General features: G+C 38.4%; 1 long non-coding RNA gene across 1 annotated transcript; it reads right to left on the bottom strand.

Annotated features, from left to right (window-relative positions):
• Positions 1 to 132,303: 132,303 nt before the first annotated feature.
• On the bottom strand, positions 132,304 to 133,390 carry LOC119822223. The gene is made up of 3 exons (XR_005286749.1): positions 133,327 to 133,390; positions 132,946 to 133,109; positions 132,304 to 132,695 (listed from the first exon to the last, which is right to left on the bottom strand). It is a non-coding gene; the product is annotated as an uncharacterized LOC119822223 (long non-coding RNA).
• Between the last annotated feature and the right edge of the window lie 10,789 nt (positions 133,391 to 144,179).

Consider the following 144,179-nt stretch of genomic DNA (forward strand, 5'->3'; position numbering starts at 1 on the left):
CAGAACAATGTGCCTATATCATATTCCTGAAGTTGTATTAACCAAGTGTCACAAGCAATGCATGTTTGATATGGTGGCTACTGTCAGGACTTTTATATGGCTAATCTTTCATTGGCTTATAGTCACTTCCAGGAGATATCTTATTTCTTCAGGGGCTACACTGCTGTGCTAAGTATGAGATCTGAAGGATCCAATACTCCTGTATCCTTTATCTCCCTAGGGATGACATTACTTTCTGACATTTTCATTTCCTGTAATTCAATAGTACATTTGTGTTACCATCTTTGAAGTCATTTACCCTGACAATTGCATCCTGGTCTGGGGCCATAACATTTTCTAAATTTCTTCGAGAGAATGAAAGATTCTGTGTACTAGCTGAAAGGCCTCTATCTCTAACATCTTGCTTTCTGCTGTAGGTGACTTATAGCTAATGCTTCATTATCTTTGTGCATCAGTAGTGTTAATGGGTACGAATGACATTATCCTAAATGCTACTCTATTCTCTGTGTACTTCAAACGTTTGATGTATCATATGGACTAAAGATTTTCCTCAGTATTAGCTACTTCTTGGCTATTGTGATAAAACAGATAACACTTTTCTATTATGGTATAAGTTGACTAAGTCAGCCTATAGAAGAAAGACTCTGATGTAGATGGATGTGTCTATCATGGTAGGGGGGCCAGACAGGAAAAGGTAGGCACAATGGATGGAGTAGAGGCTTCGTACTCATATCTTCAAGAGAAGCAGGAAGCAGAGAGCAAACTGGTAGTAGGTAATACTTTTACTCTCACCCAGTGATGTGCATCCTCCAGCCAGGTGTGCTACCTAAACCTCCGCAAACTTTGCCACCAACTGGGCACCTGATGTTCAAATACCTGAGACTATTGGGGGCATTTCTCATTAAAAACACCACATCTCACTGGGCAGTGGTGGCGCACGCCTTTAATCCCAGCACTCGGGAGGCAGAGGCAGGTGGATCTCTGAGTTCGAGGCCAGCCTGGTCTACAAGAGCTAGTTCCAGGACAGGCTCTAGAAACTACAGGGAAACCCTGTCTCGAAAAAACCGAAAAAAAATAACACATCTCTTATCACTATGTCCTATTAATTCATCACCTGTGAATATCTGAATAACTAAAATAGCCCCTTGGTATCAGGACTGTGGGTGTCATTTGTCATTGACATAGAAGCCACTGTTGCTGAGTAGATCATCATGATCCAGAGTTCAAAGAGGTTTTTCTTCCCTGGTTTACTTTCTATACCAACAGTTTTTATTTGCCAGAGAGAGGTGGCACACATATCACAAGATGAGTAGAACCTGTTGAGGATACAGGATTAGACTTTGGAATAAAATACATGTCAGTGCTGATATAACAAATATTAGACCAACCCAACTAGCCTTTCTAGATCAGGCATAGTCTAGGTTTATTTGACATAGATTTCTTCCTTTCTACACCTTCACTATTCTCCATCCAATTCTTTGGTGACATTGACGTTTATTCCTTCTTCAGTCAAGGGGCCTTTTAGGTTGTTTCCAGGTTCTGGCTGTGACAAACAATGTTGCTATGAACATAGTTGAGCACATGTCCTTGTGGTATGATTGAGCATCTTTTGGGTATATGCCCAAAAGTGGTATTGCTGGGTCTTGTGGTAGGTTGTTTCTTAATTTCAGAGATCATTTTTATAGTTGATTATGAAAGGCCTATTTCTAAGCCTAAAAGAAGAGTTGTGCTCAGGCCAGTGTTCAGTATTGCCCAGCTCTGAGACATCTGAGTGTCAGTTGTTTCTCTGCAGATGAGAAATGTCATCCTTTTCTTCTGGTTTTGCCAAATTTCTGAGATAAATGGAAACATCATTTTAGATTCTAAAGTATGGTTCAGTTATTACCTGCTGTTAGTGCCTCTTTTACCTCTCTAACCAGAAATGAAGGAGATCTGAGAGTGAGCAAACCTGCCTTATTGCATAAAGTTTAAGGAAGTGGAAACACCAACCTTGGCCAACTACTTATATTCTCTACACCTCATTCAAAATAATAATAATAATAAAAATAATAAATAATAATAATATACATTTATAAAATTGTTATACTGATTGAATATATGTCTATTATGTTTAATGTGGATCTGGGTTAAGTATCATGTTGACCTAGGTTTCTGTCCCACCTGGTCCTGCAGTTGTTTAGTCCCAAATAAACACACAGAGGTCTACATTAATCATAAATTGATTGACCTGTTAGCTCAGGCTTCTTATTAACTTTTATAATTTATATTAGCCCATAAATCTTGTCTGTGTTAGCCATGTTGCTTGGTACCTTTTTCAGTGAGGCAGTCACATCTTGTTTACACTGTGTTGGCTTCCTCTGTGTCTGGGTGACTAATGAAGACTGAATCTTTATTCTTACTAGAATTCTCCTGTCCTCTTTGCCCAGCGTCTAATTCCTGCCTGGTCACTCCACCTATACTTCCTGCCTGGCTACTGGCTAATCAGCATTTATATAAAATACAAGTGACAGGGTACAGATCATTGTCCCACAGCAATCATAGATGGATGCATTTGGTGCATGCTACAAATCACATACATATTAGGTGGTATCATAATCACTTTGACTATATTGGAAACCTAGAAATAATATTTATTCTAAACTCTTTAATTATGCAGAAACAGATAGATGAAATGCTACTATTTACTATATTTAGCAAAATGTTCACACCGTGTTTTAAGTATTACATACATATGAATATGCATACCCCTCATTATTTTTTTTTTATTTTTTTTTCTCATGGTTTATTTTTTTTTATATTTAAAAATTTCCATCTCCTTCCCTCCTCCTCCCCCCTCCCTCCACTCCTCATCCCCCTTCCCTCCCCTCCTTCTCCCCCTTCCCTCCCCTTCCCTCCACCCATACCTCCCCTCCCTCCCTCTCAAGGCCAAGGAGCCATCAGGGTTCCCCACTCTATGCTAAGTCCAAGGTCCTCCCAAGTCCCCCCAGGTCCAGGAAGGTGATCGACCAAGCTGAGAAGGCTCCCACAGAGCCCGTCCATGCAGAAGAATCAGAGCCCAGCGCCATTGTCCTTTGCTTCTCAGTCAGCCCCGCTGTTGGCCACATTCAGAGAGACGGGTTTGGTCGCATGATCCATCAGTCCCATTCCAACTGGAGTTGGTGATCTCCCTTTAGTTCTGTCCCACCGTCTCCATGAGTGAACGCACCCCTCACGTTCCTGACTTTCAGTTAGTTCCTTGGGCAGCTGAGGAGAGGGAGCCTGAAAAGGCCAGTTCCTATAGCCATACTGATGAATTTCTTGCATATCACCATAGAACCTCCACCTGACGATAGATGAAGAAAATGACAGAGCCCCACATTGGAGCTCCCAAGGTCCTGATGAGGAGCAGAAGGAGAGAGAACATGAGAAAGAAAGTCAGGACTGTGAGGGAACCTCCAGCTGGCGACAGATGGGGAAGGTGACTGAGCCCCACATTGGAGCACTGGACTGAGCTCCCAAGGTCCTGATGAGGAGCAGAAGGAGCGAGAACATGAGGGAGAAACCCCTCATTATTTTTATAGCCACAAATGAATATAATTTCAGCACAGTATCATACTGATTTCCCACAATCAAATGGTTATGTGAATGGTATTACGTATGTCTGTGATGTTGTAACCCATTTCCTGTTCCAAGAGTTGGTTAAAATGCATCAAAGTTTATTTAATATGCACTTACTGTCTTTTACTTAATGCTTATATGTCAGTTTGTGGTTGTTACCAAGTTTGATAGTTTTTTAAAAGTCTATTTCCTTTCTGGTAAATTTTCTTAAAATTTATTGGTGATTGTACAGTATTCAATTTTGTAGACACAGTATCCAAAGTTGTTTTTCCATCAGCTTGCTCTTGCATTTGTATACTATCAAATAGCCAGTACTTAGTAGTCTTATAGTCGGAAAGGTGTTCCATTAGGAGAAAAGTTGTCGGTATCTTTGTGTCAATTTCATCCTAACTATTGGAGAGGTTCAGTATCACTTTAATTATAGCTAAAAATTCAATGTCTCTCAATTGTCCAAGAAGTTACACCTCTTGCCAAGGAAGGAGTGGCAGAACTGCCTTGGTTGACTATTTTCCAGATGTTACAGAAAAAACTCTTAGCACCCTCCATGGTCTATTATTAGCATGATTAATTATTTTCTTCATTTTAATCCTACTTCAATTCCAATGCAAGCCTTTGAAGCTCACATTTATATCTTAAGGCAATAGTTACATATCAGTTCAATTCAGAATATTGCAAAATTTCTTTCTATTTTGACTTCTTTTTCAACCTCATTTTCAGAGTGCTGTCCTTCTAACTTTCTGTTTGTTTGAATAATTGGATTTTGAGTTTTTACATGACTCTCTAATTTTATTGCTCTGTAGCACTGAGCAAGTACTTTTGTGTGTATGTATACATGGGCACATTTATGTGGGTACACATATCTACCCAGGTATAAATGCACACATATGTGTGGAGGACAGACATCAATTTCAGGCATTATTCCCACAGTACAATGGGTCTTTCTCAAGTCTGTAAGTCACCAAGTAGATGAGGTTGGAAGGCGAGTGAGCCCTATAAATCTGCTTATTTTCTCTTTATTTCCTCAGCACTGGGTTGCACATTGATTCTACTGCACCCTACATTTTTTGACTGTCTTTTAAAAAAATTTAAATATCATTTTATTATTTTATTTTGCTTTGCTTTTTATTGTTTTTATTGAGCTATATATTTTTCTCTGCTTCCCTCCCTTCCTTTCTTCTCCCTTTTTACCGTCTTGCATGGTCTCCATGCTCCCAATTTACTCAGGCGAACTTGTCTTTTTATACTTCCCATGTATGTGTCTCTTAGGGTCATCTTTGTTGTCTAGGTTCTCTGTAGGCTGTCTTTTTTTCTTTATGTCTAAAAGCCACTTGGAGATCTGATCTCAGAGCCTCAGGACTGTGCACCACACAGTCTACTGACTGACCCATCTCCCCAAACTCCTGGATGATCAGAGTCTCTGTAAATTGATAATGACATAATTTAATAGATCATGCCATTATTTTTATATAGTTTCCATATTAGCACAAAATAGTGTGTATATTTTACACTTGTCCTGTTTAGGGTTTAATAAATATTGATTAGATAAATCTTGTCATTAGTGTTCTGTTCTAGTATACTAGCCTATTAAACCTCAATTCACATGAATACCAGTATATGATTTGACTCACGTTTTATACATATGTCCTGTGAGTTAAGAATGGCAGGACTGATGCACTGATGAGCTCACAGAGATTATGACAGGGCCTGCACAGGTTCAAGACAGACTGAGTTCTAGCACTGAGACAGGGAGGACATAGCTACTACCTCCAACCAAGAAACTATCTGCAAAATGATGTACATTGGCAAAAGGAAAATTAGTTTTTTCCACTGGCATCTTACTGTGTTTATCAATCACTCTCCAGGGCAAGCTGTATGGTATTTTGTAGACTTTTTCCTCTCAATTTTCCTTGCTTGGGTATTTTGTCTTATTGGTTGTTTGGTTGTATATTTTAATTTGTTGTTTTTGGTGTGGGGGTTGTATGTGGGGTTTTGTGTGTATATGCATCTATGAGAAAGAGGGTGGGGGAAGGGGCATATAATTTTGTGGGCAGAGAGAATCTGAGAGATACTGGGGGAGGGGAAAATCATGTTCAAAATATATTGCATGAAAATGTAGCTTTTCAGCTCAAAACAAGAGTGGCTTTGAGAGTCAGTGCTTACCAGATGTCATGTAGTTCACTGATACAGCCTGTGGCTTGCCTTCCAAGTTTCAGGAAATAATACGACCCCCAATCTCCGTAACAAACCTGGTTAAACTCAATGAGTCATCAAACTACCACAGCAACAACAGAACAATAGGCAAGCAAACTAAAAACACAGACATAAAAGTAGGAGGAGTATATGTTCCTGAGGAGAAGATGAATTTCAGAAGTGATATGGCCGGGTAATGTGATGTGATCAAAACATAGGCAGAAATTAAACTATCAAAGAATATATAAAATAATGGATTTTACATACATAAGGGACTTCATATATTAGTTTTAATTAAATTTTATTTACAAATAATATATAACAACCACTATGCATATAATTATATGAAGATGGTACAATATATTATGTACAATGGGTAGAGAAAGTGAATATTATAGACTGGATACCATCTGCAAATCCTAAAATATCTACTGTCTGACATTTTGTAGAAAAATGTACCCATCTATATTTTATATCCTTGATTTATTTTTGCTTAATTTATAATCTCTTATATATGTGTATTTACATCTCTCCTTGAGTATCCATTAGGTAATAATTGTTGCTTTTGCTTTGACTTGTTACATTTTTAAGTATACATCAGTCCAGGATTATATTATCATTTTGGTGAATTATTCATTTCATAATGTGTAAGGGTCAACCATATCCATATTAATGCTCTCTTCATTCTCCTAATTAACATCTGTCTTGCCTATATTAGAAGGGTGCTGGAGTTCAAGCATTAATACCTGAGTAAATATTATCACAAAGGATAATTTCATTGTAGGTATTGGTTGGTATATCTGCTTTTGAAATGTTATCTCAGAAAACATTTCAGTTTACTTCCCATGTGCTCTAGAGATGCTTAGCACTAAGAGAAGTTAATTTATTAACATCACCACAGAGATTATAAAATAATCACGCAAAATAATTTGAATTTTAGGCCAACATGCCATGTTTCTTTGAGTGTTTGATAATTCTGAAAAATTACTCCTCTTCCCCTAGGATATTTGCTTAGAGTAATATTTCACCCACTCTTTGTTTGGCTGGCAAACACTTGCTATCTTTTATTCTTCACTTGGGCATTGTTCTTCTTAGGTCACAGTTTCATAGAGGGAACACATTGGTACTCTGGCCAATCAGAAAGCCTTCTTCCCTATGAGGTTAGTTGGCATTCCAATATTCAGGGATCTTTATCTGAGTTTTTAAGATAAAATCCTTGATATGAGTAGGTTTAATAAACCAACCTTGGCCACCTTCTCCTAATACGTCAATTAAAATTAAGTAACAACACAAAATAGGGAAAATATTATTTATTCTGGTAATTTTGCTTGGGAGAGGTACATATAACAAGACCAGAGGTCCCTGGTCCATGTGTAAGGTACTGACATGAGGTTTAGGTGTAAATAGGGGTAGAGGGGTACACATAACTAAGCATTCTTGCTCATGGGATGGTCTGGCTCATCTCCCACCCATCATTTGTCTTGGATACAGTGTCAGCTGTAAAGTAATCAGACAAGTTGTTTTTTTTTTTTTTTTTTTTTTTTTTTTTTTTTTTTTTTTTTTTTTTTTTTTTTTTGGTTTTTCGAGACAGGGTTTCTCTGTAGCTTTGGAGCCTGTCCTGGAACTAGCTCTTGTAGACCAGGCTGGTCTCGAACTCACAGAGATCCGCCTGCCTCTGCCTCCCGAGTGCTGGGATTAAAGGCGCAGACAAGTTGTTAAAACTGTGAAATCTCTGGGGGGAAAAAGTACCTTGCTTGGATGACATGAGGCCTTCAGCTTTTCTCTTTCCTTAAAATGAAATTTCTTTCTACAATATGACATCAAATAAATTGGGGCGACATTTTTTAAAAGTTTCATAGCCATAGGGTGGGTCTCAAGTGTCTTTCTTTTTCTCTCATTAATTTTTTTTGAGTTTTTATTTTTTATTCAGTGTATGTTGATCATATTATTTCCCCGTCTTTCTTTAGACTGTCTCTGGTGGGTGCAGGATAGATACAGTAGTAGTTCCAAGCTGTGGACTTTCCAGCCTAGTACTTCCAAGGCCTTTTGCTATGATGCTAGTTCCCAGAACTGGGATATTTCTTCTCTTGTGCTTGTCTACATGTTTAAAGTTTATTTTATGCATTACTTTCTACAGGGATATCTGTGTTATTAAACTAACACACTCTACCCTATTTCAAAACTTGAATCCAGAAATATCATTTCTTTATCCCAGCAATGGTGTATAAAATTATATTTTTATCATTACACTTCATCATGGCATGGTTGGCCTCATCCGTATTAGGTAAGTTGTCCATGAACACATGACTATTAAATGATAAAGCAAAAAAATAGAAGTACCTGTTCTTTTATTTACCATGTCATAACTCTGACATGTTTCAAGGAAATAAATTGTATTTTAAGGATAAGTGAATAAACATAATGCCTAAGATTACATTCCTGAGGATTCTCTGTATTGTATATGAACAGAAATAGCACAAACTTCTCTAAAGAAAAAATGTTTTTCAAGCCTGAAAATTCCACTTACCAAGGGATTGAAAATTCCATCTCTGATCATGCGACCAAACCCGTCTCTCTGAATGTGGCCAACAGTGGGGGCTGACTGAGAAGCAAAGGACAATGGCGCTGGGCTCTGATTCTTCTGCATGGACGGGCTCTGCGGGAGCCTTCTCAGCTTGGTCGATCACCTTCCTGGACCTGGGGGGAGTTGAGAGGACCTTGGTCTTAGCATAGAGTAGGGAACCCTGATGGCTCCTTGGCCTTGAGAGGGAGGGAGGGGAGGTATGGGTGAAGGGGAGGGGAGGGAAGGGGGAGAAGGACGGGAGGGATGGGGGAGGAGGAGGGGAGGGTAGGGGGAGGAGGAAGGGAGGAGATGGAAATTTTTAAATATAAAAAAATAAACCATGAAGAAAAAAAAAAGAGTTAGGGACAATGGGAAATCTAATTCTTGAAGAGGAATGATTGTTATGGTTCTTCTCCCCATGTATCTAACATGTATGGATAATGAAACATAGGTACCAGTAGATAGAGGGAACTATTTTAATTAATTACTAAATGAAACAAAACAAAACAAAAGAATCTAACTTTAATTTTCAAAATTCTTACCAAATAAGGCCTTAGATACAATGTTTTTCATTGTATCTAATTGTCAGGGTGTGAATGGCTTTAAAATTTGTAGACCTTATGGAGGCATTTAAAACGAGGAAGTTTGTGCCCTAACCTGAGGACATAACTACGTATTTCAATAAATGATAGCTAGGTGGATAAATTAGCAACCCCAAGAGTTCTGGGAAGCAATGAACCAGAACTATCTTTTTGAGTGTGTGGTCCAAACAGCACATGCCATTTCTATGTAGCCCTGGCTGTCCTGGACTTCACTGTATAGACCAGACTGGCCTCCTACTTGCAGAGATCCAAAACCTCTGCCACCTGAGTTCTGGTATTAAATGAGTGTGTCACCTCACCTGGTTTAGTTTTGAGACAGGATTTCACTATGCTGATTTGAACTTGGTTATATAGATCAGGCTGGCCTTGAACTCTTGGGTGCTGGGATTGGCATGCACTACTATGCCTGGACAACATGCCATTTTTTTATGTGTAAAAATGATATATGGAAATCTGAAAAATATTAATGATAGCATTAGCCTTGTCAAATTCAATTCTGGTGTTACTGTTTGTTGTTTTAAATTTTCTTGTTTTACTCTAAGAAATACTATTATTAAACAATCACATACATATTTGGTAACATAAAAAAAAAGAAAATTCCATCTCTTCATCTCAGGTCTGTTTACTATCCACCCATTTTCTTCCCGTACAAGCTGGCCAGATATATTTGAAATAAACTAATCCCTATCTATATACTATAGTTGAGTAACATTAAAACAAAGAAACCTTTCTTTCCTGACATCTTCAGCAAAGTCCAAGGGATATGTCACTAAGTACTGATTTCAGTAATGGGCTGGTGACCAAATCCTACTGCAAAGCTATGTATGGTCTTATGAAGACATGATTAAGTAAGGAATAATTAAGTAGAACATGTTGTAAATGGCCAAAGACTATGCCTATGGTCAGATGCTGTCGAGGTCAATGTTACATAGATTATAGAAACTGCTGGACCCAGGCTTTCTCACAATCTTGTTTCCTCATCTAGGCTAGATTTGCTCCCCATTCAGTGTATGCCAAATTCACTGCACCCAGTGGCTCTAATATTTGTGATTCTCCTCCCATTGTATCCACTAGAACTTTTATGCTGTCGTATAAGTTACTTACAGTCACTGTCTGGAAATCTAAGGACAAATTATCAGCTGTCAGTTGACTAGTTACACACACTAGCTCCATATGAGACTAACACACAGAAGCTGATATTCTAAGAAAAATAATTTTATGTCTTTCTCACATGAATTTTAATTGCAATGATGCCCAAGGTGCCTTGCTCTATGCACTTACTTAGAAACTGAGACTTTTGTGGGGTTCATCCTCTTAGAAGTTTGATTCTTAAGATGGCTTGGTTAGTAACATCCACCTGGCAGGCAGATGGGAACATGGAAGCATAAAACACTATTGAGGAAGGTGTTGAGTGGGGTCATGCAGATGTGACTCACAGTTCCCTTCTATTGCCTAGAATTCAAATACAATTATATCTCCACATGCAATAGGGGCCAAGGTCCTTGCATTTCAGAAGTAATCTTCATCACCAAATGAAAATCCTCCTTTGGAGACAATCATTGACCTTTGTCCCAGAAAGATTTGTTGAGTGAATATGTAATCTCACCAAAATTTGTTGCAATTAAGATTGAAGTGCTAGGATTTCTTGTTTCACATTTTATTTCATTTTAATTTTATTTTAAATATTTTTTATCTTTTCTTCTAATTTTAATAGGAAAGAGTCAGATCATCTTGACTATAGATTCAATAGGATTCCTAAGAAAATAAGTACCAAGCCTTATCTGGGTACTTATATTATTGAAGACTGTCTTTAGAAAGTAGAGTGACCAGTAATGTCATGGAATGAATGATGATATGATATGAAAGGGTCCTATAATGGCTGTGTGGACTAGCACATCTTTTTGTAGTAAGGGAATACCTTATAGCTTGTTGACATTTTCTGAAGAAAAGGAAAGAGACGGTAAATAAATTGACATAATTTGTATTGAGTAACTGCAGTGTGGCTGTCCTCTTGTAGGAACAAATACATAGGCTACTTTATTTGTCTATTTAACTCAGTAACTCAGGTAGGATCATATATTTCAATTTACCTGCAAAAATAAAGCGCAGTAATCTTGCTTAAGAAATATTAAGAAGTAACATTTAAACAGTTCTTACCACGTCCACTATTTTATACAGATTATCTCCTTTAATCATTTGCAGAACTTCATGAACGTGGAGTCTCTTTGAAGTTCAGGAGTAAGCATTAGAGGCCAAGTAAGAAACCTAGGCAAGTCTTCCAGTTAGTTAAAAAGCAGGCTTGGGATTTAGCCAAGTTCTTGCCCTTTCAAGCAAGCTGGCGCCTTTGTTCTTTAATAGTCACTGTTGTTACTTGCATGCCCCCAAGTGGAGGAAAACCAAAGGTCACATGGTGTCTGAGTAGAATTCATTAGCAGTATCAATGGGGAAGAAAATCCTAGAAGAGATATGGTCAAGGTAGGGCAGTGCACTGTCATGAAGAGTCCCTGAGAGCTGAGGGGGAGGCAGGGGCTGCCAAGCGTGAAATACAAGGACAAAGCTCTTTTACCGTGGGTGCATTGTGCAATGTGTGTACTTGTTATTGGGTGACATATGTCTTTGTTTGCCTATAATTCCACAACGTCTGTTAGAACCTGTTGGTGCCCTGCTTCCAGGGTGATAAATGCATGGAGACAGCTCATGGGCAGGCGGCTTCTGTGCGCTTAAAGGGAAAAGAACCCTTTTTCCTCTGGATAAGAAGGAAGGGAGGTGTGTGTTTTTGTGTACATGTAGATATGAAAACAGGCTTATCATGTGCATGTTTGTACATATACACAAATGTACGTGTAAAATATGTCTTTTTTTTCCTGTGCATCTCTCCAGCTGAAAAGGAAGTCCTCTCTCACTGTCATAACACTCTCTCTGAGAAGGTGTGATGCTCTGGATGACCATTCTGACTTATTAAAACAACCTTTTTTTCAATTGCACTATTCTTGATCTAAAAGGGAGAAAGCAAAGGAAAAGTAAGATCATGTCTCTCCAGGCTACTTGTTCTGGTAACATAATAGCACAGTTTGGACATCGGGAGAGGGTCAGACAGGGGAAGGAGAGATTCGAGAGTCTGTGTACCTGCTTCTTTGCTTCTGTTTTCTCAACCAGACTTCCAGGAACTGTGGGAGTGTGGTAGACCCCTCCCTCTCCCAGAGGTTCAGTTTCTCATTGGGGAACCAGGCTCGCACAACTTCAGAATAAGATTTCCTCAGACATCCAATGAAGCGTCCACTGAGCCTGGCTTCTCGCTGTCTTGGATACAGCATTTCTGTTGAAACCAACAGATTTCAAGCTTTCCACAAAACCACCCAACAAGAAAAAAAAATAATGGCCTTAAAACCTGCAGCATTTACTATATTCCTGAAGACTTTTTCAGTATTTAAAATTGATGTTAGTTTTATCTACCACTGTGTAACAAGTTGTTCTAAAACAGTTCTGCTTCAAACAAGGAACATTTATTTTCTCCCATTAAGAGTGAGTAAAAGCTGTGGTCATGGGTTAATTGCTTGTGGTTCAAAGTCTCTCTTGAGGTTTATCCATCCTGTCAAGCAGGAGGGCAGTTTCATTGAAGTCCTGTGCTGAAAGGGGACATGTGCTTCCAAGTTCATTCACCTCTGAGGCTACTTGTAGAATTTGACTCCTGACCACATAGACTGTTTCCTGGGATGCATCTGAATTTTCTCCAACTTTTCCCACAGAATGTGATCAGACACAGCAATACCTGTATAGCTTGGGAGATGAAGTGTTTTTGGAGCATGATCAAATAAACCACTAATCTTAATGTATAGTCAAGTGGGAATGTTAAGCAGGTCATAGATACTAGGTTACTGTGGTGCCTCGGCAAGCCTGCTAGAGCATTTCCTAACACCCACAGCTGCCAGGCAAGGGAAGAGAGTGTGAGAGCAGAGAGTTCTGTTAGTCTTCTCTGGAGATTGTTATGTGAAGCAAAAAGTATTTTTTTAAAAAAAAAAAAAATGCTGAATCCACATTATTTCCTCAGAAACAAAACTACAATAGGTTTCATGCTTTTGTCTTGGTTCTAAACAGTAAGTTATAATGAGAAAGTCACTATTAAGCACTTATACCTTGATTTCTAAACTCTTTAAATACATGTCACCAGTGTCAAATGATATGGTTCTTTTCTCTTGTGACCTTCTCTTCAATATTGTTGGACATGGCTACTTTGTAAGAGTAGAATGTATCAAGTTTTGGTAAACTTTCAGTTTTGGTCATGCCATTTTTGACTCATTTACCTGAACTTCAAATTCTTTTTTATCAAGGGAATTAAAATCCTTTTATATGTGTCTTGCATTGAATTTAAAGAGGTTAACATAAGATAAATTCACTGAAAGTATTTTGTGGTTTATCAGCCAGAGATGCTTATGCTGTTGTAGTGAATGAGTCAAGTATGACATTCAGAGGAAGTATATCTCAGTGGCAGAAGATTTGCCTGGCTCTTGGCCTTTAGTTCCACCCTCAGCACCCTTTCTCAAATACATGACCCTGAAATATCTAAACATGTCCACTCAGTAGTTTGGCCATGGCTCCTTTTCACAGAGGTATATCTATTTTGCTTCCTGTGTAATGGTGAACTTCACAGAGCAGTCAGTCTATGACTGAAGTGATCCACTCAACTACTCACTACACTCTTGAGTTAGAATTGAGTGTCTTCCAGTCTTGACTTTGTACCGACTTCTCATGCTACTTCTTCCTAATGGATTTTATCTTCTATGTTATTGTGTACATCCACAATTGAGGTACAGTTTCCACTCTTGTCAGTATAGTCAAAATTGCTTATCATTCAGTTATCCCCTAAAGTATTTCAGCTATCTTGGAAGTTTTGAATGCTAATCTCCATTGCCAGCTTGACTAGATTTAGAATCACCATAGAGATAAATCTCTTGGCATGTTTGTGAAGGTTTCCAGAAAGGTTTACCTACAGAAGGACTACTAACCCTGAGTGTAAGTGGTACTTTCCAATGGGCTGGAATTCTGGACTGAGTCTGAGGAAGTAATTGAGCAGAAGACCTCATTCTCTACTCCCTGCTTTCTGACTGTGAGCACAACATGTCCGGCTGCTTCATTCTCTTCCCACCATGCCTTGCCTGCCATGCTTATTAACCTCAAATTGTACTACGTCATACTATGAGCCAGAATAAACCTGTCTTCTGTTCAGTCACTTCTCGTCGAGTATTTAGCTACAGAAATGAGAAAGTAATACAGTGGTAGAGAATAGAACCTCATGCGATGGTATGGATTGAACCAACACTTCTGACTCATTTAGTAACAAATGCTAACTCATGATCTAACAAAATAGTACATGCTATTAGCACTGAACACATTTTTGTTGCTGTTGAATGTTGCAAACATGGTAGTAGCCAAGATGGTTTCTACGCTGGGGAATCCCTATAGACTCTCTTCATTAACGCTCAGTTCTCTTTGCCTAGTGCTCTGATTCTCTTTGATTAACCTTAGAATTCACCTCTTACCATGGTACCCAGGAATGAATGGAATGTTCTGCCTGTTGTCGTTCAGGAAAGGAGAACATTTGTATCAACATTTCAATTCTAATAACTGTGAATGCTTTAATCTTGTCTTTGGGAATGCGACTATTTGTTTATTTGTTGGTTGTTATAGTTTCATATGTTTTGAAAATCCCACACATAAGTACTCCAGCTACATCACTCTCTTGCTTCTCTTCCTTCCCTCAACTTTTTCTAAATTTATATCTTCTTTAATTATTGTTACATGTATATTCACAAATGCACATACAACATACTTAATCCAATTATCTTCTATGAACAAACATATGCTCACATACATGTGTCCAAAGGTGGATAACCTATGTGGAATTTACTGACTGTATATGTTTCAATTTTTAGATGCATTTCCACCTCTCATATATCTTTATCACTGTTGCCTATCTAGGAATGAAGAGCGGCCCATGTGGCACAGATGCAATAACAGAGGGACATATTGCTGACATCTTCTCTGTCTTCTCAATTCAGCCCCTAGAGTGGACGGAATCATTACACCGTGAATGTTTTGAATTAACTCAGTTGATTATGAAGAATCCCTTAAAATTTCCCTTTAAATTGAATTCAAGATTCTCTTTCCAGACTGATTCAATTAAGATTCATTTTAACTGCAGAACCCTGTCTTCATAATTGTTCTTTTAAAGTCCTTTAAAAGACATGTATCAAATTCCCAAGTGCTGTCTGGCTTCTGGTTTTACCTCCAATTCTCTATTTAATGAAGCTGAAAAAAGTGGGTGATTATATTGTTCCTTTGTTTTTATTGGACAAGCCCAAGAGAATTGGTCCAATTCTGCTGAAATACTACTAATTTGACATTTTCACAAGGCTTTAGAACATGCCCCGTGTACGTGCAGAATGTGAGATAGCTTCTGATTTCCATTCCCTCCCCCATTTTCTTATCTTGTTCCCCCTTCCTTTCTTCCTTCCTTCTTTCCTTCCTTCCTTCCTTCCTTCCTTTCTTCCTTCCTTCTTTCCTTCCCTATCTTTTCCTTCCTTTCTTTATTCTTTCCTTCCTTTGATCCTTCTCTCCTTTCTTTGTGGTGTACATGTATGTGTATGTGCATGTATGTGTGCATGTGTTTGCATGCTTACTGATAGATGACAGAGATTGATGGAAGAGTGTTGTTCTTTATTTTCTCCCCTCCTACATTTTTTGAAGCAGGGACTCTTACTGCTGCAGAAGCTCACTTTTGCAACTAGAGTGGATTATCATTGAGTCCTAAGGATTCCACTGTTCAATGCAAGTGATATACAGCTTTTACCTGGGTGCTAGGGATCCATACTCATGTCCCTGTGCTTTCATAGTGAGCCCTTTACACGTGCCACCATCCTTTCCCACCTGGAGGAGCAATTTTTGATATTTTTTGACAGAATGCTATCAGTTGATGCTAGAGAAATAGCATTCTACTATTTCAGACTTGTTTCTTCCTGTGATCTTGGCCTATTGTGTAATGGGATAAACAATGGAGAAGCTATGTGACAGTGTAGTGTGGCCTGAGTGTATTAAGTACCCTTCCAAGGAACTCAAATCATGTTGTCTAGACTCTGAGACAGTTATCTTTGGATGATTTATGCCATAAAAGTTTGTTCAGAGAAAGTGACTTGGACTTACATCCAAGCACAAGAGTGAATATAAATACAAACTACCCAGGAAAATTTGGTGGGTGTTACTTAGTTGCTAGAAAAAATACAAGAAAAGATAAGCTTAAGGTGTTTTTTGTTTATTTATTTTTGTGAGTGTATTTCTTTCTCCCTCTTTCTCCCTCATTCTCTCTCTTCCTTCTTTTCTTTCTTTCTTTTTCCTTCCTTCCTTCCTTCCTTCCTTCCTTCCTCTCTTTCTATTATAAATTTTTTGTTTTTAATGTAGGGAATTTAAAGGGCAACTAAGTTATGGATTTAAAAATCATCCTCATTGTTCGTTCTTGCTCTCACACCTCTTTTTCATATTCACATTTCTTTTCGTTAAGATTATGAAAGATCCTAAGTAGGTCTAGGTTTGCATAGTTTACATTCTAATAACTACTCTACCAAGACCCATGACCCAGAAGGAGTAATTATCATTGCTTATTGCCCATGTATCTCTATCCTCCAGGGCATTTCTGCACCCTGAAATTGGTGCATCCATGATAGCCAGAAGCACCCAACTCCCATAAAGCAAAGGACACAGACCATGAAATTAGCACTTCCACATTAGCTAAATAGATGCATTGTCAAGTTGGCTTCTAAATATCTAGCTCATAGGCACAGAGAAATATAACTCTTAGCCTTAATCAAAGAAGGCTCTCCTTTCAGTCAACAGTGGAGAAGGCAGAGACTCGTGGTTGTGCAAAGTGCTGAGATTAAGTGATTGGTGTGTGCCCAGGCCTGAATAAGACAGTTATAGCATACCCTGTGAGGATTAAGGAACAATACAGAAGAGAAGGGCTGTGAAATATCTCCTGGGTAAATAGGTGAAGACAGAGATGCCTGCCACGGGTCTGCAAAAAGAACAGGCTCCTCAACAGTTAAGCATGGATAGAGGAGGGACATGGAGGCCTCTGTCCTTCACTGTTGAACTACTAGCTTTTGATAGATTCAGGGAGTAGGGAAATCATTTCCTTTATCTGTGAGTCCAGAAGTGAGCCTACTAGGCTCAAATAGACACTGGTTAAACTAAATGCACCAGAAATCAAAACCAACAGTCATGAACATGATGAAGGAACAGGAAGAGATGAGGTTCGATGATAAGGTGGTAAGAGATCGGGTAGGAGCAAACTAATCAAAATACATTATAGACATGGATAAAATTGTCAAATAAAATGAATAAATAAAAAATAAAAAATTCTAAAGAAATTAAGAGCACTTTTATGCATGCTTAGCTATTCAAAGTTAAGGACTGTATGTCACACATAAAGCCTCAATGTTAAAGAGAGCAAGTCTGTAGTTAGGGCAGTATTCTGAAACATTTATTTGCATACAACACATCTTTAAGAAATCTGAACACATATCAAATGATACGCAGTGGAGATCTATAGAGATTTATGGGATGTCAGTTGATATTTTGACATAAGTATATTTTGTGCTATATAACTTCTCAAATACTTCACTCATTAAATTTGAAACATTCTAATTTCTTCTTTCAGTTTTCTGAAACATTGTCCCATTATCTATTGTCACACCACCGTGCAGTAGTGAAGCACATCTATCTGTAAATTAGTAACAATTGCTCCACTTTTCTATGCCCTGCACAATTTTCTTTCCTTCCCAGCCATTGAGAACCACTGTTCTACCCTGCTTCTATGAGAACTTTGGATTACACACAGTAATGAACTCATATACATCATATCTTTCTGTTCCTGGATCATTTCATACCAACCTCTAGGTCTGTCCATTTTGTTGTGTATAACAGGGATTCCATTCTTTCTGTGGCTGTACAGTATTCCACTATGGGAGGACTAATTTTGATTCTGTTGTGGAACCAGAGGCTGTATTTCTAAAAGGACTAGTGAATTTGTTGCATCTTGTTTGTTGACTACACATTGATTAGGTCATTAATGGTCATTTGCAATAGATGGAGAATAATGGAGGGTAAATGAGGGTGCATGCTAAGAGAAAGCATGGGGCCTAAGAAAGCCCGAACCTCAGTTCAGTCCTGTGATCTTTGATTCTTATCATCAGCATTCTTCCTCTTAGATTCTGCTCTTGCCAAGTGAGTGATTAGCGTTAATGGTCTCCAGCCAGGGAGAAGCACACCTCGGGGATCTTCTGTTGTGGAAGGCTGGGGTGCGCTTCTGACTAGTTTTATAATCTTTATCAAATTACTTGAATGATTTTTGTTTCTTTATCATTTGCCTCCTAAATCAAATTCTTAACATACTTGGCACCCATGCAGAGGCTTGTCTCTGTCCACTCTGTCACTTGCCTTCCTGGTTTCTGGTTGCTGGTAAGAGGTGACAGTTAAAGTTTGAAGTAAAACATAGATATCATCACATGTATTCTGATTTTCCCATCTCTATTAGAAGGGTCTAGAATTTGAGTCGCATCTACATGTTTCTCTCTAAGGTCCCATAGGAAATGGTTCTCCTGAAGTTCTGAACAGGATTTTTGAAATCTTCTTTCTGTCTCTGCTCCTTAGGTCAAGAGTGACAATGGAGTCCCCCTGCAGCTCTTCCTTGGACCATTGGCATATTCTGGTTCTCTAAACCGTGCTGCAGCCAGCCATGACTAATGATTCTCTCATTGCTCACTGTTAGCAGGGGTTAGAATGTCTAAGTTGCTTACTTCCTGTGAGAACTACATGTTTTGGAATGTTTCTTATACTGTGTAAAGATGTATCACTGTGATTGGTTTACTGAAAAGCTAAATGGCCAATAGCTCGGTAGGAGGTATAGGCGGAACTTCTGGACATGAAGAGCTCTGGGGAATAGAAATGGAGTGTTACTAGTCAGGTGCGGAATAACCAGGATAGGCAAAATGGAGAAGAGGTAACAAGTGAGAAAAGAATGTAGATTTAAAAATATGGTTCAATTAAGGTATAAGAGCTAGTTACAAACCAGCCCAAGCTAAAGCAAAGATTTTATAATTATTAGTAAATTTCCATGTCATTTTTTTGTGAGCTGAGCTGGTGACCTAAAAAGAAAAGTCCATCTACAATTTTGTATGTTGAATTTTGAATGTGCCTTTCATGAACATTAAGATCACTCTTTAAGGTATCTCTATACTTGATATAAAGTTACACTACAAAGCCAAAGTAATATAAATGGTATGGCACTGGCACAAAAAACTGACAAATAGATCAACAGAGCAAAAGAGAGAGCCTGCATATGAACCTATACTATAATAACCACCTGATTTTGAACAAAGATGACATAAAACACATTGAAGAAAAAGATAGCCACTCAATAAATGGTGCTGAGAAAATTGGATATCCACATGTATAAGCTTAAAACTAGGTCTTTATCTGTCACCCTGCATAAAACTAAACTTATTCTAAATGGATGAATGACCTCAACAAAAGCTGAGAAAATCTGAAACTGCAGAGAGCACCTTCAAGAGATAGGCATAAGTAAGAAATTTTAGAGTAAGGAAATGAGACCAGTAATCAGGAAACAGGATCTTGTGACATTTAATAGAATTATCTCCAATGGGACAAACAACTACTTTTTATTTTTTTAGAGGCCTGTTTAAGAAAACTCATGCATAGTCCTGGTCAAAAGCCCATGACTTGGGAGGTCATATAGGCTCCAGAGCGTTCTTATAGAGTCCTACATCTGTTATTTTGATAAGTGGAAATGTTATCAAAATATCTTCTAAATATTTACACTTCTAACCATGTATCATTGGTGCTCTTCAGCCTTGCTCAGAGAAGTGTCTCCTTGCAGTGGACAGCAGTCAATGCAGACGTTCATAACTGCTCAAGATGCCAAGAGGAGGTAACAATGAGCGTTCAGTGATAAAGGGGACATCCATTCACAGCTGTGGGATAATGCTCTTGTACACTGTAAGGATTTGTCACTCACATTGGTTTAATATACTGGTTGGCCAGTAGTAGCCAGGAAGTATAGGTGGGGCAACCAAACCAAGAGAATTCTGGGAAGAGGAAGGGCACAGACATAGTTGCCAGCCAGGCACAGAGGAAGCAAGATGAGAATGCCTTACTAAGAAAAGGTACCAAGCCATGTGGCTAAACATAGATAAGAACTATGAGCTAATTTAAGTTTTAAGAGCTAGTTAGTAATAAGCCTGAACAATAGGCCAAACAGTTTATAATTAATATAAACCTCTGTGTGTTTATTTGGGACTGAATGACTATGAGACTGGGAGGGACAGAAACTTCCATCTATAACTCACCACAAGGTGTGGAGAACATTGTGGTTGAGGATAAGGAATGTAAGAACCAGAAGATAGGGAGAAATAGTATGAAATGCTGTTATCTGGATGTAACATGTGGCCACTGGACCTATGAATGTAAAGCGGCTGTGGTTACATGTGCAAGAATGGCAAAGAAATCCAGATATTCCACATTTTCAACTCAATATACCAGCATGAATTTGGAAGGAGTTCATAAAACTTCACCTCTAGTTGAAGATCTATTGACACTATGTAGCTTTTGAGAGAGGGGTTGTCATTTTCCTTTGGGGGTGTAGTTCCTAGTAAAGGCAGATAACATTAATCAGATTCAGTGGTTTCAAAAAAAGAAAATTTGGTAGAGAATGAAGGTTGTAGGATAGAAAGTATAGGAAAGTTTGGGGAAAATATGGAGGGGATATTTGGATTGATATGACTAGGATACCTTACATACATAAATTAAATTGTCAAAAATTAAAAGAAAGCATATTCTAAAACAAAGAAAATATGACAAACATTTAAAAAAATAAAAAGAATGCAGAAGGTGCCAGAGGAATGACAACTGATGAATCCTCTGAGTTCCACTCAGGTGCAACTGCACATACAAGCACACACACACATGCACACCCCACACACAGATAGGAGAAATGTGAGATTAGCCTGTAACATGTTATTGCCTGCCTACTGTGACTACTGAAGTGATCTTGAGTAGACCCCACTGTCTCTCAGATACAATTTATTAACTTGAAAAAAAAATGTAGGTGGACTAAACCAGCACATATTTTTCTCATCTCTCTGTACTCAAAGACTCCATTTTGTTTTGGAGCATCTAGATGGAATGAGGTTACAATATTTTTTTTCTCCTTGCTATTCTTCCACATAGTGAAGAAAGATTAAGATTTTTTTCAATAAAACACACAGCAGCAATATGGAGAGACAACTGGGTAAAGAACTCTGACTAGGTGTGTTTTCTAGAATTAGATGTCACTGTCAAATGTCCAAATAAACAACCAACAAAACTGAAAATCTGAGATTTCTTTTTCTCTTAGTATTGTTTTAAATATTGCCTTTATTTTCTGACGTTATAATACAGTTATATTGTTTCCCTCTAGACCCTCTCATGTATCCCCAATCCTGCTCCATTCAAATACACAGTCTCTTTAGCTTGTTACATATATGTGTGTACCTAAATACATAACTACAGCATGTTCAGTTTATATAATGGTACCTATATATGTCTGTTTTCAGGGCTGACAATTCAATATCAGATAACCAATTGGTGTGCTCTTTCCTGGGGAAGACATTGCTCCCAGTCTCAGCAAACCTGAGTTTTTGGTCGTTCTTTGTCCTGAGTTGAAGCCTTGTGAACTTTCCCTTATTCACACATCCATGCCAATTGGTGTAATCACTCTTCAGCTGGATTTAGGTAGACATGTTGGTGCGATTTCATGGGTTTCAGTTCTTGCAAACACAGTGTAGTAAACACACTCTCGCAGTAAACTTCCTGTTTCTCTGGCTCTTAAAAACTTTCTCCCCAGTACTGTGTAATGATCACTGAGCACTGGGTGCAGGAGTTGTAATAAATGTTTGTCAGTTGGAGCTAGGTTCCACAACTCTTTGTTTTGATTGCTGGAGAAATAGAAAGCATCTTCAACAAATGATTCTGAGAAAACTGCAAGCCCACAGAAGCAGAAGAATGAAATTAGACCCATATGTATCTATCACCTTGCATTAACAACTAACTTCAAATAGAGCTAATACCCAAATACTGAGACCGAACCACTGAAACAGCTAGAAAGAAACATAGTCAGTACCCGCCATAATATAGACATAGAAAAGGACTTTCTGATTCAGACTTAAGGTCAATAGTTGACAAATAAAGTTCGTAAAACTACAAAATTTTTGCAAAGCTAAAGAAATAAGGGGGCAGCACACACAATAGTGGTAAATATTTGTCAGCTATTAACCTGGCAGAGAATTGATATTCAGACTATATAAAAAATTCTAAAACAAAGAGACAAAACAGACAATCAAAAAACTGTTGTGAGAGTCACCTTTGTATGCTATGAATATGCTTTATTACCATTGGTTATTAAAGAAGCTGTTTTGGTCAATGGCTTAGTAAAGTCAGGGAGGAAATCTGAACAGAGATATAGAGAGAAAGTGGGCAGAGTTAGGGAGACACCATGTAGCTGCCAAACGATAAAGACACCAGCTGCCAACCAGAACCTTACCAGTAGGCCACAGCCTCATGGCGATACACAGATTGATAGAAATGAGTAAATTTAAGATGTAAGAGTTAGCTAGAAATATCCCTAAGCTATTGACCAAACAGTGTTGTGATTAATATAGTTTCTGTGTGATTATTTGGGACTGAGCTAATAGGAAACAAATGAGCACCCTCTGCCTACCAACAAAACAAAACAAAACAAAACAAAAATATAAGAACATTTCACTTAAATTATGAGTCTGAGAAATGACAGAGAGTTATTTAAAGAGAAGAAAAGTGACTGGGAACTATCTCAAAATATGTTCATCATTATTGCAGCTAGTAAAACGCCAATAAAAACAGCTTTAAGATGTCATCTTACCACATTCAGAATCAATAAAACAAAGGACAGCAAATGTTGAAGGAGAAAGGGACCCTCATTCACTGTTGATGGGATTGCAAACTGGTCCAGCTATTCATAATGTGAGTTTTTATTGTACGACATATTAATTTACAAAGAACTCAAAATACAGAGGCCAAAAGGTTAGTGCCTTCTTTCTATATGACCCATTGAGCTTATAATTTCTTTTTTGAGCCTAGGAAGGATGTAATTACTGATGGAAAGGCAATCAATCAGTGGCTATATCATTGAAGACCTTCACATTATTTAACATAAGAAGAATGACATGGGGAGAATCTATTTTCAAATGTTCCTGTGGAAACTGCAGTGGGTTCCACAGTAAAACTATAAATTACAGGACCTAGGAGAGATGCTGATTTTACCATTATTAATTGCTAACTGAGCTATGCAAGTCCTCATTTCCCACATTTCAAAATGTAGGCAATGTCAATTACACTTAAAAATATTTGATAGATAAAATTAGGGAATGTACATCCATTAATTAAGTCACCCCGCTGCCTGGGAATGGAAATAGACACTTCCCCTATCAGTAGGAAAACTGTCTTGGTGATCATAGTGTAAGAAATAATGGCATCTTTGTCTGTATGGGACAGGCAGGTGTGCTTGCCTGTCTCTGATGGCTTTGCTGCCACTGGTAACACATCTTAGCATATCAGATTCTACTGACATCAAACAGCCCCAGGAAAGATTAACTGCCCTGAATGCCACACTCTGTCATTTTCAGCATGACTTCATCCGCAGATATCACAGGGGATTTCGCATAAAACCCAGCTTAGTGAGTTAATCAACCTTCGGTAGGTATTAGAGGACAGACTGGTTGTGCATTTCAAAGGTGCTCTATTCCTAAATCATTCCAGATCGGGGGTCTGAACAATTTTCCTCCCTCCTGCCGCTAACTCGTTGGTCAGAATTTATTGAATACTTTTTACTTACTCTGGTTTGAGTATAATCTTTGCTAGTCTTCATACGTTTAATGAATACATCCTTGTCTTTGTAGGCTGTGAAGGGGAGAGGCTCCTTTTTATTAGAGTGGAAAAGGTTTAAATCTTGAAAAGTGGTAACCCATGCTTAAGTTTGAAAAAGTCTCATCCTTTTGCAGAGTAGTTCAGGGGACATTTAAGCTTTAATGGATAAATTTTAACTTTAACATAAGTTGATATTAATGTTTATTAGTTATTGATCTCTACTTATTGTATGACAAGCATCTTATACCACACAACATATCATAGGAGCTGCAGGAGCAAAATCCTATGACTCCTTATTCTAAACTGTGAGAATAATACACTGATTTGTGTGACAAATAAAGTTCTAAATCTTTATTTTCTTCCGCTCTAATTTGTTCATAATTCCCATATGTATTTTTTGCTCCACAATAAGAGATGTTTGTTTACAGAAGCAGAGAAACTAAATAAGTCAGTGTGGCTGGGCTACCTAATCAGAACTTAACCCCAGATGAGTGATGTATGCTATTATCCTAAATGCTTTTCACATTCAGAATGGAATAAAGATGTTGAAAAATTGGTGTATCTGAAGATTTTCAGTCCAAGGAGAATGGGTGTTTTGGAAGAGGAATATAGTTTACAGATCATTCATTAGCTCTAAGCTCATATGTGAGTGAGATTCTTACCTTCCAGGATGTTTCAGAAGATAGCAATAAAAATTGCAATAAGCAGAGAATTTTGTCTGTTGAGTGTACCGATATACTTCACGTATTAAGTAGCATTTGATGGAGAAGTTGGATATATAGTTGATATATAATTGTTAATTTGTTTACTGTGCTGTCTCTAGTGTTTGTATGCATACAGTCCTGTCTGGAGCCCAAGCTAAAAGTCCTTCTGGGTACTTGTAAATTTTGTGGTGGTGAGCCCAACTTCAAGGATGGGAAGCCTCTTGAAGAATGGTCTGAGTCTCCCTGTGTGGCAACTGCTTAGGGTGATCAGTGCTTGTCTCTACTTTGGTGGGATCTGAAAAGTGTGGATTTCACTAATCCTAGAGTAGAGTGTCTAAATATTAACTTCTTGGCTCACAGCTTCTTTAACATATGGCAGTGTGAATTTATTTCTCACATGATATCGTATGACAGGTCCAGGTTTCTGTCACATCAGGAATGAATGTCAACTTCCTTGTTATTCTCTCAGGTTAGTGGGTAGAGCTATGGTCCCTCCATTCTCATAAAGCTTAGACATTTATGAGTTTGGACTTTAGTAGACAGCTCTGCTCTCCAAAGGTGCCATGACCTGCGTTCCCTAACCTTTCTTAATATTGAAGATCCATCCCTCCGGCACAGAATTTCATATTTGTTTCCAATTCCTCCATAATTCTCTAGTCTTTATCAGTTTGTTTCCATTATGCTTGCTCTTTATCTTTTATGAGATTACTTTACATATGGAAAAGTAACACACTTTGGTGGAGTTTCCCTTCTATGTGTTTGATCAGCATTCTTTTTCTTTCTTTAGCTTGGAGAGAGAATACCCACACATCAGCTGAACGAAATGCCCAAGCACTATCACACAGAATAAGCTTTGATGTGGATGCAGATATGAAAACTGTAAGTTTCTGTTTAATCAGTGCCTTTTCTTCCACTCGTTCTCATGATTGCTACGGTCCTGCTGTGTCACCGGAGCTAGCTCTCTCCTCCACCTAGCTAGCATACGTCACCAGAAACACTTGCCGCTCAGCTAATGGACATTCACCCACTTAGTTTCACTCATGTTTCCCGTACTTCCTGACATCGTTAGCCACCCACTGCCACTTCTCTAACCCAAACTGTCTTGGGAAGCTTTTCCAAGGCATAGTGCCTTTCAAATCAACCTTTGTCATTTTTCCTCAAAGTTAACTTTAAAAAAATTGCCATCATCTGTTGTACTGCTGTCTTTTTCATCTTTGAAACTGTTTTGGATTAGTTTTTTTTTTTTTTTTTTTTTTTTTTTTTTTTTTTTTTTTATGTTCCACAACTTTTGTTGTTTTCAAGAATGACTTAAGGTTTGATAGATATGCAATGCTGCATTTCGTGGTTTTGGAATCCCATACCTGGTACTTGTATGAATCAAGGCAAAACCAAATTCTAAAGTTGCCAGGTATGGGAATTCTATGCCAAATAGGATAGTAAAGGTAAATGGCAAACGACAAGTCTAGATAGTGGTTACTGGTAATGATATCTATGAAATACATTCCAAACACGAGGCATTGTTTATATTTGGAGGCAGGGAGGCATGACAAGGAGGCTACAGTCTCGTTACTACAATTAAGACTCGCAGTTAAGCCGGGCGGTGGTGGCGCACGCCTTTAATCCCAGCACTCGGGAGGCAGAGGCAGGCGGATCTCTGTGAGTTCGAGGCCAGCCTGGTCTACAAGAGCTAGTTCCAGGACAGGCTCTAAAAAAGCTGCAGAGAAACCCTGTCTCGAAAAACCAAAAAAAAAAAAAAAAAAAAAAAAAAAAAAAAAAAAAAAAAAAGACTCGCAGTTAAGATTCCTGAAACAGAAAATTATTTGAGAACCGAGGGACAAGATGCATTTTATTTTTAAGAGATTTTGTTTCCAATTATTGTCAGTGTTTCTGTGCATAGGTTTGTCTATGTGAGTGCAGAACCCCAGAACCCCTATAGTCTAGAAGCAGACTTCAGATCTTTGGAAGCTAAAGTTCCAGGAGGCTATGAACTTATACGAGAGTCGGGAACTGCGCTCCAGTCCTCTGCAAGCAGAGTCCACATTCTCGTTTGCCAAGCTACCTCCTCAGCTCCCAACCAAAGTTTTAAAATTTAAATTTTTTTAAAAAATGTGTTTGACTTTTTTCTGTTATTTTTGTTTTGTTATGTTTTCCAGAGACAGGATTTGCCTGTGTAGCCTTGGATGTTCTTGAACTTGCGCTGTAGACCTGCTGGCTTTGAACTCAGATCTACCTGCTTTTGCCTTCCAAGTACTGGGTTAAAGACATTTATCCTTCCTTTCTAATGCAGTGTGTACATGTGTGTGTTCACATTCACAATTTTGTTTTACTTTTGATATTTCAGGGATTGAGTATCTAGATGTTGGTGTCCAAATGCCTTATTGGCTTCAATAGAGGGAAGATAGGTTGTAGAGCCTGGGGAATCAGTAGACCTGGTGACACCGTGGGATGCAAAACTGAGCAATACAACAACATAGCTTTTCCCTCCATCCTCTCGTCAAACAATAGAACCAGTGAGGTGTGGCTGGAGAAGGCTTAGCTAGAAACAAAGAGAAATTGCCTTTCTTTGTGAATGGAGGGGAAGTAATAGAGAGTATTTTTATCCCTGCCATGCTTTTGCTGGGGAAACCTTATTAGGTTGTTACAGTCTCGGCAGATAAGTCTGAGAATTCATTTTTATTTATATGTGTTTGCTCGGCATTTCTGGTGAGAGACTTCAGTTGTAAAGAGAGTTATAAACACCTTTTCTGCAGGCTGTTTTTACTGTACTGTGTCTGTGTTATTTTCAAAAGGCCCACTGAGACCTGATTCTAAAAGGTCTTGTTGTTGGATAGAGGTCTACGTCTTGTTAGCTGCAGTCCAGAGAATTCTTGATTGGCATTCTGGAGCTGTTCCAATTACCTGAACTGGTCAGGGAAGGCAGCCGTGGGATACAGCACTACTATGTACCTATGCATGCTCTTTGTGAAGTTATTACTCAGTCATTTATTAACTTAATGTGAATATTGATCCTTAATTTAAAACAATATCTATATATCATCTATCAATCATCTATTATCTATCTATCTAATTTTTACTCTTAAATTATTATAAGAAACAAAGGTGTAATAATAAGGAATAAAAACAAACAAAGCAAAAAGCACTGCATTCTTGGAACATATATTATTGTATAGGTTGGTGATAAAATACAAATTGTTATAAAGTTTTATGCTAGTTGATCAATAAAAAATAATATCCACATTTGATGTCTCATGCCTTTAATCCCAGCAACTCAGGAAGTTAAGATCAGCAAAAATCTTATGTTAAAGGCCTGCCTTGGTGGTGTCAGATGTGGAATTCCAGCCTGGAGAACTTAAACTTTAGTGAGAAATAGCAGTTATCTAGCATGTGTGAGATCTTAGATCAATCCTCAATATCAACTAACCAATCAATCCACCAGTCATTCAATCCATAGGATAAACAAGTCAGTAATTTCAGATAGCAAAATTAAGATGAACCTACAAAAAGGCAAATGTTGGATTGAAGGAACCTCATTCATATGAAGAACCAAGAAAATCCGAGTTGGAAGTACATGTAGTGTTTAGTGTGAGCATTGGTGAGAACAAGAGTTGCCTGGAAATCTTTGAATGGAAATGACTTGCCATACAAAAGAACGTGGGGCGAAAGATGAAGAGCAAGTAGAAAGCTCTCCTGAAAATGCACTTGTCATTGTTTTAGCAGATGAATATGGCTATTTTGGCTCAACTGTCGTCACTGCAAGGTGGGGCAGGAGGAGTGAACAGGAAGAGGAAGATTGAGCATGAAATGTCAAGTAACAAAAGCCGTGCAACACCTGCCAAAGATTTTCATTTTTGATAAGCATTTTGAGTAGAAAATGACAGGGATAGATTAGCCATATCAAAGAACATTCCAGAACTTGACAGAGGGAAGATGGGAATGCCAGAAAGGATTGAGTTCAGTAATCGGCGTTGATGCGGGTGATGGTGGCAACAGGATGTGCCAGAGAAACTGATGAGGAGGCTTTTCTGTTTCTCGTTTGCTTGTGGTATTTTCAAGGTATAACATGAAACATTGTTCAGAGGACATTAGAAAGTAGAACAAAGGATAATTCTTCAGTCTTTTTTTTTCTTTACCCTTGGATGCCTGGATGAAAGATCACCCCATACAGAGATGGGAATATGGAAGAGTAGTAAATTAGAGAAGAGCTGACCTTCAGAAGGTATATATTTCAGGGCAAATGATTCAGATGGTCATGTAGAGAGCGAATGCCAAGAGAGATAATAGGTCTAAAGATATGCTCTGGAGCTCTGCAATATTTGGAGGTTAGGAACAGGAAAATGGTGCTTAAAAAATGAGTGCACACAAAAGTCAGCAGACAACCAGAGATTTTGCTGTGCCAAAAATCAGGGCTGGAAATATTCCAAAGAACAGAGAATCAGTTATGTCTAGATCTGCTGGTCAGCTGTAGCAGAAGAAATAAGACACGGCTACTGGATCCTGTAAGCAGAAGTTATTATTGCAGTTGAAAGGAATTTACTAATAAGAGAATGGCACTCAGGACAAAAGGTAGTGGACAGGTGTGGTCAGCAGTTAAGGAGCTGGGATGTGAGGGCAGGAGGTCTTCCAAACCGTTTGCAAAAAAGTCAAAGAAATAAAGAGGAGGGAAGCTGAGTATCTGAGGACCACTGTGTCAGGCAGCTTCACTTAAACCTATTCTCCTGTTTGATTCCCCTCTGCTTCCTCCTCCACCACTCCCACCTCCTCCTCTTTCTCTATCTTCTCCTCCTTCTCCATCTCCTCCCCCTTCTCCACATCTTCTCCTTTCTCCTCCATGTAGACAGAAATTTCTGGCCCATATGGTGTCACAGCCATTAAGTCCCAAAGTAGCACACAGAGGCTTGTATTAATTATAAACTCTTTGGCCCATTTGCTCAGGATTATTATTAATTAGCTCTTACAACTTAAACTAACCCATTATTCATATCTATGCTTAGCCACTTTACTTGGTACCTTTTCCCGGTAAGGCATTCTTATCTTGCTTCCTCTGCATCTGACTGGTGACTGCATCTCTGCTTTTCCTCTTCACAGCATTGTCCTAGTCTGGTTGCCCCATCCATACTTCCTGCCTGGCTACTGGTTTTATTAAACCAGTAGAATTTATTAAACCAATAAGAATGACGAATCTTTACACTGTACAAGAACATTATCCTAAAGTACTTCTACCTCCATTGTGAGTAAAATTTAAGTTTAAATTTTCATATCAATGTCTAAGGTGAGAAATTGGTTAGACAACATTTCGTATTTCTAATGCAGTGTCCAGAAGAACTTAAGTTTTAGCTTAGAGAAATATACGTTCAGGTACCAAGATCTTGGGTGATATATTCTCTATGTGTCAATTTGTATCTTATCCATTTTCACATCTCTTCTGACATCTCATTAACCTCAGAGGCTCAGTGACCGTCTATGGAGTGATTGAACTGACATGATACTGAATAAAATCAGTCAATTTGGCTGCTTTGGGTCATTTAAATTCATGTAATTAAGGCTCTTACTTTTCTTTCTTCTATATATATTCTCTCTGTGTGTGTGTGTGTGTGTGTGTGTGTGTGTCTTTCTGTCCTTTTTATATTTTTTCTTGAAAGATATGTAGTGATTTGTTTGAAAAAATCTTTTCCATTTAATCTTCACCCTGAGCCTCAGGAATGAAGCCTTCAGAGCCAGGAGACAAAACTGATCTTTTAGGTACCTATGACTCTCCAATATTGTGAACATAGGCAAGCTGCTCCTTAATGGTTGCTCACAGTGCACCATGCTAACAGCTCATGGATCAGGGACTCCCTAAGCAGTAGTATTCCCTGACATGATGGATCATTACAGTTTTGTTATAGCCTGTAGAGTCAATGAAGTGGGAAGAATGGACTATCATTTTTAGACCCTTGGGAATAGAGCTATTTTGCCTTCCCCGTGGCACCACCTACCATTGTGTCCATGTCCCTTATTTTGCACTTTCCTCCCCAGGCTTGAGCATCTATATTGTGCTATAACATCCAAGAAGACACATTTGAAAAATTTTATCATTGACATCATGGTGGCCTCGGTATTTTCCAGTGTACGGAAAAAGGGCACTAAGCAAGAAAATCTGAAAATCTATGAAATGATATCATGTCAAATTTATAGAGATTTTTTGGGTGGTATCCCTTTAGTATTGGGTTTTTTTGATATGTGGCTATAAGCTAGCACACACAAAATAAACACATGTTCAATTCATAGACAGAAATATTCGTATATGTGCAAATGCATATCTAGGTGTTGACTGTCTGTAATTCAGATTCTCACAGCCTTAGATTTGACTACTTGCAGGCCTCATTCAGTATTTCTCTACCTATGTGGATGTGTTTTTTTCATGTGTCAGTCCCTGTTCTCTCCACGGTGTTGAGGTGAGACCCACCAGATTTACCAGTGTGAGAGCAATGCTAAGAAGAGCAGCCATACCACAAACAAAAGGGTAGTCATTTACCGAAACTAAAAGCAGTAAAAATTTATTTGGTAAAGATTTTTTTTTAGCATCTATTATTTGTCTATAAATATTTAGGATACATTGGAAGGAGATACCTGAGCTAAAGATTCTGAAAATCTTGGTGAGAGGCAGAAGGCTCCTTCCTTACTCTGGATACAGAATGAAAGTTGACTGCCAGACCAGGCACCAAAGAACCCTGAAATTATGATGACTGAGATGATTCTTTATTTGTCACATTCAGTTACTTGTGCGCAGTTTTGTAGCCTACCTGATGCTCCACTTGCATTTCATTGTCCAATATTCCTTTGAATTTCTTCTTTGATATTAAAAGCAGTTTGTCTGGAATACAGTGCAATGGCTGTTTACCTAAACATTTGGAAGGCTGAAGCAATGGAATTTGACATTGCATCCAGCTTGAACCACAAAAAAAGGTGTCTCAACAATTAAACACAAAGATAGTTAGCAACCAAATCCAACTCTTTGGGACCATGAGTTATATAATTTTTTTCTCCTTTTATTAATTTTATTGAGCTGTACATTTTTCTCTGCTCCCCTCCTTTCTTCTCTCCTCCCCTTCCACCCTCTCTCATGGTCCCCATGCTCCCAATTTACTCAGGAGATCTTGTCTTTTTCTTCTTCCCATGTAGATTAGATCCACATATGTCTCTCTTAGGGTCATCTTTGTTGTCTAGGTTCTCTGGGATTGTGATTTGTAGGCCGGTTTTCTTTGTTTAAAAACCACTTATAAGTGAGTACATGTGACAGTTGTCTTTCGGAATCTGGGTTACCTTACTCAAAATAATGTCTTTTAGATCCATCCATTTGCCTGCAAGATTCAAGATGTCATTATCTTTTCCTGCTGTGTAGTACTTCATCGAGTAAATGTACCACATTTTCCTTATCCATTCTTTATTCAAGGGATATTTAGGCTGTTTCCAGGTTCTGGCTATGACAAACAATGCTTCTATGAACATAGTTGAGCACATGTTTTTGTGGTAAAATTGAGCCTCCTTTGGGTATATACCCAAAAGTGGTGTTACTGGGTCTTGAGAAAGGTTATTTTTTAATGCAATTGGCTATTCAGTGCTCATAATGGCTCTGAAATCCTGTCACTATCATTTGTACAGACATAAAAGTTATCCTATGATCAGGAAGAGGCTTATAAATGTTGGTTGCCATAATAGTAGAGATAAAACTGGGCCTGGAGGTGCCATGCTACTTCCGGTGTTGACCTGCTTGTTACCTTTTAGGCTCAGACAAAAGTCAGGAAATTTAGTGTTTTCAGTGGCTGAACAGGAGACTTAGGACTCTTGCTATTTACTGCACGATATGGAGTACTTCGCTCTATGGCTTCTTTACACATGTTATAGCAGGGGGATATGACTTGACCTTACTTTTTCCTAGGTAACATTTTAAACAAATCCATTTTAGTATATTTCTCTGACGGGTTTGCAAAGGTAGGTTTTGACTCACACTGAATAATGCAAGCATTTCTACATTTATTTTATCATAATTTTAGCAGTTTTCAGAGATCAAGCATGTTTTAGAGATAGCAGCCTTATGTCCTGCAAATCCAAGATTTAACCTGAAGAAAATTGCTTAACCTATTTAAGTATCATTTTCCTTATCTGTGAATTTGGAATAATTAAAGTGAGCGTCTTACAGGGTTGTTCAAAAGATCAAGGTTAACCAATCTGTGTAAAGAGCTAAGGACAATTGCTGCAGGAATCCTTTGAGCAGCCAATAAATGTTGGCTGTGACACTTAATATCGCCTCTATCAGTGCCAGCTGAGCAGCTTTAATCCACACTTAGGTAGTGTCTCTGTCTCTCCCCGGAAGATGACTCTCTGTGCTGGAATAGATTATTTAAATTGTTTACAGAGGTGAAACTGAATTTGAAGCCGTGATTGTTTAAGCACGTTGGGGAATCTGCAAAGGATTTTTTATCTGTACTGCTGTTAATCTTCTCTCAGGAAAAGTGCATCCACACCAGCAGCTTGAATATTTGTACAGTTTGGGGTAGCCTTGAACCTTTGATGTAGCAGGTGTGTGAAGGATGTCTTAGAATTCAGATAATCACCAAAGAACATTGAAGGTGAAAAATCTGAAGCTCTACCTCTGGGAGATGTAACTGGTTTGGGCCATTAGCCAGCAGAATACTGTGTCAGATGGTGTTCCCATTTATGAACTTGGGGATGTTTGTTTTACTTCTCATGACAAAAGGGAGGCTGGGCGGTGGTGGCACACACCTTTAATCCCAGCACTCGGGAGGCAGAGGCAGGCGGATCTCTGAGTTCGAGGCCAGTCTGGTCTACAAGAGCTAGTTCCAGGACAGGCTCTAGAAACTACAGCGAAACCCTGTCTAGAAAAGCCAAAAAAAAAAAAAAAAAGCAACAGACAAGACAAAAGGGGTTTTGCAGACATGAGTGGGTTAGGGACATTTGAAGGGGATATTATTGTGAGTACTCATAGCAAGGTCACGATTTTATCTTCAAATCAAAAATCTTTGATTTTGAGGTTAGAACGAGAGGTCAGGATGAATGCCTACTAACAGATAGCAGAGAGAGGCAAGGCTATTACTGTAGTGTGGTGAAACTGAGCCAGGGAATATGTATTTCCCTTAAAAGAAAAGGGCATGATTTTGCAATGGGAACCTCCTGAAGGAAAGGTTTCACGTCACACTCTTTTCTTTCTTCGTCTTCTCAGTTTGACTTGATTCTTAACAGTTTCTTGCTATCAACCTGTAATCAGGCCCTATTTTGTATCCAGTCCTCCAACATCTGCCTTTTCCCTGAAATTCTTGAGTTTGCTTTCTAAAATATAAATACTGATGTACTTTGCCTCAATTCTGCCATAATTTCTATCTGTTTCCTGTCTATGCAATGCATGCTTTATTCCTTTGTTTCTCCTGTGTTTTATTCCTTTGTTTCTCCTTTCCTGTGTTTTTAAATTATGTGTTAATATTTCATTTTCTCTCACTTACTGGTATAAGTACAGTCACACATTTTACTTCTATAAGTGTTATCATTTCATAATAAATTATTTTGATGCCAGTCTTAGCAGTTTTACAGGGATTTTGTGAGTGTATATATGTATGTACACATGTTTGCATGTGTGAAAACATTTAAGGATATGCATGGATGCTATGTGTCTGTTTTTAAATTGATTTTTAGTATTTCCTTATCTAGCCTTCTTTTCATTATTTTTCTTAGTTTTATTTAACAAAATACATAATTTTACAAATTTGTAACCTACAGTAACAATTAAAATAAATATCAAGTGTAATCACCTTAAACATGAATCATTTCTTTTTGAAATTTGATTTTCTAGTTTTGAGAAATACATGTATGTGTACTGTATTTACATCAAATCTTCCCACTCCTTCTCTCCTCATCTTCCACTTCCCACCCATTCCCTCTCAAACTCTTTCATTCTTTAATTATTTAATAATTGTGGAAGAATACAAATATATGTAACTATACATTTGTGCATTCATATATACACACTAAATGGACTTCACAGGTCATGTGTGTGTGAGTGTGTGTGTTTAGGGATATTACTTAGAACTGGATAAATCTATTTGAGATTCAATCCTGGAGAAAACTATTTATTTGTCTGTAGCTGTTTATCTAGGGGCAGTGGGTCTTGTAGGTTGTTCTTTATTTATGTTTGACATTTCAGTTGGTGTTGTCATTATGCTGGTTTTCTGTATGTTGACCCAGATTTCTTATGGCATCTTTTCCTTTACACTGAATAAGTTCTTGTTATCATTCTTATTGATAAATTACCTCTTTTATTCAACTGCCAATGTCTTAAGTTTGTATGCATTTGTGGGAAATAATTTTGTTTATCAATATTCTAGGCTGATTTTTATTTTATTTCAGATATTTCAACATGTTGCATTTTGTGTGTATTTGTGTGTGTGTGGTATCTTTAAAGTAATCTTGATATGCTTAGCAGCAGACTGTTGTAAAGAAAAGATGGAAAAATATTTCAGGGGCAGCAGAGACAAAACACCTACGGATTTTAATATCCTGTCAGTGAAGCTGCTTTCTGTTGGATCTCCGTGACTTGCTTTGCCTAATTCTGAGAGAACAAAAGCAGAGCTGACCCTGATGAATACTCTGCTGTAGTTCTACAACATTTCAATATTTCAAACCTTTGTGCATACTGTAAGATTGCCCAGTAAGCAGCAAATAGGCCTCGGAACATTGTTTGCTCAAACTGCATTATAGTTTTCTGAACTTTCAAAGCATAGCTCTGTGGTAGCTTGTTTCTTATGCTTGGCATGTGGGGAGATTAGCTTTTAAAAAAATGAACCAAATATAGTAAGCTCCCAGAAGGACAAACTCATTCCTAACCAGATAGAGGATACTTGGGCTGTGATTTCCAGTATGGGGAGATCAGGAAAGGAGGTGGACACTGGATTGCCTAGCCAGAGGACATAACTTCTTTTTTAAGTTAAGGCCTCAATATTCCCCCCAATATTGACTCCCTCTGAGGCTGGTTCTGTGTGAATTCCTTTGGTCTCATATTTCTCTATGGCCTCTATTTTCAGGTTTTACCAGAGTGACATAAGAATGGAAAGGCAGAGTTTAAAGGACACAAATATTCGATAGCAACAGAGAAACACTAAAAGAATAGCCACTTACCTTACAATTAAAACCAGAATTCTTAAGGTTTCTGTTAAGATACTCCTCACCTGGAACTCTGTTGTACTTCATCTAATTTTTCACTGCCCCGGAGATAAGGTTGCTCCTATGATTGTCTGTTTCTAGGATACTCTTTCAGTTTGTATTCATGCAGTTGATCTAGCCTGAATAATTAAATGAGTAACCACTAAAGGTTCAGGATTAAAATCCCCACCCCTAAAAATACAGAGTTACAGATAGAAATCTACCTAGTTTTTAAGATTTGCATAAAGCCAGCCACAATCAACCTCATAGAAGAGAAAGTGGGAAGTACACTTGAACACATTGGCATAGGAGATCACTTCCTAAATATAACCCTAGCAGCACAGACCCTGAGAGAAACAATTAATAAATGGGACCTCCTGAGACTGAAAAGCTTCTGTTAAAGCAAAGGACATGGTCAACAAGCCAAAACAACAGCCTACAGAACGGGAAAAGATCTTCACCAACTCCACATCAGACAGAGGTCTGATCTCCAAATTCAGAAAGAGCTCAAGAAATTGGTCATGAAAAAACCCAAATAATCCAATAAAAATGGAATATAGACTTAAACAGAGAACTCTCAACAGAGGAATCTAAAATGGCTGAAAAACACTTAAGGGAATGCTCGATATCCTTAGCCATCAGATAAATGCAAATGAAAGCAACTCTGAGATTCCATTTTACACCTGTAAGAATGGCCAAGATCAAAAACACTGATGACAAGTTATGCTGGAGAGGTTGTGGGGAAAAGGGAACACTTCTGCATTGCTAGTGGGAGTGCAAGATGGTACAACCCCTTTGGATGTCAGTGTGGTGATTTCTCAGAAAATTAGGAAACAACCTTCCTCAAGACCCAGCAATACCACTTTTAAGTATATACCCAAAGGATGCTCAATCATTCCACAAAGACATTCGTTCAACCAGGTTAATAACAGCATTATTTGTAAATGCCAGAACTTGGAAACAACCTAGATGTCCCTCAACTAAAGAGTGGATAAGGAAAATGTGGTAGCTTTACACAATGGAGTACTACAAAGCAGAAAAAAATGACATCTTGAAATTTGCAGGCAAATAGATGGATCTAAAAAACATCATTTTGAGGTAACCCAGATTCAGAAAGACAATTATCATTTGTACTCATTCATAAGTGGTTTTTAGACATAAAGCAAAGAAAACCAGCCTAAAATCCACAATCCCAGAGAACCTAAACAAAGAGGACCCTAAGAGAGACATATGTGGATCTAATCTACATGGTAAGTAGAAAAAGACAAGATCTCCTAAGTAAATTGGGAGCATGGGGACCATGGGAAAGGGTTGAAGGGGAGGGGAGAGAAAGGAAGACAGCAGAGAAAAATGTATAGGTCAACAAAATCAATAAAAAATAAATAAATAAGACGTGTCTAATTTTCTAGGACTTATCAAATAGATTTCTCACCCATAACTTCTATCTTAAATACTAGGTGAATGCTTTACCCTCCTTCCAGAGCCAAAGTATCTAAGTCCTGATGGTCACGAGTTCAGTATTAGACCTGGTGGTGGCAGCTCACACCTTTAATCCCAGCACTTGGGAGGTCTGAGTTCCATGACCTCCAGGGCTACTCAGAGAAAGCCTGTGCCCCAAAACCAAAACCAAACAAACAAAAAAGAGTTCAGTATCAGTAAATCTTGAATAACTATGACCATGGACTCGACAGAAACAGTTTGATGCAAGAAGGGTTTGTTGGCTGATGATTTCAGCAGCTCAGTGTTCACTTTGCACCACTGATTCTGAGGATACAGTGAGGTACACATCGTTCCAGTGGGCGTAGAGCTCACTTCAAGGCAGAGAAAAGGCAGTGGGGAAAGGGAGGGAGGGCTGGGAACAAGAAGGCCCTAGGGAAAACATATTGCTTCTGTGGCCTACTATACCTAGTGAGGTTCTACCTTCTAAATTTTCCAGAACTCACTAACATAGCACTATCCACTAGACTTTGCTCAGTGAGTTTGTGGAGGACATTTCATCATCAAATCCTCAAGACATCCCTGATAAAATGAATCCCTCTGACTTCTGCTTAAAAATACCCACCCAAGTCTAGAGTTCTGTGCCACAATTTTGTTCTCACTGGGAAGACTAAATATACATCTATGAAAAATTAGGATCTGTCCACATGCATGTTTTGCAGAATAATCTGGTATATACCCTTGTTATTAATTATGGAACAGATGGACATTGATAAATATGCATATCCCTGACAAGAAAATCCATAATTCTAAGTTGTTCCCATTATATAATTCACCACATATGCATAATTACTCATGGTGAATTCTTTAGAAGTGTATATAACCCACTAGCTGAAAAATAAAAATAACATGTTATTATCCTAATAGTGTTTATAAGACGGGAGCAACATATTTAATGGCAAGTCACCATTTCTGTCCATGAAAGGAGGTTATGAGGGTATTTCTGCAGGATTTGAGCTTGTGTTCAGTGATTTAGGTGAAAGTTCATAGAGGATGGAGTTTGTTCTGTTTTGGTTGTTGTCAGGGATTGGAGGTAATACTGTGATTAAAAAGCAATCATTTTTTACCGAGAGAGTAGGCTGTGGTTAGTTCCTTTTGTTCCTTAGTTTCAGGGTACAATGTTGAAAATTTTAGCATAAAAATGGCTCTGCTTGGAGAGTTAAGTCTCTGAACATAGCTGAGCAAATAACGAGCAACTGTAATCCATGTGATTGCCAAAAACAATATGATGATATATTTATAACAGATAATTATGGTAACATTTAGTTTTTGTGGTAGATGCTAATCTAGGGGATTGGGTAGTCAAATCCAGGTGACGAATGGATGTCTCAACATCTAGGTGAGTGTGTTCCCCACAGTCATATGGCATTTTCCTTTATTCTAGACACAAATTAATCTACTTGGCTGGCCATATTTATATAGCAAGATTTGTTCCTAGTACACACTTGTCCCCACATTAACTGGCAGAAGAAACGCTTGTGATTGAGGCCTTGAAGATACTGCTGTATCATTGATGACTTTGTACCCTGTGAGAAGTAAGGCCCTTTTCGTGGAATAGTATCATTGTGACCACGGAAATTGGGGCTCAGGCTCAGTCTTTTTTCTTGGATAATGACACAGCTCTTAAGAGGACACTGTGATGGCCATCCCTGGTGTCCACGTGACTACACCGACAACTTGACTTAACACATGCTCCAGTCATTGGCTCTCTTCTGAGAGACAGCCAGTTGGTGTGAATGAAGTTGGTAAAGTTGTGAGGTACCAGAAATTTCAATTATGAATACTTAAATACTTTCCTTCTTAAAATGTATACTTGTTACCCAGTTTTTCCTTAGAAAGATAAATTGAGTTCTCCTTATATGGGATTAGGAAGGGGACACTTAGCAAGGTGAAATTCTTTGTCTAATCAAAGTTAGACAAAGGGAAACTAGAGTTTGACCGAGTAAATTTCATTCAGAGGCTTGTCCTTTGCTTATGCCATAGGAGATTATAAACGGAAGTCGATCAAGAACTCAGCAAGCTCAGAGGAGAGGAACTTCATGATGGAACATGAAGGATTCTAATTGTCCTGATGACGGCAAATAGAATATTCTTTGGCATTTCTTATGCTCGCCTGTCCTTCATGCTTCCAAACAAATGTTCCATCCTTGTTACTAGGGTGCCCTTCTAAGAAAACTACTTGAGTTATGATGGAGTTTGTTATACCAGCTGTGACTCTTGTGAGATTTGCAACTACTGGAGTTTTGAATGGTCAAGCAACTTGCTTTAATTGGTGATTCACTCCAAAACAGAAGGGAAGACCTCTGTCCCAAACTCACTAATTCTCTCTGTGTCTGATTTTACTTTTTACTTTCAGTATTTGGCATAGAACCTTATATGAGGATTGTTTTCACTATATGTTTATTAAATGACTGGATAGATTATTCCTACCAGAGGTGTAGCATGAAAACACCCAGTTCTCATTTGCTTGCTATAAAGGTACACTAAGTTCACCCTATACCTGATAAATTGTCTAATTTTTTCCTTTTACTACCAATCATAAGACACCTGTGGTCTTGTGTGGGATGTCCACTTCCCTAACTGCCTGGATTTCCATTGCACTCACAAGGATAAGAGTAGATTGCCCCTAAAAGGCTGTGTGTAATAGTACGCAGTCCTTTTATCATGCCCACAGGGCAGCAGACTTAAAATATAAATAATGACCTGAAAGCAAGGTAATTTGGAGCCATTTCATAGCCGATGAACCATTATCCTCCCTCTCATCAATGCATCTAAAACAGGCTCTCCTATCACCTTGCTCAACCTCCATCATAAAATTAATTACCTCTGGATAGACCCCATTTAATTGCTCATAAAATTGATCTTACTTTTCAGATTTTATGGCAACTAGTAAGTCATCAACAAAAGTGCTGAGAATAAATGGGGTGCTCATTAGCTACCTTGAAATAAAATAAAATAAACTCATGATGAATGTAGGGACTTTGGCATCTGAGATGATGGTATGTCGTAGACACCCGTAAACAGTGCAGAACCAATGGAGAGCTTACAGAGGAGAGTTCAAAAACTGCTCAGGTAATTCAAGGCACAGTAGAAATCGTGTTTTGACTTGGTTTGAAAATCTAATGCATTTCATTTCAAATGAGCACAAAAGAACAGTTACTACTATTCATGCACTAATATGGAAGCACTTAGGTTATAGAATGAGCCATGGATTAGTCTTAGCCAAACCACAGCTCCAGCCTTGTTTTCTCTATTTGATCACCCTTTACCTTAGGAAAAAAATCTGTCTGCTTTGCATTAAATTGTAGGCTTCTCAACAGTACATTAATTACAGTAATAATTATTTTGTAGGTTGTTGTTGGAGTTTGAATGGGACAGTAAATACAGAACATCCAATGAAGAATATGGTCCAAAGAAGACATTTGATGAGTCTTAGGTGTTACTGTAGTCTTAGTATTGCCCCTGATGGTGAACTAACAAATAAACAAAGCACATGGAAGTGAGGCAGACTTCTAGAAATGTCATCTATCTGTGTTTGGAATCCAAGCCCAGCCTGCAATCTGGAGGGAACTTCTTGATCATTCTCCCCTTCTACATACTCATTCTATAAAGGATATCTTAATCGATTGGATCTGAGGACATAGTGGATGACACTTATCTCAGAAGAATATATGCTGAAGACTGCCCACATTTGTGGCAACCCTGGCTTTGGCCCACATATACCTCATTTTGTTCCTCTTCTGAATGAAGGGACTAAGATTATTCATATTCATCTTGTATTTACTTAGCTTGGCTGAAAAACAGGACACAGGGCCAGGGAATCACTCCTTGATGCCTGCAGCTGAATGGCGCTCTGAAATTGAATGGTTCTACTCTACTTTCAGATGCCTGAGTATTTCCAGGGTATACCTTAGCTATGGTTTTCTCTAAGATTTTATATCTCTTTCTTTGCTTTCTTAATCTGCTTGTCTCTGAAACTTACTTATATTCCTCTGAAGAGAGGAATAGCATCAAACTGGTGGCACCCAATTTTGACCTATATGGTTCCGTTTGTTATAATTACTTATGTCTGCTTTCACATCAATATAAGGTTAAGTATACAATCCTATCAAGTCTCATTGTTTAGAGGAGGTGTTTTTTTTTTTCTTAAGCGTGTCAAGTGATGAGTCTGTGTTAGTTGCTCTTCACTGTCCACTCCAGTAATGCTCTTTGTGTAGCTGTGACATATAAATACCATCATGTGAATGCACTCATCTGTCTTACTTCTATGTTCAGGGCAGGGTTTACTAAACGTGTGTCAAACTATTGGAAGGAATATTATTCAGCTCATGGGTGAACAGCCTGTGAGAGGTCTTTGGGGGATAGCAATCTTGAAACTTAGAACCCAAACCCCAAGACACATAATCCAAATATCTAGATCAAGTAAAACAGGGAGGCAAGATGCTGGTGTAGACATACCAGGAAAAACTATCAAGCTGAGCATCTGCTACTAAATTTGATGAATGACGAGGCAGTTCTTAGAGGACTTACATAATGAATTCTTAGTTAGCTTTTGGCAAAACAGAAAGACTTGGGTTCTTATCAGCATCATCTATGAATCAGCATTGAACATATATAGCAAAGTGTATTTTATCAGGAGCATGCATTATACAGACAATGTGACCTGGGAAGAAATGAGTCTAAATGATGTTGGTTAAGTAAAGCACACCATTGAATTACAAGACTTCTCTGAATCCTTGTTATGCTACTATCAACTTCTCATGTCTGACCATTAACCAAACAGCATGAGCAGATAATCTCTTCTTTCTCTAAATTGATAATTACATTGAGCTAGTAGCCCATGAGGTACTGCTCTAGAGAGTGCAGTTCAATGATATTTTTAGATTTTTAAAGTCATTTTCATGGCTGCAATCATTCTATATCTTTATTTATAGTGTGCCTTGTTTCAGAACAAAATAAAGCACTCAGTACACGAGCAATCTATATAGACTGGCTTAACCTGGGTCTTTAAAGCTAAATGCGTTGCTTGACCTGGAATTGCAAGTCCTTCATAATTTCTCTTGAAAGTGTGAGAAACTTTCACTTCTCAGTGACAAATAAAAATATCTCATAGGTACTAGCAAACTATTTCATGGAGATAGGGGGTGACTGGTGGTTGAATCTTGGAGTTATATACTCAGGATGTGAAATTTCCATGTGTAGGAGTCAGACTTTCAAACTGATCAATCATGCTGGAGCTAAAGGAGTTTACAGTTAGTTCTATTTACAAAGAGCTATCTAGCATTTGGGAAACTCCTAATCTTTTGTGATCTTAATTTTGCTACATACAGAGTTGAAAACAAGTATTTTTATGTCCACAGTGAACAGGTTGCTGTTATTAGGGGGGCAATGTATATAAATTTCCTACTGAATAATACAAGATCTAAGTTTCCTTCCTGGGAAGATGACATTGATTACAGTGCACCTGAACAGTTCAGGAAGTATCACAAAGAGGCAGTAAAATACATACTAAAGTCCTGCCAGTGGAAAAGGGCTGAGCCCTTGAATGCTGGAATTGGCCATTTGTGGATTCTTAGCATGTATTAGTGTGTATGAGGAAATTAGTAAGTGGAAACTTCAGTCAGGGGACATCCATGATTCAGTGGGGATTTCGGTTGCGTGGCTGCCAATAGGTGGCAGAAGCTTGAATTTGTGTGTGTTTGACTGTTCTAGTAATGAAGAACGGAATATAAATAGGTGACTTTCTCTGTCATTTTGGTTGCATGCAACACTTTTATCCAAGTCACCTGCAGTTCCCAGAGGCCTGCTCTAAATAGATTTTAGATCTGTATCCTATGCAATTGCTAAACTTTTCTTGACTTAGGAGTCTAGAGATTCCTACTCGTGGAACTCCAGAATCTCTTAAACATTAAAGTAACAACAATCTGGTTGTAGCCCTCCTTGTAGTTATAACCTAGTGTGTTCTTTAGTGTCCTACTACCTACCAGTTTGCTTTCCCCTCTGTGAGACAAAGATGAAGTTCTCCTTAAACAACCACATAGTTTTCTGACAATTCTCCTATAGCAGGGCAATAAATTAAGAATATATGGACACTTTGTCTTCTTACATTCAAATAAAGTCATATTTTATATGAAGCTTTGATAAATGTTGTTCCATCTTCAACATTATTAGCCAAGAAAATTAGGACTTGCAAATGTCTCTGCCAAAAACATCAACACCACTGACAATTTCCAGCATGGTGTGTGGTGAGGAATTCAGACATCACAAATAAGTATATGAAAATCTGAATACTTAGTGGGGATCACTCCGATCCCTCAGTCTACACTCTGGCTGGAAGCAGGAAGATGGCTTTTCTTAGCTTCTGTTCCAGTTGTCTTTTTTTAAAACTAACTTTTGGTTCTGATCATGAAAAAAGTGAACACTGAAAATAGTGCTTTTTAATCAGCACCATCCCTGTTGCCTGCATATGCTCGCTGGTACACATTAGATGTGCTGAATGAGAGGATGTATAGCTCCAGTGTATAGCACTAGCTGTGAGCCATGCTTCTTCGTACTTGGGTTTTCTTGATCCAATCTCATAAAATACCATGAACCTCAACAAGCAGAGGCCATGGAACAGGAGTTAGGCAAACAAACAAGCGCTCCTCTGGTTTGGCCTGAGGTTTTCATATCTGGCAGAGAAACTGCTTTGTCATTTCTGTGAAGGTGTTTAGCTAAATCTCCCAGAAGCTCTAGGCTGGAATGTGCTATTGCTATCCACATGGGGAACTTTTTTATGTCTTCCTGAATATCATAGGGCTTCTGCCCTACAAAACACCCCACAGTCCATGGCTGCTGGTCTTTATTTTCATAGAAGGCAGCCTTTAAGGTGAAACTTCCTTAGGAATGACACAAGTTCTCTCCACTTTATTTTTTCTGGGAACCCTCTGCATTTGATAGACTCCTAGCAGAGCATTGTGACTCTGTGGTCCCACAGTTTTGTTGGTTACACTAATCTTTCCAGGGAAAGCTTGATGTTACATCCACATATGTTCTCTCTCTCTCTCTCTCTCTCTCTCTCTCTCTCTCTCTCTCTCTCTCTCTCTCTCTCTCTCTCTCTCTCTCTCTCTCTCGTCACACACCTTTCTTGCCAGGATAATACCCTCTAAATTCAGAGCACTTCCAAGAATCTTTTCAAAAACTCCAATGCAGAGTCAGCCTGGGTGACATTCCCTGTCTTCTTTATCCTTATCCTCATGTGTGACACCAAGGTTCCCAGTTATTTGCCTATGGTATTCTGTTTCCAGCTCAGTTTGGAATGCAACATCTGTTGGATTCGTGCTTCATGAAGCATGAAGAGTATCATTTTAACACCCCATTATAGTCCCTTTAAGCACCATGGATGCCTGTGAGCTGTACTAGCTCTTGTTTCAGAGGGGGAAATGTCTAATTTTCAGGGAGGTTAACAGGGTCACACATGTTATGGGCACTGTGGGAGCTGACTCTACCTACCAATTTGGAATCGCTGACCATGCAATAGGATGCACCATGGCTATTTATTCTGTGTGAACTCATGATCCCATGGACCAATCATCTGCCCCACATTGGAGATGCTCAGTTTTCTCACTGCTAGTAGATAATCCATGGACTCTTCCCTTGCACTGTAGAGGAATTAAAGCATCCTTGTCTTGTATCCATGAGATCTTAGCCACAGTGTCCCAATTAAAGACAACCAAAAAAAAAAAAATGTCTCCAGTCATTGTTAACTGCCATCCAGACCGGGGACCATAGCTCTACAGTGGTGTTTTTACCATATATATGTAGGCCATATGTGGTAGGACAGCAATTTAGGGAGTATAACTGGCACAGTTTACTATTGGAGATGCAATTTACCACTTACAGCATATTATATCGCTTTTCAACACATTCCACGCATAGAGTCTATGGGAAAAATGTCCAGGCACCTAACATCTAAAATAGCAAAAATAAAAGATAGCTGTTTGTTTTTGTGTGTTGTGGGAGGGGAACACACTTGTGATGGTGTGCATGTGGAGGGCAGAGGAAAACTCGCAAGATTCAGTTCTTTCTTCTACCACATGGGTCCCAGGTATTGAATTAAGATTGTCAAGCTTAGCACTAAGTAACATTACCTACTGAGCCATTTCTCCTGCCCTGTAAAATTATGTGTGTGTATATATGTATCATTCATACCATCAAGGTGACAAGGTGACACTGGGCCTCAAGACATCAAATGACAACACATTTATTTTATTTCTTTTAACTTTAATGTCCCTGTGTAGAAAGAACAGTTTTCTATTTGAGTCAGGAACCTGCCATTTCGAGTCAGAGAATATTATTTGATCAGTATATTCACTCTCACCATCCCTCTTGCTTAAATTTAATTATATTTCTCAGGTTCTTTGCAGGTAAGCATATTTCCAGTACTGAAAAGGGTGAATTTATACCTAAAGTCCCATATGGCTAAGAGACAAGAAAACAATCGCTAATTTCCCCTCCCTTTCTAAAGTATCATTTCAAAGTATTATGTACACTGAATAATATAGAATAAAGGCTTTTGGAATCGCCACTTTACACACAGAATAACTCCTTAGAGAGTCTTCCAGTTGTTGTTTGTGCCTTTTTATTGCTGAGTAGTACTCCGGGGTGTGTAAGGACCAGATTGTTAATGACTTATCTGTTGAAGGTCATCCAAGATGACTCCAGTCTGAGGCTATTACACATATAGATCCTGTGAATGTTTGGGCACAGATTTTCTGAGTGAAAATGAGCTTTTCCCCTCTTCTGTTGGATAAGTAGCCAAAGAAGCATTTGCCTGAATGTAGAGTCATTTTGATTCATTTTACAATAAGTTGTAAAATTCACTGTATATTTCCAACAACTTCGTATGAATTTTTTTCTTTTTTCTTCACTGTCAGTATTGGAGCTTTAATAATTTCTCTTTATTAATTTTTTTCTTCCCTGACATTATGTGGTGACGTAATATATATGTACACACCACACACACACACACACACACACACACAAACACACACACACTCATAATTTTTCCTTATTTTAGATCATGCTTCTTATGCCTAATTTTCAGATAGAACATTTTCTTTTAATCTATACATGTATATTTATGCATAGACTTACATGTTTTGCAGATATTTTTGGGTACATAGTTAATAGTATGCTTCCTTATATCTAAATTTCCTCTTCTTTAACTTATTCACTGTGTCAAGAATAATGAATTTTAAAGAATTATCTTATTTTTAACTATGTATGTGTTTGTGTGTTTCTGTGTGGGTGTGCACACAGGAATGCCGGTGCTCACAGAGGCCTGAAGCATGAAATACCCCTTGAGTTGGAGTTAAAGCAGTTGTAAGCTACCTGATACCAGATTTGGGTATAGAACTTGAATCTGTAAAAGCAGTGTGTGCTCTTAACCACTGGATGTCCTCTTCAGCCCTGAGGATGTATGACTGACCTCTAAAGCGTGTTTATTACTACTCCTTTAATGCCATTCTTACATAATTTTGACATCTGATTCATATGGTTGTGCATTAGGGGTCTGTCTTTTTTTTAGTTCAAGTTACACATCCAGTCTTTATTGTCTTTGTGTTAGATCCCTAAAATGTTTCTGCCAGGAAAGGTAGCTTTAAGCACAATACAGAGGTAATACTTTACTGGCCTTTATTACTTTAGAGGTTATCCATCCACTGTTTTGCAAGTGATATTAGAATAATCCAGTGTCAGGATGATTGTGTGAGACCAGCCACTTTGAGCTGTCTTTAGTTGGTGAGTCAGTGGCTGGTTAGCTCTGTATCTGGAGGCTTCATATATTGGGTTGTGAGGTACAGGGTGCCCCACCCCTCTTTTGCTTCTCCAACCTACATTGCAAGCTGGCCCATCTTATGTCTTGGAGTTTTTAGGTGGTTGGCTTGTCCATACTACATGAGACTTCATGATGGTGCTTAGTGTGGAGGAACAAGAAAAGTCGTTTTGTCTTGTTTTGTTTGGACAAGGAGTCTAAGTAATAGTTTAACAACTGTTTTCTCTGAAATAAGGTGAACCCATTTTTACTTTATGAAACTATGACTTGAGGTACTGTTTTCTGTTCCAAATAGGACTTGATCTTTATTAAGGATGTTCCTGTTGACCTCTATGACCTGTAGACATCACCTTATTCTGCACTCACATGTGAGGCCTTCCTGGATTTAACAGATTTTCCACTCTATTACTAGTTCCTTTCAAATGCATGATGAGTATTCCATATTGATTAACCATAAACAGATCTCCACCATTATTAGTACTCACCCTTCTGCTCGTCCTCTCCTCTGTGTCACTTAGAAAGCAATCCTAGTCGGTAGGATTTCTTGCAGTGTTTTCAGATTGGAAAAGTCAGGGTCAGGTTTTAAAAAGACTATAGATGCCAAGCTGGAGTTTAAAGCAGTCCTCTGGTTAGTGTCAAAACTGTGAGAATGCAGTTGACCTCTTTGTGGTGACTTCATTTGTAAGGAAAAAGAGACACGGCTCACTGCTTTGTTTGGAAGCCAGGTGACATTCTGTTATTAAACCAATCCAAACTTCAGTTTCCAATGAATGTCTCAAGGGAAGACTTCCAATTCACTTTGGCTACTTAAAAGAGGGTGTCAGACTAGATTAAGGACTCCTCTCTTGCCCAGGCAGTTGTCTCCACATAATTCCTGGTGGCTTTTCTTGATGAACAGTATACCTGTGTTTGTAGTCTGACTGGCCAAAGATAAAATAATAACCTAGAAAGCAATAACCACCTTTCGTAAGGAATAACTGCCATGTCACGTACATGCATGCCTGCTCTTCTTATCATAGTCGATACCGACAACCATGGAAGAAGAAAATCCTTGTTGTGATGAGTTACATTCTCTCTTTAATCACCTCCCCATGTCTCAGACAGTTATTGTTATTCAATGGTAGTTATTTTTCAAGTACTGGTGCTGTAGTGAATAAGACCACCTGTCCCTTGGGAAGTTCATCACTAAATCAGAAGGCAGGCTTTAACAAAGCAATGTGCTCAATCAAGATTGCATCCTGCTGCCTCACAGTCACGACAGACACACAGCTTTTCATAACACAGAAAGAAGGTATGTATCTCGCAACTCGGGTGAATGGGGCACTCTGGAAGAGTACTCGAAAAAAGATATGAGGGTAAGAATGGTTGACGTGGAGGAAATCGAGAGCAGGTGTTGGCAGCAGTGGAGGGGACTGGGGTTATGAGGTGAGCCACAAGAAGTATGATTTGAGGGGGTGTGGAAGGTGTCCTTGGAGAACTGGGCAAGGAAAGACGATTAGCATGCCTGAATTATTGTCATCTTCAGAGAATCTATTGGGTGTGAGTTGCTTATCACAAGTAAATCTTTGTGGCTTTGATTAAATTCATGTGGCTCCATATGCAAAAGAAAGGTGAATATTACTAACTTCATTGCTATTTTCCCTACATTTTCCCTTCTTCCTTCCATTTATCACTTCATTTGTGCTCAATCACTTCCATCCATGACATCTTTCACTTCTTTAACTAAGTCACTCCCAAGTGCTATGAACTATGTTAGCCAGTGATGGGTAAAACTAAACAGCAACAATGACAAAACCCATAATATGGTTCTTATAAATTCTTGTATTTTTACCTATAAAAATATAGGTAAAATATATTGAGACAAATATCCAAATATTTGGAATTGTGAGTTAAAAGACATGTTAAGTAAAATCTTGTCTAAAGTAAAGAATAGGAAGATGAGTTCTGCTTAATGAGGAAACCTGAGAGCAAAGTGGTTCTTGAATTGAAACTTGAAGAGCTGAACACACATAGTCCCCTCACAGACATGGCTGCAAAGGTGTTGGCAGAGGCTGATCACTCATTTTCTGGACATCCAGACCCCAAATAATTACACAAAAACTGTGTTGTTTAAGTGAATTCTTGGCCAATTACTTAAGTGTATTGCTAGCTAGCTCTTATTTTTTTCAATTAACACATTTCTGTTAATCTGTGTATCATCTCAAGGTTGTGACTTACCACACAAAGTTCTGGCATCTGTCTCCTCCAGCGGCTACATGGCATCTCACTGACTCCACCTACTTTTTCCTGGTATTCAGTTTAGTTTTCCCACCTAGCTCTATTCTACCCTATCACAGGCCAAAGCAGATTATTTATTTATTAACCAATAAAACAGCACATATATAGAAGGACCTCCCACATCACAAAGGAAGCAGCAAAATTTGCAGTGATGAAGTATAGAGTGAGGAGGGAAATCTATAAAATGGTGCCTATGAAGGGAGGTGGGATGTAATACCTGCCCATGACAACCACAAGGAACTCACTAGCCCTGCCTTACGGTCCCGCCACTAGCACAAATGCCTTCGCAGGGCTGAGCAGGAGGCTTGGCTTTTATGGACTTGTATATAAAAATCACTACCAGTTTTAGCTCAAGACCACCACTGTTAGGTCTGTATTCTAAAAAGCACACCTGACTACCGTGCACAAAACAGAAAGCCTCACACAGTGAGATGGAAGATGGAAGACTAGTCAGGAGGCTTCTGAGACAATCCAGGTGAGGGACGTTAGCAGTTATCCTACTGTTGAGTGGAGGAGGATAGGGGAGAATGAAAGTGGAAAGGGAAACCCAAAATGGAATCAGGAGATCTTGCAAATGAATGTAAGCGGCAGAGGATGGTTTGAGCTAGAAGATCCAGGCAATAATCCTGATGAGATAGGACAGAGAGGACGCTCTTCACTGACATGTGGCAGGAGGGAGTGAAGAGCAGTGTTCTGGCTACTTCCTTGAAGGAATGCTCATCCAGAAATTGACTTTATTCTCTTGATGCCAAGTGACAGTTATGGGTTCTGAAACACTCTGGGTCATATCACTCAAATGCCTAAGCTGAGGAAATGACTTCGAAATCAGGAAATGAAATTCAAACCCATTCCTTTCAAGCAGGTGTCTTCCATCGGGTGACCATGTGGGAGAATTTGATTTAGACATGATGTCTTTAGCAGAAGAAATACACAAAAGTCAATTATCATACACATGTATGGGTAAAGTCTAAAAAGCCTATCCTAGTGAGGATCAGTTTTCTTTAGTGTATTTATTTGAACTATACTTTTTTTTTTTGGTTTTTCGAGACAGGGTTTCTCTGCAGCTTTTTTTAGAGCCTGTCCTGGACCTAGCTCTTGTAGACCAGGCTGGCCTCAAACTCACAGAGATCCACCTGCCTCTGCCTCCCGAGTGCTGGGATTAAAGGCATGCGCCACCACCGCCCGGCTTATACTTTTTTTTTTTTTTTTTTTTTTGCTGAAACTTTTGGAAGATCCAAGCATCTGTTTAGGACACACTCATGTTTTGAAATATTAAAGGAAATGGTGAAAGGAGCAGCTAGTTCTTTAAGTCTGGGGCTGAAATCTGGGCCAGAGATGCCTGTTTGTAAGTGACTCCCACAGATGTGGATGAAGATATGGGAGTAGTGTGGTGATATTTTGTTTGTGCTGTAACAAATGAAGATCAGAATGAGGAGTTCAGCCACTAGTTAGCCACAGAGGCCAGGCAGTGCTGGCACACAATTTTAATCCCCGCACTCGGACGGCTGAGGCAGATGAATCTTTGTGAGTACAAGGCCACCCTGAGCTATACTAGATTGATCCAGTCTCAAACAGAAACAGAGGCAGGTGGTAGTGGCTCGCACTTTAATCCCAGCACTTGGTTGTCACATGCCTTTAATCCCAACACTGGAGAGGTAGAGACAGGAAGGAATCTGACTGGGTGGAGAGAGGAATATAAAGCAGGAGGAAGAGACAGGAGCTCAACCCATTTAGTCTGAGGATTTGTGGAGACAGGATCTTACTCCCTTTGGTCTGAGGATTCAATAGAGGTTAAAAGGTTTCTCTAGGGGCGGTCTCCTTTACTTCATTGCTCTTTCAGCATTTACCCCCTATTTATGACTCTGACTTGTATAAAATACCCCATTGGGTCTAAGGATTTCATAGAGGTAAGAAGTAGTGGCTGGCTGCTCTGCTTCTCTGATCTTTCATCTTTCTCTCCCTAATATCTGACTCTGGGTTTTTATTATTAAGACCATTAGAATTTGCACTACATCTGGAGCCAAAATGTCCACATAAGGCCTGAAAAAAGCTATAAAAAGGATTTCAAACACACAAAAAATGGAGTCAAACTCAGTTTCTTGGTAATCATTTTTTCTTGGGTGAGCTCTGTTTGCTAGCAGCAAGCAGAGGCAGTGCCTCTTTATTTTATTTTATTTTATTATTTTATTTTATTTTGTTTTTTTCAAGACAGGGTTTCTCTGTGGCTTTTTGAGCCTGTCCTGGAACTAGCTCTTGTAGACCAGGCTGGTCTCAAACTCACAGAGATCTGCCTGCCTCTGCCTCCCGAATTCTGGGATTAAAGGCGTGCGCCACCACCGCCCGGCTGGCAGTGCCTCTTTAATAGATGGTTTTCTGATTCAGTATTAGTGGCAAAACCAGGTGCCTCTTTTAAGAGGCCGTACTACCAAACACTTAATGTGATTTACAAGCAGTGGATGGCATGCTACTCGGTGGTGGCATGGACCTAGAAGCTTCCCATAGTTGGGGTGGTAATCATGGCTCCCAGAACTGGTGGTAAATATACCTCCATCCTTAGGCCAACCTCTCAGGGAACCTGGGAGAGGAACCAACTGCCAAAGCCGCTGCATTAGTCCTAGTCATGCTGCTTAGCAGTTTAAAGACTCATGTGGTCAGAAAAAGATAGAGATATACAGTAAAGACAGAGTGAGAAAAAAGATACAAACCTCAACAGTTTGTTTGAAAATATACATAGGATTGGGAGAGTAAAGAGAAGGTATAGACAGTCATAAAAATTATATAGTTTTAAAATAATAGTAAAGTCCTAATTTAATAAAGTCCTATTTTAGTAAAGTAATATTTTAAAAGCCATGTACAGATGGAAAATACACAGAGAGTCTGGGAACTGTATATTATTGTGTTGTCTTTGAATTCTTTGAGTGCTGAGGAAGGAGTAACAGTTGCTAAGAGACATTAGACTATAAATATTGTTAGATTAATGCAACATAAATATTTTGAAAATTCCTTGATTTCAAAATACAAGTCAAAAGATATGTTACTTTGGAGAAGAGGTTATGCTTTTGTTTCCACAGGAAATGAAAGGCTGTGAATTTATTCTGGGTTAAGAAAAGTCAGGTTTGGTCAAGGAAGACACCCTAAAAAAAATCTCTGATGGGAACAAATAGTCCAGATTATCCGATGTATCAGAGTGTCTTTGTCAGAGTTTCCTCCGAGTTCTTCACCCAGAATGGCTTCAAAGCTGCTGTCTTAGATGATCCAAGCTCACAGAATTCTCCAGTGAGGACTTGACTATAATTCGGAATTTTCTTAGGGTCTCCCAAAGATTACCAGTGCTCCCAATCAGCAGGAAGTAATCCAGAGAACTACACCCATATTCCCAAATGATAGGTCATGAATATTTATTATTATTTAAGGGGGGTTGGGTGCAAGTTGTTATTGGTAATGTTCAAGAAAAAAGCTGAACAAAGGAGATTAAAGTTAAGGATCTTGTTGCAGAAAGAGAAGGGGAATATAGAAATTTGGTAAAATGAGTTAGGTATTACCTTTTATACTCACCAAAATAGGGTAGATGATGGAGTATTTTCTCTGAATTTGTCAAGTGAAAATCACTAGATATTATTGACGGACTGATGTATTTATTGCCTGCATATGTTGTATATCAATAGTGTACTTATATTTGGTTTTTCTTATATTAATTATAACCTTTTTTATCTTAGACAAAAAGGGAAAATGTGGTGATATTTTATTTGTGATCTGACAAATAAAGCTTGCCTGAAGATCAGAGTGCAGAGCTAACCACTAGTTAGCCATAGAAGCAGACAGTGGTGGCATACACCTTTAAACCCGGCACTCGGGAGACAGAGGTAGACAGATTTCTGTGAGTTCAAGGCTACCCTGGCCTACACTAGATTGATACAGCCTCAGAGAGAAACAGAACCAGGTAGTGGTGACTCACTTCTTTAATCCCAGTACCTGGGAGTCTCATGCCTTTAATTCCAACACTAGGGAGTCAGAGACAGGAAGATATATGGCTGGACAAGAAAAGGAATATAAGGTGAGAGGAGAGAGGAGCTTAATGCATTCAGTTTGAGTAGAGATTTTTTTTTTTTTTTTTTTTTTTTTTTTTTGGTTTTTCGAGACAGGGTTTCGCTGTGGCTTTAAAGCCTGTCCTGGAACTAGCTCTTGTAGACCAGGCTGGTCTCGAACTCACAGAGATCCGCCTGCCTCTGCCTCCCGAGTGCTGGGATTAAAGGCGTGCGCCACCACCGCCCGGCTTGAGTAGAGATTGAAGAGAGACAATGGTCTAGAGACCAGCTTCCAAGTTTTCAGTTTGAAAAATGCAAACTGAGATATACTGATGACATAATACTAGCTACTGATTTTATTCCAGAATAATCATCTATTTCTAGACCCAGACAAGGGGCATCTACACAAAATCCCTTGCCTCCAGAAGTACACAACATGAACCATCAAATTTGGCCCACGTCTCCTTCCTGGAAGAGGTTGACATCAGGTGACAGGCTTGAAGCAGGGTTGGGTTTGTAGCACCTTTGTATGCTCCTGTCATTTTCATCTTCCATTTTCTTATTGAAGTGAAGCTGAACCTGCTCCCTTCTTATCTCAACAGAGTGTCCTGACGTCAGAGAATGTTATCCGGGAGAAAGAAAAACCCTGAATGAAGACACCTAAGGCTTGGTTGGGGAACAGACAGTAGGATGCAGAGAGTGGGTGAGTCTCCAGGGATGCAGAGCATGCATGCACACTCTAGAGGTCCATGTGTGGGTGCAGGGCATAGGAAAAGCCCTAGAGATGTGGAAAAGGTCAGAACATAAACTCGGCTTCTAATTTTTCTCTGATTTATAGCCTGCTTATGAACATATTAATCTATTTGAGAATGAGAGAGAGAGAGAGAGAGAGAGAGAGAGAGAGAGAGAGAGAGAGAGAGAGAGAGAGAGAATGTGTATGTGTGTGTTACCTCAGATACGGTGATCTGGAATTGACCTATGCCCTCAGAGTATATTGAACTGGATTGAGGATGTGTGTATGTGTTAATGAGTTTGAGGGAAATACCTCATCAACCTTTATAATTTACAACTTGACACAAATTTTTTTTGTCAAGTAAAATAAAAATTTTAATCAGTTTTACCTGCCCTAATTTTGCTTTTTTTGTGTGGGGGGGAGGCAGAGGGAGAGCATGAAAAGCCCCATGTTTCTTGTTTTTATTTTTCCCTCATGCTTCTTAAACTCACATGTTTGGAAATGCTGAGAAGCCTCACACATGATAGCAAGTATTCAGATGAGCAAACCTTTAACCTATACTTTAAAAATTGAGGCTAACCAAACCTGCAAACTACAGGTATGGGTCAGGTTCTTCTGTCACGTGATGTTGTATTGAAACCCTCATACCAAACCAACTCTGTACTTACTAAGCCCTACACTACCTCCTGCAGAAACTGCATTGTAAGTCTCAGAGCAGATGAACAATTACTAGAGTCACAAGTTTGATTCCCTGTCCAGCTATTCTGTTTGCTAATTTAAAAAATTCAAGTTATACTGAGAATTAAATTTTGCAGAATCGCTTAGCTCTTGAAGTGAGCTAGTTTCAGAGCCTAAAATAAATCGAATGCACTATGATAATGAATGGGGCATCATTAGGCTTGTAGTCTTCCAGTCTACCTCCATTGCTGGAGTGCAGTGTGGCTGGGTGTATTCTGAGCCAAAGAGCCTAGCTTGTTTAGAACTGGGAAAGTTTCCTTGGTTTTCTTCTCCTTGTCTCATTATGAGGACCACAGAGCATCATAAGCCTGAAAATATGCCCTGCATGCAAAGAGTATATCCTCATTTTCAGCTCATAATTACTACTGAGCTCATGTTTAAGAAGATGGTGATGAATATATCCCAAATAATTTCAAGAGTGTCAGTTTCATTTGTTCCCATTACTTCTCGATGACAGAAGTGATACGATGCTGTCTCACAGGTACAACTGTGAAGCCCAAGCTCCTCATCAGGTTCCAGGAAAAGCAGACGGCTTCCTGCCAAGAACAGAGATGATGCAGTAGCTGTCAGTGAACTCAGGGAGGGGCATTTGCAAATGGGGTCAACATCTGCTCACAAGACAAAGCATCGCCTCAGCCCACAAGGCTGCCACCTTGTGGCAGTGTGTGTATGAGTCCATTATCTAGGGCTTTAAGCGGATGAACTGAGACATCAGGAAGCAGGTACAAAGTGCAAAGGGCAGTAAAGAGACACTTCTGCGTTGGGACGCCCATTCAGCATGGTCACTGGGGACACCTGAACTGCTCAGGTGACTTTCTGCTTAAGTCCATGATCTTCAACTCACCACACCTGTTCATATGCTGTCCTGGACTTGGGCCCTTTTGTCTCTTTCTAAGCCAGTCCTTCTCAACAACTTCCCATCATTCAGGGACAGTAATGAAACTGGAAACTTCAATGTAATGATACTGGAACAAAATTATGCACCATGTTGCCCAAAGTACTTTGAATCCCTATAGGACCTAGTTCCCTCTACTCACTATTTCTAGTTTTCTAGATGCATTTACCTTCTTCTTTCTTGATACATAATCTAGTCACACTCACTTCCTTATTATTTCCTCAACAAAACTAAGCACATTCTTGTCTTAGGCATTTATATTTGTTCTTTTTAGGTAATAAATATATAATTACATCATTTCCCTCTCTCTTTACCTTCCTACCCCCCCCCCCCAATGTCTGGATTACCTCCCTGACCCCTATTAAATTCGCAGCCTTCTCTTCTTAAAACATTGTTGTTATGCATGCATATAATTACAACCCAATGAGTCCAGTCATTGCTGCCTGTGTTTTTATGTTTCCAGGGATGACAATTTGGTATAGGATAACCAATCAGGGTGCTTATCCCTGAGGAAGACTAAATCTTTCTCTTTCAGCAATTGTAATTGCCTATTGCTTTTCATCTAAGTGTGCAGTCCTGTGAAACTTTCCTCATCTGTTCTGGTACTGGAGTTGTTCATGACCTCTTTTGGCAGCCACATTGTTAAGATTTTATAGGTGTAGCTTCCCTGTCATAGCTAAATGGTACAATCTCATAGTAGAGTTACTGGCCCTCTGGCTCTTATGATCTTTTTTACCCACTCTTTTCAGGTGTTTCCTGAGCCTTGGGTGGAGTAATTGTGTGGTAGATGTATTTACTGGGGCTAAGCACCCCACTGTGGGTTGTTCTTTGCATTTTGAGGTGTTGTGGCTTTCCGTAATGATCTCCTTCAGCTGCAGAAAGAGCTACACTGATTTGCAGGTGTAAGGTTGCACCTAGGAATTATAATATACTGGTTTAGGAAAATGGCAGGAGTAAGCTCTCCTCTAAGATCCATGATTTCACTAGGTGTGTGTGCCAGGAAAGATTTCCATCCTGTCTAGCAGGTCTCAAATCTAGTTTGCTAGCTGTTGGTTACTGCCAAGATGTAAGCACCACTATCACACCTTTAGGGATGTCTTTCCCAGCTGGTTGCTGTTGTGATTTATAAGCACTGTGGCTCAATAGGGCTATGTATTGCTTTTACTCCTTTAGTGGCTTGCATAAACATTCTGATACTGAAAGTTAGTTCGTGGGGAGAAGACTTTCAGGTCAGTTCCTGCTCAAATCCTCCATAGCTTATGTTCAAAGTGCATGGTGCCTTCAGCAATGGGGACCTATCTTCAACTTCTGGGAGGCAATCAAATGTGGTAAAATAGTCCATATTGATTTTAGAGTTTCCTGATGTTCCCTGACCAACAACTCTAATAGAAGTTTCTTTTACCTGGTGCTAACAGTTTTGTTTGATAATCTATGGCTCTTGGGGAAAATATCATCACTCCAAGTTCCCAAGTGGTATAAGCACATTTAATCTTTAATCTATCTCTCTCCATATATCCATATATACATGTAAATGTATATAAATGTAAATCGGAATATAGACATACACACATGCATTTATTACATGTAAGTTTAGGTAAACATAAAAAAGTTTTCAATGTGTCTTTTCTTACCACCTGTGTTATTTATCTTCCCTTTCACCCCCTCCTTTTGCATTGTTCTCAATTCCTAGTGCCTAAAATCTTCCTTCAGGTTCCTTGTGGGTCTTTCCTGGTTTGACATTATTTTTGCTGGATATTATTTATCAATGAGGACTTACATTTACTTATTTACAATGGAGCTCTAACTGGGCTGTCTACTCTTCTTGATGTGATGTACACACGTGGTCACATTTATTCCTTGTCTTTATCTTCTAAAGCAGTAGGTATGAATGATAAGTTCGGTCTTCCTCCCTCCCACTTACTGTTTCCCAATTATCGCTTAAATCTGTCCTCGCCAATACCCATCCTCTGCTACCACCTTTCTCTGTTTCTTCCTTTCTTTGAGAGTCAGTCTCACTTTGTTGCTCACATTGACTTGGAACTCAGTCAATAACCCAGGTTCATACTTGGGCCAACCCTCCTGCTTCAGTCTCCCAAGTACTAGAATTACAGGAATGAGTTATCATAATGGTTTTAACCTGATTTTTTTCAATCAGCATACTTTCAGAGATGAAACCAATAATGTAAAATAGTACGTTATCAATATTTATAAAATAAATAGAAGTATTTAATGGAATTTATAAAATAAATAAAAGGAAGACTGGCGTAACCTCAGTGGGTTTCATGTCTCCAGTGACGATAACCAGGTCTGCCCACTTTATGCTAGTTTAAATGCAAATCTTGCTACATCAGACCTTGCTTAAATACTTTCAGTGGCTTTCTGTTTCTCAGAGATGACGGCAAGGTTGGGAAGGTCAAAGAAACAGAACTAAAATAGCACGCTGATGATATTTTGACAGAGTGATCTGGCAGTAATCACATCTTTTCTTAAGCTACCATTTCCCCTTGAGATTCTGAGGTAGGGATATCCACACACAGGGTAAACAAATTACTCAAAACTATGGCCTCAAATTTCAGTGTGAGACATTTATCACAGACCAATAAATGGAATACAACTCATGGAAAAATTCCACTGCATAAAAAATAAGCATTTTATTGAGACTAATTTTACTCAACTCACCACTTTTCTGTTACCACTTCAAATCTGCTATAGCTAGCACCCCAGATGTTGTCTTTGATTTTCTATGATATGGAAAAATAGCATCACATTGGGTCCCCATCAATATATCAAAGGAATGCAGGGCCTGGAACCATGACATGATGACTCCAGGAAACTGATTCTAGGCTTGTCACTGTCTTAGCTCTCACACCCACCTAGTATACTCGAAATATGTCATCCTACTATGATTTAGAATATCAAGTCTTTTCAAAAAACACAGTAAAGCTGATCTTGTGAAAATGTTCACAATCCAGAATTCTGTCTTCATCATGGAGGCTGGGATCAGATGTAAGTGGAGGCATGGAAGAAGCATTCATTCTTCTTTTCCTTTGTCTTCCTTTGGACAGTGAGTCAGGCCTGGCTGTCGTCTCTGTACAATTATTGATAAATAAGGCTGGTGTTAGTATTTTCAGCCTGCAACTGAATCATTATGGAGGCTGAAGCAAGAGGGTTGCAAGTTGGAGGCTAGCCTGAGCTAAGTTGGAGGCTAGCCTGAGCTATACCATAAAGCTCTGCCTCAAAAATAAAAGACCAAGAAGCTGTGCAATTTTTCACGACTTTCTTCAAACCTTCTCCTTCTGCATTCCTCTGGCTGTGACCAGTGAGGTGGGCCATTTTCATAATGAAACACAAAATGCCTTAATCCAAATGGTCCCAAGAAAACTATTTAAAAATTTACTACCCATTCAATTTAGCTACTTAAAATATCCAAACTAAGCTTTCTAACCATGTGGTATCAAGCATATTTGCTTTTTTGGTGGTAGTGGTGGTGGTGGGGTTGAAGTATAAACAGACTAATGGTTAAATAACAGAAATTCATTCTATTACCAAGATAGAAGCCAAAAGGAAGAGAACAAAATATCAATAATTTCATGAATTCTCTGCTGGATACACATATGGCTTTCTTCTTTTAAGAAAACACACATAGTCTTTTCTTTACTCCCTATCTGTTTTCTAAGTCATCTTGTAAAGACATCAACCATAGCAGATTAGGGTCTACCCCCAAGGATCTTGTACAACATGAATTAAAATTTCAAGATACATTTTCAAATTCAGTAACACATTGAGTTACAAGTATTACATATTGGCCTTTAGCATGGTGGGGGTGTGAATTTTCTCTGTAACACCAAAGACCTTCATGCCTCAGAATAACAATGCAATTGATGACTATTAGGAAGGCATATGAATATGACAAAATTACTTCTTATTGATTTTCCTAGCATCTTGAAAGTCCTGAAACAAATACATCATACATTAGAAAAGGTCTTTTCCCTCTTCACATCTTTTCAACTTCAGGTGTGAGATTTTACCAGATACTCACATGAACCTTGAGTTCCGTGTGTCCAGCCGCTAAACTCAGGGCTCATCACAGAAGAATGCTGTCTCCCTTCCCTAAAGTCTAGGATATGTCAACCTTCTCCACTTCTTTAAGCAGAAGTGACTTAAGCTATCATATATATTAATTACTTTCCTCATTGCTGAAGTAGCATACCTGATTAAACAACTCAAGGAGAAAGGGTTTATATTGGTTTACAGGTGCAGGACGCCATATATTCTGATGGAAAAGGCATGATGGCAGGAGCTAGAGGCAGCTGGTCACAGGGCATTCATAGTTAAGAAGGGAAGGGGCGTGTTGAGTTAGTACTTAGCTTTCTTTTCTTCTTTTCTTTTTTGTGCAATCCAGGACTCTAGCCTATGGCAGAATAATGCCGTCCACATTTAGAGCATGTCTTCTCCCTTCTATTAACACCGTCTAAACAATCCCTTAAAAACATGCCTTTAGGCTTATGTAGATGATTCTATATCCTGTCATGTTGGCAGTGTTATCCATCACAGAAGATAAGCCCCTTTATTACCCATTTAATCCTATTTTCCCAGTTTCCTTCATTTTCTATTACATTCTATTTTCAGAAGCTCATTGACCTTAAATGAGCCTTTGCATAAATCTCTTAACGGGTTGCTATAGTCACTTTCTCCTAAGCTAAAATGACAGGCTTTTAGGTAAAGTAAACAAGTAAAATGTTCCTGTTTTAAAGATGTTCTGTGATTGCAAGATGTTGTCTTGAAACTAAGGCAAAACATCTTAAAATGGGCTAGACACTCCATTCTCAGATTCTCGCCCACACTTCCGCATCTTCGTCTCTTGCCTACTTATGACGTGTTCGGGCATTTTGAGCTCCCTATGCACTCCTGTTTGCAATGTATCACCTCTCCCACTCTGTGTTACTTAATGCATTGACAGCATCCCATGATGCTGCAGAAGCAAACACTGATACTTTATTTCTTAATTCTCTATACAAAGATGAACTTCCTAAGAACTTATGGATTTTTTGAAATCTCTTTTTATGAAAACAGTTGTGAAATATTTTATGAAAAGATTGTCTTTAAAATTCTTTCTTCTTGAAGTTTCTTTCTTTTTAGTAGACAGGTCATTGATTTTCCCCTAATTATTGAAACAGAAACACATTCAGACTTTTTATTTTTGGCAACTCCTGCAGAGGGACCAGTTTACATTCTCTCTCTCTCTCTCTCTCTCTCTCTCTCTCTCTCTCTCTCTCTCTCTCTCTCTCTTTCTCTGTTTTTCTCTCACTCTTTCTCCATGTGTGTGTGTGTTTGTGTTCATTAGTTTTGGTTAAGCATATATTGTTCTTAAAGTTGGATTTTTGATAAGTTTAGATGGTTTTTTGATAAGTTTAGATGGTGTGCATGTCTGGATACATAACTAAATTCATGGGATTGGCTCAATCATGGTCCTTACACACGACTCTAGAAAGAACTCCTGCTAAAGAAAAGCACAAGATGAAATTTACCTAACTGAAGTCCTCAGTTACCTGAAAGCCTGGTTCTCAAGTCAGGCAGGAGTGCACCTTTAAACAGAGCGCTCTTTCCCGCCACCTGCTTTCCATCACTCACCTTCTTCCACACACCATCCTGTATCCACTGCACATGAGACATCTTTCTTTCTGCCAATGCGCTTCTCCTTCAAATGCAGGCTAACCTCTGTGTTAACTGCTTATATCATCACTGTGAGTAAATAACTAGCTGAATCACACAATCTAGGACAGGTTTCTTCTTGCTCACAGTTTTAGTGTCTTTGGTTCTCAACATTGACTTAAGGGACTACGAACTGGTGATGAGGCAGAACATCCCAGTGGTGGGAAAGGATAGAAAGCTTATCTCATAGTGGACAGGAAGTAAAGGGTGACAAACAGATCTGGGCAATCTATGCCTTCAAAGACATGCCTCAAGGACCTGCATAGTTCCAGCACCTCCCATTAGCCTATTTGTGTCTTTATTTCAAGAGCAAATGAAAGCATCCATTCTATTGATGTCCATGTGATCTAATTGTTTCTGAAAATGCCTCAAATATGCCTGTAGAGGTGTACTTTACTAATCTTGATGACTTTTAATACTATCATTTTTCTGATGAAGATTAACTGACCTTCCCTATTATACACTTCTCCATTTCAAAGCCATTTTGGCATTGATTCCTTCATAGACTCATTATGAGTCTATATAGGAATTGACTTTTCCCATTTCCAAGGACAGAATGGATGAAGGTTTAGAGAAGGAGGAAGGAACAGGCATAGATTATATGTTAGATCTCAAAGTCATTTTCTACACTGAAGTCACGATCTGCATTATGATATCTAATTCTCAGGAAGCATATAATTATGTTTCCCCATTTTAGAAATGAAGGAACTGACAGGGAGGTTTTAGGGTGTTGCATAGCTTGCCATAGCCAGTAGGAGGGAACACAGAAATAGGGTTTAGTTCTAAGACCTGTACTGTTGTTCTGTACCTAACTCACCATTTATCCCACACATACTGCCCATTCCAACCCACCAGAGCTGTGTTCTATTCCTTTTTTTCTATATAGTGGATTGGTATTTTCAAGTATGAATCACAGACAGTATAAAAAACATCTGTGCACAGAATTTTGTGCACTTGTTTTGGATACAAGACAGTGACGTCATTGGCACCAGAAGACGGAGGGATCTGTGCAACCATCCGTGTCTGAGAGAGAATATTCTGAGCTGACCTGTTGAAGTCATTATACAGGAAAGAAGCTACACTACGTCTGGTGAATGTTCTATATTGGCAAGTGTTGGTAGACTACGATTTGGGAATAGGCTAGGTTAGGCTTCTGAGAGAAAGAACAAAGTTTCATGCTGTTCACAACTTGAACTTGTTCATGATTTCCAATTTTTACTTATGAGAGCATAATGATGAACAGTGGTCACCATGCATCTTTTCCAGTCTTCTCTTCATCTGTATCCACAGTCAGAAGCACTATGGCAGAGAAAGTAGAGACCTTCTAGTACAAAGCCTGCCTTTGTGCCTCATTCTTCCTCCTCATTTTCAGGTATTATGCTTTCTTGTTCGTCAGAGAAGCATCAGCTGAGATTTCAGTGAGTGTCCCTCACAGCACAATATTTCCAGTCTCGATACTTTGCCCTTTGAACCAATTGTAATTCTCTCTGATTATCTGAGTGGTTAAGCAGTCGTTCATTGGTTAGTATATTCCTGAGGGTGGCATGTGGCTGGTTTATGTTCATTCTGTTTCCATGGTGCCAGTATAGTTCTGAACACACAGTATAGTTCTGAACACACAGAAGAAACACTTGCACAGTAAGTGACGAATACATATGTACAGGAAGAGTCAGCATTTAGGAAGTGTGTGCTGAATTGGAATTAGTCTTCTGCACATCTCTAGGGAATGCACAGGCAAAGATTGACACTGCTCATCATAATGCACGGAGCACCTTGCTCTTTCCAATGAACCTTGTGCATTGGTTTCCTTCTAGTGTCTTTGAAGTCAGTGCTGGAGTTCATTGGGAATGTTGTATTTGCCAGTTCCACTTTGCTTCCTCGGCCCCGATTTCAGACACAAGCAGCATGCCTTTCATTTAGCCAACTTACCCAGAGTGTATTCAATAGAGTAATCAACTCCCAGCTTGGTCCTCACTTGTTGCTTGTCAAAGCCTCTTACAGTCAAGAGATGTGAGTAATTGGTATGGTCTACTGGGCAACACGTATGATGAGAGTTTCAGGATTTCAATTTTGCTCTTCCTTCAAGAACACTCTCTCCAGGCCAGCTGGAGTGACCTTTCTGCTTTCATCTCTGTAGTGGCAAGAAACACTGTGACTGGCTGACTGGCTGTAAAGTGAGGCCTCCATCTTTCCCTCACACTCTCTCTGTTTTCTTCCCAGAGAGTGCTGTATCATACTTGTAATTGTTTACATTTATTTATCTATTATTCTCAAATTTAGCATAACTCATTCAGAACCATTGGTTTCCTTACCAGGTGTCTCTATCTTTCACAAGAAGACTTCCAAATAGTGATATTTCCTGAAGGCTCTTTATATACTATACTATGATAGTGTGCCAAAAAGATAAACATGACATATGACCGATAGCAAGTGGGGAGAAAAACAGGGTTCTTGAAGGAAATGATGGCAGTGTGAGAAGGAGAGAGGGTAATGTGCAGCAGATTTAAGAGTGCTTAGAAAATATTTATGACTTGAATTACAAAACGAATTTCTTGGATGAAGCAGAGTATTGATAAATCGTAAATCATTTTGTCAAAGATGATTTGTGCATGTTGTGTTTAAAAGAAAAATAAGTCTGGCTTTAAAAGGAAATGAAAGTAATTAAAAATCAACTTTTCTTTAGGGACTAGAAATAGAAGGTTTTCCACAATCTTGAACACAGTCCACCTAAACATGGATACATTTCTCTTTTCCATTCAATAGTTCATCTCCAACCTCACCAAATGTGTTCTGTGGTTTCTCTGCTGCTCTGGGAATCTATTTGTAATTGCTTTGTCTTGAACTTTAATGTGTACTCTCCTTTTTTCTTTATTATGAACCAATTTAGTCTTTCTGGTAGTGACTTGAGATGATGATTTTCATTAAATGCATTTCCTAGTTTGTATGGACTTTTGAAACATTCATCCTTAGCCCATTTGTCTTCTAAGAGACCAGATTCACATGGAGCTTCTGTTAAGGAAGTATATGAGCTCTGTCTTATGGTAGTCTCAGAGGAATAAGAATGCTTATATGTCCTTCGAAACTCTAGAGGTGACATTTACAGCAATCAAATTGAAAGGGTCAGAATAGTCCTTTTCATCTAGATATGCTAGTTTTTTATGTGACAAAAATATTTGAAATAAAAAATTAGGAAACAATTTATTGTGCCTCCTAATTTTAGAGATGTGGCTTCACCTTTTAGAGTACTTGATGCGGATATGCAGTGCATGACAGACAGGTACCAAAGAAGGGCCTAGAGGAACGAGAGACAGGTTGCCTCTTAGGGTCCATTCTCAGTGGCCTTTTTCCATCTACTACCTTCAACTTCTACAGGATTACAATCTTTCTAAAGTAGTATCATGAGCCAATGAGGAATACTTCATATTCAAATTGTACTAAAGACTGAGCCTTGGTGGACATGGAACAACGTTTCCTGATGCTCTCTATAGTCAAAATGAACATAAAGTAAAGGATTTGTGGGTCCCACGTTAACAAGAAGTATGTAAAAATTCATTTAAAAACTGTTCTATCTATGAAATGAGACAGTAAGATCTACCTTATCAAACTGTTGAGTCTATAAAATACTAGATTATAAAATGCTTACAACACAGCTTCACACATAATGGCTAGATACGGGCTGCTTTAATTACACATGGACCTTATTTCACAGGAACATTTAAGCTTGCAAAATCTCTTCTTAAAAAAAATCTGCAAAATAAAAAAAAAAAAAAACATCTTTCTCCCATTCTGAGAACAGTGGAAACATTGTGGGCTAGGGTAGAAACCGGTTTGTTTGAAGACCCTAAATTAAATTAGGCACATCTCATATGACAGAGGCTCTGAGATTAAACATAATCCATGTTGGAGCTTGAAAGGGCTGTTTCTGCACATGGTCAAGGGAGAAGTGCTTCCCTGGATTTATTCATGGCTATATTGGAAGTGACAGTACGTGCGTGTTCCCCTTATATAGCTACTGTGCTGGGCTCACACACCAAATACACTTAGGAGGAGAAATAATAAATCATTAGAACCGTGAGCTTCTCTTGCACAAAACCAGGAGGGGGGAGGATTCCCCCAAGCAATTCAAACTCAATTACCCTGCTCACAAGGTGTTTGAAATGGAAACAAATGAAGAAAGCAGGTGTAGACGTAGGCAGCATTCATCAGTGCAGCTGGAGACCCTGTGTCCTGGGCCACTGGGTAGATTTGGTTAATTGAAAACAGGAGTAAAAATAATGTAAATAATTCCTAGTCTTTGCAGAGTCAGAAACATCATTACTGTGTATTGTATGCATTGTCCTATAAAGCCCAGCTGGTTACTTTCCTAACCAAGTGACATTTAGATGCAATGACAGCCTTGTTCAATGTCAGAGACTATGCATTGTCAAGACTAGAATCAGCACTTTAGATCCTGGCCCAAGCCAATGGAGTGTCTGTTGTACAACAGGTTCTGACTTCTCCAAGTATTGCCTTCTGTTCTTCCAGGACTTTTCAAATACTGGTCTGGATGATATCTGTTTTACTGCACCATGGTAGCCAGTGTCGTCCTTGAGTTCCTGAAGATGGTCCTAGAAGTTTCAGTACTGTAGAGGAGTGGATTAAATAATAGCCATTTATTTTCTTATAATTCTAGAGGTTGTATGTTTGAGAATAAAGTGTCTGTATGTTGGTTTCTTCTGAGCCTTGTCTATTTGGGTTGTAGTTCTTGGTGTCTTTGCATGACTACCTGTTAGTGTCCCAATCCCCTCTTCTTGTTTGGATGTGAAAGACTCTAAATGCATTTGTAAGCCCCCTGAACCCTAAGACATTTTTCTAAAACCTTACACTCACTCTCTCTTGGAAATGGACAGTTGCCCACACACACACATGTGCAGGACTGCTCATCCTCCTATGTCCTTGTGAATAACCACATGCTGGACTGCTTATCCTCCTGTGTCCTTGTGAATAATCTTCAAACATAACTCCATTCTGGGAATTGAGGCAAATACAACCCACAGATGTTGACTCAGTTCCTGATATATTGATTTAGTCACTAGAACAAGGTCAGGAAGACCACAGAGATGCTCCCTTATCTCACCCGATCACGCAGCTATTCTCCTGCCCTGGAATAGACCAATCACTGCTAGTAACCCTTTGAATAAGCCAATCCAATAAATTGAAAAACAACCTTCAGGTTCCCTCCCCTTGTGTCTGTGGCTTTTTGCTTTAAAAGATGAACTGTAACAGCTATCGGAGGTCCTTCATATCACGAACCTAAAAGGGTCCTGTCATGACAGAATAAAAATCCTCTTGCTTTTGCATCAATTGTGCCTGTGTGAGTGGTGTCTGGAACGACTCCCCCCTGATGTTTGGACTTCTAGTCCAACAGATGATAGTTTGTTGAATTAAGCTTTATTTCTTACCCCCATTTTTAACTGCCCATTTAAAATTTTTTTCTTCAAAAGCATTGACATTATGACCTACTAAGATTAAGACAGCATGGCCGGGTGGTGGTGGCGCACACCTTTAATACCAGCACTTGGGAGGCAGAGGCAGGTGGATCTCTGTGAGTTCGAGGCCAGCCTGGTCTAAAAGAGCTGGTTCCAGGACAGGCTCCAAAGCTACAAAGAAACCCTGTCTCAAAAAAAAAAAAAAAAACCAAAAAAAAAAAAAGATTAAGACAGCAACATATTGGTTTAGTGAGGAGCACGTTTCTACTTATAATTGAAACCTTCCAAATGCACTCTTTCCACGCCTCCCTAACTTCCTGTCATCGCACTCCCATCTGCACCTCAGTGAGGGTAAGTCCTCCCATAGGTAGTCAGTGAATTCTGTCACATCACCACATTGAAGTAGGACCAAGGATCTCCCTCCCCTCGGTGCCTAGGCTGAGCAAGGTATCTCTTTATAGGAAATAGACTCCTGAAAAACCAGATCATTCGTTTGGAATAGCTCCTGGTCCCACTGTCTGTAGCCCCACAAACAACATATTTCTCAGAGCACAAACTCTAAGCAAAAACTGCTTATTACTTATTATTACATCAAAAACTGATAGAATACTTGTAGTTCTGATTCAAACATGCCAGTTGCATCTCTCTCCTGGACCAAGTAAACAGAACTAAAATCTTTGAAAGAATGTGACAGCTGCCAGTTAAAACATAGACTGGGATAAAATAAAGAAAATTTCTCACACAAAAACATTGAGGGGGAGAGAGTTCTTACAGATGGGAAAAGTGGTTCTGGGTAACAAAGCAGAATATAAAAAACAGAAAAGTTGGTCATTGAATCAATGTGGCAAAAGTGCAAAGCAGATAGAGGTACAGAGGAGGAAACTGAGGTTCTCATAGTTGCAAAACGCTGAGTGTAAATTCTTAATCAGTTTCAAAGGTCTTCTACGCACATAGTCATTTGCAATAATTATATCATTTACTCAATAGTATAACTGAACACTTCAGCACTGCATTCATGGGGTTGTTTCTGGAAACCTGTGCCCACTTTTCAATATTCCCTGCAAGTGAGTTTTTCTCACTCTACTTTGATATAACTCTATTCTGTTTATTTAACAAGCAGATCCAGAAGATAAGTTGCTGGACTTTGTCAGGCAAGTGTCCTTTGTGCTTTAGGGCTGAGAGATTCAAGGGAAAAATCTCAGCTAGCTCGGATTCATTATTAAGCATGTGCGAATATCTGTCTGTTTCTTTGGGCAACCAATAATGAAATGTTTTACACAGGAGGACAATATGGGTAGGGTGTTTTACCTTAAAATCACGACAACAAAATTGATTTGAGATGGCTTGGAGTGACATTCTATTTTGCATGTCACATCGTAACTGTGGACTTCACACTGAAAATCTATTTCCTGACACCTATAAAAAAGCTATGTTTCAATCTTGCTTCTGCATTGTCTGATCACGATGATTGAAGACAGTGCTCGTTTCTGAGGGTGCGCTGGTTTGTGCGAAGCAGTGATTCTGTCAGATTTACTGCTTATTTGGTGTATGCTCCATTTCGTAGGTGAAATTATTTCTCCAAACGCTCTAATTTGTTGTGAAAGGCTAAATGTTTTCCTACACTACCCTGTATTTTGACTCTTAAATAAGGGAGTTGGTTGATGACTGGGCTTGTGTCGTGAGATGCCGCGGCTATGCTAGTTAATCCATAGTCAATCTCACATGAAGGTAACCTAATATGACACAGAAGAAATGGGGTTTAGAGTCTCACATTTCTGGAGTCAGCAGACTCACTGCTGTGTCTTATTAGCTCTTTGATTTTTTTCTTTTGAGTTACAGCCTCTTAGAATAAAATTTTCATTTCTCTAAAGTAGAAATTTTGTGAACTTTAAACAAATGGTGATAAGTTGTAGTTCCAACTGGGCTTGTGGGAGATGCTTTACAGATTTTTTTTTTATCCTCTGTTGGCTTCTCTTTCTTATTTTTATGTCCACCAATGACCCTAGATGTACCTATTGTTGCAGGATTATGACCATAATTGCAAGCCATACTTGACAAAGTGCGTAAGATTTGACATAAAGAGAAAACTCTCAGGTTCAACTTAAAATATAGTAATATTTTCTTAATGATAAAATATTGCTTTTATAGTAAAATAAAAACACACACACCATCATTTACTCCTCTATAATTTAACAAAATAATATAATCAAGCATGTTTATGTGTAGTGTGCCATAATACTAACATAATATAAATTTCCATGCTTTCAAAACTAGTTGTAAAACGAAACACCAATCACTGACATAACAAAGAAATCAACCTCTAATCAATACTCACTACTCAAAGATTATGACCGATATTTGACTATATTGATACCATGAGATTCTACAAGTTTGTTAAGAATGTCAATGACATATAACACTGATATAAAAAGATTTGAGGTAGCATTATTTATGAAAAATGGCTCTTTGATTGCAGTTTGTATTTACAATAACCCATTGGATAGAATTGGTATGCCCATGTAAAACTGTTTTGAATTTTAGAGGATTTGGATCATTTTCCAATGTAGAAGGGCATCAGGAACATATAGACACAGGTATCTACATTCCAATCCAGTCCAGACATAATATCTTTTAAACCAGTTCTTTTTAAAAAGTTATTTATTATTGGTACTTTTTAGTTTGACTCATTTATTATCCACTAGTGAACAGTATTTTGCTTTACTCATAGGATAGACTAGATAGAATTAGGGTTAGATTAGTGCTGTACACACAAATTGTGAGTACAACAGAATGTAGCATGTTCTAGTACATAGGCAAGTCTGAAGTGCAAGTTCAACATATGTTGGATAATGCATGCTTTTAAAGGACATTGCATAGAGAACATTGAATGTTCCTATTCAAGAAAACCAACATTTTTGTAAGTATAATGTGCTCTCTCTCCCTCTCCCTCTCTCTCTCTCTCCCTCCCTCTCTCTCTCTCTCTCTCTCTCTCTCTCTCTCTCTCTCTCTCTCTCTCTCTCTCTCTCTCTCTGTGTGTGTGTGTGTAGGTCAAAAGACAATATTTTGGAGTCAGTTTTTGTTAGTTCTATTTACTATGCTACTGTCCTGTGAACTTTGAGAGGATTCCTCTATCTCCACCTCTCATCTCAACATAGTACTGCTGGGATACAGATGTGCAATGTCATGTTTGTTTGCTTGTTTGTCTGTTTTGTTTTGTTTTCCATGGGGGAATCAAACTGAAGTCGTCAGGCTTGGGAACCAAACACTGACTCATACTGAAGAACTGCATTTAGAGATGTAAAATAACTTGGTAAAAGTCTAGCAGATCCCGGATAGAAAACCTAGATTTGAAAACAAACATATTTACTGTGAACCCAGTACTGCTTGTATTGCTGTCAATGTAGAATTAAATCATTGGCATGTGATAGCTAATAAAGACAAGCAATCGGAGCTATATAAATTAGGAAAAATTGCTACAGAATTTTATAAGTACAGAGCATCAAATAGAATGTTCTCTGCTTATTTATAAATTATGCACTCATGTAAATGGTTCTAATCACAAAATAGATTAAAATCAAGCCCTATTTTAAGAATAAGCAGCCACAAACCGTGAATTTTCATTTTTAAGCAGTCTGTAGTATGGGATGGCTTTTTTCAGTATGAGAATAAAGTCAGATTTACAGGTGAGTGGGAGCAGGAGTGTGTCTCCTGTTGAGAGCATCATAGTCCTGATTATCATACTAAAATTTATGAAATACCCAGAGAGTCAAGTGACAAGAGAAGCTGGGCAGGAAAATTTTTATGAGGAAGCACAATCTGAGAAAGACACAAGCTGTGGGCACCACTGTTTAAAATATGGGCAGTGCTTCTAGAGCTACCATGAAAGGTTTCATGTGTGGAATCATGCTTCTTCCTGGGATGCACTGCGTCTTCGTTCATTCACTTCTGTGTGAATATGTATGGCTGACTTCATGGCACACGCTTCCAGAAATTCTACAACTCTATGAATTCTTTTTTACTTGCCTTGAACAGAAGACCTGGGAAGTGGGCTTAGATTTCTGGTATTGTTGCCCAGGATTTACATGATATTGGGTGAAGTACCGACCCATTTTGAGTTCACCTGATTTTCTTTATTTGATAACCAATTTGTGTAGTGTGGGGTTGCAGGCCGGCTTCCGGCTGCCCTGCTCCCGCATGCTTAGCTTTACACGCGAAATAACAACACACAAACTGTATTCTTTTAAACACTGCCTGGCTCATTAGTTTCAGCCTCTTACTCACATCTTGCTTTAACCCATTTCTAATAATCTGTGTAGCACCAAGAAGTGGTGTCCTACCGGAAAGATTCTAGCGTACTTCCATCTTGGGCTGGAGCTTCATCGCGTCTGGCATCTCTCTCAGGAGAGGCACGGTGGTCTGACTAACTTAGGAGAGGCGTGGCATCTGACTGAGCCTTCTACCTCACTTCCTCTTCCTGTTCTGTCTACTCCACCCACCTAAGGGGCGGTCTATCAAATGGGCCAGGCAGTTTCTTTATTAGCCAATGAAATCAACTCAAACAGAAGACTCTCCCACATCATTTCCCCCTTTTCTGTTTAAACAATAAAAGAAAGGCTTTAACTTTAACATAGTAAAATTACATATAACAAAATAGTTATTAAGTAAGAATTAGTTACAATACTTATATCCATTTTATCTTTTATCATAACAAAGGAAAACTTTAACTATCTATCCATTCTTCAACTCCATCAAAGACTCAGGAAAGATATAATATTACCTAAGTAAATAAGAAGTAAGCAACTTACAAAACTCTAGAAATGACAGAGACATCTAGCTGCCTGGACAGTCACCCAAAATTCCTCTGTACCGTTGGGGCATCCATCTTCGGCCTTCAGGCCCATAGTTTCCAGCAGACATTTCCATAAAGAAGGAAATTTCAAAGACAGTTCAGTCACTATCTGCTGTGTCCTGCAGAATGTCTCGCAGACTCTTTCATGAATCAGGAACCCAGAAGGAACATCTCACCTATAGGCAAGTTCAGCAGTCCTCTCTCTGAGGGTTCTCTGTGTTCAGTTTATGCAATAGTCCAGGCAAGAGCAGTTTCTTGCCCAAATGGCTAACAAACTCCATAAGTAGCCTCTTCGATGCCCATCTTCCTCTTTAAGTAGATTGGTGCTGCCAGGAGCTGACGTGTCTCATTGTCATGAAAAGCCTTAAGTTATTAAAACATCTAAAATGCGATATTCTGTAGTCTTTGAAAGATATGAAGAATGCCTATGTAACTTAAATATATCTCTATATAGCTAGAAAACTTAACTAACATAACTACAAGTTTTACTAATATTGATAACTATCCATTAACAACCTATATACATTACATTTTTAAATGAACTACACCATCACAATACATTAATCAGTATCAGAAATACATATACATATAACAAAATTGACCTTAAATTTAAATCACTAAAGCCAAATCCATATCAATGCAAAATTACTCATCTCCATAAATTTGTTTTCAGAGACCACAGTGACCAACCTTTCATCTTATTGAATGGTTGTGTGAAACCCATAGAGCTAAGTTGCTGTCAGAATGCCAACTTTGCACCACTTTCTGATGTGATAATTGAATTTAAGAATAATAAAAACTTTAAAAGCCTTCTTACTTATGTATTTTTGAGAAGACTGTTGAACTACTTGTACCTTGATTAACTAAACCATGTAAGAGTCTACATGGATGACATCCATCAGAGCCGTTTGTTGTGAAGAGGAAAGAACTGAAGAATTTGGAGCAGTGCTTAGCATGTAGCTGTATCTCAACTTCTCTCTCACTTGTGTGCTCTCTCCTCAATCTCTCTCACACACACACACATTTATGATTGCTGACTATTCTATGTCTTGGCTAGGAGAGACAGGTGTAGCTGTGAACAGTATAGATAAGCCTCAAATTTCATGAATAATTCAATTTGGTAAGGAAACAAGTGATCAAAATAAAAATTATTTAAAATCGGTCCATGTCTTAACTGGCATGAGGGAAAATGACGAGGAAATATAAAGTGCCTTGGGCAAAGAATGGGGTCAAGAAATTCTCCTTAGGAAATACCATCTGCAGCAGAAACGTAAAGAAACTTATCTCGGGGAAATGTCATAGGAATCTAAATGTCATGGAAATCCTAAATTCAGGTAAAGAGTGGAGCCTGAGTGACCTTAGCAGAAGGTCGATGTGCCCAAACAGGAAGCAGTATGCATTCTGAGCTTGAAAACTTAGGGGATGGCTGTAGTCCCTATGTCTTGTCCCATTTATCACACCTCTGGGTCATGTTCCATACTCTCCTCTTGTGTTCTTAAGTATAATCTTAGAGATCGCTTTAGGTTCTATGTGTTCTTACTAGGAGCATTTGACCTCTCTTCTTTACTCATCTGGTGTCAGTTCTTCTTTCATGTTCATCTGAATCACTCATCCTAGGGTAGTTTTCTTGGTGACAGTATTGGGAATAAGGACCTCCTATGAATTGCCTGTGTCATCCTAAATTTTGAAATGTCATAGAATACTATAGAGTTTGCCATAGTAGATGGTTTTCCAGTATTATCCTTCTGTCTTAGATTGTACCACTGATAGCAGTGTTTGTGTTGCTATCACCACACAGTTTTCCACAGGGGCATGTGAAACATTTATCCTGAATATGTGATGTATAAGATATTATGCTATGAATACACTTAGAACTAAATAATTGGGGCAGGATAAAAGACTCAGTAGATAAGTGATTGGCATCCAACCATGAGGACCTGATTTAGAATCTTCAGAACCCATGTAATAGAGTCAGGCACACTAAAGCACATCTGTAATCCCAATACTCCTACAGCGAGATGATAGGTAGAGACTGGCGAATCATCAGTTTTCAAGCCAGCTAGTCTGATTCATATGGTAGTTGGTAAATACAGTGTCAAACAGGAGACTTTGTCCCAAACAAGGTAAAGGGCAGGTTGTTCTCTGGCCTACACATACACATTCTGACATGTGCTCTTGCACTTACACATGAACAAATACACATACACAAACAATAAGCATTTTACATGAATACTTATGCAGATACAAACAAAACACAATCCACATACAAACACGCCTAGAAGGCTTCCAAGATCCCTTCCTACATTTCATTCTCTTTCTTTGAGGCAGTAAATATTTCACAAATGACTGAAATTCTCTTCTCACAGTATGAGAATAGTTGCCCAACTGGGACACCAAACTACAAAATTTGAAAGCTAGTGGGTCATGAGACTGGGTTTAATCATGAGAAAGTAAGAAGATGTTTGAGATACTTTCAGAGTAACCCAATTTTCAGAGGTCTTTATGTTCTTTGTCTCTCTGGTCCCTAGGTTTCCCAAGATCTTTGGAAGTCTTGTTAGTAATGAATTCAAGCATCTTGATGAATGTGGTCCCATGAGCGACTGAGGTCTAAGGTATTCTTCAGCCACTGTCAGACCTGTTTGAACAAGAACTACTGTCTGACACATCTGAGCAAAAAAAAATCTTGTATTTAGATGAGATACCTGCAGCCTGGGGCTTTCTTATTTAAGCAGCAAGACTGCTCTACCGAATGCATTGTATTAGTGCTTTGTTTGGTAGGGTCTGTGTTGAAATGAAGGGTGTTCAAGTTAATCATAGTCTTCAGCCTCTGATCAGACAGAGATATTACTGATAATAATGTAAAGTGGAGCCCTGCCCTGCAAAGAGCTCTAAACACAACGTGTCAGATTCAGAACACTGGGGTGTCACTTTCAATATCTGGTCAATGATGGATTTACGTGTTTTGACTTTAGTGGGGTTTCTCTATGTGGGCTATGATACAACTCTAATTATTGTGGTAAAATCTTGATTAAGAAGAATTCTTATCATTTTAAGTAGATGTTTCTGGGCTATTTTCCCCATAATTGTGACTCTCCAAATACTGGTTGGAACCAAGTAATTTTATAGATCACAACCTGGGTGATGAGAGTGTTTGGCTATGTTTGGTAGCTCACTGAAATCACATTTCAAATTTGCTACTGAGGACTCCAAGTTACTGCTTCTCAGTTTCCTCTGTTATGAAATGGACAATAAGCCCTGCTCTCCTCTCTGTCAGTAGATACACTTGCCTTTTTATTCACTGAGAAAACTGTATACATCTAAACATGACCCACTTCTCCTACCTCTCAACTCTCAAGCTTTTTCTCCAGCTTCTGCCCCTCCCCTTGAAGAACAGCCTTCATTAAAACACTGGATATATAATTGTTTTCTTTCTTTTTTTTTCTTTTTATTTTCCAGTTTATTTATTTTTTATTAAAAATTGCCATCTCCTCCCCTCCTCCTCCCCCTTCCCTCCCCTCCCCTCCACCCACACCCCCACTCCCTCCCTCTTGAGGCCAAACAGCCATCAGGGTTCTCTACACTATGTTGAGTCCAAGGTCCTCCCAACTCCCCCCAGGTCCAGGAAGGTGAGCAACCGAACTGACAAGGCTCACACAGAGCCCGTCCATGTCGTAGAGACCAAGCCCATCGCCATTGTCCTTGGCTCCTCGGTCAGCCTCCACCATCAGCCACCCTCAGAGAGTCCGATTTGGTCGCATGTTCCATCAGTCCCATTCCAAGTGGACTTGGTGGTCTCCCATTAGTTCTGTCCTGCCGTCTCAGTGGGTGAACGCGTCCCTCATGGTTCTGACTTTCTTTCTCATGATCTCTCTCCATCCGCTCCTCATCAGAACTTTGGGAGCTCAGTCCGGTGCTCCAATGTGGGGCTCTGTCTCTATCTCCATCCATCGCCAGGTGAAGGTTAAGGCTCACAGTGAGCCCGTCCATGCTGTAGAGTTCACATTCATTGCCGTTGTCCTTGGTTTTTCAGTCCTCCTCCACCGTCAGCCACATTCAGAGAGCCCAGTTTGGTCCCCTGTTCCATCAGTTCCATTCCAACTGGACTTGGTGGTCTCCCGTTAGATCTGTCCCACCGTCTCAATGGGTAAACGCACTCCTCACGGTCCTGACTTCCTTGTTCATGATCTCCCTCCTTTTGCTCCTCATCGGGACCTTGGGAGCTCAGTCCGGTGCTCCTATGTGGGGCTCTGTCATTTTCTCCATCCAATGCCAGGTGAAGGTTCTATGGTGATATGCAAGATATTCATGAGTATGGCAATAGGATCTGGACATTTCTGGCACCCTCTCCTCAGCTGTCCAAGGACCTAGCTGGGGGCGTCTTCCTGGACACCTGGGAACCCCTCTAGAGTCAAGCCTCTGCCAACCCTAGAATGGCTCCCTTAAGTAAGATATATAATTCCTTGTTCCCATATCCACCCTTCCTATATCCCAACCATCCTATTCCCCCAAGCTCTTCCCATCCTCCACTTGTTTTCTTTTTTGAAAAACAACAAATCCATTTTATTTTTTAAAAATATTTATTTATTTATTATGTATACAATATTCTGTCTGTGTGTATGTCTGCAGCCCAGAAGAGGGCACCAGATCTCATTACAGATGGTTATGAGCCACCATGTGGTTGCTGGGAATTGAACTCATGACCTTTGGAAGAGCAGGCAATACTCTTAACCGCTGAGCCATCTCCCCACCCCCCAAAGATTTATTTATTATGTATACAGTGTTTTGCCTGCATATCTGCCTGCAGGTCAGAAGAGGGCACCAAATCTCATTACAGATAGTTGTGAGCCACTATATGGGTGCTGGGAATTGAACTCAGGACCTTTGGAAAAGCAGTCAGTGCGCTTAACCACCGAGCCATCTCTCTAGCCACCAACAACTCAATTTTATACGTACAGATCAATTATTTTTGCATAAAATTGTCTGTTTTCTGTATTTTAATATTTTAAAGCAAATCTTGCTAAGTTGCTCCTTCACTCACTGTAAGGTAGACTTTCTAGTAAAACAACTAAAAAAAACCACTAAAAATACTGACCCTGCTTATCTCTACAGTTCTCTCTTAAACTCTTCTCTATCAGGATTTATATTCTATTTTTTTCAAATCTGCTTCAGATGTAATCACCCATAGGCTCCTGTGACTCAACACTGGAACACATAGCTCCCAGTTGATAGTCCTGTTTGTGGAAGCTGTCAAACCTTTAAGAGACTTTTTTCTTGTGTTTGAACTTACATGTACATATGTTTCCTGTTCAAGCTCTGGAATAATGCTTTTCTTTCCACTTCATTCTCTAGTCTCTGTCTCCTGTGCTCATCTCCGCTGTCTCTTTTCCCGTTACCTGTTTCCAAATGTTACCCTCAACAGCTGTAGGTGGGGAAATCCATTGTAGAACCCTCTTGATTCTTAAACTAGCCCCCAAGTTCTCAAGTCTCCTTTTCCCTTTTTCAAATGTTGCTAACCTCTAGAAAGATAACAGTTTTCTTTGTAGTGGGTTCACAAGAGCAGATAGGTTATGAGCCATGGGAGGGTTTGAGGAAGACACCGTTCTTCTATCAAACATTAATTGATTAGATACCAGTTGTGATGGTTACTACTAGAAGTAAACTTTAGAGAGTCTATAAATACTTGGGGGTGTGCCTGTGATGGATTATCTTGATCATATTTATTGAATACTACTGTGGGTTACACTATGCCCCAGATGGGATATTAGACTATATAAAATATAGAGAACTGAACAGCTTTATGCACTCATTGACTTTTGTTCCTGATTCTGGCTGTGCTGGGGCCAGGACTTTAAGCTTCTGTTTCCTTGACTTTCCTCCATGATGGCCTATACTTAAATGATGAATCAAGATAAGTCATTTCTCCATTAACTTGCTTTTTCCAGAGCACTTCTTCAGATTCACAGGTAAGGAAATTAAGACACAAGTTTTCCAATTTTCATTAACACCGTTTTTCTTTATTAAAGTAAATTTTAGCATAGAACATTTAGAAGGGCAAATCATGTTCACCTCAGTGTCCAAAATTATGATTGCACATAAGTGCAGGAGTGCTCAGATTTCTTTGGTAGTGGTACAGAACTATGCAGAGAATTCAATTCCTTTCCACCCCTGGGGTGGGGGGTCCAACATAGTGAGAAGATGTTCCTGGAAGACAACGTGGGAACCCCAAGAAGTAATTTAATCTAAAGAACTTTGAATTTTTCTCTTCTATCAGACATCAGGGACCTGTCAGGAAAGCTGCTATCAAGAGCAGGGTGAGGGTTACACCAGAGTCCACTAGATATAGAGGAAACACGTCTCCCTAAAGGACTACTACAAACAGCTAATCAAATGATTGACTCATTTATTCATTCAACAAATTTATTAGTAAGAACTTATTCCTCCAATCAGTACTGATACTTGAAATTTGTCAGGAAACATAACCATGTTTTCGTCTTCATCCTGCATATTTTTATTCTATGAGAAGATGAAATAAAATAGGGAACATTTCCAAGGACACAAAGTTTTAGGTTATTGTAGGGGATGTGCAAAACCTAAAAGTAGAGTTACATTTATGGGGATGAAAGCAGGTGGCAATCTGAAGGAGTGGAACTGAGGAAGACTTTGTAAGCTAGTTATCTTTGTGATGTTAGACCATCTACATGGTTTCTTCTAGAGGATAGATTTACAAGAAGCATCTATGTTACCATTGGAAACCCTGCTGTGGTGACTAAATCTGATTGTCAACATGACATATCTAGAAACAGAGAGCCTCAATTCAGGAACTGCCTCCATTAGATGGGCCCATGGACATGTTTCTGGGATATTTTCTTGATTTCGACTTGATATAGGAAGTTCTGGTTTACTGTTAGAAGCACCATTCCCAGCCATATGGACCTACGCAGTATAAGAATAGTAGATAAACACGAGCCTATTAGCAAGACATTAAGCAACATTCCTCAGTTTCAAGTTCCTGCCTTGACTTCCTAATTTTGCTCCCCTTGTTGATAAATTATGAACAAAAAAAACTAATTCCTCCTGTAGAGCTCTTGTTGCTATAATTCTCATCACAGCAACAGAAGCACAAATTATGGCCCCTGGGTAAAACCCTCAACCTCTATTTACTTTTAGTTGATTTCTAAAATCTTTAATTCTAGAGGTAGTGCTTCTAAAAACACAAATACGTTTAGGTTTCCACTGGCCTTGATGTAAATGACACCTCTGGCTGAAGTCATAGACAGAACTATTTTGTGAAAAGTTGCATTTGACTCTATTATTCTATAGAAATTTATATTTACTTACCACAAAGCCCCACTCCTGTAATCCATAAAAAAGTTGCTTTTATCAATTACTGTTTGCTATTTTTTTCCTACTGTCTGGGAAAAGATGTTATGTATACCCCAATAATTGACTGCATGATTTACTGAACAGTTGTAAGTGATAAGATTTTCTAACCAGTACCTTTTTCTTTAGATTCCCATATTACAGACCACCTATTGAGTCACAGACAGTAGCAGTCAACACATTAAACAAACAGACCAGACAAGTGTATAAGTATCCTAGAGTTTGTCTGTCTTATAAACATTCCAATCTCTCTCTGTAAGCCTTATCCATGCTACCCTTAGGACAGATGTTCTTTGATGGTGATAGCTTCCTTTGTTGTTTCTCTCCAAACAAAGCTCTTTCTGTTGCTTCAGCAACATGTTTTACTGTCCTTGTTTTCCTTGAGCGACAAGGGATGGATGCAGGTTCCTGGCTGTATATGCTTTCTCATGTACACCTTAGAAGTTAATAAACTACTCTGAAACAAAAATGGTCAGTTAAATATGTAGTATATGAGGCCAGCAAGATGGTTCTATGAGTAAAGATGCTTTTACCAAATCTGACAATTTAAGTTCAATTCCTGGGACCCACCTTATAGCCAGAGAGAAAGGACCATCACAAGTAGTATGCTGACATCTCCTCTCCTCACCTATTATGACATACACACCTACATACACATTTTGCAAATATAAACAAAATTTTCAAAGATACTCTGTAACCTACCTAGAAGAGATAACTTAATGGAAGCAAACTTTATGAGGCAACAGCTGTGAATAACTTACCTCTCTCTAAATCCCCCCTCTTTGGATTATAAGCAGCAGTTTTATTTTACTAATTTAATATTTATGAAATGTTTGTATATTAATTCAATATTTACATAATTTCCAACCCTTATTTCTCCATTCCAACTCCTCCTTCAAATTCACAATCTCCTCTTTTTTTATGGTATATGACTCACTGAGTTCATTTAGGGTTGCTCAAATGGGTATGTGTTTAGCTCTGAGTGTTAGAGAGGGGATAACTTACTAGGGGACTCATCCTGGAGAAGACTTATCTGCCTTTTCTTATCCACAAACTGCTTATAGTTCTTTATCTGGGAGTGGGAGCTTATAAAAAAACTTCCCCAACAGGTGAAACAGTGGTACTTACATCTTGGTAGGCATCAACAAATGCCTAACCAAACTTAAGGCCACTCAATCGGAGGGAATGCATTCCTGGCACTATACATACAGTCAACTATCTATCACTAGTCAGATCATATAGCCTAGAAAAGATCATACTATCGCCACTTCCTTAAACTAGTATAATTCCTAACAACTCTAAACATCGATCCTTATGCCCGCAGATACGGTGTAGCTCTTACCTCACCAAAGAAGCTTCTTTTTGTAGAAGACAGACACCAGTATAAAAATGCACATTGGGTCAAAATTTATCTGAGTTTATAAAGCAGCAAGTGGAAGTAAGGGTAAGTCTTAGTTTGGGAGGAGTAGCAGGACAGAGGAGATTCCAGCTTGAGTGGCACAGCTCTATCCATGGTTTATCAGGGAACTCACTCTTAGAAACAGCTGAGCTGTATTAGCAACCAAGACAGCCTCTCAAAGTAGGAGAAGTAGTTAGTACTGATTTGAGTTCCTGTTAGGACATGTGTGCTAATGACTCTCTAGGGAGTATAAGCGAAAGACAAGGTTCAGGAGAACTCTTTGAGATGTCCAGAAATTCCAGCAGATTCCTGGCACTTTCTGTTGAAAAACGTGAGTTTGACTGGAACCCAGACTCTTTTAAACCAGAATACAAATTGAAATGATGTGGTGTTGCTTGGGAAATTTCATTTAGAAATACGTAAATAGGCACAAAACCTGCTGCTTCGATTCTGATCTTAAAAGCAAAGCATGCTTAATAACATTTATTACTTAATAAACATACTGAGAGTATGTTGTATGTGACATGTACTAAGCAAGCCAGGTTTAACAAACATATTTATCAGGTCTCTTTGTTTTAATCTCTAAGCCAGAATTTTTGTAATTCTGGGAAATATCAATTCTCCCATTCTTTGGGCCACAAAAGACACAGTCTAATGTGCGAGGTTGACAGGAACTGACATTGTTCTCACAACAGGACACCAGGTCTGTGTAGGGATATTGATGTAGTATTATCCAAATTGTTGTTGAGTGTGGTAAACATTAAACATCCCCTATAATCTACAAGAAAGGACCTTGAATTTTTTCCACGGATGGATGATGGAAGAGGTAGATGTTTCATTTGATTTAAACATTATGCAATCCAGGCATGTGGTTCCAGTAATCTTACCACCTGAAAGGCTGAGTCAGAACAATGAATATCGGAAAAGCCAAACTCTGTCTCAGCAAATATACAGATAAATACATATCTAAATGAAACAAAACACAAATTGTCAGCAGATATAATCATACCACGCAATATCAAATAACTATAACCAATTTGATGTCTTTATGTGTTTATTAAATTTAAGAAAAATAGACAAAATTCAAGCCACCTATGGGACAAGATGGAGGAGTAATATATTATATGAAGCAATTCAGACTATGAACCACCTCTGTGTTCCCCAATCCTCCCTTCACTTGTTCTTTTATTTTCCCATGAACTTATGAGTAACAGACATCATGCCTCTGAGGAGCCTAGGGCTCATTTGGTCTAATTATGTTTTATCATCCAATATCACATCATCAAAATGTTATTAAATCAGCATTTTAAAGACCTACTTAATGGCAAGCAATGCTCATGGCCTTATAATGTATGTCAAACTGCTTAACCCCCAAGAAAACTCCCAGACTGCGAAGAGATTATCCAACAATCGTAATGGTTCCATGTTGCAAACAGAGTGGCCAGGGGCAGGAGAGCCCTGTGGAATGCAGTAGACGTTTGTAAGTGAAATATCTAGAAATAAGGACTGGGGCCATTTCTGTTAGAGGGTTTGGAGATGCCTTGGAAGTCATTATTACTGTGATGATGAGAGAGGGAATACATTCAACAGGAAAAGAAATAGGTAATGGTTTGTTCTCAGTCAAGGTTATTGTTATATTGTAGGCAACGCATTGTATGCTGCATACACTATCTTTTGTTCAAACCATCTTTGAGACACCTTTCCTTTAACATTAATTAAGCCAAATAGACATGATTTATGAAGTCATAAATGACATCTTTTATTTAAAACATATAGCTGCGTTTTGAGTATAAACTCCAGAATGACCTGACTCTTCTCGGATGACATAAATTTACACAGTCAATATAAATAGATAAAACAATAGAGAAAAACAGAAAAATCCCAATTTTTATACAAAGAAAGATCCTTTATACACTAATAATAGCTCACAAAATTTAACCACAGAAAAAGACCCTAGAATAAAACATTTATTAGCAGAATGTTGTAGGAACATTCCTCTAAAACTCTGAAGATAGCATTTCTCCTGCAATGAATAAGACTTATGTGCCTTTCATTTTCGGGAAAACAAAACATAATTAATACATAGTGACTATAGGCAATTTTTCTCATATTAGTCATATTAGCCACTGTATTACACTGCTGAGAAAATAAATTATACATTTTGCAATAAGGTAAGATAGCAGGTGATGTTTGCAATATCCCTATGTGAACCATCTTTAGAGAGGAAATTGTATTTGTTCAGTTCAATTAGAAAATAGAATGAAATCAATCATTTAATGTCTGAATATGACCAAGAAGTTAGGAATAGAGTTTTGGGATATTTTACACAAAGTAAAAAAGGAAGAAAGTTTTCTCTTCTGGAAGCAGTTGAATATACATGCCTTCTGTTACTTGACTGACAGTTAAAACAAACATTTGAGTATTCATTCATTTACAGAAGAAAGTTTAGCCTGGATAGGAAATGGGAGCCCAACTATGTATGCAACTATTTTTTGATTGACCAAACAATTAAGACAGGAGATATTCAAACAGTTTGACAGCGTCATATGTGGGGTACTAAATGGTAAATGTGTAAGACTATCTTCTCTACTTAGTGCAATGATTTCTATTGCATTTAGAATAATGAAAATATGTCCTTACCCAGAAAATATGGACATCTATGCTTCTGTGGAAGTTCTTGTAATTAGAAACTGTATGTCTGAGGTGGCACAGGGTTAGCTGAAATGGCATGGATTCTTCTCCATTGTACAGGGATTTTCTTCTTTTAGTAAAGTTTTACAGATAACTAAATGGGAGGGGTCTTAGTGTCTTTTTTCTGCTGCTGTGACAGAAGTATCATGATCAAATCAATTCAAAAGAGAAAGGATTGTTGAGGTCACAATTTCAGGTCATGCTCTGTCATTCTAGGGAAGTTAGGAAGCAGGAATATCAGACAGCTAGTCATAGGACATCCTCTGTCAAAAAACAAAAGGGAAATGACTTAAGGCACATATGATAGTGTTCAGTTAACTTTTTCTCTTCTAGTCTTACATAATCCAGGATTCTCTGCCTAGGGGATGGGGATATCCACAATGGGCAGATTTTTTCCACCTCAATTAACATCATCAAGATAATTCCCAATAGAAATGCCTATATGCCAACCAAATTAGATAAACTCTCATGGAGACACCTTGCCCAAGTTATCCTAGCTTGTGCCTAGTTGGCAACCACAGTTGTTTGGGAAGCTGTGCCCTTCATTGTAACTGTTCAGAAAGGCCTGCATTATGTATTAGAAAGTATCAATCAAGAATTTATTGATGCATATGCTACTGAGGGTGTCTATCATGTGTAAAACTTTAGTTATTCTGCTTTTGAGAGACAGACCCAATTCAAATGTCCCCTGAGGTGTTCCATAAGCTCCCATTTTTTGCTTCTTAAATAATTGAATAGTTCACAGTTGCGTAGTTGAGGAGTCAAAATACCATCCTTAGGAAATGAGTCTTCAGGGTGAACAATGCATGCATTTTCTGCTCCTCCATCACCTTTATTGAACCCGGGAGCTTTTGAGAAGATCTCTAATGTCCTATGTTCCCTCGGTCTTTGTCTGATCAGAGACAGCTTTCCATTTCTGCACGTCAGAAGGCAAATGGTTCATTGTTTCATTTTAAGTGCAGGCAATTTGAAATATTTATGATAATCCCTCATAGTAAATATTATCATAATTGCCCTCTGCTACAGGCTACAGACCATAACTAATGTGCGACACAAAAGAGAGGCTAGTGTTGCACAGAAACCAGCCTTCAAATCACAATCCCAAAGAACTTAGACAACAATGAAGACACTAAGGGAGACTCACATAGATCTACATGGGAAGTAGAAAAAGACAAGATCTCCTGAGCAAATTGGGAGCATGGGGACCTTGGGGGAGGGTTAGAGAGGAGGGGAGAGGCAGAGAGGGGAGCAGAGAAAAATGGAGAGCTCAATAAAAATTAATTTAAAAATAGTAAAAAAGAAAAAATTTCCAACAGAAGGCAGAGTCATTTCCACTTCTACAAGGGTTTCATATATAGTTTCTTACAGTGATGGGTGAAGCAATCTAGGATTATTGCCTCAATTTTACAGCTGCACCTCAGACAGGTTAACATATTTCAGGCAGGTCACACCACCAGTTATCATTAGAACTGAAACAGAAAAGATATCTTTTGATTCTGAGCCATGTGATTTTCTATTACCAATCAATAGCAGCAAGACAGAATACTATTCTTTTGCCTTTTCTTTCCAGAACAAAAGGTGAGAAATTTCCCACTTACATTAATGTTAATATCAACTAGAAGCAAAGTGTACATTAATGGACTTGGATTCTAAATTCTGTTACTGTGGGAACCCAAGCAGCTGAAAAACATCACTTAGCTTATTTATTTAGTTATTAAATAATTCTATTTCTTTTGTTTTTAAAAATTATTTATTTATTTTGCATCCTGGGAGTTTCCACTCCCTCTTCTTCTCCCATTTCTCTTCTCCAGCCTCCTTCTGCCCCCATCCTTAATCCACTTGTCCTTCATTTATATTTAGAAAAGGAAAGGCCTCCTGTGGATATCAACAAACATAGCATATCAAGTTGCAGTAAGGCTAAGCACCTTCCCATGTATTAAGTCTGGGCAAGGCAACGTAGTACAAGGAGTAGGGTCCCAAAAGGTAGCAGAAGAGTCAGAGACAGCAGCCCCTGCTCCAACTGCTAGGAGTCCCAAACGATGATGAAACTCTACAACTGTAACATATATGCAGAGTGGCTAGGTCAGTCTCATTCACGCTCCTTGGTAGTCAGTTCAGTCTCCTTAAACCCTATGCATCCAGGTTAGTTGAGTCTGTCGACTTTCTTGAGGTGCCCTTGACTTTTTTGGATCCTACAATCCTTTCTGCACCTCTTCTGCAGGATTCCCCAAATATCGCCTAATGGTTGGCTATTGGTCTCTATCTGTTTCCATTAGTTATTGGATGAAGCCAGTCTAATGACAATTGGGCTAGGCACCAATCTAAGAGTAACAAAATATTGTTAGGGATTATGTTTTTTCCAGTCGTGTTTGGTTCTACCCAAGGTCTTCGTGTCACCCTGCCTGTAGGTCTTGGTGCTCCAGGTAATGTCAGGAATAGGCTAGAACGAAATCATCCTGAGTGATTTTATGAAGACCTAGAAAGACAAACATTGTATGCACTCACTTATAAGCGGATGTTAGTTGTTAAATAAAGGATAACAATGCTACAATCCACAGACCCAGAGAGATTATGTAACAAGAAGAGTTCATCGGGCAGGCAGGGCTCAACACCTGAATCTCTCTGGGAAGGGAAAGATTTCTTGAGTGGACTTTGAGCATCTGGGGATGGGAATATGAGCAATCAGGCTGGGAGGATGGAGAGGGAGAGTCTTGAAGGAATACTCAAAAAGGGGGTATTTCAGGTTCAGGTGTAAGCCTGGCACAGGCACAAGGGACTCTCACAGGAATCTACAAGGAGGACCCCAGCTAACACTTGTAGCTGTAGCAGATACGTAGCTTGAACTAGACATCTCCTGTGACCAGGCAACACTTCAGGTGAAGGGATTGGGACACCAACCCAGTCACATCACCTGTGACCTACAGTCCTGATTGTGGGATGTGCTGCGGTAAGGGTGACCTAGAGATTGAGAAAGTGCCCCAACAATGACTAGTTTAGCCTAAAACCCATGGCAGGAGAGTAAGCTCACCCCTGGCAGTGCCTGGAGCACCAGGAGCCACAGACTGGATGACTCAGAGACCTCGGTTAGTTTTAAATAATTCTTCAAAAATTCCTAAAACTTTCATACAAAGTTCTTTTATTATTATTATATTCGCTCCTCAACTCCTCCCAGATCCACACCTTTCCCTACCACCCAACTGTGTTTCCTCTTTTTTTTCTTAAAACCAACAGGTTCAATTGTGCTTTCCATATATATTGGATATGTGGTCTTCTTCTGGAGTATGGTCACCTTACCAGGGGCTAAACCGCTACAGAAAACTGACTCTTCCTTTTCCACAAAATAGTACTGCTTCCAGCCCACCTTCCCACTTACATGCTGGCTCTTGTCTTCTTGGGATCGCTCAGGTCTTGCCCACACTGCCATAACCACTGCACATTCATATGTACACCTAACTGTGGTGCCAGGAAAACTCTTTAGCTGCACCCACCTTCCAGCCCTGGCTTTTACAGTCTTTCTGCACACTCTACCACAGAGAAAAGTCACCATCAGTCTTACCCACTGGTGCAGTCATGTTATAGGAGTAATCTGAAGCACAGTTAAGAAAAACTCAGGGTCAGAAATTGGGGTTCAATCTGAATATTTGAAAACAAAACAGCCAGCTACTGGCTCTTCCTTCCACCACAGTCTGAAATGGTGATCCTGCTTCCAGCAATCTCAGAATGAGACTGTGTCTGAGAGCTGTTTCCTCCCATTTTATAATCCCCTCTAGGGCTGGGATTAGGTGTTATCTTTAACCATTTACAAATTTTAGTAAACAAAATGGGACTTTCTATGTAGCCTATATTATGCCATCCATATTGATATTTTACAGCTAATCTGTTCTTAACCACTCCACATCCTATCACTTTTCTTAAAATCCTCAAGGCAGAGTGGGGGTATGGGTGGAAGGGAGGGGAGGGAAGGGGGAGGAGGAGGAGAGGAGATGGAAATTTTTAATAAAAAAATGAGAAAAAAAATCCTCAATGAACCTTGACGTTCTCAAGAAGAACATTGAAATTCATCCATATTTATTCTATAGAATCTGTAGATTGCATTCACATTTGTTAAAGACACACATACTGGCATTCTTTATATTCTTAAATGATTTTTAAAAAGAGAGTGGTTCCAGTGGAATATATTATAGACTGTGTATTTTAGGCTGAAAGTCATGAATCTATTCATAATGGAGAAGTAATTTTATCCAATAAGGAAACAATCCCTTAAGCAAAGACTAACCAGTGATAACACACTGGCCCTGTAGAGTCAGGTTGTTATTATATTGAGTGCTGATTGATGATTCTGTTATCAGTTCAATGTACCATGTAAAATAGTTAATTTTGTTGTCTTGGAATTATTGTTTGCGTGAGTGCATATTTTTGGATTCTTTTTAATTGATAAGTGTTCCCCACAATAAGAAATAACAATTGGTGTAATTTTGATGATGGATCCCCACTAAATTTAATTATTTGAAACCCAAGTGGAAAGTGAATTCACTTGTATTCATAAAACTTGTGGAGTCCATATGGGTGAACAGATTGCTTTATTCACAGGTTGTCCCATGTGGGGGTATAGCCAGAGATAAATATTCCTACTTTTCCGTCCTTGATGGCAGCGAGAATCAGCTTGCAGCAGTCTGAGTTTGTGGTAATTTGGAGCTAACCACATGCACATCAATTACGAAAATGTGCCTGGTTCTGGCCTACTGCAATTGCCTCTAACCTAGCTCCTATCTTGCTGATTTTCTAATCTAATGTTCTTTTTTTCCTTGTACTGCCAGATTCAACTTCTCAAGCCACCATTGAAACAAGGTCATTTTCTGATTCCAATGACTTCCCCCTTTGTTTATGGAATAAAACCAAGCAACTTGGACTGATGTTCAAGATTCCTTCCAGTCTTTATTCTATGCTGCTTCCAAGCTCAATCTGCCTCTAATTTTCAATATTTTGAGCTTCAGTTGAACTGAATCATCTAGTATATTCCCTGAATCACAGATTTGCCTGACTCATTTTTCTGCCACATTTTGCTCCAGTCATTACCTTTATCCAGAAAATATTTTCCATGTTTTACACAGTCAGTTCATTGGCATATGTTTATTGAGCAAGATACTATGGGTCAGACATTGTCCAAAGTATCAGGACTTCATTGTTCAAGTCAGCCCAGATTGTCTTTCATGGTGTGGGTCTCAAGCTGGACCAGTCTTTGGTTGTTCACTCCCAAAACTTCTGAGACACCTTTACTCAAGCATACCTTATAGACAGGGCAAACCGTAGGTCAAAGTTATGTGTCTGGGTTGGAGTCCCAAATCTCTCTTCTGGAAGTCTTGCCTGGTTACAGGGGCTGACCAGTTCAGGCCCTGTATCTCCCATTGCTAGGAGTCTTAGACAGGAGTCGCCCCCAGAGATTCCTGGGAGTTTCCATTGCACTAGGTTTCTAGCTCATTCTGGGGATGTCCCTGATTCCAGTAGTCTTTCCCCGAATTCTCTTTCACCTGGTCCTTCATGTTCTATGCTCCCCTTCTATCCAGACCTACCACCCTTGCTGGCTGATATATATTTATTGATATATATATATATATATATATATATATATATATATATATATGAATGAAATGTTTGCCCATAAATGGGATGGGAAGAAAGGGAAAGCTAGGGGTAGGAAATGAAATAAGAGGAGGGGGGGAGAGGAAAATGTGATCAGACTGGGAAAAAGTTAATTAATTAATTAATAAAAGAAAAAGAAAGGCTGGAGACATGACTCAGTGGTTAAGAGCACTGACTGCATCCACATGGTGTCTAACAATTGCCTGTAACTCCAAGATCTGACCACCCCCACACTGACATGCATGCAGGATAAACACCAATGCACATAAAATAAAAATAAATAATTTGGAAAAGCAAATCTGTTTGGACATTTGCTTTCTGACATTTGTAATAATGATACTTTTGGTGAGCTGAAGTTATCTTAAGGTAATCTACAGGAGCTTAGGAATATAGTGTCTCTGAATGAATTTTCATGTTTTGCCAACCAAAGTCCTTTCTGAAGCTTTGACTTCATTTCTCCATATACCTCTCTCCTTTTTCTCTCCTTCCCTCTCCCTCCCTCCTTCCCTCTCTCCCTTCCTCCCTCCCTCCCTCCCTCCATCCTTCCTTTCCTCCCTCTCTTTTTTTTTGTCTCTTTCCATTCCAAGATGCTGATGACGTCAGTGGATAAATAACAACAATTTTTTTCTATCATGAACATTCTGTAGATCAAACTCACACCTTCTGACTTGGTGGCAAATACCGTTGTTTGCTGAGCTAGCTGGCTTTCAGTTTATATTTCGCTAAGAACTATTGCCAGGTGCTGGAATTCCCATGATAGCTAGAACAACAACAACAACAACAACAAAGCAAACTGAATGGGCCAAATAGAAAGAAGAAAGCAAAGAAATAGAAAGAAAAAAGAAAGAAAGAAAAGAAAAAAGCTTAAAAGATGAAGAATAAAATAGAAAAAAATAAGACACACTGCTTGCCAATGAGAAACAAAAAATGGATAGCCAAGAAAGACTACACTAAAATGAGACAAAATCCAAGCAGGATAAATGTGAACTCTTGTAGAAAGAAATGTGTCTAGTACCTAGTACATGTATTGCTAACAATACGATCTAGTAGGCTTGGAGATTCCCACCCAAATGGCCTTGGTTCTTGCAATACATAAAATCTCTTCCTTAAAGTTTCTCTACCTGATCTCAACAGCTATCCTCAAAAGAAAGCTCATGTTCTCAAAATCTCCAGTATCCTGAGGTCTCCTTTGAAATTTAGGCATTACTCTTCAAGTTTAACCATAACTCCTTCAGGACCCTCTGCAGTGGATCTAACCTTGATACGCACTGCCTAACCTCTTAGGCTTTTCTCAAATATCTTGATGCTAGCTCCCAGTTCTTGTTACTTTTGTATTTGGCATCCCTGCAAAACCAGATCCATATTTATTAAGCCAATTTCCTTTCTGTAGAAGTATCCATGCTTTCTTGAGTCATAACTGTAGGGACCTCTGTGTGTCTGCTTGACTGAACTGGCAAAAATTCTTCTCCCGGATCGCTGTTTTGTTCAGGGTATTTTTATAGCTCTCACTTTGTAGAAGAAGTTTCCAAATGGGTTTACACACTTATGCTTCGATTGAGGAAGATTTTCCCTGAAGGTGGTCCCATTGCTCCAGTCCAAAGTGCCTAGAATATCTTCAGAGGCACTGGTCTTTTCAACTGGTATAGTAGTTTTGCTCACAACTTTAAACACGCTCTTTTCCCAACTCAATCGTTCACCTCCGCATCGTGTTCTTCTACTGTTTGTTCTTGATTTCCATTGTAAAGTCAGACAGCAGCAGATAACAAAAGCATAGAATAGGCTAAATCTTAAAATGTCTTCATTTCTTTGTTAACGAATTAGTTAAATGATTTGAAGTTATCCTCACTTAAATTTCCAGGACACAGACAGAGTCATTATTTGCTAGAATGTAATACAACTTCTCATCTAATTCCCACCAAGGTTTCTACCCTGTCTGGAGCTGCGTGGGTGCATTTTTCATCTTCTCCATTTTGATTGGTATTCTAGTGATCTGACTAAAGCCCCTATCCCCAGGGACTTGTAAATTCATCCTGATAATGTGTTCTAATGGCCTAAGAACTACTTGATCATGTTGAGTTTAATAAGCCTCTCAGGAACTGTGATTCTGAATGCTTTATCTTTGTGTTATTATGTTCAATACATTATAGACAGCTTAAGGAAGAAATAATATGTTATTGGCTCATAGTTTTACTTTAACATGGCAAGAAAGGCATGGTGGAGTTTACTACGGAATCTTCTCATGATAACACAGGCCAGGAAGCAAAGAAAGCCAGAGTTAGAGGTCAGGCTATAACCTCCAAATGCCTTCCTCTAGGAACCCGCTTCAGTCATCCACGAACCACCTTCTCTTCACAGCCTCCACAAACCACAAACAGTTCCATAAGATGAGAAACAAGCACTCAAGACCTAAACATGTGTGGTGAGTTGGAATTTAAAACATGATACTTTAAGAGGCAGTAGGACAAGGACTTAAACCCATAGGTTTTATAGTTTGGCCAGAGCTCAAATACTATCAATTCCCTTTAACAGATAAACAACCTTGAGAAGGCAGCTTAGATATTCTAATCCCCAACTGCTTTGTATAGTAATGGAAATAGCATTGAAGATCATAGAGTATTTACAAAGACACAGAAAATCCTTTTATGATATTTACTGGATAATCACTATTTGAGAGATATTTTCTAGTTATGTGTCTGAGGTTTTGAAGTACCAAATTTTATTTCTATTTTATTTTTTAAGCAAAGTTAATAATCCAGAGACTTGAAGCCTCCTTAAGAAGCAGGATTCAGAATTTCTATCAGTATTTGTGGAAGACATACCATGCAAGTTTAGAGCAGCCTGGAGATGACTCAGAGGTCAGAAGCACAATCGCATTCACCCCTGACACAACTGAACAGTGACTAATGACAGCCTCTGGCTGTCTTGCTGTGAGGCCATGCTAGAAATTATGGAGTTGTCGGCACTAGAGACTGGGGTTACAGTTTCACATTGGCCATTCTTTATCATGTCAGCCTTGCTTGATCTTCAGATCTACTCTGTCCTAAGCATCTGTCATCTGACATCATCTGATATCATTCTGGGCAATGATGGGGTATAATCTAGTGTCCTCACCCTGCCCCTACATACAGAAGCTCAGATTGACTGTTTTATTCACAAGGAAAACAACTTGCATTCTGTACTATGTCACTGATACTTAATAATTATGGGGCTTCATAATAGGTCCAAATTCCAGTCGCAAGATCTCTGGCATAAACTTGGAACAAATGGCTTTTCTTTGAATGTGCCAGCCTCTCCTTACCCAAGTTACATTGGAAAAGATGCTCATCTCTCGTTGTTGTTTTCTCATTTGTTGACACATCCATTATGTATACAGTAGAGCACACTGTGAGTGAAAACTGGCGCATTGATGATGAAGGTGATTTGAGAATCAAAGTCCTTAGAGGAATAAAATGAGAAGAATGAAGAAAATAAGATCGAGGGGTAGGCTGGGGGCTGACATAGTCCAGATTCTTTTCTTCTCAGCAGGCTCATGATGCTAAGATCAAACCAATTTCCATCAGAATGAGATTTTTCTTAATATCGATTTATTTTACACGAGTGCACAATTTATTCATCATCATGCCTACTTCTTCTGAGATTGGATATATGCGAAGAACTACAGATTTGGAATTTTCCCCCTTTTGTCATGGGGATGTATTATTGGCTTCTAGCTGAAAATCAGTTTCCTTTAAATATTGCCTCAACATAAAGTAAAGTGCTCTAGGAACCAACAGATAGATGGCTCCATGCAGAATTCTCCTAAACAGACAGTGATGGGTATGGCTGGATGGGTAGGAGCACTCGTTATTGTCATCAAAGTCTGCATATTATCAGAGTGTGTAGAACACAGCTCTTGTGAACATTGGCAAATTCAGAGAATCAGGACTAAATTTTGAGTCCTCTATTAGAACAACCCAATTCCATGCTAGGTTGTAGGAAATAGATGGTTGAGGGATAAGGGGTTAAGGTCTAGGTATTGGTGGTCAAAATAGCTCAAATGATATTTCTTGAAATGTGGTCTTTTAAGTATCTTCATGGTCTGCCCAAATACTATGTGAGAATTCCAGAAAGCAGATATAATGAGTTAAAATTACATACCAACCATATTTTTCCATCCCTCCTCTCCTCCCATTCCCTACATCACCTCTTTTCTAATCCCCCATCCACTCCTTCTCTGTCTTCCTTCAGAAGGGGTTAGAATGCCTTTTATAGATAAATAAACTTGTCAAAGAAAGATATAGTCAAATTTGTAATTAGATCTGGTTACAAAGGGATTAAATATAAATAACAAGACTATAGAAATTCTAGAACCAATGAAGATAAAGAATACGACCAAATCAAATGAAACAAACAGGTGAGTGAATGGATTACAGGCACTGAATTTCCTTTGGACACGGCAGAGTTGTGAAATGCTTAATTTTGCTATATCTAAGGCATTGTTTTTGAACTTTCATGCGGTGATTTATACCAATGATAGCATGCTATAACAAACAAATTCCAGCTGTAGACACAATAATAATTATGGATGAGGATTTTGATTAACCATTTAAATATTTGGGTAAGTATTTCACTTGTTTGGTTAAAGTTACCCCCAAGATATGTTTTATTACATGAGGCTATTGAAAAAGGTATCATTTCCTTGATTTCTTTCTAAGTTTGTCATTTATATATAGGAAGGTTGCTTTTAGTTAATTTTGTATCCATCAACTTTCCTTAGTGTGTTTATAAGGTGTAGGTGTTTTCTTGTGGAATTTGTAGCTGACATGTATACTGTCATATCATTTGTAAAGAAATATACTTTGATTTCTTACTTTCTAATTGTAACCCCTTGACAACTGAAGCAGCTAACATAAGGACTGCATGAGTGTGCAGTTCATGTCCTTTGCATAAATATTATGACTTTCAGCTTAGTGTGTTTTGGGGACTCCTGAGTGTTTAAACAAGTGTGTCTCTTATTCTGTTACCTTCTCTTGAGGCTGTTTTCCTTTGCTTTACCGTGACCAACTTTAATGTGATGATCTTTGTTTTGTCTTTTCTGTTTTGTGATTTTGTTATCTCTTAGAATCCTTTTGCTTTCTAGAAAGATATAGAAATGGAGTGAATTTGGGAGGATGGGGATAGAACTGGGAGAAGCTGAAGGAGGGAAAATTGTAATCAGAATATACTGTATGAGAAAAGAGTATATTTTCAATAAAAGAAGGAAAAGAAGAGTATAATATCAACATCTTCTGTTAACATCTTTTTTTAATGAATCTTTGTATGTAGGAGGGGCATGATTAAGTGAGTAGAGTGATCTTCAAGAGGAGACAAAATATTTTCTAGATGCACTTGGAAAAAAGCAGAAATATTTGACTTGATATGTGATTTCTTCTTAAAGTTGTCTCTGTAAATATGGTTCTGTGTTCAAGTAGATATAAAATATTTTATCATTGCTTATGTTATTTATACTTGTTTATAAAAGAAGAAAGCAATGTGAAAAATTGGGATCAGTTTTAATACCTATCAGTAATAATTGAAGGAACAATTTATTTACCTATGTATGAAATGATTACGATATAGATATCATCCTTTGGAAGTACTTTCAAGGATAATAATCATGATGTTTTAGAGCTGAGAAGATGACTCAGTGTGTAAATTACTTATTGTATAATATGAGGATCTGAGTTTGGATTCTTTAAATTCACATAGAAATCGATCTGGCACCATGCATCTCAATACTTGGAGGCAAGAAAAATCCTAGAGGATGTTTTCCTAGCACACACAACAGCAACATCAGTAATGTTGCCTCAACAAATTGGCAGTGAGGCTAAATACCTAAGGTTGTCTTTTGACCTCTTCATGAACACTGTGCCACATGTGTACCCACATTCACAGTCCCACACACACACATGATATTTAAAATAGATTATGATTTATCAAATTGAAATATCAGATGATTTTGTAGTTTGCTCAAATGTTTACATATTTTTTATTAAATACATTTACATATCCATGCCATATTTACCTGACATACACCTCTGTTAACCCATGGGTTTACAGACAGAGGTTTATGGACGTGGTTTACCTGACAATTGCTCATCAACATGATCCTTTATTCAGACTTTAATACCATTTCTGTTTTCTTCATCCAAGACCCAACTTAGGTCTATGGGCTCAACTTGGTACCATTGCTTTGAGCTCCTGGCAAACATATTTTAATCATGATGGTAGTGACCTGAATATCATAAAATTACCAAGTATGAACACTAATGGGTGAAGTCTCCTTTACCCATCATTATCTCTATTATTTTGAAATCAGTGAATAGACTCAAGTCCCTAGAAAGCCTGTCATAGAGTGTGAGAGTGGGAAAAAAAGAACACTTTCTAGTAAAAGATGAGAGAAGATAATCTAATGGGCATTTTTTTCATTTTTTACTGCCTATGTCTGTGATAGAAGCAAATGTAATTTTTATGTAGTTATGAGAAGGAAAATTGAAACAGGGATCATTTTGTAGCATTATCTCCCTGTACACTTGTTCGAAGTTCCCTTTACAATTGCTGCTTACTACTCTGGGGTAATTGCATAGGTCATTTGTGGAAAAGCATAATTATACCTTAAGGCAATGTTCCCGCATGCATTATTAAGTCATGAATTTTTCTAAAGCAGATGGCAGGAGCATCAGAGAATCGATAGATCAGAGAGAGCTGAAACCAAGCTAGGTTCATTGTTGTTTGTTGTTTTGGTTGTTGCTGTTGTTGTGGTCCCACTTCTGTCTGCAGCAACTTTAGTAAGCACACACCATCCAACGTTTTTATTTTTCTCTTTGTGTCATGGTCTCTTTTACTATGGTGAGAGCATCCTTGAAGTTGAGGCAAGGTTTAATTTGTCCATATTCCTAACACCTAACCTTTTACAGGACACAGATCCATCGCCAATGTTTTCTGTTGAAAGAATGTTAAGGAAAATGTCACAAAAGGAGGAGTTTAACTTTGTATGACAGTTTTTCTTGCATTAAAAGACGGCATGAATGGTGAAGCTGATAACGTCAGACGCTGCCTGAATCTGACTTTTCACCTGAGAGAAAAAGATAAAACAGAAGCATCAGAACTGAAGAAATATTCATTGGATTAACTTTGATTACTTCTGGATTATCACATAAACCTTATGTGTGTAGGGAGGCTCAGAAACGATGCAGATCACTATATCTACTGAAACAGAATCAGCTTCCAATGAATTTGTTATACTTGGAAATGAAGACCTCCTTGCCAGGTTGTCAGAGGGTCTTGGTAACACTGTGAATAAAAGTAAGTTACCACTGTACTCTGGGCTTAGTGTGGGGTTCTTTATACTCTTGTTGTTGTTATTTTTGAATGACTATAGGATAATCAATTCTGATGTTCAAAATTGTGCTCGGCTCTGGAGTACAGAATAATACAAGAGCCATTCAAATGAGAAGTCAGATGAGTGACAGACTTGTCGCAGTACCACCTAGATTCTTTGTCTCAGCCAAACTGTGAAAACAAATGGTTTGTTTTCACTTCACTTCTTGTTTTAATAGACTAGTACAGTTGAATTTGATACGGGGACTTCTCGTTATGTAGCACTGCTATGCCTGAAACTTACTATGTAGATCAGACTGGCTTTGAGCTTCTGCCTCCCAAGTGTTAGAGTCAACAGAAGTGCTGCTGCTAGTACGCCAAGGTTTAATATATTACAGAACTAAATATAAGTGTAAATTAATCAGACATGAGTCAATAAATTCTTGAAAGCTTTTACATTGAAGCTCAACACCTAATATCTGCTTGAAATTGCTTTTTTTGAAATTGTTTTTGAAATAGATAAATTCCTACAACTTCTGCTTTTTTATACTCTAAATCTTAAAGTAAAGGAATAGAGCATCAACTGTAGGAGAACCCATTAGGGGCTCTGATATTTTATGTGATGACACTTCGAAGACATGATTTGATCAACAACTGACTGAACATAAGAAACAAGCAGGAAAAGTCAGTGGAAATACCACAGCAGACAGAGAAGGCACTGGGTAGAAAGACTTAGGAAGGAACAGATGGCATATATGCCCGAGGGAACCAGATATTGACAATCTACCATCTGAAATATAGTTGGTATATAAAAATGTTCAACATTCTGACTGAATTTTGATTGTTGAAACTTACATAGTTGTTAATGTTTTCTGAATAACTTACACACACACACACACACACACACCCAAGCACACACCCAAGCACATGTGTTTTCTTTACAGTTAGTCCAATACGTTTTTGTGTAGAAAAAGCTGAAAGTTGTTTTTCTAGTTATACAGTGGTGGAAAAGGACATCACCCACATTTTCTGACCCCCATATTTTCATTCTGCCTTTTATCAACTAAACTCCTGAATTGTCCTCGCCTACTGCCTTTTACAATAAAATCAAGAGAGGGAAATGGGGGTAAATACAATTGTAGTACATTATATACATTAATGAAAATACACATTCTTATCCATGTTTATTGATGCTCTGTTCATGATAGTCATAAATTGAAAAGAAACAAGATATCCTTCAACAGATCAATGGATAATAAAAATGTGGTTCACTTGCACAATGCACTATTACTCCGCTGTTAAAGCCGGGCAGTGGTGGCACACGCCTTTAATACAAGCACTCAGGAGACAAAGGCAGGGGGATCTCTGGGAGTTCAAGGACAGTCTGGTCTACAAGACCTAGCTAGTTCCAGGACAATCTCCAAAGCTACGTAGAGAAACCCTGTCTCAAAACAACAACAAAAATTATTAGATTTTCAGGTAAATGGGAAGAGGTAGAAAATGAAATCACCCTGAGTGAGATATCAAAAATCAAAAAGACAAATATAGTATGTTTTCACTTACATATGGATGTTAGCTTTTAAATATTTGATTAAGCAGAATAACCTATACATGACAGAGAGGTTATAGAATAGAACTCTATACCTAACTTACAGGTTAGGTATAGAATAAGATATTGGGAGTAGGGAATAATCTCATGAATAAGGGTAAATAAAATATATAGTTATAGAGATACTGGGAAGACAGAAAAATGAGAATTAATCAGAGAGATGTGAAGGAAGGGGTAAGGGAGATAATAGAGGGAAGAACAGTGAAAATTAACGACTATTTTGGGAGTCATATAGAAATCTACTATAGTAGAAGCTTCTTTACATGTATGTATATATTTATATAAAAGAAGTCTAAGTGGAACCTCCAAATAACAGGGGAGACAAAATACAATTAGCCATGTCTCATTATGAAATGGAACCTCCGGTGCCATATATGGGCTATAACATCTAACTGAGCTATTAGCCAAAATTTCCCCATGGAAATGCTCAAAAAACCCAGGCTACTGTCAAGACTTTTGGTTGTATCTAAATGATGCTAAGGCCCTATTGCTTAATAAAACATCTACATATCTCATTGAGCATGGAGAAGTCCAGCCGATACCTAAAGCTCTAGACTTTAACTTTACTGACTAGTGATCATTTCATTGCACTGGAAGGTACTCTCTGTGCTACTAGAGGAAAAAGGTAAAAACCCACTCAGCTACAAAGCCTTTGATCTATGGTGGTGACATTCCTGCATGATACTCTGGTGAAATCATGGTCCAAAATTCTGAGAGTAACCAAGCACTTTATGATTGGGTTTCAGGTTTACTCCATAAGAGAGAACTGATGTCTGATACAGCTTGGGTGGTCAAGAATCTAAGATCGGATAGAGCATTGACCTGGGGGAAAAGTAAATAGTACTACAGTTCTGCTAAAGGAACACAGCAATAAGACGACTCCTAAAGACTCATAGATCAGTGTCTTGCTCAGAGAAGCTTCCTCCTGTAGTAGATCAGAACAGAGAGACCCCAACTGGACAATGTGGAGAGAGTCAGAGATCTTGGAACACTCACTCTAATCGGGTTGTCTTCATCAAAAGTCTTAGGGAACTTGAGGAAGAGGAAGTAGAAAGATTCTAAGAGCCAGTGTGGATAGAAGACACGAAGACACAAGGCCTTCTTGCTACAATGGGACACATATGAGTTCAGAGACTGTGGCAGCGTGCACAGGATCTACACAGGTCTGAGTCCTATGGGGTACTAAAATGGAGAAGGAAATGGACAGAGGCTTGTATCTCTAACCCAGAAGCTCCATGTAATTGGCAATGGCTTGTAAATTAAAAGTAGGTTTTCACCAATGGAGTCTAATTGGATATACAAACCATACTTAAGAACAGGTCCTATGCCCAGCAGTAGATAGCCAACACAAAAGAAACTCAATAGTACTTTTGCAGGTTTTTTTTTTTTTTCTCATAATGCCTTCTCTGAGTGTTTTAAGTGTTGCCTTTTTTTTTCTTTCTTTACCTCACATACCTTTTGCTAATATATTATGGTTTCCAGTTTTGTGCTTTTAATGGGATTTCCACGAGGGCAAATGAGTATGTTTCTGCATCTTTATGTATTTCTTGTGCTTTTCCTTTGGCTTTCTGTTTCATTTCTTTTGCTTGTTTTGTCCTATTCTGGTTTGTTCCTTTCTTAGTTGCCTTCTTGTTTTCTAAAGAGTGAAAGAAAGAAAAGGTAAGGATTAGGGTAGGTGAGCTGTAGAGAGACGGCAGGAAGACTTTGTGGTAATGGTAACATTATCAGAATATGTTATGTGAAAAAATATTTTCAACAAAAATTAAACTATATGAAATAGAAATACACAGTAATTGCTTCAACATCTTCCCTTTAATATGCTTAAATACCAGAACCATCAGAAAATAATATAAGAAAGTAAATGTTAACTTCAATCTTATATTTGTAGATCCTCTTTTTAACTCATGAATATTTTTTCCCTTTTGTCCAAACATCTTTGGGGAAAGAATTCATTAGGGAAGACAAAAGATTTGCAGTGGGCAAGACTTTCTTTCCCCTTCCTCAGATCACATCTTAGACTGTTCCCAGTGTTGCTCTGTAAAGTCCTCTGTAGAAATAAAGTGTCTGTGGGTTTGGGGCTTAAAGAAGGTTGATGGAGTTTATGTCTAACATATAGGCATATTCACACTGATTTACTCTTAGTAAGATGTGACTGCTGCATGGCTCATAAACAGACTTCTGAAATGAAGCAGACAGAGATAGATGCTTGTATGACTTTGGTCCATATGGTTCTAGGGACCATAGACACTCCCTGTCTCTCTGCACAGGATCCTTCAAAACCATACACTTAGTTCCACTGGGCTGATGCCTCCTTGTCTACCATGACAAGACTGTATTTGAGCTCCCTTCTGTTCAGAGAAGGTGGCAGGCTCTCCATGTCCTCTAGTCTCCCAGGTCAGCAGGAATAGAGGAGACTCAGTCTCTGAACTAGAATCGAAGCATAATCACTCCGTAATTGTTCTTTTAAAAAAAGACATTTAGCTGAGCTTTTATTTCTGCAACTATAGAATGGGTAACATTTTATTTCTATCATACTTTATTTTTTTTTAGAAAATTTAACCTCTTTTAATTTGGAAAGCATTCTTTGACTTTATTTCTGAATGGTGCTCAAATTTCTGCAAGCATCTTTTGGTCTTTAAGTCATGGAAAACAGGACCTGTATACTTTGGAGAGTGAGTTCTCCTTGTTCTGGTAGCTTCTTTTATGGTTGATGATTTTGATATGCTTATTTAATTAAAAATATATTTAAAATTATGTTTTGATAATATACATATATATATAATTTATGTTAAAAATTAATTACAAACTTTAAAACCAAAAACAATAACTTAGAGAAGTTCTATACATCTTTCATCCCATGTATCAAGAGTAGCATTGTATGTAACTTACACTGCTACAACCAGAAAAACAACAGGGCCCTACATAAAGACAAATCTAATTTTAGGGAGTCTATGTAATTTTTGCCCATATTCCAATACTCTATTTTCCTTATTGCAAAAGCCCAATATGCTAAGCATGTTCCTCAACAGGGGTTGTCTTCATGAGTGTTTAGATAAAGTCATAGTACCACAGATATTAAGAGGGAGAGCTTATTAAGACACAAGGCCTACATGAAACTGTGTTTTCCCTTCTTTAATGCATTCAGTCATTTTCTCTTCCAAAAAGGATATGACATTCATAGAAATGTTTAGCCATAGCATTTCCTGTCTTGAGGAAGTAGATAGGCTCTGTCTTAAATTGCTGACCAATTACATTCCCAGGGCATGAACGTAGAATTGTGCTGGGTGAATAGGAGATATAAAAGGTGAGTAAAGTTGATATTAGACTAATAGCTTAGGTCCTTGGAAAAATATACTGCCTAGCAAGTATTGTGTATGGTTTGTGTATGTATATACCTTCCTGTACTCCCTGTGTGCATGGATTTATGTATGCATATGAATATTTAGGTGTGTATAGACATGTGTGTAGGTACATGATCATGCATGTGAAGGCCAGAGGTCAACTTTGACTGTTGCTTTTCAGGCACCACTTACTTTTTACGTTAAGGCAGAATCCCTTGCTGGCCTGGAATTCACCTTGGAGATTAGGATGACAGGCTTGGTAGTGCTAGAGACCTGTCATCTTCCTAGCTGTCTAGGATATAAGTACATGAGTGTGGAATCCCATACAGTAGATGTTCTTCTGTTAAATGGGAAGGTAGCAGGATCCATGTGACTCTCCCTGGGACAACGGCAGTGGCATTGCTGGACTGTAGTACTGAGACATTTACCCAGCATGGCTGGGATGTACGAGCTGCTGCTGTCAAAGTTCTGTGTATGGGGGAGAGGCTATGCCTGAGCTGCTGTCATGACTGTGTACCATCAATCCCAAGATATCTGATCCCCCCAGAGGCTCCATGACGGCTGTAATGTAATAAATACTTCTTCTTCTGTTTAAGATAGTAAGATTGATTTTACTTTTAAAATAAGGAGCATGATTAATATACCCTTCAAAGGCCCTGTTTTATCTAAACAGTAAAATGTGATATATTAATGTGACAGCCAAACACTGCATGGATGAGACCCCTGGGGCGTCTCCTGCTTCAGCTCTCACTCGTGCCTATACCCCATCTTTCTGATAATTCACATTCTGTTTTAAGGAGACTTTGGGTTAAACTAATTTGCATTTTATGGAGCTGACTCCATTCTCAGACCAATTACAATTACTTCTTTTTCTATAAGTGTGTAGAAAACAAGTATTGGAACCTGCTACCTTCATGTTGTTGTTCTAGACCTAAGGAGTGTAAAACCTTTTTTCTTTATTTTTTTATCAGCCTGAGTCTCATCATAAATAGAAAGCATACTTGAACAGAAAAGTTCATACAAATGATCCTTGAGCCCCTTACACATGCGTCATTGAGGTCATACCCAGTAGAAAGTACTGAAACTTTGACAGGGAGTCAGCAATTGTAAAATAAAATACCCAATTGTGTAGAAACATTTCCTGTCTTATTTAAATTTTTATTCATTTTACATACCAACCACAACTCCCCCTCACTGTCTTCCCCCCTACTTCTTCCCATCACCCATTCCCTTCTCAGAAAGGGGCAGGCCTCTCATGGGGAGTCAACAAAGTTTGGCATTTGGCATATCAAGTTGATATGACCAAGCCTCACCGCCCACCACCTTTATAAAGGCTGAGCAAGATTCCTAAACAAAGAAATGAAAAGTAATGACTCATGTGGCAGGTGTCTGAGGTAGTCGGGAAGCAGAGAGCAATGAACCCTGGCACTCAGCTCACTTTCTCCTATAAAAACCACCTGGGTCCCTAGTCGATATGACGGTGCTGTCTATATTTTAAGATGGGTCTTCCCTTCTCCTATAAACTCTAGAAACATCAGCAAAGACACATGCAGAGTCATGTCTCCTAGAGATTCTAAATCTAATCTAGTTGAAAATGAAGATTAACCCTTACAGTGGGCAAGAGGCAGCAAGGGTGGGTATGGCATAAGTCTAAGGAGCCAGAGTTGTGTGTTCCTCAGGAATACTGCTGCCCAAAGTTCCACTGCCAATGGTTTACCTTGACTGGGGATGTTCTGATAGGTCTATAATCAAGCCATGCTGAAGAGTCTATAGGAGATTCAGTCATTGCACAGATAGACACTGGAAAAGCCCACTGTCCTGCTTTTTTCATCTTCCTTGCTTTTCTCCCCCCTTCTCTCAATCTTTTGCTTACTTCCTCCTCATTCCTAGCTTCCCCTATTCAGTTTGTTTTCGTTCACTCTCATATTTGTAAGGACTTAGCAAGGAATGTATGTTTTCTCCTGTTTTACAGATAAAGGAACAGCCTTATAGTGGATAAGGTTCATGCAACTTAATACGGCTGGAGGGTTTGATTTTTGTAGTCACTGTGTGACTGTGCTATCTTTTCTACTTCATATTTGAGGGTGTTTCTTTTTCCTTCCTTTTTCTTCTTGGCCTGCTTTCCTTTACCAATGAGGCTCTACCCATTCCCCCAACCTCTACTTTATTGTCTTTACTCTGAAAACACTTTTCTGTGTTTGTTGTAAAGCGGTCTTCCAGGTGGTTCCTCATCATTGCCCCTGACAAAATATTCCTAGTATTCCAAGGTACCTGTTTTTGTATTGGATTGCTTCTTTTCCCTTACCATCCTACTGGACAGACCATCCTTTCATGGCAGTAAGAATGTCCTTTATCTCTTTATTCAAAGCTCTAAACTTCCTGTATTATCTCAATTCATTTCTATTGCATGAATATATTATACAACCCAGAGAGAGAAAGGGAGGGAGGGAGGGACGGAGGGAGAGAAGAAGGGAGGGGGGAGAAGCACGAGTCACAGAGTATTTGCAAAACTAATCCATACATACTTTCTACATATCTACTCCTGTCCACCACACAACTGCAAAACAAAGTACCTTGAAATATAGTAGGTTATAATGTTGAATTATACTCTTGTTTATGAATTTGAGTGTTGGCCAACAGTTGGCAGATTTAGACTGATCTTGACTTCACAGTCCCAGTTGGTTCCATGTAATTCTCATTCTTTGGGGGAGAATGACTTTTGTGGCATGTTCTTTTCCTGCTAATTGCCAAAGCTTGTTGGAAGACTCAACCCCCAATTCTCTTATCACATTGTGTTTGCTAACTTCTATTCACAATGGTAAGTTCCATGAGCCAAGACTAATAGCGATTATAACATTGCCTACCTACAATAAAGGAAATTGGAAAGTAAATATAATCTCTTTACAATATTCCAAATTATAAACAAAAAAAACACCACAAACCATCTGGTGAACAAATGCGTAAAGATAGTATCTAGACTTAAGCACATTTGAGTTTCCTTTTGTAAAAATTGGTTTGTGTCTTGTATGGGGGTAGCAAACTTGCACTTGAAATAGAGAACAAAGTGGTAGATCAAAGTGGTAGATGATGGCTATGCTACTTTTGGGGGGACCTCTTGGGATATATAACTGTAAGTTCAGTCTTTGCCTGAAAGGAGTCTCTAGAATATCAATTTTGTCTTGAAGAAATCTCAGATTGGAAAGTGAGAGAAACAGTCCAGTCAACCATTTCTGGACGGTCTGATGACACCCTTCTTAGAAAGTTCATGTGTTTTCAAACAGCATCTAAAAAGGACAGCATCCTTACTATGTATCAGGAGAAATTCCCTGAACAAGACACCGTCAAGGGGCGACAAGCATAACTTACTCTTTATTTTTTTTAAAAAAATAAGGTCACAGGTGTTTCTGTTTCATTGTATCTCAGCTCATCCCGCACTACCTGACAGGGAAAATAAAAAGTACGTCTCAGTATATGTTTGTTTTAAGGACTGTGGTGATGGAATACTTTAAGACTACCTATGAACTCTCATCATGACCCCCAATCTCCCTTCTTCTCGGATAAGAAAACTAAAGCCCAGATGGCTGATGTGACTTTTCAAAGATTACACAAATATTTAATGATGAAGCTTTACATAGGCATTGGGGCCGATAGCTCCCAGCCTCATGACTCTGTACTAAAAATTGCACGAAAATTACCTAAATCTATTTTTTTCAAAGGAATAAAACATAAATTATACAGCTGGGACTGTGTGGCCGTGACAGTAGCACAGTGTAAACTCTAGAAATCTTTGCTAAATTGAAACGAGAGAGACATTATAAAGGTTAATAAGCACCCTATAGGCTGTTCCTGCCTTCATTATGCTGTAATCAGAAAGTGTTCTACACTAGAACCTCATTTACTAAGGTCATAGGAGTCTTCTACAAGATCCCAAGGGTGAGACTCCCAAATCTGTGCCTTTACTCCCAGCATTATATTTCTTAAGTTGCCAGGAGTCTCTGGATGAAGTTCTGTAAGCTCCCTGTCTGGATAAAGAGGTGTGACATTGTTTAAAGGCATCCCATTGTAGTCTGAAAACTCAAGCAGCTCAGTAGGAAAAGACAGTAATTCAAGTTGTCAGGGCTTTGAGAAGCCTGCTCTAGGGTGTTGTAGTCATAATGGAAAGAATTGTAATGCTTGAATGTACTTATTCTTGGGCCCTTTCTGAAACCCAGAGTGTATATCCTCGGTAGGCTTAATGCAGACAATTACAGTTAAACCCCAGCCTCCAGATAAGCTAAATTTTCAGGCCCTAGTAAATAATTTTATGTTTACAGTCTCCCAGGCTGGATGCTGTCAGCTCTAGGCAGGGGGCAGGCAAAACACTGAGAGGTTTTTTTTTTTTTTTTTTTTTTTTTTCCCATTAGCATCAACACCAGGAAATCCTTATCTTTTCTCTACTGGCAACTCCAGGAAGCAAGGGAATATTCCCTCAACTTCTCAAGGATAGAATGAGAGTAAGCCATTAGTCCTGCTAGAAAGTTATCTCTTTTGCAAATGACCTTCCCAAGCCAGGGCAGCTGTAATCAATAGAAGGATCTAATAGATCTCATTTGCCACCAGCTCCACGGGATGCAAGGGCTTGACTCACATGTAGCAAGAAGCTTCATATTCTGTCCACCTCCACAGAGACATATCCTACCTGCGCCCTTCTCTGCATTTTGTGTGTGAGATGACGTATTTCTATGTGGTTGAGGCCGACTTTGAACTTGGAGTCCTCTCATGTTCTGAGTGTCGAGACTAAGGAAACAGGTAGCAAAGCTTGCTTCCCACATCCTTGATCCAGCTACCTCCATTTTAAGGAGAAGAGAGAAGAATGTAGAATGTTATCGACATTGGCATAATCCCTTCTTCTTAGTGGAGTATAAACCTAAAGACTTTCAGACGTGTATGCTTCAAAAAGCCACTATTTTCCTGTTCTGTTGTATTGTACTTCTGAGAAGAAAAAAAACTAAGTTAGAGGAAGAATAATGTTTTTTTGACACAGTTGTTTTAAACATTATTTCAGGGCAATATTAGTTCTTAAGTTTTCTCTGTGCCCAAGAACATCTATTTGATGGCCCAATTGATATTCTGTTTATTCCACGAGCACCAGTAAACTTATGGACTTGTGTATAAAGTGGAGATGCCTTCAGAAAAATATTATGAAGTGATTCTTGTTTTGTATGTATTTTATACCAAATTATATGTCACCAATCCATTTAATCATTTTGTGGCTTTAAGAAACTTCAGACACTATCAAGTATATCCAGAAGACGGTTCACCAGATTCCAGGGACACTGAAGGACATGAAGTTCACAGGTTATGTAGAGGCTCAACCCCATGATGGGTCTGTTGGGTCACTGTAGGATTTAGGAGTATGGGACACTCATGATGTGACATGATGTGATGTGTCATGATGGGACACTCAACACGGATCACTAGAGAAGGTCACTCTGCTCTGCTCCAAATTTCCATCTGTAATACAGATGTCATGAGAACACCTCATCAGGTTCCACAGTGGCTGCTAATGATTTGTCCTTTCCTGCACTGCTAACCTGTTGAGGCACTTGGTTTTCCCGTCTATCTTTCCACTCTATCCACTGGCATAACCTTAGAGAGGGTAAGCTTTCATATTAGTGTCCATTTTGGATTTCAATTAGTAGATGCTTTCTTATGTGAACCTAAACAGAGCATTTGGTGCAAATTTCAGGAGATTTCATGCAACATAGGCGTAAAACTGTAACTGGGCTTATAAGAGTCAAGAATTCAAGGCTCCTCAGGAGAGCAAGGAGTGTTCAAGAAACTCCAGGCTGTTCCCATCACTTGGGGAATTGACTCTAATTTCTACTCTGTGTGACTTTTTCCTACACTGTGTGAAGAATTTGAGTGCTTTTAACTTTTGTATGTATGGTCATGACCTTCACAGCAAGATCAGGGCAACTTTTCATGATTCTATTTCCTTTCCGTATAAATATAGTCACAAGTCACTCCAGTAAGACTGGAAACCATTGTCTAGGCTTTACTTTTTAGCGGGAAAATTTCAAAAAGCTTGGTGCTTTAGAGACAGCTCAGTTCCTAAAATGTCTGTGGAATAAGCATGAAGACGTCTATTCTGATCCCTACCCACATGCCTACTGCCGGGTGCAGCAGAATATTCTTGTGATCTCAGAGCCAGGGAAAAGGGTACAAGAGAATCTGCAAGACTTACTGCTTAAGGTGTCTAGCCTAAAAAGTTCAATGAGATACCTTGCCTCAAACTGTAAAATAGAGAAGCAGTTTAGTAACACACACACACACACACACACACACTATCAAACTCTGTTCTCTGTGTGTACATGTATAAACCCATACATATATGGACCCATGCACACACAAGCACACAAACACACATGTATGCAGACATTTATATGTGGAATGATTGACCACTGACTCAGTTGTTCCTTGTTTTCATTTCTTTCTCATTTTAAGCGAATGTCGGAGAGATATTTGATAGTGTGTAGTCATTCCGGCATGATCTCTGAAAACCTCTCCATTCCTTCTTCAGAGCTTGCTGTCTGACAGGTCCTTGCATAGACAGCTCTGGTCATTTTACTTCATACAACAGGACAATACGAGGGATTTGTATATGCTCTTGACTGCCTTTCTTTGCCTGAGCATGATGAGACCCGTGCTTCTTGCTCGACTATCAGGAAGAAAATCCCTTTGCTGTAGTAGAGAAAATGCTTATGTAGTGACATTTTGGACTTTCTGTATACGTGAAGCAAAAAGGTTTACCAAGTCATTGAAGTGACTATACTGATGTTTATGCCAAGATTTGACATTTAAGGCTTTGTTTCGTAAGTAAGATTCAGTTTAATTATTATGTGATTCCTAGTTACAGTCCATAATTACAGGGTAGGCAGAGTGGCAGGAGTTTGAAGCAACTAAAAAAATCACATTATATCCAGTCAAGGGGAGATAGTAATGAATCAATGTACATACACTTGCATTTAGTTCATTTGCTCTTTTTATTAGGGGCTGAGTTCTGCTTATGGGATGCTGCCACCCACAGTAGATGGGTCTCCTCACTTCAAGTAAGAAAATCAAAATAACCCCCCTCAGACATGTCCACAGACCTACCTGGTCAAGATGGGTCTTTGCTGAGCTGTCCTTTCTAGGTGATTGTAGATTGTTTCAATTCATGATTAACATTAGCCATAGTATTTGAGAGTTAATATGTCTTTATAATGAGAAATTGGTTTGCACACTTAGAGCTTAATTAAGAAAAGAGCTCTTCAGTCATAGCATATGTCCAGCTCTGGCATATTCCCAAAGAGGAGCAAACCTTGAAGAGAAGATTTTGCTGCCTTTCATACACCTTAGGCTACGTATTCCACATATGCTGTCATCCTTAAATCCCTTGTAGGTCCTAGCCCCAGGTTACACTTTAAACAATTTAATGAGAGACAGGAGACTGCAAGTCTGGGCACTTAGGCAGATGGGAGATTTACAGCAATAATATTTCATATTGCCGGGATTATTTAAAGTACACTGGTATTGTTCTCTTTCAAATAGTTGCATCTCCAGTTTTTCTCAAGAGGAGAGCTAGAGGCTTTATGAAAGGCCAGGACTTAACAATGAGTGTAAGCCTGTGCTGCCCTCTCGAGCAGCCTGTTACAAGCATGTTCTCTGGGAATGGAAAATAATGACTTGTCGATCCTGGTAAGCAAACATTTATACCCTCCCATTGTGAGTTTTGTTTGTTTCTAATAGGCTTAGCATGCATACTACTTACCTTCCAGGTATTTTAACTAAATTCTACTTTGGGTGGACGTAATATGTCCTAAGCAAGTTTATTAGGAAATCCTTTGTAACCTCTATTCTATTATTTCCAGTTCCTTCTTCATCAATAACACTAGCCAAAATACTTACATATATACTATTATTCCCTGATTTAATCAAAGCCTAATTCTGGTTTTAAACATATGAAAGTAACTCAGACTCAAAAAATTTTATGGACTAGACACTTTTCTTAGTGATTGAGAGTGCCTACTGTTCTTGTCGAGTACCTTAGTTTGGTTTTCAAGTTACCTGAGTTCTGTTTCTGGAACTCATATTGTGTGGACCATATTTGTCTATTATTCCAGTCTCACAGGACCTAATAACTTCTTTCGGCTTCTACGAGAACTTACACACATGTGCACATATCCACATATAATTAAAAGTGAAGTACATCTTGAAAAGAAACAGAACACCAAATTTTGTGTGTAATAACCATAATTTTGTTTGTATATGTTAGATCACTGCAATCTGAAAACTGCTTCCCATTTCAACCTAACATTGTCCATTATAAAACAAGTTGCTAATGAAAATAAGTTATTGATTACTATTATTATTAATATATATATTTGAAGACCCAGGAATTCACTGCAGAATGGATGTCGATTTCACCTATTGTCTAGATTAGTGACTAAATATCTATTGATAGTTCTTCCCCTAGACTTCATTCTGTTACTTAAATGAGCTATGACTAAAACAATTTTACTGAAACCAAGACAAGGGAATGGTTTTATATAGACATTTATTTTTCTAAACAAGTTCTCGTGCTGTCCTGGAACTTACTTTGTAGTCCAGGCTGGTCTTGAAATCAGAGATTCACCTTCCTCTGCTACCCAAGTGCTGACATTGAAAGCATGTATCATTCCGCCCAGTCATACATACATTTCTTAATTGCAAGAGAGACTAAATATTTTTGAAATTATATTCTTCTTTCAAACAACATTCTAAACCACATCTAAACCACAGTTTCCCCTCCCTCAAATCCTCTAGTCTTGATCCCCAGATCCATTCCTACTCAGTGGTTGAAAAAAAAAATGAGATAATAAAACTTGCAGGGCAAACGTATTAATGTTTAATCCCTCATGCACCTTTTTCTCCCTTTTCTGTTTTCTGATTCTCTTAGTTTTTAATTTGCTTTACTGTTTCTTTAGTTATCAGACAAATGCTTTGTATCACATGAAATTATACACATAACCTCTCATTTCAGTGATTGTGTGACATGATATAAGTGTTCTCTTGGACTCATTCCATTGTTCTATGTAATTAAGGTAATAGCAGTCACTTCCTAGTATTATTGAGGGGAAGTCAATTAAGATTTATGGTAATAACATAATAAAAGCTATCTGGTAAAACAGATAATGATGATGGATAATGACGGTGATGTCCTGCATTGGGGCATGATGGTGCTGGTGGCGGTAGTGAGGATGATGGTGGTGATGCTGACGACAACTCTAGTATTAATAGTGGAGAGGGAGTGGAGAGTCAAAGTAAAGAAGAATTAGTGATGTATTAAGTACAGGCAACAAAAATAACTAGGCTTAAGTCTTAACATCACAACTACCCGTTAAGCAAATTTGAGCAAAATATTAACGTTCATAAAATTTATCACATTCTCTCTGAAATGGTCAATGAGGTTAGTCTAAGACACAGATATTTGTTTTGAAAATTAGAAAAATGAAGTCCAGTTGATGGACTTACTTTCTGACTAGTGTGGTTTGTGATACGTTCTTGCATGTAGGAAACTGGGTCACCACAAACTCTGGCCTTGGTTTTCCTGAAATGATGAACACCAACCTAGCAATATATAAACTGAAACTTTCTTCTGATGCAAGAACCTAACCATCGAAAACTTCTATAAAAAGCCATGAATTCTTGATGGAAGGCAACACAAGTTCTTAATCAAGCACAAAGAAATCAGGAAGTTCTGTTGAATTACTTAGTGGAATACTTTATATATATATATATATATATATATATATATATATATATATGTATGTAGATAGGAGGTCCAATAATTCTCTAAAGCAGCCTTGGACATTCCTTCTTCATGGTCAAACAAGAAAGGCAATGTGAAAAAATGTACAAGTATTCTTGTTTTTACTTCTCTATTGTCTCTGTCTCTGTCTCCCTCTCTCATACACACACACACACACAACACTGACACATCTTTGTTATTTCATACATATAATAACCTTATATGTAATATACAGTATGTAAATTTAAGATTAATATAATCTTTTTTTTGGTTTTCCAAGACAGGGTTTCCCTGTAGTTTCTAGAGCCTGTCCTGGAACTAGCTCTTGTAGGCCAGGCTGGCCTCGAACTCAGAGATCCGCCTGCCTCTGCCTCTTTTTTTTGTGATTAATATAATCTTAAATGCATAAAATTTTCCATAGTACTTTTAGTACTTTCCTTATAAATGGGAACTTTACAAGAAAAGTGGTGTGTGTATCAGTTACTTTTCCCTTTCTCATTGCTATGTCCAAACTCTTGATAAGGACCAAGCAAGGAGGAAGGGTGTATATTTGCCTCATGGTTTGAGGACACAATTCACCACAGCAGGAAGACACAGCAGCAGGAGAGCCTCTTGACGGTGGCCATCATAGCATGAAGCTACTTGCTCATGTCTCACATCAGTAGCAGCAGAAGAAACAAAGAGGTAATGGGAAGCAGGTCTGGGCTATGAAATGATAAAACCTGCCTCCTACTGACGTAGTTCTCCTACCCAGGCACGATATTCCAAATGTCCCCCAGTCTTCCAAAGATGGCCACCAGCAATATACCAGTCATCCATTTGTGAACCTGTTGGTAGACATTTTCATTTAAATCAAAATATTATTCCCCATTGTCTCATAGGACTCGTGGTCATACCATCAAACAAACAATATTCATTTTATCATCAAGAATCTCTTTGGTTTCCCACGTCTGGCACTTCAAAATTCCAAAATCCATTCTTTTCTAAAACTTAAAGAGGTCAATTAGCTTTGAGCTGCTGTAAAATCAAAACCAAGTTACATCTTTCCCTTTACAATGGGTCAGAGTATATATTCCCATTGCCAAGTGGAATGTGCAAAGGGGAAGAAGGAGGTTGAAAGAGAAACGAAACACAGTAAAGCAAACATTAAATCCTAAAGCCCCACGATCCACATCCGGAGTGTTTTGTGGCATTATCTGTGTTCCAGCACGTTTGTTAGCCCTACCCCTCCCTTCCAGCTATCCACAGCTTTCTTCAGTAAGCACCACATTCCTAGCAGCTCCAATGCACTGTGTTTTCTATAGCAACTTACACTTCACCTTCATAACTCTACCCCATGTGCTCAGGAAATCCATTCAAGAATTTTGTTCTTACATATTACTTGGTCCCAGTTTCTTTAGAAACGTTGGTAGAAACCTCCATGAAAATTAATTGCATTTTGCATTCCTATTGTTCCACCGATTGGGAATAAGACCATTGCCATAGTTTAAAGCCAAAGTTCAAGCAACCTTGAATTAAATACTGGCCAGGTGGATGGGCTCTGGTCAGTTCCATACCAGGATATGACTCAGAATCCAGTATGGCAAGGGCTTAAGATGGGAAACCCATAATTCATTGCCTGTCCCATCAGGTCCAGTCAGGGGCAAGCATATGTCCTCATATTTCCTGCTTACATACCTCCTGCCCACATATGATCAAGCACATCTGGTGCAGATGGATCAAACAAGCATGTTTAAGAAATGAAAAGCACTGGCTTATTATCTCCCATAAACAATAGCCTCCAGCATTTCAGGAACAATCTGTCCTTGAGGAAGAGTCTTGCAGATCAAAGGCAGTTTTGTTCTAGGGATCTCTTAGGCATAGTAATTAAAACTTAAAATGTAACTTTGGCTCTCACACTATAAAACCAGTATCAAATGGCTAATGTCAAACTCTTGTGCCACTTCACAATGCTGTTTGGTCTGTCTGAACTCCAGCAGCCTCTACATGTTTTGGAGGCTGAATTTGGGAAACTACTTTCTTGGGCCAGAGTTTTTAAAACTTTTAATCTTCAACATTTCTCCTGAGAAATTTTTATGTATGCAAGTATATTGAATAGCCATACAAACCAAACATTTGGTAATGATAAATTACAAAGAATTTTAAATTTTAAAATTTTCGTTGGTATGCATATAGTTTTTCCATGTATTAAAGATAAAAACAAATTTGTTTAGCAGTAATAAGTATGCATTAGCTTATTTTTATTTAAAGGAATATACTTTGACTGCATATTTAATGTTTCAGGACATAGAGCACCTTAAATATCTTTTTGGAGTTGTTGTTAGTTTGATTTTGCCTTCATCAATGTTCAGTATACAGTATATAATACAAGACAGCTGAAATAGATTACTTAACATTTCAGAAATTGTTCAAAATTCTGTCTTTATCACAATGCAAAGTTAATTTAACAATGATTTATGAAACTTAAGTTAACTGAACTCAAGAAGTAATTTCTAAAATCAAATATTCTAACACAGTGCAATCCAAAGATATACTAATTTTATACTTGCATGGAGAATGGTCTCAATTTTCTGCAATTAAACCATTATGTTTCTATAAAAGCAGACAAGTGTATTCTCAGTTCAGCACTGCAACTCATAGCATTTGAGATTCTGCAGTCTGAGCTGAGGTATTTTAGACTCCATGTGTCATCACTGCGTGGTGTGATGGCATGCGCATTGCAAAGAGTTTCTCAACCAAAGCTTCCTTGAAGTTGCGTCAAAGAACACTAGTGAGCACTTACCATTCTTCACATGTTTGATTTGGAGTTTTGGTCATTGCAAATTAAAAATCCTTCACTGTGGCCAAATTTTCGTGTCTTTCACATTCAGTTGCTGGGGTCAAGATCATCAAGTTAAGAATCTGTGCCTTTGGAGACAGTGCGTCAGTAGGATACTGCAGAAGCTTTATTTGTTAAAGCACTTGCTTTTTAAGTGAGAGGTTTTGCCAGTGGGCTTGCATTTTACCTCCAGAGCAGCTCCTTGGAGAAGATCTTGCCTTAAATGCACACTTCCCGGTACAAAATTCAGTGTTTCTAGTTAATAATCCTAATCTCTTTAACAATTACAACTTATTTTGTCAGCACACACCTTGACTGCTCTGTAACTTCATCCTCTTCCTCACCCAACTGTACGAATTTTAGGCGTGTCTGCCTCATCGGCTTATCGTTTATCTGAGTAAGATCAGGGAGCAGTAGCCATTACCAGAACTTCGCATTGTGCTCTGTAGAATCCTCTTAATCTAACAGCTTAGTCCATTATTTAGGACCCATGCAAAAACTCGCCATGGCAAATTTCCATGATAAGGGCAGAATGCAGCTGTCTTCCTTGCAAAAGTGTTTCATGAACCCCATAGGATCATTGTTGTACTGTGAAGCCTCAATAGCGACGTCTTTACTGTGAGCTTTCTATGGGTGTTCTGCTTCTAACTGCCTCCAGAATTGTACATGACACTATTCACAGTTTTCTAGGACTTCTCTAGCCTATAGCCTAAAATTCTTCAGTATCCCTCCTATAAACCAATTCCAAAGGCAAAAAAAAAAAAAAAAAAAAAAAAAAACAAACAAAAAAAAAACACGAAACAAAATAAAACAAAACCAGGGCCAGGTTAATTATAGCAACAATTCCACTACTCAGCATCAATATTAGGCATGTATTATTTCTGAGACTGTTGGGATCAAATATCTGACCAATAGCAGTTTAGGAGGAAAAGACACATTTCAGCTAATGGTGTAAGTCCACAGGCTGTGCTTGGCTCATAGTTTGACTTGGGAAGGCATCACAGTTGTAATAGTTCTTGGTTATGATTGTAGAAATCTAAGACGATTTTTGCACATCCTAACAGAAGAGAAAGCAGAGAAAGACCAGAAGGTGGGACTGGTTTGTAACCCCCAATGGCTACTTTCCAGGGACTCATTCTTACAGCCCACAACCTCAGAGTTCTGCCACCTCCACAAAGAGCACCATCAGCTGGATCTCAAGTATTCAAACCCACGAACTTGTGGGGGAACATTTTCTATCCCAACCGCAGCAAGTGGTTATGAGACTGTAAATTCCACTGGGTAAGGCAAGCATGAAATTGTAATATGTTTTTCTTTTTACATTGCCTCATCATTGCTGCCGAGGTCACAGGGAAGAGGGATAACATGCCTTGCTCTGTGGGTCAGGTGTTTCATTCAAATGCTCTAGTACCCGGTTCCATTTAATAAATTGCTGCTGGGGTTATGCTGAATGGCATCATAGGAGCTTCAGATCCATTAAGAGAAAATTTGTTAACTTCATAGGAGGGTAGATTAGGTAGCCATGACATTACCTCTATGCATGGACCTGAACGCTCCCCCTCAAATCCATCTCATACAATTACTATAGAAGGCTTTTGTGTCCATTAGACAAATGGACGAACTAGCCTTTAAGATGATTAGGGATATGTCAGAGAGGATGTCACTGCCTGAAAGGATCTTGGTGGTTTCCATTTCTACCTCTGTATTCTTTCAGGTGTCACAGGATGTCCTGCTGTGATTTCTGCATAGCTCTGAAGCAAAGCTGAACCAATACAAGGCAAATGCTTCTTAGGATTACTCTACACTATCATTTTTAATCCTTAGAATAAGGCTCAAGGATAAGGAGGGAAAACACATAATATTGTGTTTTGAGCAACAATGGGAGAGCTAGAAATATTTCTTGTAGGAAAGCACCCTGAGCTGCCAGAATAGCAGCTACCTATAAAGGACACGGAAACTTACAAACCACAAATGCTTCGCTGTCTCCTTTCTTTCCCGACAGAAGAACTTCTAATTTATTCTAGTGTCCTGTTCTTACAATCAAGAAAGCTGAAGCTTAAGTCTGCTGCTCTGAGTGAAATGACGCCGTCAGGACGTTAGAAGACATCATACTGAGTGAGGTGACCCAGACCCAGAAAGACAAACATCATATGTACTCACTCAGAAGTGTTTTTTAAAACATAAAGCAAAGAAAACCAGCCTACAAATCACAATCCCAGAGAACCTAGGTAACAATGAGGACCCTAAGAGAGATATACATAGATCTAATCTACACGGGAAGTAGAAAAAATAACAAGATCTCCTGAGTAAATTGGGAGCATGGGGACCATGGGAGAGGGTTGAAGGGGATGGGAGAGAAAGGGAAGGAAGCAGAGAAAAATGTATAGCTCAATAAAATCAATTTTTTTTAAAAAAAAGGGGGGGGGAGAAAGTTAGAAAGTCTCAAGATAACTACTAGACTATGTCCTGTTAATGAGGCAGTTGTCTCATTGACTTATTAATAATATTGTAACTCCCCTGACAGCCAACTAATGACCTGACCTGGTCCTCTGCTCTCTTGTATCTCTCCTCACTTCTCCTCCCTACTTTCCTCTGGACTCCCCAGTATCATTGCTGGTTCTATAAAGATTACCTTTAATTTTTCTTCACAATATTTCTATTTTCTGGATTTTACTCATTGCGAAACTCTTCATCAAGCTCTTTATATCTTAGCAGTTTCAAACCTTGCTCTACTGCAACCTTAATTTAGACCTCCTTGTCTATCTCATCTGAAGTCATTTCTCCCATCTGGAGTTTGATCTCCAGGTTGCACACTTATTTCCACTTTAATCACTCGACACCCATCTCTTGTTTTTAAAATGTCACAGAGGGAGAGCAGGTGCATTGTGTTTTCCATTCCCTAGGGGATCCTCGGAACCTAATTTGGCCTCTGATGTATACTAGATGTCAAATACACGTTTACACAGTGAGGACAGAGCATATGTTGACTTTACAAGAAAGAAAAGTGAGACATTCCATGAAAGAGGAGAACTAATAAAAGTCTGTGGAACTTTCTTCAGAGTCAGAACCAGTCTTGATGGATGAGCTTCTGGAGTTATGTTTAGTTTGCAAAAGACATAATTGTGTAAAGTCTCATATTCATGTGTTCTTTCTGTTGGGACTCAGCAACATACACGATATTTGATTCAGAGCCTTTAATGAGTTTTGATGAGCAGTTTCAAGGTACTGCTACCTGATATGTCATAGTTCTTTCAAGCTGTAACCTTGGAGGGCCATTTCCTTGCCTTGGCACCACTCCACGCTTCCTTGGCTAGACAAAGATGCCTTAGAGCATGGATACTGACTCAAGCCCTAGAGCAATAATAGCTGGTGTGCTGCAAATTCCCCCAAATATATATATATATATATATATATATATATATATATATATATATATATATCTCCTAAATACGAGCCAAAAACTTACCTTGCTGGAAAAGAAAGATTTTAATGTAGTCACCTCTTTGCTAAGTAACTAGATTTCTTGAAGGCACTATTTCATATGGGAGCTGAAAATTTGCTTGTCTTCCTTTTAAGTTAAGACAACCAACATTGAAAGTACTAGATCAGACTTGGTATGTGAACATCCACGGAGCTGATCCCATAGGTGGTCCTCCATTTCTTCTATTGTTACCTCATGTTAGTGTCCATGGTGATTATTGAGATAGCCAGTGTAAGAATCTGGAAAATACCAACAAGAAGGACGCTTCTACTCTCTCGACTAACTATTGACAGTTGTTAGACACATTCCCCCAATTCACAGGTGAATGCTATCTGGTTGGATTATGCAAGGTTTAGAAATACAACTTCACTCCCCATCGTAGTTCTGTATGCTGTACAATCTTAATGCACTTCCTTTAGCTCACAATAGATGAAAGAAATGTTTTTGTAGAGATGATTGCTTATTATCATTGTTTGAACAGAATCCTGCAACAAGTCTGGTTTCTATTAATTTGGGGGGGGGGGGATTTCTATGCTGTGCTACCAAATTTATAAAGTATGCCTGAGGCTTTTCCTCCCTCTAGGTTTAAATTGCTCTCCTCCTCCATAAAGCCATAACAAGAGCTGGAAGATGCATGTTATTTTCAGTGGAGAGAGCTATTATATGTGTTTTTCCTTTTTCTCAAGTACTTTTCTTATGTTCTGTATCCCAATTAAGCTCCATCTTTGGTATTATACCTACATTTTAATATGTATAGTTGTTGATCTTGCTCAGATTTATATGTTAGTGCATCTGGCAAAAGTAAATTCAAGAGGAAGGTTGTTTTTGGCACTCTGTCGCATGTGTCCTATGGTCAGATATTTTATCTCCATATAGAGTTCTCACAGCTTATAATTATCTGCTGCAGGTGGCTTGGATTTGTTCCTCAACGCCAGTGGCTTGTGCTGTATTCATTTCCCCGTGGATTTTTGCCAAAACATCCTCATAGCCTTTCTCCCACTATGGATATCTCTAATAACATGAGCTAAGCCAGATCATCCAACCTAAACAACGGTGCTTCTTATCCAGCACCCCCACTGTGCTTAAATCTGGCCACTTCTATGCTATCTAAAGATGAGCCAAAGAAGCATACCTAGGTGGCAATGTTAGTCTCCAAACACGAAGAGGCCCACCAGCAGGGGGATGCTTTCCTGCATAGTTATAGGGCTCAGACATAGTAATTTGCCTTTTATATTGAGACTGTGTTTGAAAAATGTGATTTGATAATTTCATCATTATTCAATTTCTAAAATTCTGAATGTGAATGACCTTAAAATCTTTCTGAGAGTCTATTACCACCCATTAAAGCACATTTTTTTAACCCATACTTCTAGTGGATTAGACATAATCTTCTCATATAGCTTAATCAACATAATATCATCTTTGTAACTGGTCCATGTCATGTTAGATCATACCTAGAAAGTATAATTGGCTTTAGACATTTTAATGATAAATAATGGAAAATTGTATATACCTTTAAAGCAAAATTCTTTGTTAAATTTTTTTATAATTAATTCAAATATCTTTCTCATTTTCTGGAAAGGATAGAATAAAACAACATATAGAAGCCACATCACACTCACTTGAAGGTATGATGAGATCATCTATCGAGTACTATGTTAGGTATGGTGGCTCCAACTGGGCTTTCTATTTGACTGAGTTTGATGTGGGCTACAATGACCCTCTGTAATTCTTTCAATTCCCATGTCTTCCATGGAGTTAATTAAAAGAAACCACCACACTTCTCATTCCTTCCTCTCACATCCTTTACATCTTTGGAAATCTTCTGATCTTCACTTTCTTTGAGGATGTAGGGAGATTTTTAATTTACTGACTTAGATATGAAACTACCAAACTTTGTTGGTAGTTTCAGGGTTTCCTATTAAGCCTTCCTTCCTATGAAAGATTATTTAACTCTATAGAACAAGACTTAAAAATTGGAAATTGTGTGTGGGTTTATGGCACAGTAATAGAATGTTTGTCTAGAAAGCATGAGACTCTGGTTTCAATTCCTTGCACTGAAAATCACACACTCCCCACAGGATGCCAAACAAAACCCAACAACAATCAAACAAATATATACATTATTTCTAATAGTCAAACTATCTAATCCATATGCATATATCACAAAATGCCCACTCTACGGTTACTGACGATGTTATGGACCGTTATAGGCTATATATTGGCTAGGATTCTGATACCACCTACTGCCATGAGAACCTTGCTGTAACAAAGGATTCATTATGAGAATCAATAATCCTAAGCTTTAGGGCACAACTCTTTAGCCACAAACAGAGATATGAGTTGCTGTTTGGCTATTTGACAGGTATCATTAGCATCCGTAGTATACTTACTATCAAGGAATAGATACCATTTCCTCTTTATGCTCGTCTTATATGACCAGCCTGCCATTGTTTGTAGTTATTCTCTTCTTATATACCTTTAGGTTCATCAGTAGAGTTCTTAATGATTAGACTACAGTCTGCCCTCATTTTCTATAAAGGCAGTGCTCCAGTGTCTGTCTAGTCAAACAACTAGTGTTTCTGTCCTAAAGTTTTGTCTAACTACCTGCTGCTACCTTGAGTTACTGTGCATACCAGTGCATGAGGATTGCAGCATCTGGGGGCAGCTTGGTGACAAGCTTGCATCTGATCCCTCTCTTATTATTACTATTACTACTATTTTTGAAACTATCATCATTGATATTTTGACTTTTTTGTAGCCATCTATTTATATAACCATCTGATAAAATACAAAACCACAGGGGCAGAGAGTGTATCAAAGGTTGCCCAATACTGGAAAATAGGGAACACTTGCCAAGAAATTGACAGCACCAGGATGTTCTAGAGGATGATGACACTGTTTGGCATCTTGCTATTTTATTTCATTTTTTTAAAAAAACAATTAGCTTTTCAAAAAAGAGCTTTTCAAAAAAAAACTGTGTCATTTCTCTACCTTTATGTTAACCAATAATGCAGATACACTTCAAATATAAATGGAAAATGTCCAACATTCATTTACAAAGGTAAATGAAAGGTGTTTCCCACAACAGACAGAATGGCCATGGGGTTAATTACTGTGGTTTCTCTGTTATTCCACTATTTCTTTTCCCAATTTGATGCCTTTTCTTTCATGCTGTCTCCAGGCCTGCTTGCCGGAAGCCTATGTCTGGGCATTGTGCCCAGTTTGATTTAATTTTGGTTTTCTACTTCTGCAGCATCCTAGTTGTGGTTTGAGATGACATTTTACAAATTGTGTTTGGGCATTTTTGTTTATTTATGGTGGAAAAAAGTATGAAAGCTTGTGCTTAGCTAGTTCAGATAATAATGTTTAAGATAGAAGAGATAAAACTAATAGCAAATGTTAATATATATAAATCTGTGATTATACAGGACATATATGTGTGTTTACATTCATTCAAATACTGCTGTAGATTTTTAAAATGTAAGCTGTCAAATTTTTCTTCATTTTCAATCTCTTCCTGAACTAACTGGGACAAATAGGTACAAGGACAAAACAGAGGCATGCATAGATCAGAAAATATTACTTAAACACATTACTGGGCTTGAGATTCATCAGGTGTCTCAGTAGCCAGAACCAGGAACTCAGCTGGATCCCAACCGAATTCTCAGGTTTCCAAGTGTAAACTCAACAGACTAGAAGGGAAGTGGACCAACTAGATTTCTGTTTTGGACACTTAATGTTCTACAAATCCTTCTTGATTTGGGGTGACATCTGTGATGAATTACACAGTGTTTCTGCTCATTTTGATCCACTAAACCATAAAGTTTCACGGACTTGATCTCTCAGAATGAGATTCTCTTGTGATGTTAGCTTGCTCTGCTTCTGAAGAAGACTATCGTTTCTTTACCCAACCCTCACACTTTCTCTGAGCATCTGATCAGCAATCTCCTCAGGGAGAGAAGAGGAGGTGAATGATGAGAATGGAGAAAAGGTGTGTTGTGCAGAAGGTGTGGATTCTGTCTAGGTGCTTGCACCAAATCACTCCTTCTTACTGTGTGTTGAGAACCCTCTGGAGCTTCCTGAAGACTTTTTCCTAGGAATGCAATTCTTGTTTACCCCTTAGTGTGGGCAAATCTCCCCTTTACCACTCTGACTATTCTTAAATTTTGTCTTCTGACACTGCTGCCTTGATACAAAGGTTTCTAGACTTGAACCAGGTAGCAGCTGATGAGTCACCTTTATCTAAAGAGATACACATCCAACTGGTTCATTACTTTCTAGAAGTTCCAAGTTTGGTTTAAGGTGAAAGACCAGAGGTCTCTCTACTTCCCATAGTGAGCAAGAATTGCCTAGTAAAGCCTTCAGCTCTCTACCTCCTCTGCTTATATGTAAGGTAACCATCACTATCTGACTGTTCCATTTAAAAGTCTACCATGGCAGTAGTAATTTCAGTATCTATTATCTTTTTAGCCCTTGTGACTTCTGAGTGTATAAGTCTGCAGGGGCAGATACATATTATGTCCTACTGTGAAAAGACACACTGGAGATCCAAGAGTAGGACATAAATAGAGCTTCCTATCTATGTTGGCTTCATTTCTAGGATTCCATCTGTAGAGATGTTAGTAACACAGTACCATAAGCTGGGCATGGAATTTTGAGGAGTGTCACCTAGGGCTGGCTTCTAGAACACTTACATGGATTTTTCTGTCTAGAAAACAAGAGTATGGAAGGTCTCTTAACAAGAGACAAAATTTAACATGGTAATTAGAAACAAGATTTCTGTATCCTGTCTTAGTTGAAACATCTGTAAACAAAGCTATGAACTACAAAATGAAAAAATAACAATAGCCTTAGATACAAAATGAAAAATAAATAACAATAGCCTTAGATTATAACATGTTTTTAGACTAGTATAAATAGATCCTTCTGCAAACTTGGTGGGACTCTGAAACACAGCTTGCTACAATACAGAGAGGACCAAGAGATGAGTGAGCAGCCACCGGGCAGGACACCCCACTCTCTAGGACCTCTATAGTGGGGCAAAACCCAAGGCCCCTCCCCCACTTGCCTCAGCTTCCCTAACCAGCCAGCGGGAGTTTCCTGCAGGTAGGCTGTCCCAATACCCACTCCCATCCACCAGACCCTGCAAGCTACTAGCCCCATCCTGCCCCCAAACTCTCCTAGTCTACTGCAACCTCCGTGGAACTCTGAAATACAGCTTGCTACAATACAGGGAGAACCAAGAGGTTAGTGAACTGGCAGGAACTCCACCCTCTAGGACCTTATAGTGGGGCAAAACCCAGATCCCCTCCCCCACCTTCCTCAGCTTATATAGCTAGCCAGCAGCAGATTTTTCTGCTGAGAGGACCAAGAGAGAGGACCAAGAGAGGAACTCTAAAGCACAAGCCATGACTACACAGAGTGGGACCAAGAGAGCGAAGCAGGAGAGAAGACCAAGAGAGCAGGCTAAGAGAGACCTCAGTGGCTCCCTGAGACACAGACATTGACAGTACAGAGCAGACCAAGAACAATTCCCAGTGACTCAGACAACTACTGTAAGGATTGGACCAAGACACAATGACACTGCCAACATCAATTGAAGGAAGAGATGGGTAGGCGCCAATGCAAGAAATCATCCAACAACCTAAAAAGCAACATTGTAACACCAGAATCCAGTGATCACACAACAGGAAGATTTGATCATCCTAACCCAGAAGAAGCAGAAGAAAATGATTTTAAATGAAACTTTTTGAAGATGATGGGGACCTTTAAAGAAGAAATTAAAAACTCCCTTAAGGAAATGGAGGAAAAGACAAATAAAACATTATAAGAAATTAATAAATCTCTCAAAGAAAACCAAGAAAAGACAATCAAACAGGTGAATACATGAAGACTGAAATAGAGACAATAAAGAAAACACAGACCAAGGGATTTCTGGATATCAAAAATCTGGATAAATGAATAGAAACTACAGAGGCAAGTATAACCAACAAAATAAAAGAGATGGAAGAGAGGATCTCAGGTGTTGAAGATACTATAGAGGAAATTAATTCATTGCTCAAATAAAACATTACATCCAACAGATTCTTAGCATAAAACATCCAGGAAATCTGGGATACCATGAAAAGCCAAAACCTAAGATTAATAGGGATAGAAGAAGAACTCCAACTCAAAGACAAACAAAAATATTAAACTAAATCATAGAAGAAAACTTTTGCAACCTAAAGAAAAATATTCCTATGAACATACAAGAAGCTTATAGAACACCAAATAGACTGAATAAAAAATCCCCTTGCCATATAATAATCAAAACACAAAATATACAGAATAAAGAAAGAATATTAAGAGCTACAAAGAAGACAGGCCAAGTAACATATAAAGGTAGACCTATCAGAATTACACCTGACTTCTCAATAGAAACAATGAAAGCCAGACAGTCCTTGGCAGATGTGCTGCAGACGCTAAGACACTATGGATGCAAGCCCAGACTACTATACCCAGCAAAGCTTTCAATTACCATTGATGGAAAAAAACAAGATATTCCAAGACAAAACCAGATTTAAACACTACATATCCACAAACTGGAAGAAAAATCCCAACCCAAGGAAGCTAACTGCACTGACAAAATACAGGAAACAGATAACTCTCAGCAGCAAAACCCAAAACAGGGAAACACACAATCACTACCACCAAAAAATAGTAAAAATTAACAACCACTGGTCATTAATATCTCTTAATATCAATGGACTCAATTCACCTATAAAAAGACACAGGCTAAGAGAATGGATTTGAAAACAGGATCCAGCCTTCTGCTGTATACAAGAAACACACCTCAACCTCAAAGACAGACATTAGTTCGGAGTAAAAGGGTAGGAAAAGATTTTTAATCAAATGGACCCAAGAAACAAGTGGTGTAGCTATCCTAATATCTAGCAAAATAGATTTCAAACTAAAATCAATCAGAAGAGATGGAGAAGGATAATTTATACTCATAACAGGAACAATTCATCAAGATGAAGACTCAATCCTGAACATCTCTTCCCCTAATAGAAGAGCATCAACATATGAAAAAAAATTACTGAGGCTTAAACCTCACATCAAACACCACACACTAATAGCAGCAAACTTCAACACTCCACTCTTGCCAATGAACAGGTCAAGCAAACAGAAACTTAACAGAAAAATAAGAGAACTAACAGATGTCACGAATCAAATGGATTTAACAGACATCTATAGAAGATTTCACCCAAACAGGAAAAAATTTACCTTCTTCTTAGCATCTTATGGAACCTTCTCAATCATACTACAAAGATGTATGTTCAACTATGTTCATAACAGTATTATTTGTAATAGACAGAACCTGGAAACAACCTAGATGCGTCTCAACCAAAGAATGAATAATGAAAATGTGGCACATTTACACATTAGAGTACTACTCAGTGGAAAAAAAAAAAAAAAAACAATGATATCTTGAATTTTGCATGCAAATGGATAGAACTAGAAAACACCATCCTGAGTGAGATAACCCAGACCCAAAAAGATGAATATGTTATGTACTCCCTCATAAGTGAATACTAGCTATCAACAAAGGATACTGAGCCTATAGTTTATGATCCTAGAGAAGATAAGTAGCCAGGAGAACCCTAAGAAAAATGTATATAGATCCAATTGGAAAGTAGAAATAGACAAGATCACCTGAGAGAATTGGGGACATGAGGTGGGGGGCTAAGAGAAGGTAAAAAGAGAAGAGGATGGGAGAAATGGAGAGGCGAGGAGAACTTGAGGGAAAGGGATAGTTGTGAGGGAATGGTATAGTCAAGAAAGAGGAAAGACAGAGATGAGAGTAGGGAAAGCCATTATGGGACTAGCAAGAAACCTGGTTCTAGAGAAATTCTCAGGAATCCACAAGGATAACCCCAGTGAAGACCCTAAGCAATAGAGGAGAACTCAGTGCTCAAACTGGCCTTGCCCTGTAGTCGGACTGATGAATATCTTAAATATCACCATACAACCTTCATCTAGCAACTGATGGAAACAGAGGCAGAGAACCATGTCAGAGCACTGGACTGAGCTCCCAAAGTCCAGTTGAAGAGTGGGGGAAGTAAGAATATGAGCAAAGAGGTCAAGACCATGATGAGCACTCCCACTGAGACAGTCTACCTGAGGTAAGTGGAGATCACCAACACCAGCCAAACTAGAAGGTACAAGCATAGGACAAAACTAGTCCCTCTGAATGTGGTTGACAGTTGCATGGCTGAGGCAGACTGAGGGGCTACTTGAATTCGCACCAGGATTTATCCCTATTGCTTGTACTGGCTTTTTAGGAACCTGTTCTCTTTGGATGGATACCTTATTCAGTCTAGATATAGTAGGGAGGGCCTTGGACTTTCTCCAATGCAATGTGCCTTACCTTCTCTGAGGAGGTGAGGGGGGTTAGGGGTAAATGGAAGGAATGTGAGGATGAGAGGGAGTGGGAACTTGAATTGGGTGTGTATAATAAAAAAGATAGTTTATTTTCTTTAAAAACAAATAAAAAAGAAATGTAGAAAATACTATAAATAATAATTGCTTATTGGATTTTTCTGAAGATCTATAAATACATGAACAAACCCTGAATCCGAAGTATTTGAAAACAGATCTTGATGGAAGATTGTCGACTCAGGCACTTAGAAACATCTCTAAGCAGAGTATTGAATTTAACACTGGGATATTGTGGAAAGAGAGTGAAGGAGATAAATGAAGATATTCATGTTGCAGTGGGAACACAAAGGACAGGCAGACAAGGTCTCCTGGTGGGTTCCTGACAGACTTCATTCTGGTTAATTGTGAATCATATGTACATCCAATCCAAAATGTGATGACAGAATTCTCTATCAATAGTAGCAAAAATAAGATTTGAGTGTATGTATGTCTAGAACTGGTAAAGGGAAATAAGGTTCCTTAATGCATAGTGCATAGGAATGCAATTGGTCAATTTTTATGAAAGGCATTTAGTTTAGAAAAGCTTAAAAAAACCCACACAACAAATATGTATTTTCTGACCATACAGTTATTCTATAATCTTGCAGATATGGTGCCTATTTAACCTGAAAAAAATTAATTAGGACACACAAGAATGTTTAATAAAGCTTTATCTCTAATGTATTAACACCAACAATAACCCAAAGATGATAGACTCAAAATTTCCCTTAAAAAGAGAATGACGATATAAATTATGATTTATCCAAATGATGACATGCAGTTAGACATTTAAGAGAACTAAATTAAGTATGAGCTGAAAGGGAAGGATTACCACAGTCATCATTAAGTGAAAAAAAAACAAGAACTGGCAGAGCTCATTGCCCAGCCTGGCTATTGTTGTCCATAAATATCCAGATGTGTATTTAACATATTCACATGCACTAGTGTGAGCACTGAAATATTTATCAAAAGCATTACAAGAAAATTACCTGAATTCTTTTTTAGGTCGTGGTGGTGTCTTTTTTTTTCTTTTGCATAATTCAAGGCAGTTTTAATCTCTCCACCATGCACCTGCATTTTTCTTGACTTGTATTGCCCTGTCTGATTCTTTTTATAATCCATTTTATTTATTCTCATTTAAATATCCAATGCAGTGCAAAAAGTAAGGGAAGAGAATACTGAGGATATAATGCTGGGTAAAATGTTCAGATGCACCTGCTCTATCTACTCCAGCTAGTTTGTCTTTGGGTGGTGAGATTATCACCCACCCCCAGTTATCATCTCAGTTTTGCCATGTTGACAACTCATTTTATGTGGGTTGGTTTTAGAAATTACTGTTTTTAACTTCTAAAAATGCATTTCACATTGACTGAAGCATATAGACACTTTGACTTGTTGTAGTCATTTCCTGGGGGTAAGTGGTAACATCTGGGTTATCTTCCGCTCCTATTACTATGAAATGGAGGTGTATGTATTTCTTTCAGGAGTCTCTTCGGATCATGGGAATATATGTTCTGGTTTGAGATGCCATGAGTTTTCTGTGTTGGCTTCCAGACTCATGCTACCTAAAGACTGGCCTTCCTCATTCATTGTTAGTGGCTCATAGGCAAAAGAGTTGGTGGTACCCTATTTACCTTAGTCTCCTCAGGTGCTGGTTATGTTCCCTTACTCACGGAACCACACTGCCTAATGGTCTTCAGTTCAGTTCTCCTAATGGCCCTAGACCCATCCCTAGAGACAGCAGTACACTCTGTCCCAAGTATGCTCAGTATTTGGACCTCTCTGGTTAGGATTACAGATCCTTTCAAGTGAACTGACCCTAAAGAACAGTCCTAGATCACCAATCCTTCTCTTTGAGAGAATTCAATTTACTGGAACAGCCCCTGTAAAATTACCTGTCAGCTACCTGTCAATTGGTCTACTCTGTAACTATCTTTACCTAGCCTGGGAAATTCTATTTCTCTTTAGTAGCTTTTTCCTCGGAGCTGTCCTTTTGTCACTGCAGCTGTCTTACCTGGACCTGACCCATTAAAGCAGTAGCTTGCAAAATTGAATGCATTAGGAATCACCCAGGGATCTTGTTAAAATGCAGGTTTAGATTGTGTATATCTAGGGTGGGACTCAAGATTCCCTAGCTTTTTAACAAGCTCCCTGGTGATGGTATTGCTACTACAGCCCCACCTTCCCCATATGAGAAGCAAAATACCAAAGCACCTGACTCCTGGATCTGTATTATTCTCAGCCTCCCGTCCACTCCTATTGGACCACTGGCCCTCTGACCATATAATAGCACTTAGAAGGTGACTTGGTAAGAATTTAGACACAGGATTTCTGGACTTTAGTATTCACAGCAAGTAGACACTCTTTGCTTTGGCTTTTCACAGTAAGTATACATTATATTGGCCAAGTATGTCCATGCCAAGGTGGTACCAATATCAAAGCAAACTTCATTTATGCTTTATTATGAGTGAACCTCACAAATATGTAAACCCAGTGAACACTAATGTAATCCTCTGTTTGCAGTTGAGGACCCTGAGGTTAGCTAAGTAGCAATAGGTTTCATAGGAACATGATGAATTAAAACTGACACCAATGTAAGATCATCTTTTTGCTATGCTGCTATTAATTTCGTTTTGCTTTCATAATATTGTGCTAGATAAGTAGAGTGGTAAGCATATAAATTCGATGTATGACTCCAGAAATGGATATTCACTAGCGTTTTAGTGTTCTTTGTGGGCTTGCAATGATACATAAATGTCATGGCTAATACTGATTGCTATCTTGATTTGATTACGAAATACCTAGGAGATTTGTAATTCACCTCTCTCTCTGTCTCTCTCTGTCTCTGTCTCTCTATCTCTCTCATGGGTATATTTGTGAGACAGATACTATTTCTTTCTAGTAATAATCAGGTCACCAATGTTAAAGTAATAATTAAGTCACCAGTAATAACTAGATCACCTGGTAAATGAATTAATTGATTTATGGATTCATGACATAATGGTAATTTTGAAGGTGGCAAATGTAGTAGTAGTTCAGCACAGCTGGAGCCCTCTCTTTGGGGCTCCTTATGTCCTGGGTCTTTACTGTGACCCCTCTGTCAACTTCTTATCTGCTGTGATGTCAGATACTCTGACATCCTCTGTTTATCACCACGATATTGGATGGCCCCTCTTTCTCTCTAGTGTGGTTTTATCTGAAGCAGAATTGTAGTGTTAAGAGCACCAGTGCACAAATTATCAAATTGTATATTTTATGCTTAACATTTAAGATTGAAATCTAGTCTCAAAATTACCTTCTTGCAAGGACAGACATGAGCATCTTTATTTGTTTCAGAGACTGGTGTTCTGCTAGAACAATCATTAAAAGAACTGAAATCAGAATCCTTGCAAATCTAAATCCTGTCTGATCTTGGGAAAATCTGATTCAAAGGTCTAGGTCGGAGTCGAGGAATCTGCAATTCAAAATGGTCCATGAGTTTTAATGTACACTTTAGCTGTGAATGCCTTACCTAAATGACCTATAAGCTATTTTTTTTTTTAAAGACAAACTCAGAACTAGCTCTGACACTAATCTCCAATAAACCGGGTTCTAGCTTTCAGAGTGGAATGTGTCTCCTTTCCTGTAGGAGCAGGCAGTGCTGGGGAAACCTGTTTGTGTCTGAAATCCTCTTCACTCACAGTGAGTGATAAGCGTGACTGCTGCTCCTCCTAGAGCAATCCCGACTTGGGATGCATGGTTGGTCACGTGATAGGTGGCTTAATTAGCAGGAGTCAAGGCACAGATGCTAGCATTCTGGGGCTCCACAAGGGTGTGGAGCATCTGTCATGACTTTGGGAAAGCCGGAGGGCTGATGCTGTGGGGAGCGTCGTTTCTGGGGTGTGTGCTTCTGTTGATGGAATTGTCTGCATGCACAAAGATCATATTGATCTTTATTTGAAAAGTCTCAGAAATCATCTTGGCTTGAAAGCATGTGACAGTCTTGTTTGATCATAGAGAAGACACTGTACTTAGAATTTGAGGGGCACATGGTTCAGGTATCTTGGGACAACTGCATAGTCTCTCTTTTTTTCTCCCCACTATCATCAAATATTAGGAAAATAAAACCCCAAGGAGGTAATCTATTAGAATGAGCTCTAAGTGCTGGTTAACCAAGGACAACGGCGATGAGCATGAACTCTACAGCATGGATGGGCTCACTGTGAGCCTTGTCAGTTTGGTTGCTCACCTTCCTGGACTTAGGGGGAGCTGGGAGGACCTTGGACTTAACATAGTGAAGGGAACCCTGATGGCTCTTTGGCTTGGAGAGGGACGGAGTGGGGGTATGGGTGGAAGGGAGGGGAGGGAAGGGAAGGAGGAGGGGAGGAGATGGAAATTTTTAATTAAAAAAATGAGAAAAAAAGAAAAAAATAATAAAAAAGAAAGAAAAAAAGAATATTTTTGTGATTTTTATAAGTAATTTTTTTAATTCTGCATGCCAACATGTTCTGACATGTATATATCTTTAGATCTCCATAGGAATTTTTCCCTTTGTTAAATTTTGGTTTTCAGGGATCAAAAAAGAACCTCAACCATACTGAACAAGTGTTCTTACATTGACTCCCAGTCTGATTCTTTCATTTCGTTTTCCCTTGAGTGCTTTTTAGTTTTATCTTGTTGTTTTCCTAATAACATATAGTAGTTGTGTTAATGCCACTATGTTATCTCAGCACATGTACAGCATGATTTAAGCTAATAGGGTTTATTAATGCTTGACATTTTTCATATCTGTATCTATTCTTGTATACAGTTTTGCAAAATATACAAAAGTTTATTGTGAACTACAGTCACCTTATTGTGGGTTGGAACGTATCCCTTTGTTCTGTGTCTGTTAACCATTATTCAACCTAATTTTTCCCTGAGACACTCACTAATCCCTTCTATTCGGTATCCTACATTCAGAATAACATTGTTTCAAGACGGAAAACATGTAGTTATTCTTGTGTATTTGTTTATTTCACTTTAAGTCAATGACAATGCATTTTATTGAAAATACTGGAATTTCATTCTACCTCATGGATAAATAACATTCCATTGTCGATGTGAAAATTTTATTTACTGATTCATTTGTTAAGGGGCATCAAGACCAATTTCATATCTTATTTATTGGAAACAATGAGTGATAGATATTGGTACATGGATTTCTCTTTGGATATAACCTAGAATTGGGATGGTTTAATATCTGTATGCAATATATTATAAACCTATTCACCTTCTATTACCTTCTGGTATCTCCATTTCTTTCACTATGAACCTTTTCTTTCAAAATAGTCCATATCATATCGGCGTATTCAAAGTGTTGAATGTAAGTGGATGCTGAGCACCTTGGACTCCAACAGGGCAGGGAACCCTGACTGCTCTTTGGACTGTAGAGGAAGGGGGAAGGGAGTGGGGGGAGAGGAGGAAATGGGAAGTGGGGAGGAGGCAGAAATTTTCAGGAGTAGGGGGAGGGGGGCAATGGGAGGTAGGGAGGAGGCAGAATTTTTTAACAAAAAAAAGTGATGTGAGAGACTTATCTCAGAGTCTTTTGATACAAGGGGTCCTTTGTGTTCAGAGCAGTATCATGGATATCTGCAAGGAGGAAGAAGACCCTCTCAGAATCTGATTGTGATCAGGCTTCTATCGTTTATAACCTTAGCAAGATGAGAAATAACTGCTTTTAAGCTATGGAACCAGGGTCATTTTGTAATAGAAACTTGCATTGAATAAATCATCACCTTATTCCTACCCTGATGGATGGTATTTTAATTTAAAATTATGATTGACTGATAATCCCATTTTTTTCCTCCTTTAGCTTTAGTTTTATCCATGGAATTTTAACACCTAAACAAAGCCCTGGTCAAAGCCCTTATTACCTTGTTTCTGTGATCATCAACTTGTACTTGTTGCTAACTCTCAGTGGGATTGGTTGTTAGCACTCAGTCTGTAAATTAGGGGTAATATAGAGAAAGGATGCAGGGTTTTGATTCAGTCACAATGAAATAATCTAAGCACAACTTGAATAAAAAAGAAAACCACAAGACATTGAATATATTCATTATTAGGTTTTCCTCTTATATTTGTAAATTTGTTTTATTACACTCTAAAGAACACTAGCAGTAACATATAAGATAATATCAAGATAACTCACATAGTCTCCAGCCTTCGTATTTGTTTATTGTTAACAATTAAAATATGCTTTAAGTAATTTCAAAATATACACTGATTACTTATATTTATGTTAATTAGCATGATAGAATCATTCATGTATATTTCACATAAATAGCAAAACATTGCATTGTTCTCTTTACATATATAATTGTAATTTGTAAATTAAAAGCTTAAAAGTAAATAAATTACCTCTAAAAAATTAATATATTGTTTGTACAATAAAAAGAACTGTTTACTGGTTCTGTATTGTGGTTATTGAATGGTGACCAAATGGGGCATCTCACACTTGCTGTTATTATATTTAGGATAACAGTCTTACTCTGTCTGTTTCTATTCTTTCTTTAAAAAGAAATGATAAGGTATAGGGCTTCAATCCACGATGACCAAGACCCATGATTTTCTATGTATGTAGACTTGGTTAAGTGATTCAAAATGTCAGATGTTCATCTGCAAAACAACCAAGTAGAACTTGATCTTGTATAGGGAGATGACTCAGTGCCTAAAGTACTCCTAAGTATGAAAATATGAGTTAAGATTCTCAGAACTCAAGCATGCTGGGTGGGTACGGTGGTCCTCCTGTAATTCTCGTTTCAGAAGCTGGAGATGGAGGATATTCAAATACAGCAATCTGGCTGGTGAGACTAGTCATATAGGTAAGCTCTTGATTGAGAGGCCCTGCAACAATTAATAAGATGTAAGAGTTAGTAAGGATAATTCCAGACACCAGTCTTGGGCCTCCACACACATATAAACACACATGCACACACCCACACATGTATGCCCCTGTACATAGAAATATGCCTACCTAGACATACACACACTATAGCTCCCTTTAAATTCCACTCCCAACACACACACACACACACACACACTCACACACACACACACACACACGAACTGGAAAAACATAACTTGGCAGGCTTACTTTGCATAGTCCCTGAGAAAGGCAAAGTGGATACCATCTCCAAGAGCATTTTGCAAAGTTACATTTTTCTTTTGTTTTCTGCCAGGTGTTGAAGCGAGTATCTTATTTCTAAACCCTCCTCCGAATCCTTCATCTCCAAACAGTACTTCTCTCTGCAAATTTCTCTGCTCAAAGTCAAAAAACAGAACTAAAAATACAGAACTCACAACCTATTAATAAATAATGCAACGAACAGAAGGGAAAGAAAGAAATACTTCCTCCGGCATGTTGTGATAGAAAAGAAAAAAGCAATTATCAGACATGAGTGTGTGTTCAGGATGACTTCCTTTATTCAAAAAGAGAACGGTCCACTGTCAGCCCACCAACACACAGGATACACACCCAGCTGCACAGTGCCAGTATGATTTTCTCCTCTAAATTTTATAGCTGTGATGGATGTGTGACATGAGAATGAATCAAAGAAAACAGAAAATGAAAAGAAGCTGGCTGAAGTTGCCCACAAAACATTCAGTGAGTCAGGTGGCACACCCTTGTGTTTGGTGGCGTGCGTCTGTCACTAGTGTCAGTCTGAGAGAAGGGAGGAGGGTATTGGCGACAGAAGATACAGATCTAGGTCACCATAGCACTGATGGGCTAGATGAGGAAGAAAATGGAAAGTAGATGCTGTTGGGTCATACCTCTTGTAACAGAACCCCTGTAACAACCCGATGGTCCAACTCTTCCGTTTTCTTTTACTTCACAGCAGCCTCAGGTGATCTACATGATCTTTTAAGTATTGGGTTCCATGACTATCTATCTTGTGTGAGTTGATTTCTAGCAATGTTCATCTTACGTGACCTTTGACTTCTAGCGCACAAAGGATACAGTGTCATCTGTTCTTCAAGATCATCACAAATCTCTTTTTTGAAAGCTTATAATTGAAAAGCAATAGAAGTTTTTCCTGAGAGTATCAACAAGACAAGTCAACACCAATCTTTCCTAAAGAAAAAAAAGGTAAAAAAGAAAAAAAAAAAAGAGCTGCCTTTAGTTTTTGTGTCCTGCACAATTACACATATTTAAATATTTTAAAATGTTTTATAAGCCTGCTGTTTATATTTTCATAAATTCTGGGAACAAAGTGATGAAAAAAATGTCTGTATCCACAAGGAGCAGTCCTTTTAGCAGGTGTGGTGGGAAAGAGGAGGCAGCAAGCACATATCTCCAGAAACATCTAAGGGCATCTTTACAGGGTCATTCTGGAAGGAGATTGCCTGTAAAACCTTCTGAAAGAAAGGATTTCTGGCTTGAGTTTTTGTGGGACTGTTTTGACTCCGGAGGGGGAAATTTATTTTCTGATATTTCTCACCTACCTTATATAATCTGACGACTAAGAATGATTTGAGACTGTCTTTGTGAGTCTAGAACCTTGGACATTTTATAGACATATAATCAATATCTTTTAAATTGTTCTTGGAATTTTTACTTTGTTCCACAGTTCTGGTAATTCAGTGCACACACACACACACACACACACACACACACACACACACACACACACACACAAATGTACTCACTCTTAATGCCCTTACTAAGATAGATTGGTATAAAAGAAGGCATTCTGTAACAGTGTCCCTCCAAGACCAGCAACACAGTCTCCTCTCTTTTCCATATACTCAGGCTTATCTCTGAAATGTTGTGGACACAGAGCCATGAGATAGAGCAGAGCAACAAATAGATCCTGTTTGAGAAATAACTGTCCACTTGCCAGTGATGTTCCAGTATTTTCCAGGCCTAGCTGTTGCCAGAGGATGCAAGCTTTAAGGGTATCTGCTGGTATATATTCTTGATATAGAATTACACAGCTTCACATTAGATGAGGCCCAAACAGCAGTGGCTTGGGTATAAAAGTTTCTTTCATCCCAACACATTTTCTTTGCCTGATTTCAGCTGGATGTTCCTTCTGCAAAGGCAGAGATGTACATCAGCTGGCTGAGGTTCAGAAAAGCCAACTCACATTAACCCTTAAATTTCCCACCTCTTCTCTGCACATTTCACATGAAAAATTAGCTGACCTTTCTGTGATAAATGTAATTTACTCTGAAACTCAGGGGTCAAATGAAAACAAGGAAAATCTGACATTTGAAATCATCATCCATTAGGCTTAGTGAGGCCAGAGATCATCCTAACAGGCAGCATATGTCATAGCAAATTGACAGGATTTTGACTCATGGTGAGTGTTTAGATAATTTTTTTAAAGTTTTTTTCTTCAGCTACTTTTCAGTTGGTAATTTTGAAACTATTCTTTAATGGCTAATCCAGACAAAGATTGAACCTTGATTGCTGAAATATTATTACATACTGACAATGTTTAGCAGTTAATTGTTCTCAAATTCCCTCTTTATTAGTTCTTTCTGCATTTGGGGAGACAAATTAGGTTAAAAAAAGATTCAAAAATTTATTTTTCATATGGTTCTGCTCTAGTCCATGAAAATTTTGTTTTCTTTTACTTTTTTCTTATTCTAAATTTAGCTTTAAAATAAATTCACACACACACACACACACACACACACACACACACACCATTGAGGTAGACTCTGATACTCAACTTGCAAGATAAGAGCTTGCAATACCATTGGGAGAATCTGCAGTAAGTGATAATATTTCAGGTGTAGTGATAGTGAGAATATTAACTTTATTCATAAAGGTAGAATCCCTATGATATACAGGAGTATTCTGGAAATAGTGATTGTGTGTGTGTGTGTGTTTGTGTGTGTGTGTGTGTGTGTGTGTTTACAGGCTAATCAATCAGAAATAAGCATCTATTTCAAAAAGGAAAGATGTATTAATTTAGGAAATACATACTAAGGGTAAACCCTGCAGTGGAAACTCTTGCATGTGTCTTTTTCATGGTATTACATGAAAGAGGTATGGATATACTTTGTAAGGCTTGCATGGCTATTTATATACCCATTTATCTGAAGACTATGATGAGATAATATACATGAATGTCTGTTTAAAATTATAAATTAATGTTTTTATTAAGGGATGATTCAGGATATCAGACCATGTTCCCAGAATTTTATTGTCTCTGTTCCATTATATTGTATACTGTAATCTTGTTAACTTCTGGTCTATGTCCACATGCATAATAGCAACTTGTTTCTTTGCCATGAAAGGGGAATAAATATACATTCACCTACGTTTCTCTTAGGGTCTATCCCTATCAAAAAAGGGGCAAAGATGATCTTATATTGGCTGACTTCTGGTACATTATCAGCCTTGGAACACTCATGTTGTTGACAGGCCTTCTGAAACTTATGGGTATGCGTATTTGCTGCAATTAGTTGCTGTGAGGCCTAAGTACATTCTTTATACTTGGAGGGTCCTAAAAACCTCTTCCTACATTTAACTTGATTACTGAAGCAATAATAGAATCGACAGGTGGAGAAAGTTCATAGTGGCTGAAGCAGTCAGCTTGAGCAGGCTGTCACAATCCTCTTGAGCTCCTGTCAACACAGCATACAATCATAGGGCTCACTTACATCAAGCCCAAATACAGGGTCAGGATAGAAGACAGGGCTCCCTGTAGAAACATCACCCCAGTGGAGGCACATGCTTTGAAATGTAGCTGTAATTTCTGTCCCCATTCCAGTTTCTAACTTCTGTAACTGAAAGTAGATAAAATGTCTGTAATCACATGTAAAATGATACCAAGAAAATCATTTGAACTCAAATCTACAGTTGGTATTTTTTTTTCTTTTTGTAAATTCTCTTCAAAACTGTTTGATTCCCAGTTGTGACAGACTGCAGCTTTTATTATGTATGGAGATTACGTGCTTTTTAATGTACAAAAGAATAGATGACTGACTCCAGCCATTTCTTTCTCTTACATTCATAACAAAAAAATCACATGTCATATGAGTCACAGAAATTAACAGCTTATGTAAAGTTCTTCATAAATAGTTGAATTAGATGTCATGGTTTATTTATTCCCATCCCTTGGTATTTTCATGTACTGGCCCAAATTCAAAACTGCCTGTACTTGGCATCTTCACCAGTGGTCACTTCCTGGCTCGAGAACCTTCTCCTGTTCCTCAAAGAGATGAGCAGAAAGTCTTTGGAGGACAAGCTGCCTCATGTACTGATAGGTGTAATAGCTTTGGTGTTCCCATAACTCTGCTGGGCAGAGAATTATGAAATGTGGAAACCCAGTAGCTCCATGTCTCCTCAGCATGAGTTAGCTTTACTTGCCAGTGGTGGATATTGCTTCCTCTTTAATGTCAGTTTGCTTTATTGGTTCCTTCCTGGGCTTACTTCTCCTATTCTTCAGGTGGTTTTTCCTAAACTCACTTCCACAGTGAACTATTTATATGATAAACCTTGTCTCAAAGTCTGCCACTACCCCCTCCAAAAAAAAAAAAAAAAAAAAAAAAAGAAGAAGCAAGATTGCATTCATACAGCAAGCTTACTGAATGCAGATGTAAGTTAACTCTTGTTCTGAGTCTAGGGATATGGCAGTAAACAGAACATAAAAAAATGTCTTGCGATTTGCACACTAAATAAATATTTATACATCTCTCCCTTTGAGGTTCTCTCAGCTGAGGGAAGGAAAAATCGGAAGAAAGAAAAGGAGCAAATTCAAATTTAGATTCCTGATGGAATTAAGCAGGTACCAGAACAGGATGCATGAAACCTTATTTCTATCTAGCAATACAAAGTACATAAAAGCCTTCATGTGAATAAATTAGAAGCAAATATTCAAAAACTTATTCAGGAATACTGGGAAACATTCACTCTTACCATTTCACAGATGAGAAAACTAAGGCTTCAAGGTGTGATTAAGGCGATATGAGCACTGAGCCCAGGGCTCTGGTGTCCTCCAGAATTTCACCTCTTAGACAGGGTCATTATGGCCTCCGTGATAAGCACACAAAGACAACACTGCTTACAAATTGATCATTTCCAGGAATCCCAATTTGCTACTGAATCACAGTTTGCTCACCCTTTGAAACAGGCAGATTAGGTCACTGCTGGGAAAAGCTGCTTCCATGGCCCATTGATTTCAGCTTTCATTGGACATTTCTTTTCCTGGCAGAAAAGTTTGTCGATAATATTAGGTAAATGTAACTTATCATGCATTACAGCCTTTTATAACTCCAGAGAGGTGAATAAAAAAGAGGGGAAAAATAGCTATTGCTTAAAATAAGAGTCTCAGCTGTTGATGTGCTTATATGAGTATGTGGAGGGAAGTTACCATGGAGATTAAATCCTTGTTACAGTTGCTGTGTGACATGGTGGAGTAAGCCCTAGGATACCAAAGGCTATTATGTATCTGTTTGATCATCATGGTGCCCATGCACTGACAACTGCATCTCCTGATGTGTAATTGGTCACCCCTAAACCCTAGGCTCATTCCAGGTCACAGGTAAAGGTTAATATGGATATGAAGTCAACCTGATGCCAAATATAAGTAAACATTACAGAAAATATTCTTAGTTTTTATTATTCTAAACATAATGAAATTTAAAAAAACGAGGAGAATACCAACAGCAACCTAACTGGTCATATCCTTTATTCAAGATATTGGATTGCATGTGACATAAAAATTTCATAGGTACATGAAAACATGAATGTGTTTATTTAATTTTATAAATGAGTATGACAAGAAAAACGTGTGCCCACCATTGTGCAACAACTTAGAGAAATACTCAGAACCCAAACCATCATCCAGAGTTTCCTCCAAGAAAGCTCTGTTTGCTTGTATACTCTGAGCTTTACCTTATTGGTACCCTCTGAAGAGGTGAGTTTATTTTTGTCATAGTGTAAACTCATTGCTTAGCTGTCATTCCCCTTCTGAGCATCTCATTTTACTGTTAGTGCTGAAACCATATTCCAAGAATGGCCTCACTGACTGAGAAGTGATAGACTGAACCAGAGGAGTCTCATAAACACAAGTTTCTCTTACCACAATTTTTTTTGCCTTTTCTTCTTCTGGGTAACCAATCTGACTACACGTCCCACTTGACATGGAATATGTCTCTCAGTAGACAATGAGTCTAGGTTTTGTGTTTTCAGTGATAAATGTCAGTCACTGAGCAGCTTAAGACTGTATTTCTTGGGAAATTCCTTAGGATGAAGTCAAACATGCTGTACATATATCATATAACCATGCATTAAGTAACTACAGTATATAAGAATTATAATAAAGATAAGTAAAATTTACACACTAAGAAAAATTTACTAGAAAAGCAACCTATGGTGAATGGTAAATCTGGGAGGTTTTTTACTTAAATTTTAAATGTTGTTTAAGTGTAAAAGGGAGACAAAAATGTAGCCCATCTAAAAAACATAATGGACAAAGACAGGGAGAACAGAGAATGCAGTAGAAGGTTATTAGTTGCTCAAGAGATCACTGATTTAAAAACTATTATTTAGAAACAGGAAAACTAGAGGGAATTGGAAATTAGTAACTCATTCACAGAACTCATGACTTGCTAGATTTATCCAGCTGTACGTAGGCCAACAATTGTTTGAGTCAACCAATTCTCTGTAAGATTAAGCCGATTAGCTGCTTCAGTAATATCAAGTGGAACATTCATGAAAGGTCACCAGTCACCGAATAAAGCAGTGTTACCTATGGATACACAGAAGGCATGAAAAATGGGAAGAAACGAAACCCCTAAATGTTTCTGTTGTTGCCTCAGTTAGCAGAGTGATTCATATAATTGAGTTGTTAATAGTAAATCTCATCTTCCAAAATTATCCATCCTTTATGAAGTTTGATCCCTACAGCTTTTGACTGACAAGCCAAGAATATATAGCTGAACAAATTTTCAGGTTGGTTTATATGATTAAGCCTTTCCTTTTTTAGAAACCAAGTTAAGTAACTAGGGTGTAGCCAATTCTATCCATCAAAGCATATACACTATTATTTCAAGGGAATTATTTAGGTTAGGAATGCTTTAATACTCCTGCAAAAACCAAATGCAGAAAAACTATAATAAATGAGTACTCACTACGTATCATTTGATTTCTTGCTTTTAGGTGGGTACTCCTAAAGGACATATAATATAAATATAGTTGAGATTCCTAATTTTTGGTAAAGTATTTCAGATTGATACTTTATAAAGTGAATTCACAAATTTTCCTATTAAATTGAACAAAGTGAAGTTTGGAAAAGTGTCATGATTTTCTCATAGTAACACAGCGTGGAAGAACGAGACATGTTCCAGAAATTTGGTCACTTTTTATCACACTTTGTTATGTGTCAACTGTTATTATTTCTCTGATTGATCAAGGGAGGGAGAAACAAGTGAGATACTCCATAATTCACACTTAATATTGATCTTTGAGTGACACCCAAATCTTCATGAAGTATAATTTTTCAGCTGCCCTTTCTAAAGATACCAGTCTGATGGCCTTCAGCTTGGCACATTAGCTCTGCTGATTATAACCTCACCAACTTCCAAATGCATGTGAGCCAGATCTTTGTAATAAATATATATCATAAAAATAAAAATATCGGGATGGGTTTTTGAGTGTGTAGATCTGGCACATACAGGGAGCAAATGAGAGCTCTGTACCCTGTGGAAGCACACACACTGACATTCTTCAAATATTCATTTGCTTCCCTGTGTTGAGCATCAATTAACCATAAGTCTCTTTCACAATCCCATTACATTCGTGTTCCTTTGGCAGCAACTGGCCCTCTCTCATTCAGGAGGTAATCAATGAGAGATAGATTTGCCAGTCTTAATTGAATCTTCCATATCCACAGCTTCCTTATCCATTTGATAAGGAAAGAGATATTTAAAGAGGTTCTTTCTTCCTTAATGTTAAAATGTCTTAGCTGTGCTTGCAAAATTGTTCAGACCATTAGGTCCTCTGCTGTGCTATAACTTTACCTCTAAATCATCTTTTCGACCAGGCTGTGAAAAACTTAGTGGCCCAAACTCTTTCGTATTTGACCTTGGATCCCTTATTTCTGACATCTCATTGTGATTTTTGACAAAAGTTTTTAGTGTATGTACAGAATTTGTGTATTATGTTGTGTGTTGGCTGGGTAGTGGGATACAAAGTGATCTTTGCTTTCATGTGCTATGGAGATAAATAGGAAATGAAAAGCTAAGCAAAGCAATATTATGATTCTATGTAATAATACATCCTCATATGTCAGGGATGGAAAGATATGGGGCAGCGCTTCCATTATTTATGATAGATCATTATACTCTGCAGTGGTTTCTTTAGAACAATAATATGAAGAAAGGGAAGTATTACTTAATTTCTGGGGAATCATATTCACCAGATGGAGCATCAAATAAGTTCCCTGAACACAAGAACACACCTAAAATACAGGAAAGAAGGTGGAGAATCATGGACAGAAAAGTATGACCAGAAAGCTGGAGCCAGATGCTGTTTGTGACATGGTGGCCATTCAGCATATATCAGATAAGCTAGCATTAAAATAATACTCACACCTTGCTAAACATGCAGTCTATATTGATAGTGTGGACTACAATTAAAGTATCCTCTAATGTGAATGCATATAAAATAGTTGTTTCCTAAATCAATTATTTAAATAAATGAGATATGCAACAGGAACACTGTTTGTTAAGATATGGCCTTACATATATGTATGCACCATAACTTCCTCTTCTAACTGAGCACATTTGATGGGTATGGTTGTTCCCAATGCATAAAGAACTGACCTATAGTGACAGAATGAACTGTCATGGGTTCCAAACAGGAGGCCTCATAGTCTCCTCAGAAATATATACTGTGTTAAATCACTAAACTGTCTTCTCAGAAGTTACTTGGAGGATCTCTCTTTCCTCTGATCTTATAGACTTAGAGAAGCCATGTTCAACTAGATAATGCAAACATATTTTGTTTGGTGAATATTTAAATTCAATATTTTTAGACAACAGGAAGCACATTCAAGGGGTATTTGGAAACGGTTAAATACAAATGTGTGGAGCTGGTTGTGAAATTCCTAGTCACCAGCAATTGAGTGACTACAGGCAAATATGGAGCTTCTAGCATCCAGTAAAGACTCTTTAGATGCCCTGGAGCAGCTGCAGAGTAAGAAAAGCATGTCCTAGACATTCTGCAGTTTGCTAAGAGATTTATCAGTTTCGTTATTGAAAGTTTTACATCCTGAGAAATCTCAGTCCTAAGCAAACCATGGTGGTAAGTTATTTTAATCATTGGTGTTTATGGGAAAACTATCGCCAGCCTTGAGTCACAGTCCGGGGAATAATGAAAAGGGGGAGGGATAAGGTGACACAACTTTTATTTAGCTAGTGTCATACGTTGATCAATATTAAGGTGAAGGGTATCTATAAGTGTCTATGAAGTTCAGTTTTGGAAACTCAGAGGTCGATCAAAACAAGGCATGATGAGTACAAGGACAAATGAAAAACTCTTGTACTAGTAAAGGAAATATGCTTTTTGCTGTCTATGGTTGGGACATGATGAATAGTTACCACTTATGGAACCATAAACAGGTTATATTCTAACCATAAGCTGGTTGGAAAATACAGATTTACTTATGGGCATGGATTTCTTAGCTTTTATTAGCTCTAAATTGATTTTATAACCTATCTTCTCTGTGTACACACTTTCTACAGCAATAAATCTTTCAGCATACATCTGATTGCTGACTCTATGGCCTTGTGTGTTCTTTTCTTTATGTACAAAGTCTTCCTCAGCTCTCTCTGCAAGCACTTTACTAAACATCGTGTAATATGTTATATAATGCATGAATTCAATCAACATTTTGTTCTGTGTAAGCCTAAATTGAAAAGCAAAATATGACAGAGAAAATATTCTGCAGCTACTGCCTCCATAAGTATTCAAAATTTCCTGGGAAATCTAACATGAAGAGCAATGCAAGTCTCTCTCAGGAACTTCTCATATCCCTATTTTTGTGCAAGAAAAATCTCGAGCCGGGTGGTGGTGGCGCACACCTTTAATCCCAACACTCGGGAGGCAGAGGCAGGCGGATCTCTGTGAGTTCGAGACCAGCCTGGTCTACAAGAGATAGTTCCAGGACAGGCTCCAAAGCCACAGAGAAACCCTGTCTCGAAAAACCAAAAAAAAAAAAAAAAAATCTCACTTATCTACTTTCATAAGACATGGATTCTGCTGGAAGAAGATAATTCTGGAGCCGTCTTCTTTGAATTGAGGACCAGTGTGGTGTACAGATAAAACATAGCTTTTGTTGGTAGAGATACATCTGTAGAAATGCTGAACAGATTTTTTTCTTTTAGCTTGTTTTTAAAATTGCAATGTTTTGACATTTTTCAGCAGAGATAAACATCATAGATAAGTCCTAGAGATGTCTTGGGGTATTTTTCTGCTATTATAGAATGGGAATATGAAAGGCAAAGTCAGAGAGATGGTTCAAGACATCTCATCCTGACGCAGTGGTAGAGTTTCTCACATCAAGTTCTTACATTGTGTCAGAACTTCTAGGCTTGTTTCATAACACGTAAAATTTTTGTAAATAGAGCAAATGTTGACAGAATTTTTTCTCCATAAGAATTTTAGGTTTGAAGGCATCAAAGCCTAATGTATTAGCACTCAACTTTGCCATTAAAGAATGAGAATAACTCTAGAAGTTATATTAACAAGCAAGCATGAGTGAATACCATTAAGACACATTTTTTTAAACAAAAGAAGATGGGTAGCTATTGACCAGTAGCATACAGTTTATAATCGCTGATACATATAACACACAAATTCCTATAAGCCAGATGAAAGTCAGAGTCACATGCCATGGCAGCTCATTCAAAAATGCAAGGTTTACGATATATTTGTTAAATTATTCTCTTGGTAGTGTGTGAGAGTGCAAACTAAAATTCATGAAGACTCAATCGTTGAAAATGACAGATAATAGAAGACAACTTTGAGGCTACATGTGACTTCAGATGACACACACTGAGATGAGAACTCTTATTATGGATTAGAAAGAGAAAAACAATGACATAACATAGGACAAGGAGTAACATTGGCTTGACTACTCCTGACTATCAATAACTGATCCTCAGTGAGCACTTGTGACAGATTCATACTCATGAAGATGCCTAATAAAAGCTCTCGATTCAATATACATGTCTTTCATTGATTAGTCATGAAGAAATAAACAACTTCTTTAAATTTTCTGCAAATTAACATTTCTGTCTACAAAATACCTATTAAATTTTATCCATTTTATAAGTTTAGCTTGGGAACTAAATTGGCCAAAATGTAGT

The sequence above is a fragment of the Arvicola amphibius genome, chromosome 9 (genome assembly GCF_903992535.2).
Source record: "Arvicola amphibius chromosome 9, mArvAmp1.2, whole genome shotgun sequence".
NCBI lineage: Eukaryota > Metazoa > Chordata > Mammalia > Rodentia > Cricetidae > Arvicola > Arvicola amphibius.